At 37.9% G+C, this 121,896-nt stretch overlaps 1 protein-coding gene across 2 annotated transcripts; it reads right to left on the bottom strand.

Moving 5' to 3' along the window:
- Nucleotides 1-1,470: 1,470 nt before the first annotated feature.
- MET (MET proto-oncogene, receptor tyrosine kinase) lies at nt 1,471-114,132 on the bottom strand. Of its 2 annotated transcripts, none has more exons than XM_047850094.1 (21): nt 113,940-114,132; nt 86,720-87,936; nt 60,450-60,641; nt 49,066-49,200; nt 47,867-48,040; nt 42,560-42,720; nt 40,675-40,777; nt 40,428-40,564; nt 39,574-39,735; nt 38,432-38,531; nt 34,649-34,867; nt 28,821-28,994; nt 26,878-27,034; nt 26,535-26,675; nt 23,120-23,350; nt 21,113-21,193; nt 19,335-19,516; nt 14,300-14,409; nt 12,961-13,126; nt 3,776-3,912; nt 1,471-3,667 (listed from the first exon to the last, which is right to left on the bottom strand). In XM_047850094.1, the coding sequence occupies exons 2-21, from the start codon at nt 87,920-87,922 to the stop codon at nt 3,457-3,459; spliced, it is 4,176 nt and encodes a 1,391-aa protein (XP_047706050.1). In that variant the 5' UTR covers nt 87,923-87,936; nt 113,940-114,132; the 3' UTR covers nt 1,471-3,456. The 2 variants fall into 2 exon arrangements, with proteins under 2 accessions (XP_047706050.1, XP_047706051.1); XM_047850095.1 differs by having other exon boundaries at nt 28,848-28,994; nt 113,940-114,130.
- Nucleotides 114,133-121,896: the final 7,764 nt, after the last annotated feature.

Genomic DNA, 121,896 nt, shown 5'->3' with positions numbered 1-121,896 from the left:
TATAATGCTAACTTGTTTCCTCAACCCAATTGGGTAGATTAATAATGTGAGATGTCTGCAAACATTGGATGTGCTTTTTACAGGTTGTATATTCCTGTACAATGCAGGAATCTGCAATCTGCTATGCAGGTCAGAAAGAACAAAAATACAATTGATGCTTACATTGTGAAGTGAAAAATCCTGTAATTAAAAATTCAGAGCACCAAGCAAAAGTTTGTAAAAGAAGATCCTTTTATCTTCTCTCCCCAGAAAGGTCCTCCCCTCCCCATGCCATTGCTCACCAAATACCATGGAAGCTACATAGGTAATAACTTTGTCTGTGGTACTTTAAAGTGATTAAGGATAAGAAAATTTGGTTTCAGATCAGCAATTATTTTAGAATCTCCTAAGTACCAGACACTAGGGCTATAAAGAGGACAGGTTCTTGTCCTTCAGGGGCATGGAATCTGATTGAACTTTTCTTTCTTTTCTTTCTTTCTTTTTCTTTCTTTCTTTCTTTTTCTTTCTTTCTTTCTTTCTTTCTTTCTTTCTTTCTTTCTTTCTTTGATTGAATTTCTTATAGAAAAGCATTTCTTGGCTGGGAGGGAGTTTATGTACAAGGAATGAATTCTCTCTCATAAAGAATCAGCCCCCACTGTATTTTATAGGTACCAGTTTGATTTTGGGTCTTCTTAAAAATCATATTGCTCCAAAGTGCCACATGATTTTTTTTTAGATGATGGAAACATCACCATTGAATCCCCTTGCATTACAGAGGCACCTGGGTGGCTCAGTCAGTTAAATGTCCAACTGGCTCAGGTCATGACCTTGTGGTTTGTGGCTTTGAGCCCTACATCAGGCTCTGTGCTAACAGCTCAGAGCCTGGAGTCTGCTTCAGATTCTTTGTCTCCCTCTCTCTGTCTGCCCCTCCCCCACTCATGCGCGCGCGCTCTCTCTCTCTCAAAAATAAATAAACATTAAAAAATTTTTTTTCAATTACTTGCATTACAAGAATATTCATGGAGATAACATGAAGGTTATGTTCTCTAGTAACTGGGGGCTCCTGAATGGTGGGAACAAGCGTAGATGGAAAGGGTACTTTGAAGGGGATAAAAAGGCCTCTCTCCTCCAACACTCAAATAGGTATCTATCTCTCTGCCAACTGTGGGTTTTCAGCTTTATTGTCATAGCTTCTGGTCCAAGGATGCACCTTGCTAGGGAAGAACATCATGCTAAAAGGAGGAGACAGGTGCTCTGAGCAATTGAAAGACAGAGAAATGCAGGTAATTTGGCAACTGAGGGCAAACTACTCTCAGAAAGACAGAGACTTCCTGAGATTCAAGGATGCAAATTCTTCTAGCTGCCCAGGAATTAACTAAGGTTCTCATATATGGATGATCTTGATGCAGCCAGGTGAAATCAATCTTAGGCTTCCTCTCATTATGTAAGTGGATAGGTGATCAAGTATGGCTAGCAATAACCAACTCTCAATAACAAGATGATACATTATTTTAATTGCATGATTTATCAAAACAACAGCTATTAACATACAAAGTACCATTCAGTTCAACTGCAGGTATAGGCAGTGACAGTATCTAATTCTTAGAAGAATCACTTACTCTCACAGTCTGTCCAGACACATTAATCTAAGGACATTTTTATAAATAGCAAACATGATTTTCACATTGCAGCTTTCTCAAGCATATATACAGGTGTGTGGTCTTGTTGATGGGTTGCTTCCACAAGCTCTTTCCGTTCTGATGCATTCATCCTCTTGATATTAGTAGAGATATTTATTTCTGCAGAGTTTTTCTTTTGTTACCCACCATTCGCAGTATTTGTGCATTGGTATCACTCTTTTACACTTCTGAAACAAAGTTTAAATTGGAGTATATCTCTACAGTACAATTCCTTGTGTCTTCTGGTAAATTCCACCATGGTCAGAGAGTTTAAGTTGTAATCGTCAGCCCAGCTCTACTATTGGGCTTCGGTGTAACACACCCTCTTTACAGCTTTCTGTGTTAACCCTTGGCTTCAAGACCTGGTGATGTAATGAGGGTGGGGTGTACTGGCAATCAGCACATTTCCTTATCATTATTTACAGCCATTGAGAACTATGCTGTTACTAATCCAAGTCTGACATACCTTTTCTGAAATGTTCACAGTGCAGTATTTTTGTGGGCTGACAAAAGTTTTCTCATATCATTAAAAATAAACATTTTTATAAAAATATAATACTTTAAATGTTTACATTGACAAAAACAGAGTATCCTGTGCCACATGCACTATACAGTAGTAAGCACAAAATCCCACAGAACAAGACATTACAAACGTCCTGCCCAGAATAACTATTCATCCAGGTGAAATGGCCAGAACTTTCAATTGCTTTTTTTTCTCCTGTAAAATACGTTTTGCTTTACACAAAGCATGTGCTAATGAAAAACTGGACTCCCAGAAAGTTTTATTGCCTCCGATTGTGGGGTGGGAAGCTGCCACCTAAGAAAGAGGCTAATATTTCTAGTCCATCGATCCTTTCTTTGCCCTACATGAGCCATGATTGGAACTGATGAACCTTTTAGTCAGATGCATTCTGCTTTAAAAACATGCTGAGTTACACCTTTAAAAACACCACAAATCACTTGTTTTATTTTCAGAGTCGTTGTAAAAAAAATACAGACAAACCATCTATATGTCTACAATCATAAGAACAGTATCATTCTCAGTTGATTTTTAAATGACAACTAAATATTTCATTATGACTAAGCTATTTTATGAGGACCTTCTTAATGTCATCTATGTACAATATGTAAATATCCCTATTAATTTATAAACACATTTGTGTCCTGCCATTTTGAAATGCTGACTGTGTTGCCTATGGATATTTCCCCATTAAAAGGAATGTATACAAAAATTTAAAAGGGAATGTTTGCCGAATGGGCAAAAGGCAACATCAGTAATAAAACATGTTAGTGACCATCCAACACATGAAAGTTCTTTGAAACACTTTAATTCTAAATGAGTGTCTTGGTACTGGGGCCATGTCTGTCCTGAACTTTATCACTTCTTCTGAATTTTATGTGATCAAGAAGCCCTCAAAATTCATTGCTGCCATTCCTCATATGAAATCATGTAGGATCCTGATTTTTAAAAACTTCAACCTAGAATTAGGCTTTGGCCTCCATGCACAGGAGCATCATCACAGCTGTAGGGTTGCTGTTGGTCACTGGCCTGCGGGACAGAGCTTCTGGCTCTGGTGCTCTGTCAGCTAAGAAATTCCTTAGAATCCATTCATTTTAAATAGCAATATAAGGTCCTATAATAGTGCAATCTTGGCAAAAGCAAAAAATATCTGGTGGCCTTTCAATGGCCAGGCAGTGAAAAAAAAAAACCAAAACAACAACATTGAACAAAATGTAGACTGCTGTTTGGAAAGTTCTATGATGTTTCTCAGAAGGGGGCTGGTGAGGTATCCATCCATCATGTGTCCCCCTCGCCATCAATGTTATCTTGTGATGACAACAGAGAAGGGTATGGAGCAACACATTTGACATTCACATAAGTAGCGTTCACATGGACATAGTGCTCCCCAATGAAAGTAGAGAATATCGCTGATATCCTGGAGACCAGTTCAGAAAAAGATGGGCGCAGTTCAGCTTTAGGGTGCCAGCATTTTAGCATCACTTCATATCTGTTTCAAATAGGAAGAAATGCTATGAGAGACATCATGAAGGCATGCATTTCTGTAAAAGTAAAGAATACAGGAATGACAGAAGATTCTGTTGAAAGTCCTACTTACAAGGGATCTGGGCAGTATTCGGGCTGTAAGAGTCTTCTGCCTTGCAATAAGTAAACTGTTATATCAAAGGTGTTGACATCAGGATAAGGTGGAGCCCCTCTTGTCATCAGTTCCCAGAGGAGCACACCAAAGGACCACTAGTCAAACAATGGAAGGGATAATCCAGGTGAGAACTGTGACCGCACGAACATGAAAGGTGACCAGAAGGTCTTGATAACTAAATTTGGCTTAGTATATTCAAGACTATTGCTCTTTGGGGCAAAATCTTCCTTAAAGGTAATACACATTTTATGATTTCTTTATACCAGAATTGGATAAGGTTTAGATTACAAATAAGTATAAAGTTTTTAAAAAGAATATCTGAAGTCCACATGAGGATTAAGATTTCATCTATAGTTAGTATAGTATGATTTTCAGGTTTTCTCTTACAGGGTCAAAGCACTGGTCAAAGCATTCACATGTTTCATCCTCTTTTCCAATAGTTTCACTATAATTTTATATTATTCATAAAAGAAGAAGATAGAGGAAACTTTCCAAAGTTTAAATTTTTTTGACTTCTGAATGAATATAAATACTTTTTAAGAAACGTAACTATTAACAAACAAAAAATACCCCAAAGAAACAAGAAAGAAATGTAACCACATCTAAACATTAATGTTAAAAGGCAAAATCTAAGGCAGTGTAAGTACAAGTCCATATTAAAAATCAGAAGTGATAAAACTGCTAGGCAAGAAGGTTCTCTGTTGAAAACTAATTTCAATAAAATAAATGTAATTTAAAAACGTTAAAGTACAAGACTGATATAAAACAGCTGTATCAGTACTTTGCAGGAATATTGTAGGGACACAGAGAGGTTAAGTGACTTGCTAGAAATCCCCCCAATAAATGTGAATTCACACTGGGATAAACATTTAAGAGTTCTTGACTCTTGGTCCGATATGTCATTTGCAAATATCTTTTCCCATTCCATTGGTTGCCTTTTAGTTTTGTTGGTTGTTTCCTTTGCTGTGCAGAAGCTTTTTATCTTCATAGACTCTTGGGTCTTGGTTGGTCTACTAAACTGCACTAAATATGCAATTTCTTGATTTAAAGCACTCTACTCAGAATATACTAGGTCATACATATTATCTCTCCCTGGATGTGTGCCAAGGTGAGAATGACACAAAGAGAGTAATTGGGCATGTGCGGTTCACCCCTGGCCAAGGACCCAAGAAATCAGTGCTTCCTTAGAAACACATCTAGGTCACTGACAGACTAAAAAGTATGGGGGGGGGGGCGGAGAGAAACGAGGCTCTGGGAACAAGGAGGCTCTGGGAACAAGGAGGCTTGGAGGGAAAGGGGAATCCAGACCTGATAGGTAGAGTGGGAAAACTTAACACTGAGAAGCAGCGTAGCTTGTAACATTCAGTGAGGAGAGTAAAGCAGAGTGTGTAAAGTAAAGTAAAGTAAAGTAAAGTGAAGCATGTGTCCAAGTGCAGGAGCCCTTTAAGGACATTGACTGCCTCGATCCAAAGAGAGAACACAGTCTTTCCCAGGTGGGAACTAGAAAACTTTGCTGTCCTGTGCAGCCTTTCAAAATCGAAGTATCCAAAGCCTGAGTCACTTATGAGTCACTTCTGACAACTTCACTGTGTTAACCTTTAAGTCCCAAAATATGCATTAAAGTTTAAATCAATTTAACAAGTATCTACTGACCCTTGGTGTACAAGTAGGTTACTTTCCAAGTTAGTGGATGGGCCTACGGCTGATTTAACGGGGTTAAGAGTTACGACACAACTGACTATCACACAGGACAGTAAGGCAGAATAACTAATACAGAACAAAAATAGAAAAGATGTACAAATGCTGTGAAAAGTCAATAAGATAACAGTAGGGTACTGAGAAAGGCTTCAGGGAGAAAGCGACAGTAAAGCAGGTCTTGAAGAACGGGAGCATTTGTGTTCCAGGTGCACAGAAGGTGAGGGCGGAGGAGTGTTCTGGATGGAGGCAATGGGCCCAGAGGTGACAGTACTTGTGTGTTTTTCTGAACTACATAAGGACAATAGTTCACTCTGCTTGATGTATGGAGTAGATGAGGGAGACAAGGGATAGATAGGGTAAAAATGAGACCATGTTGTGGGGGTTTTTGAGTGCTGAAAGTGGGTTACGCTGAAAGGGACAGGACATGCAGCTGAGCTCCAGCATGCTGCATCTGTAAACACTATGCTTTAGACAAATAGGAGATGCTGGTTCACATAAGGAGACCAGATAGGGGGGTTTCTGAACAGAATGTCTGGTGGGGGTGCTGCTACATCTTGGCAACCCAGAACCCGATGAGACTGAACTCCCAAATTAAGGTGGTGGGAAAGATTAGATGCCATATAGTAAGCCCGGAACAGATTTCAGGCCCTTTTTAAAAAAGATTATTTTATTTAATCCTTTAAACAACCCTGTAATGTAACTGGCTTTGTAGATACTAAAGTATCTACAAAAGGTGAGGAAGCCAAAGTTTTGAGAGGCTGATTACTTGTCTGTAATCAAGTCTCCTAACCCATAGCCTAGGCTATAGGTTTGTCTGAAGGCAAATTCACAAAAAAAGGGGGCACAGTTGGGTACATTTCTGAGGAATTATAGGACTTGGGCAACGACTGGGTATCAGAGGAGGGTTGGAAGACTCACTGGACAGGAGAGGTCAGGGGGAGGCAGCTTCTGGGAAAACCATAGTACCACCTGCATTTCAAACCCCCAGGAACAGTTTGGAACTGACAGGATGGTGGGGAAAGGGGTCTTGAAGGAGAATGAGGCAGAACTAGAAGAGGGAGGCTGGGGGAGATGGTAGGAGTGGGAGGAAGAGAGAGAAAGAAAGAGAAAGCGAGAAGAGGAGGGAGAGAAAGAGAAGGAGAGATAGGTGCATGATGCCCGTGCATTAGGAATGATGGAAAGAAGTTAGTTTTAGTTTCAAGACAGGAGAGCTCTGCTATTCTTTCAGTTACTGTGTGCACGTAGCCTGATTATCTGAGCACCAGCAGGGAGGTCCTCTGAAGAATCTCTGCCACACTTTTCAAAGGTGAAGATCAAAGCAATTAGTAGACATGAAAGACTATTAGAGCCATAAAAAGTGATAGAAAGTGACACTAAGGCAAGCAAGGAATGGAGACAGCCTGGGCATTCAGGAGTGGGTAAATAGAGATACACCACAATTTGCAAAAAAACCACAACTGATTAAAAAGTGGATATATTCATAAAATTTTATAGACTGGTAAATGGGTAAAATTTTCAATAAAATGTAAAACTTCTGCTCTTTGAAAGATACCAGTAAGCAAATGAAAAGGCAAGCCACAGACTAGAAAAATATATTCACAAAAACTTGTGTCTGATAACATGTACCTGTAATCCAGAATATATAAAGAACTCTTACCAACTCAATAATAAATAAACTAACCAATTAAAAAACCCAAAACTCTAAAACTTAAAAGAAAATGGGCAAAGGATTTGAGCACATACTTCACAAAGGAGATAGAAGGATGGCAAATAAGCACATGAAAAGATGCTTATCATCATTAGTCATCTGGGAAATACAAATGGAAAAGGAAATGACACACCACTACAGACTATGAGAATGGCTAAAAATCCCAAACTGACAATGCCAAGTGCAGGTGAGGATGCTGAACAATCAGAACTCTTACATATTACTGCTAGGAACATGAAATGATACATGAACTGTGGAAAACAGTTGGTAGTTTCTCATAAAGTCAAATATATACTTGTTTTACAACCCAGTAATCCTACTTCTAGATATTAATTCAAAATAAATATAAACCTTTATACACAAAACAATTAAACAAATGTTTAGCAGTTGCAGCTATGTGTAATCAATTGCCTAAAACTGGAAAGAATCTGAATGTCCTCCAAACTGGTGAATGGATAAACAAAATGTGGAACATCCGTACAATGGAATTCCACTCAGAAATAGAAAGGAATGAATTACTCTGCTATAAAAAAAAGTATGGTTTCCTAAAAAAATTAAACATAGAACTACCATAAGATCCAGCAATCCCACTTCTGGGTATATATTCAAAGGAAATGAAATCAGTATCTGGAGATACTTCCATACCCATGTTCATAGCAACATTATTCACAATAGTCAAGAGATGGAAGCAACCTAAGAATGCCCATCAACAGATGAATAAAGAAAATGTGGTATATATATATAATGGAATATTATTTAGCCTTAAAAAAATCCTATTGTATGCTACAATATCAATGGATCTTGAGGACATTATGCTAAGTGAAATAAGTTAGTCATAAAAGACAAATACTACATGACTCCACTTATATGAGGTAGCTAAAGTAGTCAGGTAGTTCAGTTCTTAGAAACAGATAGTAAAATGGTGGTTTCCAGAAAGGCTGTGGGAGGGGGAAATGGGGAGTTATTCAATGGATATAGAGTTTCAGTTTTGCAAGAAGAAGAAGTTCTACAGATTGATTGCACAACAATGTGTATGTAGTTAGTTAACCACTACTGTACCATACACTTAAAATAGTTGAGATGGTCATTTTTCTCTTATGGTTTTTTTTTTTTAACCACAATTAAAAAAAAGGGAGACCATCTAGATACATTGCTACATACTACATGGGTAACTCTCAAATGTGTTACGCTAAGTGAAACAAGACAGGCTCAAAGGCTATTTACTGTATGATTTACTGTATATGACATTCTAGAAAAGGTAAAACTGTAGAGACAGAAAACAGACCAGTGCTTTCCAGGTCCTTGGGATAGGGTAGGGTTTGACTACAAAGAGGCACAAGGACATTTTCCTGGATGATGGAACTGCTCTATATCCTAGTTGCAATAGTGATGGTCATACAACTGTATGCATCCTTCAAAACTTGAAGAACTGTACATTAAAAAGGGTAAAGAGTTGATATATTGCATAATGGTGATACCATTAACAGAAATAAAGAGGAGAGGAATTGACAGTTGGCAGGAAAGAACTGGACTTTGAACATGGTGACTTTGTGATGCTGATGAAAACATCCAGGAAGAGAGGTTCAAAGGTAGTTGTTGATGGGAATGGTTGAAATTATTGAGGGAGGCTGGCACCTAAAGACCCCTCCTCCCCCAAAATCCTGAGTGACAGTTGCATGTGGGATGTGAGAGAAGGAAGAGAGCTGTTAAGGCTAAAGCAAACATAACAAAGAAGCAAGAGGAACCAGATGATGCAGTGTCCCAAAAACCAAAGGAGGAGGAAATTTTGAGAAGAAAGGAGTGGTGGACAATGTTAAGTTCTGAAGTAGGGTGAAAAAGTTAACTGGTTGAACAACTGAGAAGTCAATACTGACTTTAATGGAAGCACCTGTACTAAGTGTGGCACACTGTACAACACTGGATATGAGAAGTTACAAATATAGTGACACTTCTAGTTTGTTTGAATGGTCAAGAGAATTCAGATTTTAGCTGAACTCCATCTGGTCATTTGTGACAAAGTGGACATTTCTACTAGCACGCAAGGTTTTGCTTGTAGGTCTCTACATAAAAGCTTATCACATACTTTTGGAAATGTTCCATGTCAACATTCAAAAGATTGTCCTGTCTTGCAAATTAAAGTTAATGCAAATTTATCCAGGTAATCAATAACCATTTGTCAAAGCAGCACTGCATTTGGATTACTCAGGCTCACCCTTATGTAGTACAATACAGTATCTTCCAATGAGAAGGAGAGAGATAGCACTTCATATACAGAAGCCTATATAAATCTACAGTCAAGAATCTGAGTGACAGTTGCTATGTGATAAATGGTGGCCTCTGTGCTGTGTGTGTGCGTGCGTGTAGGTTAGTAATGTGTGTGTGGTTGTCTAAAAGCTCAGAGTCACAGTTCTTGCCTTGAACATTCAAAATTTCATCAGGTTCTTTTTGTTTTGTTTTAAAAACTTCACTAGGTATAATATATATCATAAACTTTGCCAGTTTTAAGTGGACAGCCCATGATGTTTAGTAAATATTTTGATAGTGTACTTATCTCCACAATTCAGTTTTTAGATCAATTCCAACACCCTAGAAAGTTGCCCATGCCTGTTTGTAGTTAATCTTTGCTCCCACCCTCAGTCCCAGGCAACCACTGATCTGTTTTTTTTTTTCTCTTTAGTTTTGCCTCTTTCTAAAAATTTCATATAAATTGAATTGTTCAACATATCACCTTTGGAGTCTGCCTTCTTTCACTGGACATAGTATTTTTGAGGTTTATCCACGTTGTAGCATGGATTAGCATAGTGCTGAATGGTATTATTCCATTGTATAGAAATACCATGTTTTGCTTACCCTTTACCAGTTGATGGACATTAGGATTGCTCCTGGTTTTTTCCTATTGTGAATAAATACTATTGTGAACATTCATGTACAAGTATTTGTGTAGGCATATGTTTCCATGTGCTTATGAACTAGCTATTCATATATCTCTTTGGTAGATGGTCTATTCAAATCTTTTGCCTATTTTAAAAACTGAGTTGTCTTATTGAGCTATATGAGTTGGTCTGGTTCTTAATGGCAGACTAACAGTTAAGTCTGGATGAAATGTATACTCTTTGAGGACAGGTTAATTCTTCCTACCTTATGCCTTCACCTGCTACCATCACTAACATGTTTCCAGCCTACCTCTTTAGCACTCACTTCTTTCATCTTTTTCAGAATCTTTCAGCATCATAATCTCAGGCATTACACTTCAGCATATACCATCACGTCCTCTTATTAATCTTATCCACCCCAAAGTCCCATCCCTCCACCATGCCCTGTAACACATTTACTGAAAACAAACTCCCAGTCACTCTCAACTTAGTCTTTAATGTCTCCCCCACTTCCTCAGGAACTGAAACTGCTTTCACTTGAAGACCACAATGTCTTTGAAATCTGTTGACTCACAGGAGGGAGGGTAGATGACTTGTTGCTTCCCAATGCCACACTCAGATCCCTGTCCCCTGTCATCTTTCAATAGCTGCCAACCCTTTTTCTTTTGAAGTCTATGCCCTCCATTAATTTTATTTTTTTGCCTACCTCATTTACTGATATCACCAGTTTACATTTTTTCGCTTTTCAGTTTTATCTCCAAGGACTGAAAATTAATCTTTCTCTACCTCTATGCATCACAGTCCTCCTGACTTACTACGTGCAGATAGAGTAAGTATACTCTATTCCATTCAACAGCCACTTGAGACCTCCAAATCATTCAAGTTACTCGGTTTTCAAGACCATTTTTGTGCACTGAGTAGCAGTGGACCCTGCTGACCGTATCCTATTTCTTTTTGAAACTTTCTCTTCCTCTGGCCTCTTCTCTCTTGGGTCTCCTACCTCTCTGCTTTTCCCCCTCATTTCCTATGTGTAGTTTCTCCGGAGTAATTGTTTTTGGACTCTAAAAGGCTTATTTCCAGCCTTGACTTCTGCTATGGACTGAACTGTGGACCCCCTACCCCCACTCAAATGTTGAAACTCTAACTCCCAGTGTGATGGTATTAGGAGGTGGGGCCCTCATGATGGGATTAGTGCCCTTATGGGAGGAGACACCAGGGAGCTTATTCTGGCTCTGTCTCCCACACAAGGACACAGTGAGAAGGTAGCTATGTGCAAGTCAGGAACCTGACCACACTGGCACCCTGATCTCACACTTCCAGCCTCTAGAACTGGGAGAAATAAATGCCTATTGTTTATGCCAGCCAGTCTATGGTATTTTGCTATGGTGGCCCAAGTTGAATAAGATAACTAATGAGGTTGTACAAGCTGTAGATCCACATTTCCAATTGCCTGATGGACGTTTCTGCCTGGATGTCTTTTTTTTTTTTTTTTTATGAAATTTACTGTCAAATTAGTTTCCATACAACACCCAGTGCTCATCCCAAAAGATGCCCTCTTCAATGCCCAGCACCTACCCTCCCCTTCTGCCTGGATGTCTTACTCCCACATCAAACTCAGTATGTTTAAGCCTTAACTGGTATTTTTCCTCTCCAACAAGTTTTTACTCTGTTCCTTCACATATGTTACTGTACTAGCATATAACTTCATTCATCTTTGACTTTTATCAATTTCTTGCTTAATATTGTTATTACCTCTCAGATGCCTTTTCTACTCTCGCTTTTCTGTTCCACAATTTCTGTATTATTTCAAGTTATACCTCTCACCTCATCTTCCTGCATCTACTCCTCTCAGAACATCTTACAGAATAAAGAAAGGCTGTAGTGTTTCTGATTACACTTTAAGGTTCCACATGGCCAGAGAATAAATTCCAGACTCCCTAGTTTGCTTTCCAAGAACCTCTATGATCTAGTATGAATATATTTTTCGCAATCTATCCTCAGAACTTCCCTCTGTGCCTTCCATTTTGGCCAAATCACCCACTCCTTACTGTTTCCTTAGAACTTTAAAGATGTATATACTTTCCTGCCCCTTTGCTTACCTGGATTGGTATTTATTTCATGGCCCATTCTATCTTCCTTTAAGGCCTGTACAAAAGCACCACCTCCTCCACCAGGTGGTAGGTAAGTGAGGAAAATGTGGCTGCCCAGGTGTCTCTCCCACCCTCAGCACTCAGGTGTATGCTTTTTGAAGCTTGTTCTATGAGAGGATGACCATAGTAGATACAAAAAGGCATGTTTCTAGACTTTTTTTTTTTTTAAAGTAGGTTCCCCGCCCAATGTGGGGTTTGAACTCAAGACCCGACACTGAGATTAAGTCTCATGTTCTACCAACTGAGCCAGCCAGGTGGCCAAGAAGGGCACATTTCTAGCTGGGTGCAGGAATAATGCCCTCACTGCCAGTTCTGCCTCAGTGATAGCTTTCAGATTTCTCCAGGTGGAATGCAGCTGTCCCGGAGCTATGAGTGGCCAGACTAATCCCAGTCTACTTTGTGTAACAGCTAGTGACAGTTATGCCTTCTCTGTTCTGTGGAGCCAAAGCTCCTGGAGGACAGGGTTTAGTTCTGATTCAGCTCTGGGCTCCCTAAGGACCTAGCGTTGTACTGTACTAGGCAAATGTTTTTGATAAATGAATGAATTTGTGAGAACATATGATGGCTATCTGGTTTAACAATCAAGCTCTGAAGAAACTGAAATTAGGGTGTTGACGGTGTCCTTTTTTGAAAAAATGAAATAGCCATAAAACTATTAAAAATGTTGGATATGAAAGGAAAAGAGGAGACGGTCAGGGATGATGAGTACATTACCACATCTGACTTGGTGGTAAACTTCTGAGTTTGTAGACTTTCTAGAGCCATCCACTTCACTGGCAGCTTGGCGCCCGTTTTGTTGTGTACACTGTAGTATTCTTTATCATACATGTCTCTGGCCAGACCAAAATCAGCAACCTTGACAGTGAATTTTTCATCCAACCTATAGAAAGGACAAAAATCATTACTGGTGGCTGAAATACAATAATTTACAGTGATGCTGAATATCTATAGGTCAAAACAAGGACTTCATATTTGAAATCCATAACTTCTGCAGGGTGGGCTTCATCTGGTCTCTACTAACGCTAAATTACAATGGAATTCTTGAATAAAAATGCTTGACATTTACATTACAAATTCAACAGGCCAAGGAAAGAGATCTACGAATGATGTGGCATAAGAAAATCCCTTTTGCCTTAACAGTAAAGTTGGACCCCCCTCCTAGGTTTCCTTTGTTACTAAATCAAATATGCCAACTGACTATCCCAAGCAATTGTGTATCTTCACTTGTCAATTTATTAGTAATACTCAGTTTTATGAGGGATTATGATAGAGGACTATTATTTTACCTTTTCTTTCTCAAATGGGCTAGGTTATTACATAAAATTCATGTATCTCACCACTGAGGTAATAGAGAAGTAGGACACAGTAAAGCATCTAACAAAAACAGCAAGGCTCAACAAAAATCAATTTCCGCTATCTGAGGCTATGTATCCTTTGTTTAAGCTGGCTTTTATGTTGTTACATTGACCAAAACCAAGGTAGGAAATTAATAGCACAGCTCTCTCATTCACACATACCATAAGTCATGAATCAGTGTTATGTGAGGGAAGAACTGAATCCATTACAAACTGTTGACTGTTGAATTATACAGCCCAGGCACCCAGACACAAATAAAGCTCTTTGTATATTCATTCCCCAATACCATTTTTGGTAGGGCTTCTGCAGACTGACTTCAAATCCAGTCTTGGGAAATTGCAATATGTTGGTATTTGTGTTACCAGCCCTCTCCTTTTCACTGTAAAATGCTGAAGATCAAATTCTCCCTTCCAAACACTAATGCAGTGTGAAACCACAACATTGGGGGCTACTGGTGGGAAGGGAAAAGAAAAGCAAAAGCACACAACAGCTGTTTAAGACCCCCTCTGGAGAATTCCTTTTAAATTCTCCATTAGATAAAGCCTGAAAGCCCCGCCTACATCCCAGTGCTTACATATCGGAAATAAAGGACTTTTGCATAAGAAGAGAAAACATCCTCACTAGCCTTCAACAGTGGGAAACAGATTCCTCCTTGTCACTTAATTTGGACTGTGGGCACAGAGATTCTTATACTTACATACAGTTTCTAGCAGCCAAGTCTCTGTGTACAAACTTTTTGCTTGCAAGATATTTCATGCCTTTGGCTACTTGAAGACCAAAGCCAATAAGATCTTTTACAGTTGGGTTCTGCAATCAAAGAGAATTAAAAATGCGTAAGCTAAGCATCTACTGATCTGTGAATTCTGAAATGTTTGTAAGAATTATCTTGTTTCAAGCAATAACTCGTGCCTTGTTAATAACAGCAATCATGTATTAGATATCTATTATTTGAAAAGCACCAGGCTAGATGCTTATGTGAGTTTTGGCTAATCCTTATACACTTCTATAAGGCAGGTTCCGTTTTCCAGATGAGAAAATGGAAGTGTTTTAAAATTATTCTGGTATGGTGGGGCTAACAGAAGGAAGACCACTGCCACCGAAAAGATAGCTTGTTACTCACAATTCCCAGGAGGAGGGGGCACACCATGCCAAGTGAGGCCACAAAGGGAAGCAATGGGGTTGGTCTAGGAGGCAGAGGGAGCAACGGGAAAACATGGGCAAGAGCTTGTTTTGTGGTTCCCATGGGAAAGAAAGGGTGACGCAGGGTAAGCGGATTTAGGATTGGGCTAGTTTGAATAAGTTCAGCAGGTTCTGAAGTGTAGGGGCTGTCTTCAGTTGCCCGGTACCTGGCCTTGAAGTGATTACAGCAGGTGGATAGTGTCCCAGAGTGTGAGAATTCTTTAAAGGAGGTGATTGGGGTATGGGCTTTGGATTGGTTGGTTTGCTTATAAAAGGCCTGCTCTTTGAAGATGAGCCATTTACTATCTTGGGGCTAGTTCTGGAAAGGGCCATCACTCCAAGGTCAGCAAGGCACTAGAAGTCAGAGCATCATAAATACACAGTTAATCTAACATTTGTATTGAACCCCAGAGGACTCCAAATAGCCAAAGCAATCTTGAAAAAGAAAAGAAATTCTGGACTTTAGGGTATATTATAAAGCTATCATCATCAAGATATTACGGTATTGGCACAAAACCAGACACATATATCAATACAGAATAGAAAACTCAGAAATGGACCCACAAATAGTCAACTAATATTCCACAAAGTAGGAAAGAATATCCAATGGAAAAAAGACAATCTCTTTAACAAATGGTGTTGGGAAAACTGGACAGCAACATGCAAAAGAAAGAAAATGGACCACTTTCTCACACCATACATAAAAATAAACTCAAAATGGATGAAAGATCTAAATGTGAGGCAGGAAACCATCAAAATCATAGAAGAGAACATAGGCAGCAACCTCTTTGACATCAGCCATAGTAACTTCTTACTAGATACATCTCTGAAGGCAAGGGAAACAAATGCAAAAATGAACAATTCGGACTTCATCAAGATAAAAACCTTCTGCACAGTGAAGGGAACCAACAAAATTAAAAGGCAACCAATGGAATGGGAAAAGATACTTGCAAATGACATATCAGATAAAGAGTTAGTATCCAAAATCTATTAAGAACTTAATCAAATTCGGGGCGCCTGGGTGGCGCAGTCGGTTAAGCGTCCGACTTCAGCCAGGTCACGATCTCGCGGTCCGTGAGTTCGAGCCCCGCGTCGGGCTCTGGGCTGATGGCTCAGAGCCTGGAGCCTGTTTCCGATTCTGTGTCTCCCTCTCTCTCTGCCCCTCCTCCGTTCATGCTCTGTCTCTCTCTGTCCCAAAAATAAATAAACGTTGAAGAAAAGAAAATGATACATCTTTAAGGTCTCTTTAAAAAAAAAAAAAAAGAACTTAATCAAATTCAACACCCAAAAAACAAATAATCCAGTGAAGAAATGGGCAAAAGACATGAATAGACACTTCTCCAAAGAAGACATCCAGATGGCCAACCAACAAGTGAAGAAATGCTCAACATCACTCATCATCAGGGAAATACAAATCAAAACTACAATGAAATACCTCCTTACACCTGTCAAAATGGCTAAAATTAATAACACAGGAAACAACAGATTTGGTGAGGATGCACAGAAAGGGGAACCCTCTTACATTTGGCAGGAATGCAAAACAGTGCAGCCACTCTGGCAAATGGTATGGAGGTTCCTCAAAGAGCTAAAAATAGAACTATTTTACTACCCAGCAATTATACTACTAGGTTATTTACCCAAAGGATACAAAAATACTGATTTGAAGGGGCAAATGCATCCTGATGTTTATAGCATCATTATCAAAAATAACCGAATTATGGAAAGAGCCCAAGTGTCCAATACTGATGAATGAACAAAGAAGACGTGGTATATATGTACAATAAAATATAACTCAGCTATTAAAGAGAATGAAATCTTGCCATTTGCAACAACGTAGGTGGAGCTAGAGTATGTTAAGTTAAACAAGTCAGTTAGAAAAAGACAAATGCCATCTGATTTCAATCATGAGTGGAATTTAAGAAACAAAACAGATGAACATGGAGAGAAAAAAACGGGAGGCAAACTGAAGAGACTCAACTAGAGAACAAACTGAGAGTTGCTGGAGGGGAAGTGGGAGGGAGGATGGGTTCAACGGGTGATGGGCATTAAGGAGGGTACTTGTTGCAATGAGCATTGGGTGTTGTATGTAACTGAAGAATCACTAAATCCTACACCTGAAACGAATATTATACTATATGTTAACTAGAATTTGAGTAAAAGGTTGAAACATAAAAAAATAAAGCAATACATGGTTAATATCAGCAGTTCAGAGAGAAATAAATCACCCTAAGCCACTCAGATGGTAAGTGGTACAGTTAGGATTTTAACCTAATCTGTTAGGCTCCAAAGCCCACACTGTAGTGATATCAATCACATTAGAAGCCCTCCTACTGGTATGAAAGTAACAACCTGCAACTATAATGGCTTGGATCCACACAGAAAACAGGAAATCTCATTCTCCAGAAATTTCATCCACAAAATTGGGTGGACAGAGGAATTCCTTTAGTAACTAACTATAAAAACTATATCTGAGGGGCGCCTGGGTGGCTCAGTCAGTTAAGTGTCCAGATCTTGGTTTTGGCTTAGGTCATGATCTCACAGTTTGTGAGTGTGAGCCCCGCATCAGGCTCTGCGCTGACAATCCCTTCTTGGGATTCTCCTTCTCTCTGCCTCCTGCCCTCAAAATAAATAAACTTAAAAAAGCCACAAAAAACATATCTGAAATCGCACAGATAACATTGTGGCTGGTAGCCCTGCTGGTACTTGGCCTTCAGGAACAGGGTATCTCTTCTTCAGCAGCCACTGTGGGGGTTGTGGGCTCAAGAGGCAGCTACTAGGGGCCCTGCAAGGAGGGCTGCAGCCCCCTTAATGCACACAACATGTGGAGAGGCCAGTTTCTTGTGTTTTAGGCTTCTTTTTAGAATGTATCTGTTAGTGGTTGTAATATAGTATCCCGGGACCATAAAAACAGGCCCTGGTACTGGATAATAGGAAATCTCTACCATGCTTGAATGCTGGGGGAATACTATTCTAGAGAAGACAGCATGTCCAGTCAGATGAACTCACCAGGACAATGACAAGTTAAATTAGAAAAGTGGGATCTGTCGGGGCAGCTTTCACTTTGTAAGGTAAATTCACCTTATCTGCAAAAATTCACAGCTAGGGAGTATTTCATTCTTTTGGTTGAACACAAAATATTTCTTTCCTATCCTAGAGCTTATTTCTTTTGAGAACCTGACCCCATGTGTCTTGTTTTTGATCAAGAGTAAAGTTACTCCATTTACTCCCAGAGGCCTGGATGCGGGAGACAAGAAGAAGCCTGAGATCACCTGTGCCTTCAGTTCCGAGGACTCCTTCCACTTCCCTCCTGCCTGACCACTTACTTGCTCACCCTTTAGGCATAAATGTCACTAAGAAAACTCTCACTTGCAAGAACCTAAGAACCTCTTTTGTAATCCTGAGCTCATTCATCCAGCAAATATGACTGAAGGCCTATGTGCTGAACACACTTTAGGAGCTAAGTCTAAAGCAATAAACAAAATACACAGAAATCCCTACTGTCATAAGCTTGCATTCTAATGGTGTGTGTGTGTGTGCACATCCATATATACATGTATTATATAGCTATTATGTATTTGCTTATTGTTCAGTATAGCACTGTTCAATAGAAATACAATGCAAACCATACATACAATCATGTTCTAATAGTCACATTAAAAAAGTAGAAAGAAACAGGTAAAATTGGTTTTCATAATATATTTCTCAACTCAAGAAATATCATTTCAACGTGTAATCGATATAAACAATTATGAGATATTTTACCTTTCTGTTTTTATACTAAATATTCAAAACCTGGGATTTACAGCACACTTACACTAACAGTACATCTCAATTCAGACTAGCCACATTTTACATATGGCTCATGGCCACAGTAGCACACTGCTTAGGCCTACTGTATCAGGTGATGGTAAGTATGATGGAGAAAAATAAAGCAGCGGATAGGAGACAACAGACAGGAGGCATGGGGGTGAGGTGGGTCAATTACTTAGGCCAGGAAAGCCTCATTTTGAAGATGACATTAGGGCAAAAAGCTGAAGCTGATGAGAAGTGACATATGTGGCTATCTTGGGGAAAGTGTTCCAGGCAGATGGAACAGCAAATACAAAGGTCCTGAATTAGGACAGTGGGTGAAGGTTGAAGAATACTAAGGGATTCATTTGTAATTAGTTCTTCTGTGTTTTTCCTTCTAGAGTTAAAATCCCATGTGGGCTGAGGCTCATTCTGCCTCTATGTCTCTTGTGCTTTCTGTTTTTGGCAATTAGTAGGCACTCAAAAATGATTAATTGTGCCTATCAGAGGGATGGTAGATCAAGGCAGCTTGCAGGACAGGTAAGAATCATTGCCCCTGGGAAATCCTTCTAGGTACCATTATCTTCCCACCAGGATAGGGGATTTTGAGGTACAAGTGAATTAGCCTCTATATAGCTGAATGGCGTAAACATTTTACATGTGCTTCTTTGAAAGCTTTTAAAAATTTTCAAAACAGCAACATTTTGAAAACCTCGTTGGCTTATAGCTAGTTTACCAGTTAATAACCTTGGTAATATACTTACATGAGTCTCATTTCTGATGAAATTTCGAAGATCTCCATGTTTCATATATGGTAGGACCACCAGTGGAGACCCCTCACTTCGAAGGCAGATTCCCAAGAGTGAGAGAACATTTGGATGACTAAAATCTTTCATGATGATTCCCTCAGTCAGAAACTGGGAAACTTCACCTATGTCAGTGATTCCTGAGAAATCCAGCAGTGGAGACATTAACTTCATTATGGACCAATAAATACTCGGTTGAATTCAGATAGGGAGAGTTATGGAATGCAAAACCACAGGGCTGAATCCTGTCCTGACACCTCATCCTCAGACTGTTTTTTAATAATACGTTTGAATAAATGATGTCACCCTGCAGTGGGCCTTCAAGTCACCCCCAAACTCTAGCAATCAGTTTGTCTCATACAGAAAAAGGAAAGGGAAGCAGACCAATCTATTTCTGTAGTGACTGTCTAGGGCTGAGGTTGGCAAACTACTCGAAAGGGCCAGATAGTAAATATTTTTTTGCTTTGTGGGCCATATGGTCTCTGCTACAAATACTCAACTCTGCCATTATAGTGCAAAAACGGCCGCAGACAATTATATATAAAAACAGTCACGGGGCCAGAGTTTTCTGATCCCTGGACTAGGAGGGTTTGAAGACCAATCGTTGTCATATGGTTTCTAAGTAGACTTTTTCTGGTGTAACAGTTTCTATTCATTTCCAGAGAGAGATCCTGAGGGTCCAACACTACTTGGCACTGATGAAAGGTTAATGACCTTTGATTTATTAATCTGACTAGTATCTGTGTCAGTGATGATATTCTTTTACAATGTAATGCATTCTGAGATGAGTCCATGTGGATAGAATAGAGATTAATGAACACCAGAGACAGAGAAGGATTTCTTGCTGTTAGGAATGTTCTGAGTACAATGAGCAGTGTGCTGTCTTGTGAGGCAGATATTATTGACAATCATACTTAATCCATTACAGTTTGTAGTTAGGTTTCATATAAACTGTCCCTTTAATTTAGAAATTTAGAAATATAGGTCAAAAAGGCAAGCACACTGACTTGACATGTGAAACCTCTCGGCAAAGGTGAAGCCAGGAAAACTCTTAGTATGAGGGGTACATTGGGTTGTACAAGAGAGTAATTTATGCCTTCCTTGCGTCTCCAGGTCATCAATAATCTTAATGTCTAGAAGCTTCTTTGTCTCTTGAACAGAGTATACATTCCACTTAAAAACATTTTCTCAATAACATCTAAATTTTTTTTTAAATTCTAGCATTTAAAAGGGGGTAAGTATCACTTGTTTAGGAAGTTCATTTTTGTAGAATACCTCATGCAGATAAATGAGATATTGCCACACTTACAATTTTCTGCCAGCATATTTTTCTACTGTTGGTCTTATTTCATTTTTAAATCTTTTTAATGAAAGTTGTGGTTAAAAAATAATTATAATAATTCCTCTGGGTAAAATGAGTCATTATTACCGTATGTGCCAACATGCTTCCAATAGTTTCCATAAAACAAATATTATAAGGCAAACATAGCTACATGACACTCAGTTAATCCAAGAACCTCACTGCTCCTATACTCTTATGTATGAGGGCTCTGAGAAATAATTTCTGAGGAAATATTTCAAAAAGAATTTAGACCAAACAAATTTTCAGGATTAGATCCCTAATTCCAGCAGGGGCTGATTTTTCCACAAGAGAAGGTCAAAATCAACATTTTATTATGAACTATTTAATAGTTAGCAAACCATGGAGGTGACTCCGCTGTTCAAGTATCACTTACTATTCAAGGATTTCACAGCACAGTGAATCTTCTTGTCATCGCTGTCCAATAAAGTCCCATGGTACACACATCCAAAATGTCCTACATGAAAGAGGGAATTTGGTTAGTGTTGTATTACTTGTAACTATGCATCATCACTTGTGAAGCCCTTTGTGATCTTCATTTCCTTCTTTTTTCCACATGGCAAAAAAGTGCATTGTTTCTTACACTTTTAATTAATAGTACCACTACATGTGTCTGTTAAAACATGTAAATATAATGTACTTCACTCTAAGATACAAGCTATATGATTATTTAATACATGGTAAAAAAAAAAGCTAGGTTCTATAACTCTTATTAAAAGCTAATAAAGCAAAATATTCAACTACAGTGGAACCACTGAACAGAGGAGTAACATCTACCTCGTAAAAGAAATTTATTGTTTTTAAGGATCAAATACTATCTTTTAAATATGAGAAGAAAGTTTTATCACATGAAGAAATGCAACAAAATCAGTTCCCTGTATTCCAGTAAGCTAAACTGAAATAAAAATGTTACCATTAGGAATAAGATGAGCATTATAGAATAAAGATTTCCCCCATTAGTCACTGGTTAATACGTAATCCAGGTTGGCAGAAACTGAAAGGCAACTGCCCAAATGAAGCAAATTCACTCTGAGTCATTTCATCTAGTTCTCTCTGGGTTTAGCCACATCACTTTCCAATGGTAGCCTTTCATCCAGTGGCAGTAATTTTCCCCAGAGGTGCCAAACGTCTGATAGCTGTGGAAGGCCCTAATTAATTAATTCATCCACCCAGCCAAGATTCCCTGAGTTCCTAGTGTGTGAGTGTCAGGCATTAGCTTACCGTCTCGTAAAGTGAAGATGAATAAAATAAAACCTATGCTCTTGAGGGCTCAAATTCTACTGGGAAAATGTATAAATAAATAATAGTTAATATTTATAGAATCATTAATGGTTACTACTTCCTAAGAGAAATAATTGCTAGTTTAGCACCTTTACTAATAAAAATTAAAAATTCTAATTTTATAATGAATAGAAATAGAACGTAATTGGTGAGACCGCATATTCTAAAACTGGTGCAACTTCTGGAATTTATAGGCCAGTAATAGAACTAAATATTACCCTGATGTAAAACAGGGTTGCTGATAGTGAAGCTACTGTTAGGAAGAGGGAGCACTATAAGGACTAAAACCTGGAATGTGTGACAGAGGAAGGTATGGATGAGGTCACAGGAAAATGGGAAAGTCTTGTGTTCATGTAAGGCAAACTGTCCCATCAGCTTCCTCTGCATCATGCTGACAGATGCCTGCTACCTCTTGTCGCACGTATAGAATAAAAGGCCATTTAGTATCAACGGCATAGGTTTTTTAGGAAAAAAGAGAAAAGCGCAGTTCATTTCCTGGCTTCTGGTTGGTTTCTTTTCCTGCTAAATAATTCCTCAAACACTATGTATGCAAACTGTTATTGCTGCTTTGGCTGGCTTATTACAAATATTCATCATCTTTGTATAAAAAAATTGGAGTGCACTGTAGAGATGATATATGCTGCTTCAGATCAGGGTAATGCTATAAATTCAATCTTTTGATTCTGTCCAGCAGTGTACAAACTGCTATAAGCCAAGACTTCATAGAGCTAGTCACTGTTGTCTGGGCAAAGAAAGACTGGAGGAAGATATGAGTAAAAATATTGAAACTTAATGATTTTTATAAAGAAGTAAACAACACCTTCCAAGAAACTATACTGGCCATCATGATAATGGCAAGGAAAGGGTGTGATTTATTTTTCATATGTTTACAAGATTATCAAATTGCCTCCCTGCACGGGGGCAAATCCCCTTGGATATGATTTGTAGGGCTGTATTTCTGCAGAACAGAAATCAAGTGTACTTGTTATCACTGCTCTTTCAGTTGCTTTCACCATTGTCTAAGCTTCTAATCTGCAAAGGGAGAAGATAAAATGCTTACTGGAAAACTGTATTTAACAAAAAGCTGAGTGGAAATACTTACCTCTTCCTATGACCTCATTGAAATGCACAATCAGGCTACTTGGCCCAATCACTACATGCTGGACTGCCTGGACCAGCTCTGGATTTAGAGCACTGAGGTCAATGTGGACAGTATTTTGCAGTAATGGACTGGATATATCAGAGTCCCCACTATTAAGCATGGGGGACAGGTCCGTCAGAGGATACTGTACTTGTCTGCATGATCCATTCTGAGATGAGTTAGGAAACTGGTCTGCAAGACAAAGCAAAATTACTAGAAAACAATAGCAAAACCTCACTTAGTGGAGACTACAACAAGGGCAGCAAATTCAATCAATAATGAATTCTGAATTTTATAATTTAAGGAATGGTAGTTTAGTTGTTGAATGAGGCTAGAAAGAGCCTTGACAAAGGAACTGATTTAATAAAAATGATAAGGTGGGAAAAGATACTGGCTTATATATACAAGAGTTATAAAACAATGTTTATAAATTTTCGTTTAAATAAACTAGACATTAACTTTGAAACCTTGTTTACCCTCTTCATTTCCTCTTTTTATATATAGCAAAAAGCCATGCTTGAGGTTAATTTTTTTATTTGCTATATATATATATATATATATATATATATATATATATATTTTTTTTTTTTTTTAATGTTTATTCTTGACAGAGAGGTAGAGCATGAGCGGGTAAGGGGCAGAGAGAGAGAGGGAGACACAGAATCTGAAGCAGGCTCCAGGCTCTGAGTTGTCAGCACAGAGCCTGAAGCGGGGCTCGAACTCAAGAACCGCGAGATCATGACCTGAACCAAAGTTGGACACTTAACCAACACAACTATCCAGGTGCCCCATAATATGGTATATTCTTAAGACTGGGAAGCAGCAAAAGTAGTTTGCCTTTGACAGACTAGTGTTTATTAATGGGATTAATTAGTATTGCTAAACCTATATGGATTCCTGGCCAAGGGAAAATATAGTATGGTGACATTTTATATATATATATACGTATGATTAGAAATATATAATACTCAAATTTTTGGAATTGAAGTCTTTTCACATTAGTGGCAAATTCTCTCCTATGTGGTGATGGCAGCAGATTTAATGTGATTGCTGTTCACAGAAGGCTAGAAACGGGTTAGTATGCCATCCCCACTGCTTAGTTGAAGGCACTTGGAAAGGAATCAGCATTCCTTCTTTGTTGATCTTTACAACCAAAGCTCTGTAAGAGTCTCAGTCAAGGTCTCCCACTGTAAGGTGAAGCTTTTTTTAAATAAGAGCTGTGTACTAACAGCTCACTGAGAATCTTGTAGGGCTGAGAATATAATTTCTTAATGAGAAACAGGGCAGAGAAGCCACCAGTTAGTTACTTTGCCCTTTCCACTGGGAATTCAAACCTGTCAAGGAGAGGGCATCATATCTACAACTGATGTGAAGATAAACTAGGTAGGGCGCTGAAATATATTAGCATATAACATGGGGAGATGGGGGACGGCTTGGGAGGGTCCCTGTTGGCACTAAAATATAATATAGCTTGTCTGCAAATGACCAGGAAAATTAGAACTTGAGAGAGGGGCATAAAAAGAAAGTTGATGGTACTCTGACTATTCCTAACCCTGTTTAAGCATTTGTAGTATTTTCCATAATGCAGTTAGGTTAATTATCAATTTGGCTAAAACAGTAAATCTCCATAGTGGTTCTACAAAAGCTTTGGGGGCCACCTATAGCTATAGTGACTGGCTGGAAATAAGACAGATGCAGCCTTAAAGAAAGGATGCAGAACATCAGGTGAGTACCTGGAATGTTGGATGGGTGAGGGAAGAAGGGAGCCTACTTGGGTGCCTGGTTTCTTTAATCCTAGAGTCGGCTTCTCCAAAACTTCCCCAAGGGGTAATGCAAACAAGCCTCTCTGAGCTCAGTTCCTTCACCTTCACTTCTCAAACCTTTGCATCTGGAGATCAGAGTTCTAAATTCTCAAGGGTGCAAAGACTGAGGGAAATCCTTGGTAAGATACAGGAAAAAAGTCCTCTGGTATAGAAAACCTCTGGTTTTTGAGCAATAGAAATTGTTCAAAAACCAATTTAAACCATCAATGTGTGATTCTGCTGTAATGCCACCGAGAATTCTAGGTCTGCATGAAAAGACTGATGAGGAGGCTGTCTCCACTAGATATATATAGAAAAGCTGTGTAGCTGCCTATTCATTAGGTGCTGGCTGTGCATTTCCTCATTCTTCTTTCTGGATGAACTTCTTTTGTCTATTTTACTTTTTCACATCTTGAAGGTTCAGGTTCAATTTTAGAAAGAGGATGAAAGACAAGCCTTTTGGTAATGATGAAAGAGGTTGAAGGAAGATTAAACACTTTTTTTTTAATTACTTGTGAATTTTAATGATCTCAGATTAGAGCTATTAAGTATGAATATAAAATACTAATAGATATAAATTTCAAAGATATAAACTGGGTTTTATTTGTTCATGTTGTTAAGGGCATGGATTTTCAAAGGCAAATGGAGTCATGTAGGCAAAGAATATTTGTATGTATCTCTACAGAATTAATATAAGCTTCAAAAAATAAGAGGCAATGAGTGTTAAAAAAGTTAAAATGTTAAGTGTCTCAGTGCTCTTGTACTTGTTTTGATGAGCAATTTCTAGTTTTCCAGTATCCTCAATCATCTGTGACTCATTTTATTTGTCCAATGGTAAATATTCAACCAGGGAAGTGCTGTACTTGACTCACGTCCTGTAACTTCTAAAGATAATGAGGCAGATACAATACAGACATTTTGCTTTTACCAGGAGATTTTAAATAAGACAATGTGAAATTCTCCGGTTAACCTTACCATTATTAGGTCTAGTGTTTTGCAAAGCAGATGGTGCTAACCACTCCTTTTTAAATAGCATAATTGCAGGTTTTTATTGGATAGGACTCAGAATATACCCAAGTCCTGGAATGCTGGTGGGTAAAAGGCTGTGTACTAATAGCTCACTGAGAATCCTTTAAAGGAATCTTTAAAGGAATATGAGAGGTATAATTTAAATGTTTGAGGATTAAGAGGTAAAAAAAATGCATCGGTGCCCACTTACATAAACAAAAGTTTGTATCTTAACTCTTCCTGGGTTGTTAAAGAAAGCTTCACAATTTCTTCTCATTGAACTCTGATAAAGAACTTACCTTTGCTCAAATGATTTTAAAATTAACCTTTTTGTGAGAAGAAAGTTTAAAGACTCAAACTCTAATGTAATATATAAGTGAGTCCATTTAAAAATAAGAGTCATATAATTCTATGTCAAATTAAACTTAATTCTCTGGCCAAAGAAGGTGTAAATGCTTCTTTTTTTTTAATAAAAATATAAAGGGAAAAGCAAAAATAAACAACAATGCCACAACCCACTGAGGTATATGTATAGGTATTTCTTAGAATGATAAACTGAAATATACCTTCTGGAAAAGTAGCTCGGTAGTCTACAGATTCATTTGAAACCATTTCTGTAGTTGGGCTTACACTTCGGGCACTTACAAGCCTATCCAAATGAGGAGTGTGTACTCTTGCATCATAGCGAACTAATTCACTGCCCAGATCTTAAAACAGAGAGAGAGAAAGAGCTTGTTAAAGATTTGGCTATCATGGGTCCCAGTAGACCTTGACCCAGTGACCAGAACTCATGGGTTTTGTGGATTGGACATAAGACAACACACATGAATCTATGGCAATTTTAAACTGTAATGACTGTATACTTCAGGTAACCTCTTAAAGAAAATAGGAATAACAACAAAAATGCACCTTTAATTTGCTTTCTCTTTTTCAGCCACAGGAAAACCCCAAGTAATAGTAAGAGTATTATTGATATTGAGATAACACCAACAATCAATCCTGTGAAATTCTGATCTGGTTGAACTATTACTTTTCCAAGGATGGTTGAAGAAACTGCTTGCTTCCACTAAAAATGACAAATACAGAAAAGTCAGAATTTAGTAACGATAAATACAAAATATACTACACAGGTTGACTCACAGTCTCCTTGGACCCAAAGCACCACCTGGTTATTAGTGTTCTACAAGTGGCATAATTACCTTCAGAGCAATAAGATATTCCTCAATTCTGTTTTAGATAATAATTCTGTTCAAATAATTAGGGGCTACTGATTCCTAAAGTACTTATATGATGCTTAGCTGTTTACACTTATAACTAGATATTGGGATAAAAAAATAAATAAAAAAAGAGTTTGATCTTGAGGAACTGAATTCCAGAAAGGGAAACAAATACATAGGTAAGTGATAATATAATGTGAAATATACCCTGGAAATATGAATAAACAGTAAGAAACAGAGACAACAGGACACTGATTCTATCCTGATGGGTTGGGTAGAGGGCAGAGAAGACTCTCCTTAAGACATAAATAATCATATGGAATAATAAAGTTGTATAAATTTTTATTTCAGTTTTGATACCCTGAGGAAACCTTTGAGGATCCTTCTGGCTCTAACATGGTATGATTTTTAGGATTTATGGTCCTTTTTAATTTCAAACTCCGATATCATGATTTAGCTTTAAATTTTCTAATTTTTTGGTACTTTCCCATTTTATAACTTTCTGACCATTTCATAACTTTTTAGAAGACTTCAGGAATGCTTTAAAAATCATTCATTCTTGGATAAACAAAATGTGATATATTTATACAATGGAATATTCAGCCTTAAAGAGTAATGACGTTCTGACACATACTACAACATGGATGAATTGTGAAAACATGCTAAATAAAATAAACCAGCCACAAAAGACCAAATACTGTATGATTCCACTTATAAGTAAAATATCTAGAATAGACAAATTCATAAAGACAGAAAATAGATTAGAGGTTACCAGGGGCTGGGGAAGAGGAGGGAGTGTGATGGTACTGTTTAATGGTTCTAGGGTTTCTGTTTGGGGTGACGGAAAAGTTTTGGAATTAGACAGTGGTGATGGTTGCACAATGTTGTGAATGTAATTAATGCCACTGAGTTGTACACTAAACAATAGTTAAAATGATACATGCATGTGGCCACAATTTTAAAAATTAATGTAATACACCCCAAACCACTGAACTGTACACTTTAAATGTGTGAGCTGCATGGTGCAACATGAAAGAAGTTAGTTTATTTCCTATTTTACTTTGTCCATGCATTTGAGATCACTGTGGAGAACAGCTAGATGTTGGCTCTTGCTTCCTGGTGCTAAGAAGTGGGGGTAGAGCACTCTTGGATGTGCTCTTATTCTTCCTGAGAGTTACAATAAATTTTGGCAAAAGTGGGGCATGATGGAGAGGGACTACGGCTAGGCAGGACTTTTATTTTTTTTTAAATAAAGTTTATTTATTTTTGAGACAGAGACAGAACATGAACGGGGGAGGGTCAGAGAGAGGGAGACACAGAATCTGAAGTAGGCTCCAGGCTCTGAGCTGTCAGCACAGAGCCCGATGTGGGGCTCGAACTCACAGATCATGAGATTATGATCTGAGCCAAAGTTAGATGCTTAACTGACTGGGCCACCCAGGCACCCCTAGACAGGACTTTTGAGATCCACCCACTGAAGGCTTGGAAGGAAACAGTGCAACAAAAACTCACTAATTCTAAAATAACAACTAAGAATCAAGGCTGAGCTGATGAGCTAAAGCCAACACACAAATGAGCTTTAATGATTTCTTTTAAGCATGCAAGTGACATAATTATACTGGCATTTTTATTTACATCATGAGAGGAATGCAGGAATCCCACCTCTATATTTAGCTCGTTGTTCAATTTCAGCAGGTCATTGGGGACCTTGCATAAAACAGCTTCAGAATCTGAGTATATAGTCTCACAGCTCTTATTTCCAACTTTTAACACTTCACCTTTAACTGCTTCAGGGTCAATATCATTTCCCTGAAAGAGAAAAAAGGAGGTGGTTAACACTTCACAGTTTGGTAGGAATGCTAACAATTGTGCAAGAGCATAAATATACTGCAAACACAGGCCATGTTGTTTGCCAAGGCACATAATTTTGTGATATTCCTTTTCATGGGAATTGGATAGTTGCAAGAAAGCATGACCATTTTGGGGCACTAATTAGGATTCTTTTTGTTTTGTTTTGTTTTTTAAGATTTTATTTTTAAGTAATTTCTACACCCAATGTGGGCCTCAAACTTACAACCCCGAGATCAAGAGTCACATGCCCTAGGAACTGAGCCCCTACAGCTTTCCCATCAAATTGGATTTTAGAGCAAAGGAGAGATTCTTATTTCACACCTTTCCAACCAAATTTACCTTATTAAAGTCTAGTGGGTATCAATGGTTGGCATAAAGGAGGTAATTTAGAGATTCAGTTGTGCTAACACTGCCTCATGGAGTGACACTGAACCTTGGCTTCACTTTTAGAATCACATTGAGAGCTTTACAAAATAACTGATGCCTGGGTCCCATCTACAGAGATTCTGATTTAATTGATCTATGTTAATATATTCCTTTTGTGTTTGAGTTGGGTGGTTTCTTTTCATCCTTTCTTCACAGCTGAATCTTATACATAAATAAATTCGTTTTTACAGAATGTCCCGTGAGATGCTGTATGACCCTCATTATGATTTGAGAGCATGATTACATTATTCTGACCAATTATAGTTACATGGGGATTTAAAAAAAATATGAAACTTGACATATTTAGTTAACTGAAAGCATTTAAAAAATACCAACATTTTGTTGAAGAAACCAATTGTTAGCCTTGGAAAAGAAGTGAAAACATAGGTACAACTTCTCATATCAAGACTTAATAAGTGCAGTTATTTATTAAAAAGTGAAAAAGGAGATATATCAAAACATGGACAAACAGCAGCCAGTAATAACTACAGTGCTGCTACTTTGTTTTATGTGATCTTTAATACTTGGCAAACTGCTTTTATGTACATTGTCTTACATGGATCTCAATAGATTGGTAGGTCAGAAATCATTCTGGGAAAAGAAGATGGAAGGAAATACTTTTTTCTAACATAAATCTGGATTCTAAGATAAAATGGGATAGAGACAAACTGTATGCTTCTATTTTCTAGATATTTCTAGAGGCAGTGTGTGTATGCCATTGAACCAGGTCAGCCACACAGGGCAATTCAACATAAAAGCACATAAATCTAACAGGTCACTTTGGGGCTTCAAATGACAACTTGTTGGTTAGGTCTGAGGAGGGGTAAGGCACTCACTCACATATTGGAGGGAATTCAGGGAATGACAAAGAAAAGAGATTAAAGAGCTGAAGGGCTTGATTTATGAGGGAATGACTAAAATGTGTCTTGCTTGCTTAGATAATAATGAAGGCTGGGGGAAGGGATGAACACACTACATTTGAACTCCAAATGCTCCTTTTAGGCACAGGCTCTCCTTGGATGTTGCATAAAGGTTTCTCTAAAACAAAAACAGACCATTCAGCTAAACACTGAACCCCTTTCCATTTGTGCCTAGTAAGGAACATACAATAAATAGTGACATACAAGTAATTATTATCAGCTTTGTATGTGCAATTGTTTTAAAAGTCTATAATCCAAGAAAAGTGATACTGGCAGTCCACTACTATATGCAGATGGGCCCAAGTCAGAAAAAAAAAAGGTATAGGGTACTTTTTGTCATTTAAAATAAACATAGCTTTATGGAGTTATGGGAAAAATGCATATGTTTAGAACTTTTATTATTTGCTTTTTATTATTTAATATTAACTATTATGAAATAGAAGAACATATTTATAAATTTGGCCCAGGTCTTCAGTCATTAAAATGGTAATATATTCTTTTAAATAAAGCAGCACAGGAAAAAACTTTCTGGTTTTTAATTCCCTATACACATAGAACAATTTAGAATTATAATTATCTCATTTTATCTTGTAAAGACAGCCCCACTGAGGTAGGTGTTATTGTCATTCTAGCTTTACATATTGAGATCTAAGGTTCAAGAAGGGACTAGGTTATGAAGCAAATCAATTCCATTTGATACAAATTCTACCTATCATCTGCTGTGTGTTAGACACATGTCCAGTTACTGAGAATATAAAGATAAACAAGAAGTTTTTCTTTTCACTGTAATGTTAAAATAAATACATTTCTAAAGTGAAAAGTAATTACTCCTAATGTGTTATATTAGGATGTTCCTTATTCCTTTCCTCTTCAACTCTGGCCAGGTGTGACAGTGTTTCCATCTAGGATTCAGGCCTCAGGATCCATGTCTGAGCTGGTTACAGAACACAACAGATGGGAGCAGCAGTATGTAAAATTTGAAAAATAGCATTGTAGCAGGAGGGATCTTACAAGATTTCACACATCCAGGTGGCCACAAGATTGAGTCTGGGAAAGACAGCTAAAGCAGTGAGGTGCAGGCTGGGCCCCGAGAGGCAATGGTCCAGGAAGCTTGGCAAGAGAAAATCAGTGAACTGGGGGAGATAGGAGTAGGAAGGGAGAGATTTCATCCCTCCTTCATCCAGAGGATAGGAGTCCCTCAGCTTAGGGACGAGGCCAAAGAACCTTGATAGAGGCTTAAAAACTGAGTTCCAGAGGATGTTAACAGACATTTGCAGAAGAAGGTTCCTGGTCATTTGGGGAAAGCTGCACGAACCAAAATTAAAATGGTTTCTTCATTAGCTAGTTGGGGCACTGTAAAACCTCTGATCTTCCTGTCCTCCTTTTCCTGTTTTAGCTGGCTTCTCCAGACTGGACTTCTGAAGCATCCCTATGGCCATATATATCAATATGCTCCAAAATAACATAAATCCTCAGGTCAGTGTCAGACAGACTTTGTTCCAGCATTACATACTGCGCTTCTCGACTTTCCATAAAATATACTTTTGCACAAAAAGTCGTATAATAAGATAATTAGGGAAAATATAGAATTTCTTCACAAATATGTAAAAAATCAATTCTGTTTGAAGAGTCTAGGGTTATTTCATCTTAGGAACTGTATAGATATCTACAAACCATATAATAGAAAAGTTTCTCTATTATGAAAGGTATGTTGGTATACATTAAATGAAAGTTGATGTGAAAAGCATTGAAATCTAGTGGAAAGACGAAATTTGAAATCAAGAGACTTGAGTGTGAATCCTAGTTCTGCTATTTGCTCCTTAGGTGGCCCACAACAAATCACCTAATCTTCTAAACCTATGTTTACTTATCTATAAATGGGGATAATCGTCACTGGACCTCTAAACCTCACAGGTCTATGTGACTCTGAAATGAAATAATATATGTCAAAGTAATGTATTAATTAATCTTTCACTAAGTTTGTGAGTTACTGTTGACATAAATGTTGTGCCCTGGTATGTATTCCAAAGGAGACAGGTCTACTTTTGATGACCACTGTCCACAACTGGTCCTGGCTAACTTGAAACCTTGGCCCTAAACTACTTCCCACGTCGATGGGATTTCTGGTTCATTCTTAGGAGTGATTGATCCTTGGTCTCTCTTACATTCTATTGATCCACACTTGGCTGACCCTCTTGGTCATGGTGTACTCATTTGGCCAGTTGCTGACTGAGGCAGTTCCCACAAGTAGGGCTGGAGACTATCACAATCTCTTTTTAGCAAGGAATTCTTGTATGTATGGCTGCTTGAGGAGCATGAACTCTCCCTGGCAATAAGGAGCAAATCTCTCTCTAAACACATAATTCTCTCCATAGCTTTCACTGATGGAATATGAATCTACTTTACACTTACGTTTTGAATGGTAATTGGACAAACACAACATGAAATAAAATGCCATCCTTTCTTTTGATAAAAACAGTCTACTGCATGTCCAGAAGGGCCTTTTCTTTCTTTTCTCATGCTTTGCTTTCCTTTGTTTCTGTCCCAAGAGAGACAGAGGTATAATGTGATTAACTTGAGAAACTGATAAAGGGTTAAACAGCTGTCACACAAATCTTCCATCTTAGATTTCCTCTTATATATAAGGAAAATGGAGTATGGAAGAAGACTGAATGATGATACCTAAATAATCCCTTCTAACCACCCCTTCTCTCCCCAGACTACCATTCTGTGACATGACAGATGTTATACACTTGTTAGAGAAAAGAATCATTCTGTATGTAAGCAAAAAAAGAAAGTGTTTTGCGTCTATTTGCAGAGATCCCTTGGGCCATGTTGGGAATAGCACTGAAAGGCTGAGGATGATGTCAAATCATGTTTTTCTAGGTCCAACAATTTTGTAGGACATTGAATAATGGGTATTTAATTTACAGAAAAATAAGTTTTCTCTTCCATATAGGACCATGCTTGGAAGGGCAGATAAAGAACCATTTATCTCTAATCCTTCCATCAGAGATACAGGAACAGAAAAATAGTCTTTATCTGGGTGTAAAAACATTTGCAAATAAACCTTTGTTTTCATCAAGAAAAACCAAATGGAATCTTTCAAATGGCAAACACAGTAATTGTTGAAAGCAAAAGGTCACACTAGATTAGTTTTATTGAAAAAAAAAAGAAGTGATAAAAGCTCTTTCTCCTTCTCTAAAACTAATTAAAGAAGCAGATGAAAGAACTTTGCTGTGGTAAACATGCTGTTCACTGAAGCAGGCTTCCATTTAATTTCATGCTGGGCTTGCTTAATTATTGTATAAAACACAATTCAAGGTTAGTAAACTTACATGACTATGAACGTGTGCATGAATTTGGCTGTGGATAAAATCTTTTTGAAAAAGCAGAAAAATTTTGGTAGAAATACATTATTACTTGGGTGAGATGATCTATAGTAACTTACATTACATGTAAACAAGAACTATCCTATTACTTTGTGTTTGTTCATATTTGCATTCAGGCTATCTTTCAGGGAAAAAAAGTCTGAATGTCTAAAACAATATGTTGAAGGATAAATGTGACTGGGGCTATTGATAAAGTCTTGATCATTTTGCCCATTTTATTACTTACTACTTGAAGTAAAAATGATTGAAGTGATGTAAGAGGGCTGTACTCTAGTCTTTGTTTTGCTACTGTTCCATCACCTGTCAAACCACTTAAACTCTCTGGGCTTTAGTGTTCTTTGTTGCAACAGGCTGGGTTAGAAACAACGATCTGTTATTCTCCAATTAAATTACATTTGGAGGCTAATATATTCCTAAAGTAGAGGAAATCCAGCTCATTTAGAAATCAGTTTAGAGAGGACCATACCCAGATACAAAATTCCCAGTATTCTAAGGAACTACAGAACTACAATTGATGCATTTACTTTCATAGCTCTTACCTATTATATTATAATGAGCACATTTAGGTGTCCAGGGAAATGTATAACATCAGCAAGATAATGCATTACAGGCAGCCTATTTAACAGATCGTGTCCCACATTTGCTACTTTTTAATACACACACAAGAAACAATTTTTAAATGCTTCATTAAAAAGCAGCCCACGATTACACTTACCTTTTAGTCTTAATGCCAAAAAAATTTGTTTTTCAGAGTTTAGATATTTGCTGATGTAGTATAAGATAATGACCTAGTACAAAAATTCTATTCATATAGCTATGAAGTCAATTAAGTTCAAGCTGATGATTTAAGAGAATATCTTTAAGCATTTCTTACCTTAATTTCCAGTACATTTTCATTGCCTATTGAGATCATCACTGGCTTTTCAAAAGGCTTAAACACAGGATTATGTACATAAATGAGATCAAAGTATTTGGAATGGATCCCATCTAACATGAAAAAGGCTTTGGTTTTCAGAGGGAGTTGCAGATTCAGCTGTTGCAGTGAAGGAGTTGTACAGCAGATTATCTCTGAATTAGAGCGATGGTGACATGCCTATAGTAAGACACAATTATCCACTGTAGACAGAATACAGCCAAACAACATCAATAGCAACTTCCACATTTCATTGTTTTAGACAATCAATTGAAAATATGTAATTTTTGAAAAAAAAATCCGCATTTAACTTCCTAATGTTAAAGAACACATTTCGGAAAGTATGACAGATGCAATATTATCCAAATAACACCGTCTTTAAAGGAATGCAGAACTTCATTTGCCTTGAATAAGCTATATGGATCTGAAGCTGGCTCTCCCTCTGTCACTTTTATTTTCCTTAAGATGACAAGACAGTCATCTGAAGGGACTGCCTCTTCATTTATGAAACAGCTATGGGACAGTGAGAGCTGGACTTTGTGTGGTGAGAAGTCCTTGATTCACATCAGACCTTTAAAATAAGCCATGAGAATCAGGGCAAAGCCCTTGCTAGGAGACTCAGTTTTCTGAAGTAAGAATTAAAATTAAAGTGTGTGATACTACATGGTACAAAGTATGTTGTCGTCAACTACCAAGCACCATACTGCTGACATTATAATTAGCTATGTAGTCGGGTCATCTGTTTGATGTGTTTTAAGCCTCAATTTCTGAGTGTCAGGTTCTATGCAAAATACTTTACAGGCAGGTCTCATTTAATTCTCACGGTTCTGAGAGGTGCTATGATTACCCACAGTTTACAAGATGAAGAAACTAAGCTTTTGGGCTAGTGTCATTAGACGAGGTCACACAACTGTGAGGGGCAAAGTGGGAACATAAGTCCTAGGACACTGGCTCAACTTCACTGACTTAATTCCCATGCGATATGGCTTCTTGCTCTCTCTCTCTATGTATTCTATATTGGTAGATTTTTTCCTACACTATTTTACAAAGTCTCTGCTATTATTATTTCATGTGCTTTCATCTCTCATTTCAAATCTTCCCCTTTGGAATTCTGATTTATGGAAGTTTGGAAAATGTGGTTTCCTCTTGATTGTGCTTAGACTAAACCAGCAACACAAAGTGGCACATATGAGGTTAAATGGTTGTATTTTTTCCCCAAGGAAAAGACAAACAAGCAACAACATCCTTAGATTTCCTTTTCTTTGACAAGTAGAGTTGGAGATAAAACAATTACTTATGCCCACAATAGAAAAAGGACTCAGGATATACATAAAAAGCACAAGCAAAATTTAGTATTTGATATTTTCTTTTAAAAATAATGAAAAAAAATTATCCTATATTTAAAAATGTATGCTGTAAGCAGATAAAGAAAACAGATACATAGATATAATAGAAATAAAATGTTAGTTTTATATCAAATTCATATTATAATGCCAAAAGCTATTTATTCCTATCGTCTTGAAAAATGGAAATGAACAGTGTTACTGCCAGTACAATAATTCTCTATTAACAACAAGAAATTTGAAAACTATATAATAAACTGCTGGCTTCTGGGATATAATGTGTATTAATATTAATTTTGTTAAGGAGGTGGTTAGTATTTTTATTTTAAAAGATTAGAGTGTGTTGAACTTAAAAATTATCATGGCTAGATCAGTATACTGAAATCAGACCTGGCCAAGAGTTTTTATTTGTTAAATAATAAATGGGTTCAATTCATCATGCTCAGCTTCAAATTCTATAAGCACCAAGGAACACAGAAGAACACACATTTCTTTATGAAGTAGTTCTCAATAAACAACAGTCAAGTAGAATTCTTCATTCTTGTCCAATTCTAATGCAGAGTTCTATTGTGCTAATATGTTTGTGGCTAAAACAATAGAAGTTTATATTTTCAGATATGTAGAGATAAGATTTTTATCTTCTACCATTATTTGAATCTTCCTTGGGTTATGGAACTCTTATGTCTCATGCCTAGGAGATTTTTAAATAAATTAAAAAGTTGATTACAAATGAATGAATAAAGCCAAAAGGTTTTCTACATGTCATCATAATGCTGGTGAGGGAGGAGGAAATTTAGCCGTTATTTTAATAACCTAGGCTCACCATAAATTAGATATTGCTAATCATTTCTCAGATTTCTAAAGAGTCCCATGCCAACACCAAAAAAGGGTATTCTTATTTGGTTAATGAAAAATTGTTCTGTTTGGCTGTGAAGAAGTGATGTTCCTTAAATTAATAGCAGTGGTATTCTAACTTTGTTTGTGGCCATGTGTGGGGATTGGTTTTAAAGCTCTCTACTTCATACGGTGACTCCCTGGAGTACAATCTCTCAGGAATATGATAAAAATCTAATAATACTGTTTAGAGGTGATGCAATGTGGCTGATTGAGAAGGTCAAGAAAAATCTCATTGGAGGTGACCCTATTGTTTGGTGATTTGGCTTGACATTTTTAGCCCCAAATTGGTTTTTGTAATTAAAGAACACTGTGGCCTTAGTCTTCAAGAAATATTGGATGGTGAATAGAAAAGAAAGTGCTATAATTCAATCTATCACCTGCCCAATCAAGACCCTGCTTGAGAGAGGGCACTTAGAACTTTCATTTTTAGTTGAGTGCACAAGTCCAACTAGATTATGGTATCTGACATTAGAGAAAAATGTCAACAAAAAAATGAAATCTTTGTAAATAACTCCAACCTTCCTAAAGTCTAAATGAAAACTGCCACTTTAATATGATCTATATAAATTGTTAGACCACAAAATAGGTCACTTTGAAGGAGGCATTCAGTTAAATTTTGACTGACCTTGCAAATAAAAGGAGGGAAGGTGGAGAAATACCAAGCAACAAATGGTCTAGGACCTCAGTCTAATGGTCCTTCTCATTACTTGATAACATGCTATCAAAGGGACAAGAAGAACAGTAAGAACACCGTTCTTACACTGGGATGTAAGAACATACATACGTGTGCCTGCCACTTAGACAAGGATGCTGCTGCAAGATTACAGCAAAAGGGATAATAGGGGTAATGTCCTCTGCTGCATTAAAAAAAGGGGGAGATAGAGGAATTCTATGGACTGTTTATGCCCCTCCCAAATTCACATGTTGTAATCCTAATCCTCAGCATGATGGTAGTTGGAGATGGGGCCTCAGGAAGGTAATTAGTGGAGTTCTTATGAAGGAGTTAGCGCCCTTATAAGAAGAGACACAGAGAGCTTGCTTCCTCTTTCACTCTCTGCCATGTGAGGATACAATGAGAAGATGGTCTTCTGCAAATCAGAAACAGTGCCCTTACCAGACACCTTGATCTTGGATTTTCTAGCCTTTGGAACTGCGAGAAATTAATGTTTGTTGTTTAAGCCACCCAGTCTATGGGGTTTTTATTGTAGCACCTGAACTAAGACAGGGAATGACGTAGTTTCCATCTGTACTATCTTTAAAAACACTGCCTCAAGTTGGTTCTCATCATTTGTGTCTAAGCATTTTGTATGTATATGTGCATTTTACAATGTTAGGCTGAGACAAGATAATTTTAGTTGTTGAATAAAATATACTATTTGACCTGTGCTGCAAGGAAGGGAACTAGCAATCAGAAGCAAAACCCAAATGTCCTCTGCACACTGAAAACCAGTGGTAAAGGAAGAGATGCACAGCTTTAAGCACAACCATCACTCAAAGGACTTACCACTGTAAAGTTCCTTCTTGTTTCATGTACACTTATTACCATCCTTAGGACACTAACTGAATTCAGGTTTTTCCCAACAGCTGTTATGGTGCTCCCACCACTGAAAAATAAAGTAGAAAAACAGCAATATTGAGGGGTACCTGGGTAGCTCAGTCAGTTAAGCATTCCAACTCTTGGTTTCAGCTCAGGTTGTAATATCATGGTTCGTGAGATCAAGCCCCGTGTTGGGATCCACACTTGAGAGTGTGGAACCTCTCAAGATTCTCTTTTTTTCTCTCTGCCCTTCCTCTGCTTACATGTAAGCACTCACACTCTTTCTCAAAATAAATAAATAAATAAATAAATAAATAAATAAATAAATAAATAAATAAATAAATAAATAAAATAAACACAGCAATAAGGAGAGGTTCTTTCTCTACCAAATATTTTAAGAAATAAGTTAAATTAAATCACATGTAGTGATTGCAAGATATAGTCAGAACCAAAGTCAAATAGAGGTTCAGTGGTAACTCTTCTTTGGAAACAACTTATTTAACTTGAAAATATTTTTAAAAATTCCTATTTCATCAGTTGAAGAAATGCATTTTTCTTTTTAGCCACAAAGTATGCAAAAGAAATATTTTTTCTCTCTCTTAAAAATAAATCAAAGAGAAACGAACTTTATTGTGTTAGACTGGCAGAATTAATGGAAACAAGGCAGACTGAACTGGATCCAATGAGATACTGATTCAAAGGTAATCTAGTGTAGGGAAAAGCTATATCTAAAGTAGGCAGAGCAAAAAACACTGAAGAATGGAAGGAAAAATAGGTAATTCTACTTTTGGGCACTGAAGTTAGTACAGAATTGACATGTATATAAGTGCATAAATACTATGGTGCCACATTGAACTATTTCACTGAAATCCATTTAAAACGTAATAGAGTAGGATAAAATGTTTCTTGGCATGAACCTAGCAATGATAAAATTAAATTGTACTCAGAACCTGAATGTAGTTTTCACTCCTGAATTGGAAAGGCAGCCTTTAAAAGAAATGCAACCGCATCAAAGCCAGAGATAGAACTGCAGTTCCTCTTGACTATTTGACAGACAAATCATCCATATGTTCATTATTTTCTTACACCCATCAGAAGCTTTTACTTACCTAATAAAAGATTTGGTTGGATGAATTGCATAGACAATGGGGTCTTCCTGGTAACTGAAACTGTTCATCTCTCGGTTGGCTAAGTCAATTTTCAATTTAATAGGAAACTCAGTTGGAATGGTTTGAGCTGGGGTATAACATTCGAGAATACTATCTGACACACTGAACAAAAAAAATTAAGAAAATTGACCTTAGCTATTAGATATACATATTTTAGAATTATATGCACAAAAGTATATCACTCACTGGCTCCTAAATGAGAATTTCCAGATGTGTCTAGAAAAAAGTTCTTTCTAATGCAGCCTATTTACATTTGACTGGATCCCAAACTCAGCCTTGTTATAGACAAGCCATCTTTGACTTCAGAACATTTGGGATTTTAAGCAATTTTTAAAGTATCTTTTTGGTACTTGATTAAACTGAGCTCTTTCACCTCTAAGAATCAGAAACATAACTTCTTTCTAAACCCAATCTCCCCCATGTTTCTCACCTCTCCAAAGTGATTTAATCTAATTGTAAATATTGATGGAAATGTTTATTTTAATTTACTGTCAATTACCAGAATCTCACAGCTCACAGCATAGCTAGGATACTAAGATGTAATGTAACAGTAGAGAAGGTAGATGGGAAGATGAAACTTAAAAGTGGAATTAATAAACATAATGGAAGGGTAAAAAAGTCAGCAAAAAGGTAGATGGATATGGGAAAAGAAATTTTGTCAGTATGGGAGTAAATAATGTGCATCTTGATTTTCCTCCACAAAAAAAAACAAAACAAAACAATCTCTTCTTGATTTGTTAGGTACAGATACTAATCCTACTTAACTGATACAACAAAAAGTAAATTCACAACACCTTTTTAAAGTACACGTTTTTCCACCAATTGAAATGTGTCTAGAATTCCCACTGTTAAGGTACTTTCCAGTTAAAGTAAGCAAGGTGCCACCGGTCTTAGGACCATAACTTGGAAAAATACTTGTTATTACAGGATCCTGGATGGGAAATAAAAACAAAACAAAACAAAGTAACTTGTTGACTTTATAACTAAACAAATTTGGTACCAAATATCCTAGTTCATGAGAACTGTAGTGCTTAGACTTACCACATAGGAAAATGTACTGTATTGTGCTGTCCCTCGCCCATTTGAAATAATTATGGATATATTGAAATGCTCATTCACTGCAGGACCAACTGTGCATTTCAACCTGAAAAAAACCCAAAGTTTAATATGTTGCAAATCCAAAGGCTTTTTCTGGTTTGGCTGTTTTATATGAAGGAACATTAGCTCTAAATTATGATGAGCTGGATACTCTGAATAGCAAGTAGAGTTTTGTGGTAAGCATTAGGGCTAAAAATTGTATATTTCTAGTTCTGTACTATTACACTTCACACAGACAAAACAGCAACAGTTAAATCTCACCTGTGCAGACCTCACCAACTGAAAAATTCATAATAATCTAAGTGTAATCCTCTAAAATTGTAGGCATAATGTTTGGTATTCTTAAGATAAATATTTCAACAGCATATGAAACAATGGGATAATAATAAATAAACCAAATCTCTTCATTAAAGAATGTCAACAGGCACATTTCTGTAATTACATGTATCATGTGTGTATTTAAATTATTTAAAAAATAATGAAATTGTGACAGACTTTCCATAGAATTATTTTTTTAAGTATTAAAAAAATAAAATAAAATAAAACATTTATTTATTTTGAGAGAGAGAGAGAAAGAGTGCACAAGCAGGGGAGAGGCAGAGAGAGAATCCCAAGCAGTCTCTGTGCTGGCGTGATCTCACAAACCATGATCTCATGACCTGAGCCAAAATCAAGAGTTGGATACTTAACTGACTGAGCCACCTAGGTGCCTCTCCATATAATTCTTTTTGAATTAATAATGTTATAGTCTTGAAAAAGTATAAATATGATTTTTTTTTGTTAAACAACTATTCAAAGAAGAAAAATGAGTTATGTTTCACTTTTACAGGTTATAATATATAATGCAAGGAGTAAGAACTTACAAGGAAGATTTCTAGAATGGATTTGTTTTTCCATTAACAAGTATGACATTACTTGACGTTTTGGTTTCAGTAAATGAGTAGACTTAGACCTCTGTGCCCTGGAAGAAATTCTACAAGGTATAAAATAATCACTTGATAGGATAGTTTCAACCATAAAACTTGAAATGTTTGATTGTTATTACTAAATGATAACTAAAAACTTCTGGATTCTCTGTTCATTATGGGATTTACATTTGATAGAAGGTACATGTAGAAAATGGCAGAAGAAGGATGTATCTTGGATCAGGAGAGTTGAGTTAGAAGGCCTATTAAGCTCTTACTCTCTGGATTGCCTCTGCTAAACTACACTCCACCTTTCTGAACTTCAGGTCCCACCTTTGTAAAACAGGTCTGGTATTGCTATCTCCTGGGATTTGGGAATAGCTAAATGAGATACCTTTCCATTACAGTACCAATAAATATCAACTGAAGATAAATTTAAATGCATCAAGAAAAGAAAGAAAGAAAGAAAGAATTCTCAAAAATATGACTGAGCTGCTTCACTACATTTCTGGGGTTTAGAAAGTGAATTTAGAAGAGAGGGTCTATATTGAGCTGTTTACTGATTTTTATAGAAAAAGCCATCAGAGACTCTATATTTGAAGACTTTAAAGATGGAGCAACACTAGCCAGTGCTGTTCTTTCAAATCTACCCAAACAATTTCTGAAGAAATGTAACAAAAATGGTTTCAAAACTCCCAGATGCTGGATTCTTCTTTTCTTTACTAGGTAATGTCACCTTTCTTCTTTATTAATCCTGGTAAGTAAATAGGATTAAAAACAAAACAGTTCCACTAGGGATGTTACAAGGCCAAGACCCTTTTTTAACTCAAGACATGGATTTTTGGGATAATTTTACAAGCATTCATCCTGAAACACAACCTGTTTTCCAACCACACCCCAGCAAAACATTTTAAGATCCTTACATATTTGTTGTGCTCTCACTTAAGGTCAAAGTGCAGCTCTCATTTCCAAGGAAAACTCTAGTTTTCTTTAAATCAAATTTATTATTCCTCCTGAATCCAAAGTCCCAGCCACACACAGTGAGCATCGTTCCTCCTTCCAGGGGTGCACTGGTTGGGAAAACCTAAAAGGACAACCGAAAACTTAAAAAAAATTCAAGACATTATCCTTCATTTGTGTGCAAAACAAACAAAATATATATCCTCAGTCTAAAATTCTTCTATCCTGCCACTATCTAAAAAAACAAAACAAAAAAACAAAACTGAAAAAGTGTCAAAAGTTTCACGGAATCTGGAACAAATATGAAAATTACCTAACATGCTGATGAATAAAAGCTGTTTTCAGGAGATCCAGAGATGGGACAGAAAGCAGATTCAGCCTGGGTGGAAATGAAGGGTCTTTGTGGGTCACTCTGAAGTGAATTTATCTAGTAATCTTCCAGGTTGGAATAGACACAGTTTGGGCCCAGACTTTTACATGTTTGTAACTCTCATTATAACTCCTTCATGGGCCTCCAGATCAAACTCTGATCAAAAATCCTTCATGTGCCCTAGAAGCCAAGCACCAATAAGTGCCTTGCTCCATGCACCAGCTGGGTGTTTGCTATAGTCTTGTGCTATGGTACTCCCCACCCAGAGAAGAAATTCACACAGTAAAAACACCTCTTGGTGTCCAGTGTTTTCATAATTGCATCCAGCAGCTATCATAAGACCAAACACAAAGATGGTATTCAATATATATCTGGCATTCACTCATTCATTATTCATTATAAATTATTTGCTATGTGCCAAGCACTAACAAATGAATAGGTGAATCTATTTCTTTATACTTGTTAACTCACATTTATTACTGATTTGGAATTTTTCTTTTCTCCTTTAAATATGGTCACTATTTTCTATAGACAAGCTGGTTAGTTGACACACCCAGCTTTTAAAAAATGATATAATTTTGGGGTGCCTGGGTGGCGCAGTCGGTTGGGCGTCCGACTTCAGCCAGGTCACGATCTCGCGGTCCATGAGTTCGAGCCCCGCGTCGGGCTCTGGGCTGATGGCTCAGGGCCTGGAGCCTGTTTCGGATTCTGTGTCTCCCTCTCTCTCTGCCCCTCCCCCGTTCATGCTCTGTCTCTCTCTGTCCCAAAAATAAATAAACGTTGAAAAAAAAAATTAAAAAAAAAGATATAATTTTAAATAAATATATTATTTCTATTAGAAACAGATAAAAAAAAAAAACTAGAGAGAGCCCCAAATGTAATCTGTATTGTAGCAATGTTTCTAATTATCTCTCTTGGCATTATTTTACATCTCATTTCTAGAGCTGACTTTTTTTCTCTCCCATGTTCTATGTTAAATACATACATCATTTTATTATTGCAGGCTCACTTTTGGTGTGTTGAAAGTAAAACATGAGTTCATTACCGAAACTTTGGCAACTGCGATATAAGATAGCAGTAGGTGCTTATGAAGTCTACAAGACAACTGTTCTTAGGCTAAAACTATTAAAACAAAACAAATTTCTAAGTTAAAAATAAGCTTCTCCTCAGCAGCTTTGTTACAATTGAGAAAGGAAATGCTCTTTTGGGGAGGACATATTGTAAATTGTGCTGGAAAAGTACAATGGTGGGAAAACATAGCACAACCATAGAGACAACTCAAAAACCAGTAAAAGTGTTTGCTAAAGACCAGTTAGTAAAAGTCTAAAAGTGATTCTTTCACAATTTAGAAGGGCTTTTAGCAAAATTCAAATTTGCAAACATTCCCATTCATCCCAAGTAAATAATCGCAAACCAAAGTCTTAACTTACCCTTGTTACCAAACCTCTTTAAAGTCTTAGCTTAATGCTTTTATGATAGCTATTTTACCCATAAAATCCATTACACAGTTGTGCCTTTCATGAAAACTTACCTCGTCCATGTCTAGTCAAATAAGAACTGCTAGAAAAAAATTTATTATTATGTTAGAAATCCAGTAGGAGAGAACAAGACACCTAACCCTTCCGGACTCTCTTCAGCCTGAAGCAGCCACACAGCTGCCTTTCCCTTGTTTAAGGAGGAGGCTTCCCCATAGAAAACAGCTGTCTAAGGCTGATGTTGGCCTGATCCTGCTGCCCAGATCCCCCCTTTCTATGTAAAAACTGAACTCTGTCATCTACATACATCATCACTTGGAATGGAATGGGTGATGATTTGAGAAAACACAATGAGAGTTGTTCAGCTGGTGTACTGGCAAACAGAAATGAATATTATAAAAATGTCTGCTAGATGGTAGATCAGGATTTGAAAGGCCAGCTGAACTTAGCTTTCTTCCCTGGGCTGAGATGCTAGAGTGGAGTATGCGAGCATTTCCCCCTTAGTTTATGGGGTAATGTTCAATCTTCCAGGGGGAAAGGAAGGAAGTGGTTTTGGACAACACACCCTTGGACAGAACCAACAATGAGCTGGCAAACTCTGAGTTATCCTAAAGGGCAGGGAAACTCTGTGGGAAGGAAAGGAGTGTCCAGCATAAAGCCACAGATGCAGATCTCCCACCTGTCTGGACAGGGGAGAAAGAGCCACAAAAGCAGCTGGTGCCCTTTCAACAGGTGGAAATGATTTAAATGATCACATTTTCAAAACCTATCAAGATAATACAAGAGAACACTAAAACAACAACAAACCCTTCCTGGAAAATTAGAATTTGCCTCTTTAGTACTTAAAAAGTCACAAATACAGTGGTGGTAGTGTTTTGCCTGAATGACCCCCCTGCCCCATAAGATATTGCTGTTGCTTCTTATCTGAATCTTCTGATCAATTAATAAATAGTTTTATTGTCTCACTGGGATTGAATTCAATCCTATAAGATATGACAATTTTATCTTAATAAATTCAGAATACATTGGAAAGTGCTTTTCCTTTTCTGAAACATTTCTCTTTGCTCTTTAAGTATGAGATCAGATAACATGTGTGAAACAAAATAATGGGTTTGCAATCCTGAAATCTCTCATATGTGGCAGTGCAAAGAATTTCAGCCACTGAACATCACGTACCTTGAAAAGCAGGTTAACTTACATTTATTGGAAAGTAAAACAATACACTAGTTGGGTTTTGTGTCCATAGTATTTAAGACAGATAAGAAATAGATGAATAATCTGTCTTATTTTTTGCAGTAAGAATGCTAACTGTCACGGTCTAGTGCAGCATGAAATCTTCCTAACAACTATGAACTGAAAAGGATTTATGGACTCAGCTGCACTACTTTCCTCCTAACCATACAGCCCAAGCCTCACTGACTTGTGCATGATGCAATGCAACCTTTTAAAAATCACCAACTACAGAAAGGTGGAGTTAGGAAAGGAGAGAGAGGAGGGAGATTTAAACACTGTCAGAGATTCTCTGGTTCCAGAAAATTCTAAGATATTTAGTCATTTTAAAACACCATTTTAATATGGCTTTCATGAGTCATAAAAGGAAGAACATTGGTCAAAATTAAATGTTCTACTTATACAGGTTCTCCATGTTCTGTATTTAAAACACCAGTTTGGCTACTTTTGAAGAAATGAAATTGGTGTAATTCAGTTGCATGTACACACGTGCAAACACACACACACACACACACACACACACACACACACATCACATATACTCTTCCCATATCTCTTTCATGGAGTTGCTGAGTTCAGATTTCTAGTGTCTCAAATTGCCAAGGCTGTGTGTTTAAAAAAGTATAACATTGCATGTGGTTTTACAAATATACTAAACAATGACAACAGAAAGAGTGCATGTAGATTTAAGTTTGTTTTCTTACTATCTTCTAGTTTATTCCTGACTGATCAAACTAAATCTTAATAACTGTGTCTCACCTAACAGAAAATAATTTGGTTTAAAACCCAGTCACCCTGCACAAATCTTGCCCCAAACCGTAACTAAATGAAAACAGCCATGCACTTCGGCGGGGGGGGGGGGGTTCTCGTTCTGACTTGCACACTTTGTTTACTTGGGCTTAGCACCAGGAGACCGAGACCTTTAACTTGAATCTTTCACAAGAATCATTTACTAAAGTTCAACTGTTCTATATGTGGACAGGGAAAATACATATCGGGTCCTCACCAGAAAATTATTTTCAAGCAAAATATATTTGGACCAAGACATTTAAAAAAATGCCATGATGATTTTCATAGTGCCAAACATATGCTTAAACAAGGCAGCAAAGAGCTAGAGAGCATGGCTACAATGTCAATTGAGTTCATCAGTAGAAGCTAAGTTTTCTAGGAGGCACTTTTGTTCAACTACATTTCCTTAATGTCTAGAAGAGTGCCTCCTTAATGTCTAGAAGAATGGTTTGTATTCAATAAATATTTTTGGAATGAATTAACGAATGAAATGGCTCACAGAGTATAGATGTTAGTATAGTCATCAGCTGTACCTATACTGTTCTTCTAGGAACTTTGAGAGAGTTAGCTACCCATGAGTGTTCAATGACTACTTGCCTCCCATATTGTCCTGGGGGTAACCTCTAGTCTTTTTTTTTTTAAGTTTATTTACTTTGAGAGAAAGAGAGAGAGAGACAGAGACAGAGAGAGAGAAAGAGAGCGAGCATGAGCGGGGGAGGGGAAGAGACAGAGGGAGAGAGAATCTGAAGCAGGCTCCGTGCTGTCAGCACAGACCCCCATGCAGGGCTCAATCCCCCAAACTGTGAGATCATGACCTGAGTGGAAATCAAGAGTTATGGTTACTTAACTGACTGAGCCACCAGGCACCCCGGTAACCTTCAGTCTTATGTGTGGTGAGACAAGGCCACCATCTATGCATCAGACAGGAAGAAACTTTCTGTCCTATCTGCTCCTGCATGGCTGGCATCCCTAGCTTGCATGGTTCAGCTTAAGGTTCTGGGTTATTCTATGAGCAGATCTCTGTGTGTGATGGAGGCTCATTTCTGGACACCTGGTAGATTAAGTAGGTGGTGAGGAAACCACTGAGTCAAATGAGTCAGGAGGGAAAAGTCCCAGGGTAAGGAAATGGGGAGCCATGCTGCTCACTAGCCACCATTCTTTTATTCACAAAGCACTAAAGGACAGCAACTGCTCAAGGAGAGAACTACTTAGGGAGTGTGAAGCAAGCACTTCAGGTACAGGTCTCATGGTGATGTGCCCAAATGCCACCTTGAAGGAAAACCTTGGAGGGAGATGGTGTTTTCACTGGTGTCTCACAGCCAAATGAATAAACTGAGTTCGAAATTTTTTCATCAATGGGATTTATGTTTACCAAAAAACATACATGAGAGCTGACAGATTCCTACCTCATAGATTGTAGGCAGACAGATCTCTTGAGTCCATGTTCCACTGGGGCATTCCTCCAGTTGCACACATTTATCGTGGCACCAGCCACACTGCACAAAGGGAGGGGCAGAAAGACACTGACTGCAGGACTGGAAATGTTCACAGCCTAAGCCATTCAGTGGGATCTTTGTGATCTGTGAAGAAAAGTGTTGGAAAGAGCTTCCAGAGAGGTTTTTTATCGGTTTGTTAAATGAAAAGTAAATACCCCAAAGATATATGTAACTATAATCGTATAGAGTCTATTAGAGATAGCACCAATGTGTAAAAAACATGTAATATAATAATGGTTAAGTGATTTAAATCAAAAAACCAAATTCCTTCCTTTCTTCTATTGTTGGCACATATGTGATAAACATTACCATTACTGTCCAGGGAACATAAGTACTGTCATGCAATGTTAGAAGTTTTATTTAGTAGGGACATTCTGCTCTATCTGAAGTGTGATTTTAAAACATAAGAGAGTTTATTTATTTATTTAATTTTTTTTCAATGTTTATTTATTTTTGAGACAGAGAGAGACAGAGCATGAACAGGGGAGGGGCAGAGACAGAGGGAGACACAGAATCTGAAACAGGCTGCAGGCTCTGAGCAGTCAGCACAGAGCCCGACGCGGGGCTCGAACTCATGGGCCGTGAGATCATGACCTGAGCCGAAGTTGGACGCTTAACCGACCAAGCCACCCAGGCGCCCCTTAAAACATAAGAGAGTTTAATATAAGCTGCTGGAAAACACACTTGACCCCTGGGAAATTCTAAGTAAGTTTACACATCATTCAGCATCAAGATGCATCTCCTCTCAGGGAAGAGGGATTGCTGGCTGGTGTCAGATTCCAATGTACATTTCAGGACTTACCAGCCTGCACTAGAGTCTGCCCTTAGGACTGTAATTCTCATTCTGCATGTTTGTTTTTCTCATTGAGAAATACAGGACAAAAGGAGTAGTACACATTACAAGGAGGACCTCCCTTTGGTCCAGACTTCCTAAATAAAAATTTAACTTGGCTTCAGAAGATCTCTGGAATACTCAAGAAATAACCTGAGAAAGGAGAGGTGAATCCAAGACCAAAACAAAACTTAAAAAGGGTCATATGATACATGCTTTAAATATCCACTCAGGAAAAACTACAGCCCTGGAACCTCCCTGTGGGAACAGGGCTTACCTTCTTTCCAGTAACAACCAGTGTGTAGCCATTTTGGTTTAATGGGTGCTCCACAATTGCTTCTGAAGACACAGGGTGGGAATCCAGGCGAAAATTCACATGAGGTGTTGATGATCCTGATCGAGAAACCACAACCTGAGAAACAAAACACAAACACCCTTAGTCCAATGAGTTCAGTTTAAATATAAGTGGAAAATGTGGATGATAATGTTAATAACAGATTAGGAGAGCTTGTGGGTATCTAAAGTGAAGGCCCAACAGTTTATCTCATTGTAAATCAATACAACATCTCCTAATCTCCTGCTGTGAAGACAGTTCATCTGAACCCCCAAGACAGACTTTTGCATATGATCTTTTAACGGTTTATTGAGAAGGAGATCTTTCAGTCAATCAGCCAGCACATGCAGACAAATCCTCACAATTGTATGGGGAACTGGAAGAGCCAAAACTCTCTCCAAAACAGAAGATCTCACTTATGCTACAAGGATTTCAGATTATTTTTTAAATCTATCTTCCTTCCCCTCCTCACTGGGCAGCTTCCCTTGATGTAATGGAAAGGTTAGCAGACAGGGAGTCTGGAGACCCGAATCTAGTTCCAGCTTTGCTAACTCTTAAGCCATATTTATAGATCTTCTGAGATCAAAATAGGCCTTCAGGTACTTTAATGTCATTTTTATAAACCATCGTCCTATCAGATGTTATTTCTTGGATTATAAAGTTCTTCTTGGCCTGGTTTTACAATAAGGCCTGATGGTTTTAACAATGCCTTGGAAATGGAGTTTGAGGACTTGTGTCATTCTTGCTTTCAGGTATTTCTAATTTGGGATGTTTCTCAGGCTATATAATTACCATCTTCTCTACTGCAAGAACCCAGTAATAATGAAGTCCAGGGATAAAATCCAAATGACAATCTGAGATGAACACTCAGACTTCAGGAGTATTTAAGAGTGCTCAGAAGGGCACCTGGGTGGCTCAGTCGGTTAAGTGGCAGACTTCAGCTCAGGTCATGATCTCGCAGTTTGTGAGTTCAAGCCCCACTCCGGGGTCTGTGCTGACAGCTCAAAGCCTGGAGCCTGCTTTGGATTCTGTGTCTCCCTCTCTCTCTGACCCTCCCCCATTCACACTCTGTCTCTCTCTCAAAAAGAAATAAACATTAGAAAATAAAAAGAGTGGTCAGAAAGATTTTCATTCTTAATAGGCCGTGGATTTGCATCTACATGAGGTGCAGGAGGCTTATTGCATGCAGCTCTGGGCTTGAAACTGACTTTGTGAAATTGCCTGACATCCCAAATATCCTTTTTTGTTTCATTGAAAGTGTATTTATTTGTTGTGGGTATGAAATCACAGGACAAACATGGGCATCTGTGAGGTTATGATTAAATAACCATTCCCTCTACCTCACCTTTCTTATCTGTAAAATGGGAATGAAAATTAACTGCTTAGTACTCTAACAAACTCACATACAACATATAAATGTCCTAGAGAGCTAGCAGTAAATTTTTTCCTCAGCACAGGGAGTCAAGTAGCTTGAAACAATTTGGGAAGATTTCCAAAGTACCTAATTTGCTTCCAGAGAGTGGGTTGTTGATAGAGAAACTAACCAAATTCACATACAGTCATAAAAGTTAAACATCATGACATTTTTTTTCTAACACATGTTCTATTCCAAACATGCAATACTTTCAAAACATCTCCATTAAGCAGGGTGGCTATTTTTGCACAGAAGTAAATGATGGATCACAGGTCATTTGATCAGGATGGGAAAGGATGGGAACCGTTATTCCTAAATGTAGGCCAAATAGTTATTTGTGACTTTTGTAGCCAAAGTAAAAAGAAGTTTGATTACCAGTCTTACCTCCTGCTGGGTGCAGGTTACAAGCAGAATTATCAGGACATTAGACTTCTAGAGCCTCTATCCCAAATTATCCATATTTCAGTTATATAATTTTTCAATTTTGACTCACTTCTGGTGCTCACCACTTGTTTTTCCTATCTGTCAACCCTCATTTTTTTTTCCATATATCCCTGATTGTTGCCAATCACTTTCAACTACAAAGGTGAAAAAAAAATCTTTCACACATGTCAAAAACAAAACAAAACCCCAGCCTCTCTTAATAACCAGACTCTGTTCTCTGCCTCATTCTGTGCTTTCCACTTCACTGAAGATTATTCATCCCCCTGAACTTCCTACGAATATTTCCATTTTGCCTCTCTTTGTCTTGTGCTTCCATTCTATTCAGACCTGCTATATAACAATCAACTCTTAGTACCCTTTTTTTCTCCTATGTTTTTTGCTCTCTTTAATATCATTTCCCACATCTATAATAAGCAATTCCTTCCTAATTACGAGGTCATCATCTTTGACTTTATCAAATATCTGAAGTCCATCCAAATGTTCATTTCCCAGAAAGGATTAACCTTTATCTCTCTTTTCATAAAGAAGCTCTTTGCACCTCTGGAACTGGAATTGATTTAGTGTATTCCCTAAGACTTCTTGTCTGGAGAGCACCATATATATGGTAACTGAGCCAGTCATTTTGCTAAGAGCTTTAAATGGACATTTTGTTTACTTCTCACAATAATCGTACAAGGTAGGTACTAATATTTTCCATAAAGAAAATAAGACAGAATTTTAGCTAGGAAGTACAAGAGTCAGGTTTCCAAGGAGCTTTATCTAATGCTAGAATCTGACTGCTTGACCTCTTCTTAAACTAACTCAACTGCTACACTCTTGGAGCACCAGAATAAATACCAATAAAAAGCTTCAACTCTGAGCTCTCAAGAGCCACTTGTGAGTCAAAGCATTAAAACAAATTTCCCAATATATTTGCCTTGCCAATCCTCCTTGTTTCAGCAATCTTGGCTGCACAAGTTAAGTGTGCCTAAGGAGAAAGACTCTACGTCTGAATAGTTTTTGATGGTACAGAGGAAATGTTATTTAGTAGAGCCAGTGAGCTCTACTTTTGAGCATGAGCTAGGATGAGTGGGGCTTCATACAGAAAATGAGATGAACCAGAGAAGATGGGAAGGCTGTGTGGAAAAGTGAGATACCTGGAATTTTAAGCAGAGGTCATATCACAGATGTAAATACCTTTTTGTTGATCATTAGCCCTTTCTCTACAGGTACACCTACTGCTGTAACATGCCAAGAACGCTTTTCTATCATTAATTTCTCACTTTATCTTATTGCTAGAATTCCAAATAATGGAATAACCACTTTAACTTCAAAATACCCCTGAAGCAATGCTTTTAAGAAATGAGAAGTTCCTTTTGGTCATCATGGAGATAGTTTTAAGGACAGAACTAAATCTGGCATTTAAATTTAATTCTTAGGACAAATCGCTTGGCAATCTTAGGGTAAGTATAAAATAGAAGAATGGCAATTATCTTTGAGTTTCTACTACGTTGACAACTAATTTTTAATGTTTATCTCAAAAAATACCCGCCTTTTTCTTTAATGCTCCTGAAAATATAAGACTAATATGTTTGGGTGTGAGGGACTAGGGAGGAATCTAAATGTACTTGATTGTTGTGGTTGTGATCTCAAATGATATGGGAGAAGACATGGGGAAGAAACATATGTACAAATAAAATAAAACCTTTGTGGTTAGGCTCCAAAATCCATAAACCTCAGTAAAATAATTCTGCATGATGTATCTTCAAATACGTAAGGGCCAGATTCCCTTACCCATGCACAGAGTTCTATTTATTTATTTATTTTAAAATCTTTATTTATTTATTTATTTTAAATCTTTACTGTTTATTTATTTTTCAGAAAAAGAGACAGAGTGTGAGCAGGGGACGGGTACAGAGAGAGAGGGAGACACAGAATCTGAAGCAGACTCCAGGCTCTGAGCTGTCAGTACACAGCCTGATGTGGGGCTTGAACTTGTGAATGGCCAGATCATGACCTGAGCCGAAACTGGACACTTAACCAACTGAGCCACGCAGGTGCTAATAGAGCTTTATTTTTGATTAAACTGTTTCAAAATTTAATTTTCCTTAAGAATGATGAATACAATTCAACATGGGATATTTGTATGTCGCTTTCTCTTCATTTTTTTAAAGTGGACAGTTCAATGGTTTTTGGTATAGTCACAGGTTTGTGCAACCATCACCACAACCAATTTTGGAACATTGTCATTATCTCAAACAGAAACCCAACACCTCTTAGCTATCATCTTCTTTATCACACCCTCCAGTTTCTTGCAACCATGAATCTACCTTCTATCTCTATAGATTTCCCTATTCGGGACATTTAAATGAACTGAATCCTACAATATGTGATTTTTTTGTGACTGGTTTCTTTAACTTAGCATAATATTTTCAAGGTTCATTATGTTAGAACACGTATCAGTACTTCATTCCTTTTTATTGCTGAATAATATTCCATTATATGGATATTCCCTAAGGAATGTTTTATTTATTCATTTGCAGCTGATGGGACATTTGGGCTGTTTCCATTTTCGGCTATTGTGAATAATGCTACTATCAACATTCATATACAACTTCTTGTGAGAACATATATTTTCATTTCTCAGGTATATACTTAGGAGCAGAAATGTCAGATTTACAATAACTCTATATTTAACTTTTTGAAGAACTGCCATACCATTTTCCATAGGTGTGCACAATTCTACATTCCCACCAACAATGTATGAGGGTTTTAATTTTTCCACAACTTCACTGACATTTGTTATTTTCCATTTTCTTGATTATTTATAGCCAACCCATAGTTGTGTGAAGTCATCCTTCATTGTGATTTTGGTTTGCATTTCTCTGCCAAATGTGTGCTTAAATTAAGTAAAAGGCAAGCTTACTTCTCGAGATGTACAGTCTCCCATCCATTCCTCCTACCCAACACTGAGAACCTGGGTATCACTTGCTTAGCCTCCCAACCTGTGTCCTAAATATCCCCTCAGGATAAGACTGGACTTCTGTACAACAAGGTCCTAGAGAGGCTGGAGATGGGAAAGGGGTAAAAAATGGAATAACAGTGGATTTTCACTAGAAGAACAGAGTGGGAGATGCAGCACACTCCCTGGACCCTATTGCCTTTTTTTTAAAGTTTATTTTATTTTGAGAGAGAGAGAGCATGCACACAAGCAGGAGATGGGCAGAGAGAGAGAGAGAGAGAGAGAGAGAGAGAGAGAGAGAAAGAGAAAGAGAGAGAATCCCAAGCAGGTTCCACACTATCAGTGCAGAGCCTGATACAGGGCTTGAACTCACGAACAGTGAGATCATGACCTGAGCTGAAATCAAGAGTTGGACACTTAACCAACTGAGACATCCAGGCACCCTGGGCCCCACTGCTTTTTGAAGATCAAAGTAGAGCTCGCTTTGGCAGCACATATACTAATTGAGGATCAAAGTAAATTTTCCTTTTGTAAGAACAGAATATATACAGTTCAATTTCTAGGCAAATAGAACTGAATGGAACCTGTGATAGCATCTAGACTGATTTCTAATTTAAAAACAAAGAAAAATAGAGGACTTTTGTTAGGGAATGAGGAAAACTTCATTTGTCATGAAAGATGATGCAAATTGCTGGAGTTTGAAACTCAATGAGAAAAAAATGTGAATTGAAAGAAAAAAAATGTGAGAGGAGATGACACCATTAATAAACAGCCTGGGTTGTAACTGGGTGTGACCTTATGGATCTAGAGTGGGTCTGCTTTAACTGTAGTTCCCAACACAGGATTGGGCACATAGTAGGTCCTAAAGGTATATCTATTGCCTAAATATATGAATGGCCTGAAATAAGAAACTCACTTAAGTCTTGATGAAGGGGTAAGGTTTTTAGACGTTTCAGATATTTACATAACCTCCAACAGTTCAATTTGCATTTTCAACGTATGGCTTCTAATGCCTCTTGCGTCTTGCTTACTGCAACAGACTGAATGTTTGTGCCCACCTAAAATTCAGATGTTGAAATCTTAACCTCCAATGTGATGGTGTAAGTAGGTGGGGCCTTTGGGAGGCAATTAGGTCATTAGGACAGAGTCCTCACAAACCAGATTAGTGTCCTTATAAAAGGGACCTCAGAGAGCTCTCTTTCCCTCTTTCCACCATGTGAAGATACAGCAAGAACAGCCATTTATGAACCAGGAATCAGATTCTCACCAGAAACCAGATCTGCTGTATCTTGACCTTGAACTTCCTAGCCTCCTGAACTGTAAGAGATAAATATTTGCTGTTTAAGCCACCAGGTCTATGGGAAATTAGTTAAAGTAGCCTGAACTGGTTCAGACACCTGCTTTAGGTTTACTATCTTCTTCAGTATGTGAGAAGAATTGGTGTTTCTATAGCAAGAAATCAGATATGAAGAGTGGAACCATTTATTTCAATCAAGGTAAACATCTAGTTTTCTGGAATGGAAAAAAAAAAAAACCCAACAAACAACAACAACACGAGAAACAGAAATTGCTGATTGGTGCTGACAGCTCAAGAAATAAAAGTCGTAAGACAAAGTACCAGGTGGTAAGAGACGAATTAAATGAAACTTTACTGTGTTCTTTCTTTCCTTTATTCTTTTTGGTAAATGGGCATGAGTGCTTCTACACCAACTTGATACTACAAAAGCCAGGTATACATAAACAGCACAATAATTTTCCTTATTGCTGCACTACTGATGTGGGTGTGTGTTTAAATTTTTTAAAATGAATCATTATGAGTTGAAATGAGTCAAAACCAGATTGAGACTTCTGCAAAAAAATATCAAGCAACTAAAAACCAAAAAGACTAGAAAATATAAAAAAAAATTAATTAGTACTTTCAAATCAATACTCCAAATACAGTAATTGTAGGATCTGTCAATCTATACACAGAGTATATCTGTTTTTGAATTTTAGAAGTGATAAAAGTTAAAAAAAAAAACTACTGATTCGTATACTTCATGTTTTAAAATGTGTTTCTACTCTGTCAATAAAGCACCCAAACAAGAAATCCTAGTTATTTCTTACTACCAAAAAACAAAACAAACAAAAGCTTACCATTTTCTCAGGGTTTCAAATATTTATGTTTTAATTTTCTATGCATATAATAGTGTATAAGATATATGTATTTCAAGAGCATGCATGAATTCATTTTAGGAGATATACATGCCCTAGGTTTAAATTTTAGTTATAGATAGAAGTCTGAAATTATTATTTATAATGGGTTCTTTTTCAAACAAAAGGAGTCTCACAATTCATGAATATATTTTCTCCTAAAGAAATATACCAAATCAGGGGCGCCTGGGTGGCTCAGTCAGTTAAGCACCTGATTCTTGATTTCATTTCAGGTAATGATCTCATGGTTTGTGGGATTAAGCCCTGCATTGGGCTCTGTACTGACAGCATGGAGCCTGCTTGGGATTCTTTATCTCCCTCTCTCTCTCCCCCTCCCCAGCTCGTGCTCTCTCTCAAAATAAATGAATAAACATTTAATAAAAAGAAATATACCAAATCTACCATTCTTTAGGGATATAATTAAATCAATGATGTACACATTAAAAACAAGGACAGATGATATTTTATCTGAGCATTTTATAAAGGAGACCAGTAAATCAACAATCCCTAAAGAGAAATGTTGTTTATTTGCCTGGGTCTCTGCTGGATGCTCATATCATTCATTTGTTACTCTAAAATAGCAGTAATCCCAAAGATAATGTATGCTACAGGCTTCCAACAAAAAGCATTGACACACCATGATGGTGGTACAGGAACTGAAAGAATTTGAAGACAGGATGTCAATAGATGAATTGATTCTTCTTACTGGAAGTGTGTAATTATTTTTAAGTTTACTGATTACTAACATAATCCTTTAAGTAATGATCATAAGTAATGATCACAAGCAAAGGATGTCTTTTTAGGTGATCCCTCTGTCTTTTTAACTTTCTTGCTTATGATCCAACTAGTCCAGTTAAGAGGCACAAGAGAATAGGGGTGATGAGTGGGAACAGCCTCATAGAATCAGGGAGAGGGGAAAAGGGGATGGGAGAAGAGCAAGGATGATGCCAAAGAACCCAGGGACAGCTGTGACAGTGCCCAGGCAGTGGCCACGGTATACAGACAAGGTAGCTGCCCAGTGAATGTTTGTGGAACTGAACTTATAAAGTATTGAAAGTGCCTTCCTCCCCCCAACCCACCCGATATACTCACTCTCTCTGGCCTGACAGTCAGGCACAAATATTTTAATAGCAATGCCTTGCATCTAGAGATTAAAGGCCTTATATGAGAGCTTTAAAAAAATTATATATATATATCAAGCAAGCATTATTTTTGCAAGCTGATTAGATGAGGAGCTCAGAAGGGGAGACGTGGGCAATCCCTGTGAATAGTCCTGTGATCTTCGTGAGTAACGGTCCTCCCTCTCCCACGTAGCCCTGCACATTGTGCTAATGTTCTCAAGCCTTGTTCTTTTCAACATCCCTTCCCCATCTAAAATTTGTAAGAAGCCCCATTCTCCCTGTTCACTTATACTATCTTGAATAATACTTATCATACTATTTTACTTCTAAGTATCCCAAGAGGGTGATCACACAAATAAAAACTGTTTTAGAAATTTGTATCTATGTTGAATTGGTGCTACAGAAAGACTCTAATACATGTGCACATCAGTATATTTAGATATATCTGCACCTGTATGAGATAAGTTACACATGTTTAAATGTTAGAAACATGTCAAACATGTCCTCTCTTCCATACATATAATATTGTTAGCTAAACAATATAATTCTTTCTAACCAAATAACCACTGTGAAATACCTGATTCACTTTGCACCCAACAGCTGGGGCTGAAGCTTGTATTCCCAGCCAGAGCTGAACATAAGCACAATAGGAAAGGCAGAAACAGCTGCAAATTCATGAGAGAAAACATTTGCAAAGCAACTCTGCCTTTAGGCTTCAGGGTAGGAAGGAAGTAAAAGTCATTTTTCTGTTCCTTTTCATATATGGCACTTGCCTTTGGAAAAAAAATTATGTCCATTCTATTTTATAACAGAAACTCCACAGTATTACTAAAACACAAGTTGTAGGAAAATTAGGCCTGGCCAGAGATTTAGCACTTTAACGCAGTCAAAACATTTACATAACTTGGTCCGCAGTTACTCCTTGGCTAGCTTAAGCTAGAAGTTCCCTAGGTCTTTGCTGCCACTGGACTCCTCCCCCAACATTATTTGCTGTAAACAAACTGGATTTCAGTGATGTTGACTGTTTGATCCTTCAAATGCTTTAGGTTTATTTACATAAAATTTAAGGGACTGGAATTCTCTTGGACAAGTGTCAGAGAAATGAATCCTATATGTGGGTCTCAATAGCCCTTTGTCTGTATGTCTTTGTCTTGCTGTCTTGATATCAGGTACGTGTTCTTATCTCCCATGCTAAAATTTTAGTTCCTTAAAGGCAGGTTCTGTGTCACTGCTTCCTTTGCTTCACTTATTTGCCTAGTAGAGCAAAGTTAGTAAGTTCTCAGTGGATATCTGATGAATTAAGAACCACACGGTTTAAAAAAAATCAGTGATATCAGCACTTTCCATAAAATAAGTATCTACTTACTTATTTTCCTCTTTAATGTTTTGGATGCACAGATAATGGGGATAATATTGCTTCTTTTATGAAAATGCTGGGAGATAAGAATAAAACACGTGTCACAGCATTTCTGTCACAATGAGACTGATGTATGACATATCACTTAGGTGGTAAAATCTGTCACACAGCAGAATTTACTCAGTTATTAAAGTGATCTATCTAAAAATGGGATTTTATTAGAACTTTAGAATCTGGAAATAGGCCAGGAACCTTTTGATGTAAAAAAGTATCAGACCTAAAGTGACTATAGAAAGCTTATTAATATGAAACTGGATGAATGAGGTAATAAACAATTCAGAACAAAAAGAAAGAAAAAAATAAAGATAACAAATCAACATAGTGAACACCTTAGGAATTCAACAGATGCAAGATTCTTTCATCCTCCTTCAATTTTTTTTTGGAATTCTGCACAATAATATCAGTGTCAATTAAAAACACATTTAAACACAGAATTACATATTTTACAAGGATAATAGATATGACCATAACTCAAATACTTCAGAGTGCATGCAGAAGGGGACTGAGATTACACTCTTCAGATTTTGAGGAGTTAAGACAGAACTAACTGATCTGAGGTGGGTAAATAAGAACACTGGGCTGAGAGAAAGGGGAGGGGAGAAAAAGTATAGTAATTAGAAGCAGTGGGAGGAGGGGAGACCAAGTGTGGAAACATTTAGATAAGGGGATCTATATGATTAGTTTTGAGCTAGGAAGGTTTTATTTACATTTTATGACTTTGAAAAAATTCCAATATATCCAACTAGTGTAAGAAAAACATGATTTAAAATATGGCAATGACCGATATCCATACCACTATAAACACAATGGTAATTTTAAAAGATATATTTTGTAAAAGAATACAGATAGAAGATGTACAGATGGGCAAGTCATAGGAAAACATCATTGTCCTCAATTGGCTTACCAGAAGTCACTGTCTGATTAGGATGTTAATTACATCAGATTATTATGAAATAAGAATCTCTCTTTAGAAGAAATTTCTACTCTTTGTAAAAAGTCAACATTTCCATAGATACCCTGGTCATTCTGCATTAATCAAGATCCTACTAAGAACTCATGTTGAAAGCACTACTCAATTACTATTAAAGAAAACAGATTCAACACAAGAGCATTTTAATTTCTGCAAAGTGCTATGATTCTTGCATTCTGGAAACACAATAATTGCAAGTCTGAAATGTGAATTTTCACTTATAGAAATACTGTTGCTATCCATTAAAATCATTTATTAATAAAGTCCAGATTTTTCTCCCCCCAGTATATGAACTTCTTTGTGTTTGACCCCATCCTTTTGCAGAATCAGGAGAGCTGGAGTTACAATGGGATCCTGATGATAACGTCCCTTCCTAACTCCTGCCAATATTTCTCAATGATGTGAATGTTTCTTCTCATGGAGACACACGGTTCACACAATAGCTCTCCTTTGATCCGTAGCTTCCCTTGAAATAGGAAAACATCGCCTGGAAGTGCTTTAATTGTTTCATTTTATTTTCCAATCATGTGACAGAAATCATGAATGGAAAAAAAAAAACAACAGCAAACAAAATTCTAAACCATTCTGGGCAAGAAAATTAAAGCAACCACATTTAAACTGAAAGCTTCAAGAACTTAACAAAAAAACAGGCTATACACTTCATAAAGAGTGGACCAGGCTTCATTGTCTGGCTTTCAGTCTGTGTCTCTAGCTTTTACTGTGATTTTCACTTTACAATATCTGTAAATAGCTTCTGTAAAAACAAAACCAAACTAATTGAACAATACCAAGTAAAACAGCCACAGCCACTCTCAGAAAACATTTACCTGCATAAAGCGACCCTCTGACGTCCCAAGATTAGCAATGGTGAGGTCTCCTTTAATGAAGGTGGATATAGATGTTAAGAGGACTTGGTTGAATTGGCCCATGAATAAGTCAACTCGCTGCAAAGCTGTGGTAAACTCCGTTCGATATTCATCACTGCGCACTTCACAGCCTGATGAATTTCTCAAAAGTGTCTGGAATAAAATATGGTCATAGAATTAATGTGAGTCAGATGCGAACAAGCTGGTAAGAAACTTTTCAGTGTGTCTTTTCAGAGCTCAGAGTAGAATAGCAAGGATAACCATGCAAATAAACAAAGAGCCCCAGACAGGCAGAAATTATTCTAGTGACCTACATGGCTCCAGTACTGGTAGGTGCTGCTATGTGTATCTAGACTTTAACTGGGGTAAACCTTACTATCACAGTTTGCACCATGGTTGAATATGTACATACATAAAAATGGAACTTAGTGGTGCTAATAAAAGAAAAACAAAACTATAGATGTCCCAGTCCTGGGCATAAAGGTATTGCTTCTAGCCTGGGTGGCTCAGTTGGTTAAGTGTCCGACTTCAGCTCAGATCATGTTCTCACGGTTTGTGGGTTCAAGCCCCGCGTCAGGCTCTGTGCTGAACGCTCAGAGTCTGGAGCCTACTTTGGATCCTCTGTCTCCATCTCTCTCTGTCCTTCCCCAGCTCAGACTCTGTCTCTCTCAAAAATAAATAAATATTAAAAAAATAAAAAGGCAGTGCTTCTAGCAGGCAAGTCCAATGAGATGGATTTCAACTGGAATAATAATAAATGTTAGAGTCATACATAATACATTATATATTTTAAAATACAATTTTAAAATAAAATTTAAAATGTGTACCTTTGTGTGCAGTGAGGTGGTCGGGGGGTGGTGGCTGATAGATAATTCACCAGGAGGCAGCGGAACACAGACCCCGGACTCAAGTTCTGCATCAAATCCTAGTCTGTCATGCTTATTTACCTTACACAGACCCTATAGCCTCTATGTGTTTGTGAAATTCAGGTTATTCATTTCAGTCTCCCAGGAAAATCAAAAGACTTATAGAAATGTACCTACCTTGCATAGCTGTTATAAAAGTTAAATGAGCTAATTTACAGACAACTTTTACCATAGAACCCAGCACCCAGAAAATCCCACTGAAGTATTTGTCATTATTATGGTGAAAGGCTCAAAAAAATGTAGAAACCATACATCAAATGCTGCAATAGTTAACTTACTAAAAGGCAATTACCACTCAATCAGGTATTTATCTTTTAGGCTCAAGTGCAAAATTTTAAAAATATTGTTCAATTATATATGTCAGTTAAGCACTGTGGATCCCTTCCTTCACCTTGACACTTCAGTGTCCTGATTTTCCTTCTACTTCTTACACTGCAACATTTGGTCTCTGGTGTAGGGCCATCTACGTCAGGGTTTCTCAAAGATCCATCCTAAGGCTGCTCCTCTCCTCACTCTTCACACTCTCTGTAGGCAACCTCTGTCTCTCCCATGATGTCTATTGCCATTTAGCTGACACACATTTGTACCTCCACCCTATCCTCTCCTCTGAGCTGACCATGCATATATCAAATTGCCTATGAAATACACACTCAGATGTCTCCAAGACCTCAGGTTCAACACAATCAAAGTAGAAACCATCATTTTCCCTCATGCCTGATCTGATGATACCACACACCCTAGTGGATGGTTCTATCATTCCTCCAGATGCACAAGTCATAAATCTAGGTGTCATCTCTGATTCCTCCCCATGTACAGTCGATCACTTATTTTCATCAGTTGCAGTTTCTAAATATCTCCTGGATCCATCCAGTTTTCTCTGCCTCCATACTTCAACCCTTATTCAAGCTATGCCCTCCCTTTCCTGAACTACTACAATGGCTTCCAAATTGGACCTGCCACATCTGATCTCACCCAATCTCTTTCCAGGTCCATTCTCTACACTGCAGCCAGATTTTTTCCCCCCATAAAACACAAATCTCATCATATCACTCTGTTTAAAACACTGAATGTCCCCCTACTGTTCTTAGGATAAAAGACAAAAATTTTAACATGGTCTGATGAGCCCTTCATCATCTGGATCCTACTGAACTTTCCAGAATTATTCTCATTGTGTTCTCCTTTGCACTCTGTACTCCAGGGAGCTGGCCTTTGGTCAGTTCTCCAAATATGCCATATGTCCTCTCATTACAGGGCCTTTGCACATATTGTTCCCTCTTCCTGGAGTGATCCTTCCACCTTCATTCATTTTATTAACTGCTATGCCTCCTTCAGATCTTAGTGCGTCATCATTTCCTCAGGAGGCCTATCCTGACCTTAATATCTAGGTCAAATGCTTCTATTACAGACTGTCATAATACATTTTACCTATTTGTCATAGCACTCACAGCTGTAACTATTTGCTTGTGGATTATGACTGAAGTCCCTGCCATCAGAGACTCTGCTTGTTCACCAAGGTATTGCTAGTAGTAGATGAAATATCACACAGAGATCTTTAATAAATATTAAGTGAATGAATGAGTAAATGAATCAATTATAAGTAGAGAGGGAATGAGTGTGGAGACGTAAACTAATATTACTAAAGCTTTTTTTTTTCTTTCAGTAATAGGTACAGGAAAGAGTTTATAAGAAATGAATAGAGATAAACATTAGAAAAAAAAAAGCTAAAAAAAAACAAGGCTGGGTGCCTGGGTGGCTTAGTCGGTTAAGTATCCGACTTCGGCTCAGGTCATGATCTCATGGTCTGTGAGTTCGAGCCCTGCAACCGGCTCTGTGCTAGCAGCTCAGGCCCTGGAGCCTGCTTCAGATTCTGTCTCCCTCCCTCTCTCTCTCTCTACCCCTCCCCCACTCATGCTCTGTCTCTGTCTCTCAAAAATGAATAAACGTTAAAAAAAATTAAAAAACGTTAAAAAAATTAAAAAAGTTAAAAAAATTAAAAAAAAGAAAGAGAAATGAATAGAGTGTCTGGCTCCTGACTGTACTGATAAGACATCTGGGAATTAGTAAATGGAGGGCAGATAACAGGAAGCAGGAGGATAAACAAGGAAAATGAAGTCTAACTTGTTAGAAAAAGAGAAAAAGTTCATTTTTACAGATTTTTGTATGTAGTTTCAAGTTAAGGAAAATTATTTGAAGATCAGGAATTCTCTATTATTGTCCTATTATATTTATAATAATTAGAAAGCTGTCAGAGTAGATTTCAGACCAACTTAGTGTTTAAGAACAAAGTGAAATAAAAAATTCAGTTATCCTTATGCAAAATAGCCTTACTCCTCAATGTCAAATTTATGTCAGTCATACGGAATACTGAGTTCTTACATCTATTAACTTTTATGGTTAAAAATAATCTACAATGCTGTTTTATATAGCAACAAATATTTCTTCATTTTAAGTGGCAATAAATTAGCAAACAAAGAGTCTCAGAGATGCAAAACCTGCTGACTCTTATAATTAATGAAATGTACTGGTTCTAGACATTTATTTTGATATATTAATGAGTACTATTTCACTATTTAATTAGAAGCTTTTCTTCACTAAAGTACTATAGATTGCTCTGAGGAATAGCAGATAACTGAGACATACCAGCAATTCAATAGTAACCGATTAATTGGTAATTAAGTTTCCATTGGTGATCAATCATCCATTTTGCAGATATAGTCAGAACCAAGGGACACTGCTTAAAGAAGCAAAGACTAGTTTTAAATCAAAGAGCATTTCAAGTATTCCATTTCAGAAGTGACTGCTCTTCAGGGTCAGTATCTGTGGTTGTTTTGTTCCTTTTCTTGCTTGTTCTTACTTTTTTTCTATGTCTAGACGGCATCCTGGGAACGTAAAGCCTCGAATTTGACCTAGTGGAGATATGATGGATTCATTGGAATATGAAAACAATTTGCTGCATGTGGAGTAGAGTCTTAGATTGTAAACTAGTAGCAGGCTTCTACCAACAAGAGGCCCTAAATGGTCTCATTCATCTTTTATCATCCCGCCCTTTATTGTGCCCAGCACACAGTAGGCATTTAATAATAGCTTCCTTAAAAATTAATGCATCTGCAAGGTACCCAGAGATAAGTCCATCTGCCTACCCAGCTTGCTTTGTTGTCTGCTTGCTGAACTGGGCCAGTGGGAGAACGGAAGTGAGATGGGCCTCGGAGTGTCTGCAAACCTGCAAGAAGTCCTCAATCTTTTTTAAATGGAGGGAAAGTAACACAACCAGAACTCTGAATTGTATGTCTGTTTCCTCACATGTAAGGCATAAATGTAGAACTCTGCACCTGACTCAATTCACATTTATGTATATTCACGTATATTTACACTTTTAGATTTCTCCTTTAGGAAATAGTAAGGTCTCTAAATGGTACCTCCTCAAGGACTGACTGTATTATGTCTCTACCCCCTCCCCCAAATAAATTCCTAAGTATAAAAACATTGCACAATGCTGGAATAGGATCTACAGAACTCCTTGATCTTGAAAAATTATGTAATTTGGAGCTAAAAAGCAAATATCATGTCAGATCCAAATGACATTCAGATTTTATAAATCACAGATTCCTAACCTTTTTCTTTTTCATTTTTCTCCATAGCAGAGATCTGCAGGAAAGGACTGGGGCCACAAGCTTCTAGGAGAAAGTAACATTCCAGCATTCACTGCAGGAGAGGGGACTACTCCTTGTCTCTTCCTTCTGAGAAACTTGACAAACTCAATGATTGGGGTCAGGGTGGCAGGAACTAGCTTACAGAGCCCCATGTTGTCTTTGAGTTTGAACAGAATTTTAACTCTCAGGGAACCCTGGTTTAAGCTCTCAGCATTGCAAATGTAGGAAAATGCTCTCTACTGATAAATCTCAGTCTGAGTCACTATGTGCCTTAAAGGAAATGTATTTGCTGCTCATTTGTGCAGGGAAGATGGGGAGGCTTCTTCTCACAACTTTACATACAGTTCCTGGGTACAGCATTTGGAGTGATTGGGTGGAGATTGGGAGACCTACAGATCTACTTCCAGGGGTCTCCTTGCCACTCGTGTTTCCCTCAAAGCCAAGAGGCCCTGTGCTTTGGGGTAAAACTGAGCATAGCTTGTGGAAGGCAGTTCTCTAGTAAAAGCTGCTTTGGGGCACCAAGGAAGAGTCTACAAAGGTTTCAGCCCAGCACTAGTTGGGGAGTCAGACTAACTCTCTTTTTGGTAACAAAGGAAGGAAGGAGGAAGAAAGGAAGGGACGGGGGATATCTGTCTTTACCCTGCACCTACCTACACTGTGCCAGGCACTGAGTTGGGCATTTTTACGTGCAAGCAGATGCACAGCCCTGTAAGGTTTTCAGTTTTCAGGAGCAGGAGACTCAGAGCAGCCAAGGGTGCGGCCACAGTGGCCGATTCATGCTGGAACTGGCATCAGAACTGAAACAGTCATTAGAATTCAGTTCTCTGTGATTCTCAACCTCATGAATTTCTTCTGCTACTGTTTACTATTCTGGGCAAAGTTCCAAGAATTGCACAATTACAAAAATGGAAAGGGCCTTAGAGACCATCTTACCCCAGCTCCTCATTTTAAATACGAGAAACTCAAAGTCAGGGAAATTGTACCTCTCAAAAAGTTGGAATCATTCAACAAAAGTTATCAATCAGCATGTAAAAAACCTACAACCCTTCAAAGTAGGAAATGTGGATTCACTCACCCCTGATTGCTTTTCTGAGAGAAAGGCTGGAATTAATTATTTTTTTTCTGGATAGTGGCATAAAGATGACCACTAGCATTTTGGGCTGTTCTAATCAGCTTGGCTCTCAAATCTTCCTCTCTATTGCCTATTTTGGTTTATGAACATTAACATGTTTCCACCCAGGTAATTCTAAAATTTCAGTCATCACCAACGCCTCTCTCTTGAGCATTTCTTACATCCAACTAGTTGCTCAATTCCTCTGACCTCTGGCTACAGCCCTCCAGCCACTCCTGCACCCCTGCCCTAGGCTAGTGTTTCCTCATTGGCCTTCCTGTCCTCCATCTCATCTGCCTTGAAGCAGTTATGAGCTGTCACTCTCTTCTTCAAAACCTTAGTTGCTTCCCAAAGGATTGCAGGAAAAGCCTGCACTCCCTACTATGGTATCCACACCTGCCTTAGTTTGTTCTTAAGTCTTTTTTCCATTAAAGTGAAACGTCAAGTGACATCTAGGACACCAAATGAATCTAAGAGTGGCTATCCTGACACAAGACCCTTCCCATTCTTGGATTCTTGCATTTGCTTTAGCAGCTGATGTCTCAGCTTCTGCTAGTCAGTGATACCTACTCCTTGGCCATGTGAACCTAAAGCCTGGCTCTTTTCTAAAGTCTCTCCTTGCGAAGTCTGTTGAAGGACAGAAGTTATGTTTTAGTGGACTGGGAGGGAGATAGTGACAAAGAATAAGATGGACAGTATATGGGTATAAGTAGATACCATAAAGCTTGAGATATCTGAGTCAAGAGGGAAAAAGAAACAGGAAAAAAAAATTCACTTAATACATTGTTTAGGCATATACACACATGTAGTGCAACTAATGACAAGGAAAAGACAATTCGCAATCATTGTTTACCTACTTTTCTGGGAAGGAGAGGGATATGACTGGGGTGGGACATACAGGGGACTTAGAGGCTTTGGTGATATTCTCTTTTTTAAGCCTGGTGGTAGAGAACTCAGTATTTGTTTTACTGCACACATGCACACGCGCGCGCGCGCACACACACACACACACAACACACACACATAAAGAGAACATGAGTCTTTTGCATATATGAATATAACAAAAATAAATTTTAAATGAATTACCAATGAATTCATTTAATTGGTAATTTAATTCATTGGAATTACCAATGAATAAATGCGAAGTGAAAAAGTGGAGACAGCCTACTACAAACTCTCCCCACCCCAATTTTCTGACATCCTAAGCAGATTTGAAACATTCCCATGGCTTTGTCATCTCACAGGAGCTCACAGTAATGTTAAATATCATCTGCATAGTAGGTTATGGTTTTCCAAGTACATTATCTCATCTGATCCTCTTAGTAGGTCTGTAAATTGGATTTGTTATGATCATTACATTTCTACAGATGAAGAAACTAAAGTTTACAGAGTTGTCAGTAAATATCAGAGCTTGAACCCTAGCTGTTGATTTCAAATCCAAATCCAACTGCGTCATACTCCTTACTTATAGGCTCCTACAGTATTTCTGAGACAAACTCACATTCTAGGGATGGTCTAAGGACACTGAAAAAGAATGTGCATGCCTACAGCACAGGACTGGTTCTACCCAGCTGGATTTGATGAGTTGCATGACCTTAGGCAAATAGCTTGATCTCTCTGAGTCTGAGCTTTACTTTACTGATATAAAAAACATTTGTCCAGAGTGTTTATAATGCCTCAGGCACTGTTCTAAGCACTTTCCAAATATTAATTCATAACAATCCTAGGAGGAAACTGAGGCACTGCATGGTCAAAAGACCAGCAGCTGCAGGGCAAGGATTAAACTTAGGTCACACAGCAGCAGTGTCTTCACCCCCTACCTAGGTTTGTCTGTAAAGGAAGGGGTTGAGGGAATTAATCCAAAGTTCTCTTCTGGCTCTACCATGCTGTGGGTCTGTGGATGGCTTTCCAAAGCTTCCTCTAGGCTTGGAATTACCAAGCTGCCATTGGCCTGCTGCTGGAACAAAGGACTGCTCAGGATATTTAGGATGTCATGAGTAAACAGTCACCCAATCATCTTAGGCTACTCCAACACATGAAAAGATTCTGGATACATATGCCCATTTTTTAAGAAGTTTGAAAAGCATTTACTTGCTCAAGGTTCATCCTTTTCTAAAATAATAATATGAAATCCACTCTGAGAACCAATGGTAAACATCCTGTTCTGCTTAAAAAAAAAGAAAACTTATTACAAACCTGCTTCCTTAACTCAAGGGCTTATATACTGTCATAGGGTTAAATATTAGGAACCACTCTACAATTTGTAAGTCTTGAAACAATAATTTATTCTTTCTTTACCTTTTCATGAATACTTGGCCAAATTTTTTTTTACCTGACTCAGACGTATACTATTTTTTTTATAAAATGAACACTGAAGTGCTATATACCTCAGTGTATTTGATTCAAACTGTTTTCCCTAACTAACATTATGATGCATGCAGTGAATATGCAATTACATTTAATTCTGTATAATTAAGGATGTGATATACTTAAAATAGAGATTCCTTTAATTCATCTATAGGACAGATTTAGCTCATCTATAGATAATTTAAATCAGTCTTGTGGCTAGATTTAAAAAAACGTACTATTTTATAAAATCTTTGCCAGTTCACTCATACCAGCCCTCTCTCCTTCTTGTACATGATGAAACTAACAGAAGCATTTTAATATAAATTTTATTCATAATCATCTTTTAAAAAAAATTTTTTTTAAGGTTTATTCATTTTTGAGAGACAGAGAGAGACAGAGCATGAGTGGAGAAGGGGCAGAGAGAGGGAGACACAGAATCTGAAACAGGCTCCAGGCTCTGAGCTGTCAGCACAGAGCCCAATGCAGGGCTTGAACTCAAACTGCGAGATCCTGACCTGAGGCGAAGTCGGATGCTCAACCAACTGAGCCACCCAGGCGCCCTAATAATCACCTTTTCTACAAATTCTATTGACATATAATAGTGGTTTTCTGGGGGATATGTATTTCAGAATAGATAGTCCCTCTTTGCGTAGAACTTTTCATATAGCTGGTTAAATACTCAACTGCTTTAATTTCAGGAATTCCACATAACTTATTTCTCTAAATTTCATTCATGTTCTCTCTTCTGTTTATTCATCTTCTCTCCTTCTGTTCTCTCTTCTGTGGGACTGGGAAGGAGGTGCTGTGGACTGCAGGCAGAGGCACAGAGCTTTGAACTTCAGTGTCTGCTTATGTTGCTTTCAGACATATTTAAATTCTATGAGTCTGTACTCAAATATCTAAGATGTCAACATGAAGCCTGATTGTCTGTAAAATGCAGAAAAGTCAGTTCTCTGCCAGAGCAGGACCTTTTCTTTGGGGTCCTTAATGCAAGGCCAGACTGTTAGGGTGGTGTGGTTGAACGTTAAGAATGTGACCGTTTTGTGCTACAAAGACAACTCAACTTCATGTTGTGCTCAGCCACAGTTTTAAAAGAAAGATGCTTCCTTAATACTTGTGCTGCCACAAACTCCCCTTGATGAAGTAATCCTACTGCACTGCTTCAACAGCCACGGAGTTCATTACAACCAGAGACCTCAAGCAGGGGAGCAAAGCTGGGGGGGGGGCAGTTAAAGAAGAGCTGATTTGTCTCCAGGAAGGGAGAAAGGGCATCATCTCTGGCCCTGTGTGTTCAGATGGCCCTGAATGCAATACAACCATGCATCTGGCCAACAGGCTGCTGGCTCGACAGTAGTGATTCACGAGGTGATGGAGGCTGCCTCGTGGATGATCTAACTTCACACACCCAGCGGCATTCTCTCTTCTGAGGACTAGCCCTGTCTCTGCAACTGCCTTTAGGCCAAGTTTGAATGTGCCATTAATGACATTTGAACTCACTGCTTTTCTTTCCAAACTAATTCCCTCTTCTGGCTTCCTATTTCTATATGGCATCAATAGCCACCCTCTCCCTTCAGGACGTCTCAGTCATCTTTGACTTTTCCTTTTATTTTATTGTTTACACCCATCTATCAATTCTTAAAAATGTTTCTATAGAGTTAAAGGAAATCTCTCACTTGGTGTCCCACAATCTAATTTCCTTGATTCCAGAATGTCTTTGTTCAATTCCACTTTCATAACTTTTTAGAGTAAGGTTCCCCAAACACCTTCTTAGTCATATCCAGTGGTAACCACCCTAGCCTAGTGGAGAAGAGCATGGGCTCAGGAGTGGCCTTGCCCTTACCCACTGTGCAAACTTAGAGAGAATACTTAGATCACCAAGCCTCACTTCTTCACTGGTAAAATGGAAAAATGCACATCTATCTAACAGAATTGCTTTGAGGTTTAAGTGAAATGAGTCGTGCCAGAGGCAGACACACAAAATAACTAATAATGCAAAGCACAAAGAACATCACTGATAGATACATTCTGAAAACACTGGTACAGGTGGTAATGCTAGAAGATTAGGAAAAAGATAAGATCAAGTATGGGCTTAAACAGCTTTGCTCATGGCAGAGGCCAAAGCTGACACAGGTCTTGACAGAAGGTGGATTAGTGAAGAGGGAAGAAATATTTGGAGCAGAATGTATTTTATGTACATGTGTATACACATGTATAAAAATGCATTTACATATAAATGAAATAAAAACATATCCACCTTCCTCTCGAGGTATCCCCAGGATTCAAAAGACTCTGAATTCTAATATGATAGGGGTTCTGGAATTCTACGTGTTAAAATGTTTCCTTCTTTATCATCATTTCCCAAGGTGAATCAGATCTAAAACAGACCAAGTCCATGTGGTTTGGCTTAGCAGCCTTCATACCTCACTTCAGTCACAGCCAGGAGTGACAGAATGATTCATAAAGAAAGCTGTTCCAAGTGAAGCAAATTTTAATGCTTAGTGTATAGAATTTTTCTCCTTTTCTCTATTTAGTTAATAGAAAACAAATTTTAATGTGCTTACTCATTGAATTGTAAGAGATACTCAAAACACAGAACACTAGTTACCCTGCACTAAGTAATAAGACAGAAGCAGTTCTTTCTGTAGAGTATAAGAGCTGTAGTCTGTTGATGTGCCTAACAGTGTCACGCTCAATAGAAAACAGGCTGATGAATGTCTTAGAGGATGGCCAGTTGAGGTGAAAGATGGATGAAACCACAGTTCCTCAATTGTGCCCCAGTATTTTGTTTAAACCCATGTCTATATCCTAACCTGCCATGACTGTCATCACCTCTTATCCTTCTTTCCATGTTACCATTGTGCAGTGGGCCTCTTTATTCATCTTCTTCCCTTGTTCCCAACCAGAACTGTGTATCAGAAACCTCAATCTGTGGGTAACCCTTCTCACTGACCAAAGTCTACAAGCCCCTACCAAACTCTCTTCTAATCTTTCTGCATCTACATCAAGGCCAAGCTCATGCTATGCACCAAGCATCTATTTGGTACATATGCAGTGACGCCATTATGGCCACAGTAAAGGTGGTATTGAAAAAGACCTTCACTCTTAACTTCTTTTTCTTAACCCACAAATTATTTTCAACTTGCAATCATAGACTGGTGGTTAGTGAAAAATCTATGAATTCAAAAAGCAAACTTCATGGGAAGTCACCTCTACTAGTACCACTGCTCAAGCAATGTCTACTAGAAGATTTTGCCTAAAGTCTCTCATTCAGACAACATCACCCACTTAAAAGGGACACTGTTGAAAGGCTCAAAAAAGCATTATGGAGCAGAGAAGTTAATCTACCTTTCTCCTTTTAATTGCTCTAATTATGTTTTCCCAATTTTGATTAAGTACAAAGCTCTGGAATTTCTATTTACTCTCCCTATCATCTTTTCTTCTCCTTTCATTGTTCTCCTTGTTTTTTGATCCATCTTCATTCCACACTGGTGTATGAAGGAAGGTGTGTGTGTGTGTGTGTGTGTGTGTGTGTGTGTGTGTGTAAGGAAGGGACCAACACTTCCCAGAATTTCTTTCATGCTATTTTAACTTTTGGAAACTCCTCAATTCTATAAATTAGTTTTTAGAGATTTGGGGGAGGAAATGAAAAACTGTTTTATCTAAAAATAATTTTTACTAATCAGCATTTCATTACATTACTTGAAATATGAGGCTGTGCCATAACTATTTGCTCATTTGATAAACAGATATTTTGTTCAAGCAATTTTGTTAGGTACTGAGGATGTGGAGATAAAAGCCACAGTTCATATCTTCAGGGGCTAATGAGGAAACCAGTGAACATATTACCACAGAGTGTGGTAAGAGATATGGTAGAAATAAGCAAAGGGTGCTACTGGAGTACTCAGGAAAGGGAGCTTATCCAGAATGGAGGGTTAGGGGAAAGCTAGAGAAGATTTCCTGGGGAAGGAAATGCCTGAGTAGAATTGTAAAGAACTGGGAGAAAATGTGAACCTGACAAAATCAATGTTAAAGGGAATTTGAGGCAGATGAAATAATATGTGTTAAGGCAAGGTTGTGAGAGACACTAATGGATTCTGGGAACTACAAGAATGATAGGCTGACACACATCTGATAAACGCACAGGTTGACTCACATTGCACTTACTATCCAAAATATGCAAGGAACTCAAACAACTCAGTAGTAGCAAAAAAAGAAAAAAAATGGGCAAAGAAACTAAATAGACATTTTTCTAAAGAAAAGATACAAATGGCCAAGAGGAACATGAAAAGGTGCTTAACATCACTAATCAGGGAAATGCAAATCAAAACTACTATGAGGTATCACCTCACACCCTGTTAGAATGGCTATTACCCAAAAGACAAGAGATAACAAATGTTGGTAAGGACATTAAGGGAACCCTTGTACAGTGTTGGTGGGAATGTAAACTAGTACAGCCAGTAAACAGTATGGATATTCTCAAGAAATTAAAAATAGAACTACCATATGATCCAGCAATCCCACTTCTGGGTATTTATCCAAAGGGGGGAAAAAAGGAGCACTAGGAGATATCTGTACTTCCACATTAATGGCAGCACTATACACAACAGCCAACACATGGAAACAACCTAAGTATCTACCAATGGATGAATGGATCAGGAAGATGTGGTATATGTCTATTCAGACTTAAAAAAAAAAAAAAAAAAGGAAATCATGTCATTTGCCACAATATGGATGAACCTGGAGGGCATTATGCTAACTGAAATAAGCCAGACAGAGAAAGACAAATACTGCATCAGTTTTATGTGAAATCTAAGGGGAAAAAAGGTTGTGTTTCTAGAAATAAGTAGAAAACTGGCTGCCAGGGGCTGGGGCAGCAGTTGGGGGTGATGGGGGTGACGGGTGGAGAGGGCAGCAGAAATAGGGAGACATTGGTAAAATGGTACAAACTTTCAGTTAAAAAATAAAAAAAAGTCTTAATATCTAATGTATAACATGGTGACCATAGTTGACAATACTGAATTATATAGCTGAAATTTGCAAAGACAGTTTTTTGTTTTTGTTTTTGTTATTTGTAAAAAGGATGATAGGCTGAAGGTAGGGTAGGGTGGCAGTGCTGTGCTTGAGCCATCTTGTACCAGCTTACAGACCCAACTGTGAACATTTCTTCCTAATTTCATCCTGTTCAGTGACTTACCTTGGCAGCTTGAAATTGACTTGGTGGGAGTGTTTACACCACACAAATTGGCAAGCACTACAGATCGGGGCTTCTACTCCCCTCTTCCCTGAGAATTAGACATCCAGCACACTAGTGAGTTTGAGGACCAGGAAATAGTCAAGGCCAAGGTAGGACACTTCTTGAATACATACTAAAGAGTATGGATTTACTCTAAAACCATTGGGGAGTCCTCAAATTATTTTAAGGGACACAGTAAGACAAATGGGTTTGCTTTCAAGAAAGATTAGTTACTCCAGCAGCAGTCTGGAGACAACTAGATTGGTTGGAGATGAGAATGGAGCCAGGGAGATCTAGTTTTATCTTACTGGCACCGTTTCAGCATACTAAAGAACAAAATCTATCTGGAATGATAACATACAATTTTGTTTCTCCTTTGTGTATCTGCAGAAAGAAAGAAAGAATAAGTAAAGATTTTGAAACTTCACATTTACTATAAATGAGACCAAATTTTATTCGGAAGAAGGAATAGAAGAAGCAGGCTGAATTAGATCATGCTGATGGAGAAGGCTGAGATAGGCTGAAAGATTCTATGGAAATATTAAGTTCCTTGATTAAATAGGTGTTGTTAGTTGCACCCAAAACCAGGATAAGGTGCTTAGAAAGTCTTAAATAAGGCTGGTACACAGAATAAGAATGTCAACTTGGGTTAATGAATGAGAGAGGTTGTGTAAACTATTACTTAATCCTAGTTGAGGGTTTCCTGAGCCACTGGGGATCTGGGCTGAGGTTGAGAGACAAAAATAAGGTTAGAAGGAAATAGAGCATTAAACAAACAATAGTTCAGTTTAACTTGTGATTTAGCCAGAGTTCAGAGTATAAAATAAAAGCTATCTTTCTTGCTAGTAGCAAGAAAGATAAAATGAAGTGATGTCAATATCATTATTAAAATAATTATCCAGCTATTCACTGGAACAGAGATTTTATTATATTTCTGCAGTGGAAATAAAAAATTTGACTATTTCTTAGCCAGTTTGTGAATATTCGGCATATAGAGTATTTAAAAAAGCACTGGGAGTTGTAACAGCTGGTTCTAAAGGCCCAGAAAATGAAGGAAAAGCTTTAAAATCTACAGTTCACACAAATACTAAATTAATATTTACTTATGAAAATTTAGATGTTTACTTTTCAAATATTTAATAATCTCTCCTTTTCTAGGAGTTCATCTGCATTCACTTGGATTGTTATCTTATCATTAGGGTCATAAGATACTCAATATCACATAGTTTACACCATGACTAGTCTAGATCCTGAAGATTTTTTTTTTAAAAAGAGCTTTCTTGTTAGGCGTGGTAAAGTCCTGGTGTTTATTTTTCTGTGATCTATAACTGTGCCACAAATGGTGAACTTCAAATTTTCAACGGTGCCACCATACCACATACCCAGGATCACAAAAAACACTGTTTGCCTAAAAATCTGAAATTAATGCTTTTGTTTTCTTAAAAAAGTATCTACATAGAAAATACCATAGGGGCGCCTGGGGGGCTCAGTTAAGCGTCCAACATTGGCTCAAGTCATGATCTCACAGTTTGAGAGTTCGAGCCCTGTGTTGTGCTCTGTGCTGACAGCTCAGAGCTTGGAGCCTGCTTCGGATTCTGTCTCCTTCTCTCTCTGTCCCACTCTTCGCACTCTGTCTCTCTCTCTCTCTCTCTCTCAAAAATAAATAAAAAACATTAAAAAATTAAAAAAAAATAAAATACCATAATCATCGCCACAATTCATCATAATACGTATTTTTTAAATCAGGCACATATTTTAGTCTTCTTTGTGCATGTCAAAAACCTGACCTTTAAGTGTTAATTACAGGTTATATGTACTATTGTTAAACTACCATTTATATATTACTCATTATTTTGCAAACACTGACTAATATTCTTAATATTGGGCCAATAACAGAATTGATCTTGTGTTTTGGCTGCCCAGTTGTACTTGGAATCAATACATTTGTTATGACTCCTCAGAAACCAGAGTGAGTTTAGTTGAGAGTAAGAAACACTGCCCATTTTTTTTCCCTATCAGCTCTAGATAGACACAATGTAACTGGTATTTTCAAATTAGAAATATTTCTCAATTACTCTTACTAATACATTTACTGATTCTTGTTCACCATGATGTTGGAGCCACAAATAAGTTTACATTAATGAATCCTCAGATACATTATAATGAATCATCAGATATATTCTATTGTAAATTCCTCTTCTTTATTCATTTAATTCAGTTCCTTAAGTACCAGGATCACCTAATTTGACCTCATATTCACCTCTATTACTGCACTTCAGAACATTTCCAGAGTCTTGGACCTTCTCATATTAATGAATATATGAAGAAAAATAATCTCACCCATTATCTTTCCTAAGGTTTTGTATATCCACCCTCCCACCCCACCCCCCCACCCCCCAACGGTACTCCTATAAACTATCTCTTACATTCAAGATTCTGGTTACTTTACTGGAAAGTAAATATAGCCCTTTGCCATAATTATAGTCTTCAGGAAGGGGCAAGCCAATGACCTCTCTGACTTGCAGGCACAGGAACGAGCCCTGAGGATTAAATGCCTCCTGTTCCCTCATCTTTTCCAATGGGAGACTCCACTTCTTTCTTAGCAAAACAAAAGTGAACAAAGTGAGCAAGAAAAAGGTGAGTATGCCTTTGGATTCCTCACATGTATTTTTTGTACTTGGATTTCAAATCTTCATGGCTTGTGGGGAAGGCAAAAACAGTGCCTTTTACGACCCTCATAAAAATATGTGTATTTCTATCAAGGGCTTTTATCCAAACACTGCAGCAATTTAGATGGTCTCTATTTACTGTATAAGTTTACAGATTTCTTTTGGAAGACAAATTATTTTGTCAAATAAAATCAACACTATTGTCTGTTGTCTGCAAGGCATATATACCTAGGTACAAAGAACCATGACAAACTGCCTGCCCTCTAAGACCTTAAACTTATTTAGATATTTGCACGATAATGTATATATAAATCAATATGATTAAAATGAAAGAGAAAGGCAAAATGTCTGCAGTTAGGGAATGCATTAGAACAACATAAAGGCAGCACTAACTAGAGGACATGCCCCCGTACATTCAGTAGGTGCTCATGACATCCTTGTGAGTCCCAGGAGCACTTGTTCCTCAGCCCTGTAGGGCACATGATTCACATGAGAAGGAAATGGTCTAAAATAAGACAGTTGTGCAGAGAACGGTATATGATTGTAGAAAGACAATATGATTGGGGCCCATCTCAGCACCACATTCCCTTAAATTCCATCAATTTTTATGATTTTGATAGTTTCAAAAGAGCTTACTTTGTGTGTTTTTGGAATTATGATTCACTTTGTCATAGGATTTACTGGTGACAGGACAATCCCTTCCATCCCCAGGAAATGCAAATTCTTCTGTTGCATAGGATCCCAAGTGCTGGCCACAGAAGAAAGGTGAGAGGGACAAGAAAGAAACAACGTGGAGAGATACAAGAAACCTCTATTTTTCAAAGCTGATTAAGGTGACAGGCTAGGAGAGGAGGTAAGTGTTACCTACATTATGTCATTAGCTTCTAGAAATCTACATATTATCTTCCTCATACTAAGAATTACTTAATGAAAAGTAACTTAATTCCCTTAGAAATCAAAGAAAAGACAAACTTTATATACAGTAACAACTTTTTAAAAAACAAACTGTTAAAGAAGTTAAAATCTCTGGCACAGTTCTACCTCTTGCGATATGTTTTTCTAAGTGTAAAACAATATGTACTCATATCCAGAACTCACTTTAAAAAGCTGGTTAAAAGCAGCACCATGTAGTTAAGACCTCAAGTTTATGAAATAGGTAATAATTATAAGTTAATTAAATAAGTAGTTGGCCTTGTACTAAGGACATATGGCTTCTTCTAAAATTTTGGGCTTTATGTAAAAGTTAACTTTCACCTCCTCAGGGTGGTCTTTTGTGACTACGCTATTACGTTTACATATTCCTCCTAGCTTACATTCACAGATTTTTATGTCCCTCACACTATATTTCATAAAATATCATGATATGTTTATTGGTGTGACTGGCTTCTTATTGACATCCCTCCCCTAGTGTGTTCACTTCAAAAAGACAAGAACCATGGCTATCTCATTCATCACTATAAGATCTGAAAGGTCAGGCACTCCATATCTACTGAATTTCTTGTTGAATCTTGGTTGCATGAATAAAACCTTTTTTCTGTCTTTTGCTGAAAACAATGATCACAAGTTTTTGGTCATTTTATGCACTAAATAAAATGATTAGGTTTCTAGAATTGGCTTAAACAAGTAAGATGAAAGAACAAGCATGTAATGTAAGCAGCTTTCAAAAATGGAAAAATTTGCACATTTTACTGTCAAGATAATTTTTAGAGATATTTGCTTTTGCTATTGACTGCCACTGCATTAGTGCTTGTATCTGCTTAATGCATTAGCACTAAATACTATTGATTCGCTAAGCTAACAGACCAATTTAATCTTTGCATTTTTCCCACTTGCTGAGCACCACCTCACCTATAGTTAAGTTAGTAGAGCAGTTGCTACATGCAAGTGTTAATCAGATTTTAAATTAAAAATGTCACTGGAAAATTTAATATTATACAAATTTACACTTTTCTGGTACATGGACACAAATTAAAGCAAATCATGAATAATCCATATATTTTGACATGGCAATTTAGCAAACTTAATTTTCATAAAATCAGCTCTAGAAAAGAGTGCTTAACAAATCAAAACTGACCTAAATTCACCCTTTTTACCTAGAGCATGATTTGAAATGTCACCTACCATTTTAATGTCCTCTGATTGATGAACATTTTGCTGATTTGCCCAAATAAGACAACTGAGGTCAGACTTTAGTCTGAACTCACAATTTTAATTTTTGTTTTCCAGCTACACTATTCATAAGGCATTTCCCCTTACTTGCGAGCACAGAGTGGTGAAAATAGCCTTTATTCTATATCAGCATGAATTTGTAAGACGTTTTTCTGTCCTCTTGTTGAAAAACTAGAGAATATTTTTGAAATATAGAAGGTAGACACACTTCATCTGTTCTAAATTAGCCTAGGTTTAGGGTGATGTGCAGTAAACTTCTTCCCCAAGGCTTTTAAGAAAGGAAGTCAACACTGCTCAGCAAGCAATTCATATGCAAATGAACCAGCTTGGAACATTTTAGTTAGAAAAAATATATAATTAGCAAATTGGACTGTATCCAGGATCCCAGAATCACTTACCACATTCACTATTATTAAACACACACACACACCAACAAAAACAAACAAAACACCCCAAAACACACTGAGGGAATCTTAAAGATTTCAAGAGTAGCTGAGCCCTTGGTTTTATTCCCTTGATATAGGAGCCCTTTACAGCCCTCCCTGGCTGCTGGAGATGTGACTTACAGCACTTATCTGGGCACTGAGTCATTCTGGACTCTGTGTGCCCACTGACTCGGTATCTGTGCCAATCCATGAATAAGCAACGGGAGAAATTCCTCATGGGTATTCCATCCAAATTCTAACAGATCCTCTTTTTTCTTATTAGAGGAGATAACAGGGCAGGGTGGGATGACGACTGATAAGACAGAAGTATGAAGTAAAGGTGTAACACACAAAATTCGATATATTATTCTGAGTAAAAAAAATCCATTATTACTCAAGGAGGTTAATATTTTTATCAAAATGCAGGATTCCACATGTTTTCATTTGCCTCTAATCAGTAGTAGTATAACAGTATGTAGCAGTATGACAACGAAAATATTGTGTATTAGAACTGTCTTGTTAACACTTCAGCTTTTCAAAAACCAACTTTAAGACTTATTTTTTGCATGAATGCCTTATTGTTTGCTACATTATTAGTTTTACCAAGTGAATCTCCATGTAGAACTCAACTACTTAAATAAAATACAGATCATACCACCTGCTTCAAAAGGCACTGAGAATAAAGAATTAATTTAAAATGCATTCATCACATCATGGATCAATATAATCCACAGGTAAAGCCTACCTACGTTTTTGATAATGGTTTCAGCATTAACTGTATTTCTTTGCTGTTATCTTATAAAAATGTCATGCCCTTGCTTTTTCATTCTTTCCTGGGATGGACCTATGAATAAGCTACCAAATGGTTTAAAGAAAGGTTAGCAGGAGGAAGAGAGAGAGTAGAAGATATTAATGGCTCACTGTAACACATTTTCAATACCCTCTGGGTGTGCCCTGTGATCTCACAGAGTATCACAAAATTCTGGAAAGAAAATTATTTTAAATTATTTTTAATAAAATAATGCAATATGTTACTTTTCATGGGACGTTAGCATATAGAATTCAAATAAGTAAGTTAGGGAGCAGCAACTCCCTGAGCCTGGGTGAGAATAAACGAGTTAATGGGAGGAGAGGAATCAAGTGTAAAATTAACAAATTTCTACTCAGATTTTTAAAACAGTATACTGAATCATTATACCTCAAGGATTTTCTTTTTTGCAAGATTTTGCTTTGGTAGCTATTACGTTTGGCTTAAGGCCAAGGTATCTAGTGTTTAGAATGAAGAATCCTCAAAAACATTTTTCATATAGGATAACATTCTCTCATTTCGTAGCATAGAAAGTAAGAAAACCCTGAAATCCGACTTCACATTTTTCATCCTTAATACAAAAATACTCTCTTGAGAGTGCTAGATTGTTTAAATAAGACATGCCAAACCAGTATAATTACATGGATGTTATTTGTAACACTGACTCCACATTCCCAGTTCAAATGGTGCGGTGTGTGGGAGATTACAGATACATGGCCTATAAAGAGTTATAAATCTTTGTTTATTTTATTAAATATTTCGAGACATGCCCTGAGGATGACAGATCAATAATGGTCCTTGTGGTTTCCTGATGGAAAGCTGCAATTATTTTCTTCCATTACAACTTAAATGTAACCCAATTTTACTCATCTATCATTTTTATAATAGTAATAAAGAAACATCACTGTATGTTTATTTTTCTGCCTATTCCTATTATTCCTTGTTTGCATCTTGTTTCGATTTTGTTTTCATTCAAAATTGTTCTAATCATTTTGCTTTCTTCCTCAGATGGCTCTGAGTGGTGACCCTTTAACTTTGGCACTCCTTGAAACGGAGATGGAAAATTACTACTTTAAGTTTCCTTTATTTTGGGAAGTGGTTGGCTACTCTTTGAATTTGAGTATAAATGATATTTAAAAAACAAGGAAGCCTGACACAAACAACCTGTGAAGTTGACTTTTTCTAAAACAGCATTATCTGAAAATTCTTGAATGCAGAGTATAATTTAAATTACATAAGCTTAGTATCTTATAGTGCCATGGACAGTCAGAATTGAAAGTGGGAACACGGGCACACCTTATAACTTCTAGCCTGGCTCTCCTCTCCAAACTACCACCACTCCCCACCTCTCTCCCTCTCTCTTTCTCCCTTTCTCTTTTTTGAACAATCAAGTTTTAAGAAGGACTTACACGAATTAAGTATTATGGAGGTAGGTCTCTCATAACAGGTAGGAAGGTAAGTGAAAGACTTTCATGAGCAGTAGAACCAGAGTTTACCCCTTCCAGAAAATCCAATAATCTATATTTGCCTTTCTTTACATAAAGAATTCCTTACAATATTCCTTACAATAATAATTGCTATTTGTTAGGTGCCAAGGACTAAGTTCGGGTCTTTTGCAAACATTTTTGCACTTGTCTTCCCAATGGTATTGCATGGAAGAAAGTGAGTTCAGAGAATTTAAATAATGCTCTTGTGACCAGACAGGTATAAAATGATCAGGTACAGACCAGATCTCTTTGACTTCAGTCTTGTTCCTTTAGACCATGCTGTTGTCTCCCAAAGAGCTACATTTATGGTTCCTTTTTTTAAAAAAAATATTTTAGAGACAGAGAGAGAGAGTGAGGGAGTAAAAGCAGGGCAGAGGGAGGGACACAGAGAGAGAGAGAGACAGAGAGAGAGAGACACACACACACACACACACAGAGAGAGAGAGAGAGAGAGAGAGAGAGAGAGAGAGAGAGAATCTTAATCAGGCTCCACGCTCAGCACAGAGCCCAACATGGGGCTTGATCCTGAGACCCTGGGATGATGACCTGAGCTGAAATCAAGAGTGGGACACTCAACCGACTGAGCCACCCAGGTGCCCTGAATTTATGGTCATCTTAACTGTGCCAGGTACTCTCTATGTATTATTCCCAATTTTTACAAAACCGTGTGAAGTAGGTTTTGTTCTCTGCATGTTACAAACAAGGAGACTGAGGCTCTGAGGAGTTAAGTCATGCAGCAAAAGTCACACAGTTGATATGCAATAAGCTGGGACTTCTATCCAGGGGTGTCTGGCACCAAACTGCATGCTTTTCCCCCTCAACTGATCAATCACTGGTCATTAAGATGTTGGTGAAAATATTTTTTACTACAAGCCTACTCTTACTCTTCCAAATGCTTATATATGGAGCAAAACTTTGAAATGGGATTGCAAGAAAAAGTATAATGTGGTAATTGTTATTTTCTGGTTAGGTAAGAGATATTACAAGAACTCTTTTTCTAATTTCAACTCTGATTAAAAATCTTTCCAAAATGTATTAATCCAATTCTCTTAGTAAGTATAATTTAGGGAATAGGATCTTTAGAGAATTGGGGATTAAGAAAATTCTTTTATTCAATATTGATCCCATTTTTAAGGAACTGGGTCAATGTGTATTGATTCTAGTTTTCTACCAGAGTAAATGTCATGCTAGTAAATCCCTTATATAATACTGTTGAAGAGTCCCATCAATGTGCTTAAAATGAACTGAATTTTTAAAAATTTTTATTTTATTTTATTATTGTTTTTCAGGAATAGAATTTAGTGATTCACCACTTACATATAACACCCAGTCCAGTACTCATCCCAACCAGTGTCCTCCTTAATGCCCATCACCCATTTAGCCCATCCCCCCCACTCAACACCCTGCCAGCAACCCTCCATTTGTTTTCAGTATTTAACAATCTCTTATGGGTTGTCTCCCTCTCTGTTTTTATCTTATTTTTGCGTCCCTTCCTCTATGTTCATCTGTTTTGTTTCTTAAATTATACATGAGTGAAATCATAATATTTGCCTTTCTCTGACTGACTTATTTCGCTTAGCATAATACACTCAGGTTCCATTCATGCTGTTGCAAATGGCAAGATTTCACTCTTTTTGATTCCTGAGTAATATTCCACTGTGTATACATCCCATCTAAAATGAACTGAATTTTTAATACTGTTTATACCCAAATTTGATTTATAAACTCTCCATATTATGGGACATTTTCTCAATTATTTTATTTTGAATAATAATGTGCTGTCTAGGAAATATGCATTAGACTAAAACAACTTTAATCAAATACCAGTTTAAGATGTTTACAGAGGTCAAATGATGAATGAGTAAAAAGGTGGTAACATATTTAAGACTAAAGATTTAGTAATTATTTGTGGGTATTTAAAATTTTTTTTTTCAACGTTTATTTATTTTTGGGACAGAGAGAGACAGAGCATGAACGGGGGAGGAGCAGAGAGAGAGGGAGGCACAGAATCGGAAACAGGCTCCAGGCTCTGAGCCATCAGCCCAGAGCCCGATGCGGGGCTCGAACTCATGGACCGCGAGATCGTGACCTGGCTGAAGTCGGACGCTTAACCGACTGCGCCACCCAGGCGCCCCTATTTGTGGGTATTTAATCTCATAATTCTAAGTGCTAGAAATCACTGTAAACGTATCTATCCTTTAAGAATCATTCTCAAAAGCAACATAGAAAATGGTTACATTGTGAAGATCAAGAATTTATTTTTATAGAACTGATACAATCAATTCTAATATTACATGAATGGGTACATATATGACTTAGGATAAGTTTCCAGAAACAACATCATATGCAGAATCAAAGAGTTCTGAAGCACAGACAACTTAGATGTGAAGATGATGTGTTCTGGAAACTATCAAATGACTCAAAAGAGGGCTTTAGAGATGTCACCAATATGAGAAGTATAGACCTGTTTCATAAAATGCGAGTGGGAAAAGCAACCTAATATGTGATCTGAAATAAGCCAAGTCAGGCTTATATACTGGCTGGACACCTACAACTTAAAAGACCCTTTCTTGGCACTCTCTCTGTCTGATCCTGTGATAGAAACTCTTTTTGTACATGGCGGAAGCTCAAAGAGGGCCAGAAAACCCCTGCCATGGCTTTGTTCATACACTGAGGACTGGGCAGAAGCCTTAGCACAAGGTTACCACTGCAGTTTTCCTCGTCTACAGAGCACACAATAGTCCCTCCATAAAGATCTGATGGATTAGAGATGTTAATAACAAAACTATAATATATGTGTTTATTCACCAACCTTTATGCCAAAACCAAAGCTCAGTTCCAAGAAATTGTTAGAAGGGTCACCTGATATCTTGCCAAGAAAAGTTGCCAAGACAAAATGGAGTCATCTTATTGCTTGGTCTTTCCAAACAGGTTTGATTTTGTAAATCATTTTGTTTTGTGTGAGTAAAGGCTCTCTAGGTGACCTTATTTTAAGATGAAGCTAGGAAATGACTGTATGCTGATTATTGGGGGAATCTGAGTTCTTTCTGTGGATTGGTGTATGAAAACTGACAATGTAGGTAGTTTCATTCTCAGAAGAATTTTGATATTTAGTAACCAGAGAAGATAAACAGGCAAATAAGTAGAAGAAGTTGGAAGGTATTTGTCTTTATGGAATTTGGCCAGTGCAAAACTTGGCTTCCCTGGTAGGAAGACTATGTTGGCAAGCCCCATTTGTTTTCCATAAGAATTTTGCAATGGGAATGATAATGATTTCAGGTGCAAATGGTGCATTTGGGGCATTTTTTTCCTGCATGCTAAAACTGACCTGAATTTCATTGGATAATCCTGACTTTTTGTTTTCCTTGGAAAATACTAAAGGAGTGAAAGGGATAAAAAAAAAAGTTCAAATTTATTTTGAGAATTTCTAGAATTGATAAGTATTTTACACAGCGGGGGGGCTAAAATGTACAAAATAAGAAAATGAGATATCAATATTCCCTCATAAGGTAAAGTCTCTTTTTAATTTTTAACAGAACAAGATTTAAATAGCAAAGTCATGTGCTTTAGAGGCCCTGGAGGAACTTCTAATAGAATCTTTTAAAACTCGTGTTTCTGATGTAATTTATTGGATACAAAAAAGTATTTTCTCTGGAATGCTATTAATATTACATTTCCCCCCCCTAATTTCAGGTTTATGAAAGTCCTTTTGTTTCCTTCATTCTTCTGTATTTTCTAGTGAAGAAAAGGGGCAGCCTCATGAGGAATCTTTATTGCTTCTTACAGAGTTTCTGACATATATGATATGGATGCAGGGAGAAATAAGTCCTACTAGGGATTTATGCATGCATATTATTTTTTATTCCTAGACTTTGGAGGGGGAAGGAGGGAAGGTATGTCTTTAGTTCACTGAAACATGAATTCATTTTCTCAGCATTTTCTACCTTTATAAGAAGTTGTTTGTAGTTTCCATTTGGGGAAGTATCTCAGACATTTCAGCAAAAGTGAACCAAATGTTTCTGAATTCCTATGTCCTTGGTACCCTTCAGCAAATTATATACTCTGTTTCATCAAGGAGATGCTTAATGTCCTTCCTGCTTACAATTTCAACCTTCTTTCTGAGGCTAAAAACTTTTAGAGTAGAGAGATTTGGATTTCCAAAGTCAAACCATCTATAGAAAAGCTACACTATTTGTTCATCCAATTATGATCACCATGGGTCATTATGTTAGGAGTAGCCAGGTTCATATGTTCAAATCTGGGCCCAAACCAAAAAGCCCAAGGACATAATGAACTCCTGTTTTGGCGCTCTACTTCTAGTACCGAGTGATCTGATGGCTACTAGGATAAACCCTCTAGTATAGCTGGTAGTTTTTACTACATCTAAATCAAAGCAACAGAGACTGTCCCCAACACCTCCTGTGAAAGTATCATTTCATGTAGGCTTAAACAAGCGTTGATTAAAACATTTATATTTATAAATATCAAACACCATCCAGGTAAAAGTACCTAACTAGAAGGTGGTAGACACATGTCTATTCAAGTAGAAAGTCCATACATGTTCCAAAGGAAGGATGTGAGAGCAAAACTTTTGTCTAGTTTTCTAAGTTATTCAGAGAAGTATATTCACACATTTAAAAATATTTTATTTATCAACATTTTAGAAGAGATTTATTTTGTTTGTTTTTGGTTAATTTTCATGTAATGCCTAGAATATAAAGCATTTATTTGTATATCAGTGAGTGAATGGGGCCTTATAAGGAAAATGCCTTCAAAAATCCACAAATTAACTTGAGCTTCTTATTCTAAATGTTGTAAAGACTGCATTGGGATCTCAGCAATTGTGTTTAACTGTTATTGTGTTACAGTTTATGTAAATTTGATTAGAACTATTAAAACTTCTATGAGAAATAAGTTTAATAATCTGAAGTGTTGGAGCACCTGAGTGCCTCAGTTGGTTAAGCATCTGACTTTGGCTCAGGTCATGATCTCGCAGTTTGTGAGTTCAAGCCCCATATGGGGCTCTGCGCTGACAGCTCAGAGCCTGGACCCTGCTTTGGATTCTCTGTCTGTCTGTCTGTCTGTCTCTCTCTCTCTGCCCCTCCCCCTTGTGTTCTCTCTCTCATAAATAAATAAACATTAAAAAAAAAACAATATGAAGTGTTGACAAACATGTAAACCCAAACTGTAAAATATATTTTCTTTTAGAACATTAACTTTTTCTCAAGCTATGATTTTACAATTAAATGAATATTCAATATTTAAATTTTCTTGGAAAGAATGTACAAATATTTTGGAAAAAGATCATTTACCAAGCACCAAAAAGCCCTTGATATTCTTTTCAGACTGCTACTTACTCTACTTATACCTTATAATTTATAAGTGGAAAATTAACGTGACTTACCCTATTAAAGCAGTGTTCGTGGTTGGGTCCATAAAAATGTTGAAGACATCTCACGTTGTTTTTGTTTACAATCTTGTTGAAGAATTCATTGACATATTTGATAGGGAATGCACAGACGGCAGAGCGATTCATTGGTTCAGAAGAATCCGGCTTGCTTTGTGCGAATACTCCATAGAGAATGTCATCATTCAGGTTGGCACCTATTTGCTTAGCAAGGTGGGCCCCAGGCTTACTGACATATGCAGCTTGGAGAATATTAAACACTTCCTCCCTTGTGGATCTCTTTCTTCTCTTTTCTGTGAGGATACATTCCAGAGGCATTTCCATGTAGGAATGCAATCCAGAGTCTACAGAACAGAACCTGATTATTCTTGTGTGAAAAGTCTGAGCATCTAGAGTTTCTCGCTGGACTGTCAAAAAGTAAATAAAACGGTTGCTTTCAAAGGCATGGATGTATTTAATAGGGTAGGAATCTCTGAATTCAGGGAGAACATCAATATAAGACTGGTCTGTTAAAAACTTAAAGCCATCTTGAGTTTCCTTTAGCCTTCTCACTGATATTGAATGCAATGAATGATCTGTTAGGTAAGAGGAATTTATGGTATTGCCCACGAAGAAGTTGATGAACCGGCCCTTTTCAGATATTAGGACTTTGGTTCCCAGGGCACTCACCACACAGTCAGGACAGTGGCTGGACTCTTCATCTGCCTGTGGGGAGTACATGCAATGAACTTTTGACAGTATGTCAGCAGTATTGCTGGGTGGAAGGACATGTCGCTGGCAGGTCCCTCTGTGGACACTGCCACAGCTAATGAGTTGGTCGTCATAGTACGTGTCAATAAGTAGAGCCATGTTGATGTTATCTTTCCAAACACCACCTGATAAATTGGCTTTGTGGCTGCAGTCCTGACATGGGAAACAATCTGGGTGTTCCAGCACGGGCCCAGTCTTGTACTCAGCAACCTTCTGAAGGTCTTTGTCATTTAAAACGTAAATATAGTTAACTGCACCAAGGTAAATATGATGCTTGTGTAAAACAACATTCTGGATGGGTGTTTCTGCAGTGAAGTTGGGAAGCTGATACTTCATGTTCACATTCATCTCAGACTTTACTAGTGCCTCTCTGCACTCCCCATAGCTCTTCTGCACCAAGGTAAACAGAAGCACAAGGATGCCAGGTGCAAGCACAGCAGGAGCCTTCATGGTGAGAAGCTTATCTGCCAAAACATGTTCAAGGCGAGAGCAGTTTAGTTGTCATTAGAAACAAAGAAACTGAAAGAACTATACCAGTTAAACTATTAGAAACAAAGCTTCCTAACTGGAATTTTTACATCAAGTGAAAACAAAAAACTCTAGCTGGTTTCACATAAAGATGCATTGTACAGATGGACATGACTCCACATAGTTTAATTTTAGAACTCAAGCCAGAACGAGTAATTTTAGAGAACCATTATGAGATGCAAACAATGTTCTGTATTAAGACAATACAGCAACTAAGTTAGACTCATTTAGCAATAAAGTCAGAAACAGCAAGTTTCTTTCTTAACCGCTTGCTGGTTGTTTAATGTGGTTTAATATCTGTGGTTAATGACTAGGTTGATATTTAAGCCTTCTCAGTTAGTCAAGTAAAGGAACTGTGGTTCAGATTCATTTATTCTAGAAATCACAGCAGGCATTGTTTTCTTGGGAGCATGTAGAATTACTAGTCTAAATTTAGCTTCCTTTTGGAAGAAAACAATCATAAATTCTAGAAGCAATATGATCACATGCTGTTTATAGGATTTTGTGTGCAGAGGAAAGGTATGGTTATAATTTGGCTATAGCAGACCTATTGTTTTGGATAGACAAATGCTTAACTTAATGTGAGATCACTAGAAACATAAAAACAGCAAACTGAAAATGTATAAAATAAAATGTTCAGGGCTAAAGTCCTAGAATTATTTCGCAGAGAAAAACAACATATTGTTTATTACCAAGTCAAAAGCTATTTAGTAAAAAAAAAAAAACAAAAAAAAAAAACAAAAAAAAACCCACATTATCTTAACATTCCATTGTATGCACATGGAAAGTATTTCTAGTTTTCAACGAGTGTATTTTTTTTTTCAGTTTTGAAAAACTTAAGGTACACGTTACAAACCTTGTTAGTTCTAACTATAAAAGTTGAAGGCAAGGCGGTAGGTTAGAAAGGAGAGGACTTAGAAGGAATAGAAACCAAATAGCTATTACTCTTTCCCCTCATTTTTTGGTGCATAATTCTGACAGGACAAAAGGAACCTTTAAAAACTTACTAGGCATTATAACTATGCTAAAGACTAACCCTAGGTCTACAAAATCTAACAACTAGTATGTGCATGGCTCTGTGCTTGTACTATGGAAATGGGATGTGGTACTTACTCTTCAGTAAACCTACAGTGTGGTTGAGAGACAGCACACATACAAAAATAACAAGAATGCACAGCATTATAATACCCTGCATAGCACTAACCAAAGCTAAAAGCATTAAGAGAGGGGGGAATAATTCGTACTAAGAATTATTATGGTTATGAGCAGTGTGTGCAAAGATACAGAGGCAGGAAAGAGAATATGGCATGGCCAGAAGAACTGCCCAGAGGGCCCAGAGAACTGCATGTAGTAAGCCCAGAGAAGCCCAAGGAAAGCAAATGGGGGAGATAAAAATTGTTGGAGCAATATTCCAAAAAGAGTAAAAAGAGGCACTTTCAAGAGCCTAGAACATAAGAGAGATCACTCTTTCTGAGACAGCAGGTGAGGATAAGTCAGATGAAGATAAGTATAGACACTGAGGGAGTTCAGGGAATATGACCTCAACATTCTAAAAATAAATTAGGGTATATGACCATCACTGAAAGTAATGGTTACAGAAGAGGGACTAGGTTCTTCAGATTGGAGAAAGAGGTTTAGAATAGCTACAATAAGGCATGCAAAAAGAGGTCAGCAGGAAATGAAAGTAAGGATTGCTTAATAGCTCCTAAGACAAAACACAATGTGTTGTGGCTTTCTCTTCAAGTAGAAAGAGTTCTAGTTGGACCAGAGGGCAAAGCAAAGTGTCATTAAGGTGAAGAAGTGAAAGAGGTATAAGCCATATAATAATAACAATAACATGTACTGAATGCTTACCATGTGCCAGGCATTCTGCTAAACCCTCTGATTTACTCTTTATAAACACCCTTTTCTTTTTAGGTTTATTTATTTGAGAGACAGAGAGAGAGAGAGAGAGAGAGAGAGAGAGGAAGAGGAAGAGAGAGAGAAAGGGGGGGAGAGAGAGAATGGAGAGCACAAGCAGGGAAGGGTCAGAGAGAGAGAGACGGAGAGAGAGAGAGAATCCCAAGCTGGCTCCATACTGTCAGCTCCGAGCCCGAAGCAGGGCTCTTACCCATGACCCATGAAATCATGACCTGAATTGAAACTGAGTCAGAGGCTTAACTGACTGAGCCACCCAGGCGCCCCTATAAACACCCTTTGAAGTAGAAAGTATTATTATTCTCCTCTTCCAGATGAGTAAACTAGCCAAAAGTCACACAGAACCAAATTCAGTCCCATGTCTGCCTGACAGGAATCTGTCCAGGCTCTTAAATGCTTCACTAGTACTGAAGCAGCTTCCTGAGCTAAGAAGAGGGTGCACTGGAGCAGAAGTTAGACAATCAGAGCCCTGGGTCTTGCCCTTCCCTCCCTAGCTGTAGTACTCTGGATAGTTCATCCACCTCTCGATCCTGGAGTGCAGTATCTTCACACAATTGTTTTAAGTATGAAAAAGAGATCTCATCTTTGAAAGCTTTGGCCGTTATACAGTGTATATATAAATGCAGGGTGTTGTATTTGGTATTTACATATGTAATTCTCATTGTTTTGAAACGTACTAGAAAATTTTTGGCAAGTGGGGGGAATGACAAGAAGTAGAGGAAAAGAAGGGTTTAAAACAATTTTTCCTCTGAGAAGACAAAATTAAATTCCAAACAAACTATAAATATGTGTCTAAAACTTCTAGAATATATTATGGGGGAAAATTAAATGAACTTCTTGATATGGTATTAGTCTATCTTCTAAAATTGGGAACATTAGCCTACTACATAATTTATCACTGTATTTTCTTTAGGAAATATAGTAAAGAAAGAAAATAAATGAACCATTACTAACAAAAGAAAAAAAAAAGCATTACAACCAATTTGTACCTTAGTTGATATCCATTAATGCAATGTGGAGGGTGAATGACTTTTTCCTTTAGGCTTTCTGAAGGAGCCTTCAAAACGAACTTTTTTTGTTTTTAATCTGAGGTATTAAATTATGTTTTAAAAATAAGGTCCATATCTTAAAGTTGGTATAGAAGTCACTCACAGTAAGTACTAAACCTCAATTAACTAGAATCCAAGAAAATGTACAAATATACTAATGGGCTTTGTTGTTATCTCACTTGATGAGAAGGCAAATCATAAGAAAACCAGTAGGGAAGGAGGATATTTTTTCTGTTTAAGGGGGGAAAAAAACATTGCAGAATATCCCTGGAGTTAGCTAACCCAGTCTTCTTCATCTTCTTTACATTCTTTTGATAGCAAGCAGTGAAGCCATATTTCAGACTGAGAAATCAAAGAAAGGTTATTTTTTTTTTAAATTAAAGCAAATAACCAGGGCTAGAGCCCATTGTCAACAATAGGACTTTTAATTAAAATACAGGTTTCTGTTTAACCCTCAGATAATGAGAACACTTAAACATCCCATTTCCTTGATCATTTCAATTAATTAAGTCTCCTCCCCATTAACAAAGGTGTATGTTGGTTAGACTAGATCTTCTCCAGGAAATGTCTGTCTTTCATAAGGAATGCAGGAGGGACACCTTCTTCTGGAACTATTTCTTGCTGAGCTATGTAGCCTGATGACACTGCTGGTTAAATAAGTGGCAGTTGAATAGTCAAGTGCACAGGCTCTGGAGACAGACTGCGAAGTTTAAAACCATTTGCTGTCTGTGTGGCCCTTGGGCAAATAACTTCTCTGAGCCTCTGTTTACTCATCTGAGATATGGGAGTGATTGTAATTATCAGTGAATCTCAGACTAGTAGGGGAGACAGACAAATAGACTGCAGTTTAAACTCAATGTGGAACGGTCTATGAGGGTCCCTGAAGGGGAGCTTAACCAGGCTTGGGGAGTCAGGCAGGCATCAATCAATCATGGTCTTTTCCTCATAACGCATCCAGAATCCTGAGGTGTAGCCTGGGGGAGAAACTAAGTTTTGCTTGTCACAGTGCAGCCAAATAGTTGTATGACCCAAAGCCAGTCACCCAACTTCTTTGGCCTCAGCTGCTTTCTTATTTGCAAAATGATAGTGTTGAACTCCTCATGTGCTGGAGCCCTCTGTCTCATGACAGCCTATTGCGTGCATCTCTTCCCAACTCTGAGTTCAGTGACCTATCTTGAAATCCACCTTGGGTGGAGTATTTACACCACAGAAATTGGCAAACATTACAAATCAGGGCTTTTTTCCTTCCCTGAAGATTATGAAATATTTATAAGCACACTCCTGGGCTGAACTAATGACCTCCAAAAGTTATTTTCTAACTGTAATAATTTTCAACTCTGAGATTGTTTTTTTACAATTACATTCTACTTCAATGCTATTGCATTGGCATATATTGCTTTTTCTTTTCTATCTATATAATCTGCCAGATCGGGATGTGTGAGCAATTTTAATATTTATATTGGTAGTGATTCCAGAAATACTTTCATTTTTCATACATTTTTGTCTTGATACATTTATTCCTGTGATGTGCCTGGATCAGGCTTTCAATATAGAATGACTTTTTTACTGTTTCTGTTTATTCTTTCTTTCTGAAATAGTGCTAGCCATCTAACCAACTCTGAGCTCCTTACTAAAAGGAACATGTAAAGATGATTCAAACAGATTGACTAATTCATTCTGTTACCATATTGTACACATAGCAGGTGAAAATGAATCATCCAAAAAACATTTCTTTATTTCTTTTCAGTTGATAGTTAAGATAATCTCACTGGCAAAACATTTCCTGGGAGTAATTATCTGAATGGCACCTTGGCTATTAAACTCTTGGTATTTAGGAGTATTTCCTCTAAAGAGATTACTCTGTTAGCTAGGAATATCAGCTCAGCCTAAACTTAAGACAAACTACTCCACTATGTCTGCCATCTATCTGCCTCTAGTTTTCTCATTAAACTAACTTACATTGGTTTTTCATTCCCCAGAAATATATTTAATTCTCGAAGAATTTATTGAGTTGCCACCTGTGCCTATCACTATTACTGCTGTTGTCATTACTGTCCTCCTCATCAACAAAAACCGATCACAAAGCACATGTGTGTTGTATTCAAGCACTGATATCTCGGGAAAAAATACCACAGGTGTAATGGAATACATTTGTAAGAGAAATTTTCTAGACTTTGACAGAGATAACTTTGCTTTCTTTAGGAACTGATTTTCTTAAAATCATAATAATTTACAATTACATAAATAGCACTATATAGTTTACAAGGTACAGTCAGTTACATCCCACCTCGAGTCTGCATAATTATAAGGTAAGCATTATTCCTGTGTTTTCAGATAATGAAACTGAGATTCATAGAAGATAAAATATTATGTAAAATGTACTAAACATGCAACATAGTTCTTGTTTCTAATTTTTTAAAACATGTATCGTGCTTATTTGAGCTGTTTTAAATTATTTGCATTTCCTAGAAAATATTTTTATTCAAAAGCACAATATTTTGGTAAACATTTGTTTTTACCTACCCAGTTCTCAATGTCTCTACTACTGGCAACTCATTTGAAAACCCTCCCCCTTCTATCTAATGGGGCTGTCATCATATGGCTTACCTCCTTACCACAAGGTGAGCTTGCAGACCAAGCTGGCCTTTCAATGAACTTTTCCTTTGATGCAGAGCTTGGTCAGGATAAGCACATGACCAAAGCAAGACCAATCAGAGTCTTTTTAAGATTTAATACAGATACTGGGAGAGGACCTCTCTCTTTCAAAGATCACAAGCACTAAAAATGATGTTAACTTAGAGCATCTAATGCCCAACTTTGGCATCCATTATGTGGAGAAAGCCTGACTGAACATGAAACTGACCCATGTGACAGGAGAACCCAGACACAGAGAAAGGGAAGTTCTCGATGTTATTGTTCAAGCCTCTGTGCCCACCATGTGTAAAACTAATGGAAACCAGTGAAATCTTTCTTCCTTCCTTTCTCTCTCTCTTTTTTTCCATCAGCAGTTTCATTGCGATTCTTTTATTCCTTGCTCCTAAATAAGTCCTCACCAAACAATGTCCAGTTGAAAATACTACAAACCTCTGAATTCAAACACAAAGTCAAGTGCATAAAAGCAATTTTAAGTAAAATATTACAGTAATTAGAACAAAGAACAAAGATGGTTTCCTTATTTACTTGAATAATTAAATATTTCACTCTGATGGGGCATCTGGGTGGCTCAGTTGGTTAAGTGTCCGACTTCAGTTCAGGTCATGATCTCATGGTCTGTGGGTTCCAGCCCTGCATCAGGCTCAGTGCTGACAGATTAGAGCCTGCAGCCTGCTTCAGATTCTGTGTCTCCCTCTCTCTGCCCCTCCCCCACTGGTGCACTGGCTCTCTCTCAAAAGTAAATAAACGTTTAAAAAATTTAAATATTTCACTTTGGATTTAGAAACACATTTATTAGTTAAAATTTCTGAGGTGGTATACTAGTTTTTTCCTGCCATATAACTCCAAATTTTTTTCTATATTTACATAATATAACCTCAAGACAGAAATAATGTATCTAAGTGAAGAGGCAAGATATAAAAAGCAGAAAACATTTCAATCCTGCTTTTAAGTATATAAAAGGGATTTACAATGATGGAAAATGGCCGAGGCCCCATATTAAGGAAATTGCAGCCATAAAAAACAGTCATAGCTAAATCTCCAGGAGGACTTGCCAGAGTGAAATCCTAAGAAAAATTCTTAGCCTTCTCCACACTTATATTATTTCTATTAACTTTAAAAGTAGGCCCATAAAAGCAAAGTTAAGAGATTCTAATAGGAGATTCCTGATGTCATTTAAAATATTGTATTTATAAACATTCACTGTATATGAATCATATTATATCACACAATATTAGTCAAATGTTTGTCAACATCCATTGGACACCATGCACTTATCTAGATACTGAGAGTTCCCACTCTCAAAAAAGTATACAGTCTGTGGACTTGAAGACAGAAAGATAAATGCTAAAAATCTAAGTGTATAACCTAAATTGAAAAGAAATTGAAAAGAATGGATCTACCAGGCTGTTGAGCAAGCAAATTTTAAAACATTCTTTGTTGAATATTGGATTCTTATACCTAAAAATTTACTAGTGTTATGAGCATCAAAAAAGCCTAAATTGACTTTAGAAAGATAAAACAATATGCCATGTCAAAAATCCCATCTAATGTAGTCAGGTACTACTTTGACAATGATTTTTAACAGTAAGTTGAGGACAGAAGAAATCTTGAGGATTTTTCAGCCTATCCAATTTCTCTATAATATGACCACATTTAAATGATCTGAATACTCAGGGGTCAATCCTATGTCTGATATTTACAAACTCTTTTGTTTGACAACAGTCTTCCCAACAGTTCATAAAACCTACTAGAAAAGAGGTGAAGTGTAGTGGAGAGAGTATGGGCTTTGGTGTCAGAATTTGATGTGATGTGAATCTGGGCTTTACCACTTACATACCTTACGACTGTAAGTGTCAGTTTCTATCTAAAGCATCGGGATAATGATACACATCTTGTGGGTTGGCCATGAAGGTTAAAGATAAATCATGAGACACTGGCATTCACTCATGCAGCATACATTGGCATTCAATAAATGTGGCTATCATGCTTATCCTAAGTTGTGTTTTAGCCAGTTTTTGCCTGCCTTCATCAAAAATGAGGAACTTGGCACAGTCTAGTGGGTGAGCCCACTCCAAATGCTTGGTGACTATTTCATCACCTTAATCCTCTCAGTTTAAATACTGTTATTTCTTATTTTCCCACACTTTGGCCATTTGTGGTTTTTCTCTAAACCTGTCAAGTTCCTGAAGTCGCTCTTAAGTTGCCCTCCAAGACAAAGACCATGGTAAAGTCTTCCACTCTAAGGAAGAACAACAAAAAAGGAAAAATTACTTTACCACTTTAAAGAAGAGTAAACCCACACCATCACTGAAGTTTTAGCAAATAAAGATACAGGATTCCCAGTTAAATTTGAATTTCAGATAATAATGAATACTTTTTAGTATAAATAAGTCCCATGAATATATTAAAAAAAATTTTTTAATGTTTATTTTTGAGAGAGAGAGAGAGAGACAGAATCTGAAGCAGGCTCCAGGCTCTGTCTGAGCTGTCAGCACAGACCCCAATGCAGGGCTTGAACCCAAGAACCATGAGATCATGACCTGAGCCAAAGTCGGACACTCAACTGACTGAGCCACCCAGGCACCCCTCCATGAATATATTTTATGTGACAATCCTAGTTGTAAGCAAATGGAGAAAAATCAGGGAACAACTACCCTTTTTACTAGCAGAATTCAGATTGAAAAGATTTTGGCCAAACATATTTATCTATTGGAGTAGAACAGTATTTTTAAGGTTTTTATAGCACATATATGTTGCATAACTGCATATGATTATTTTGTTTCTGTTGTTTTGTTGCTATGTGTCTAAAACATGCTATTTTCAAAGTGATTATCTGTACACAATAAACTTTATTTGTACAGTAAACTTTACACAGTAAACTGCTCCTAACGGGTGATTTTAAATATCATGTGAAGATATAATTATGTGAAAGGGAGTAAAAATTCTTTTTTTTTTTAATTAAAATCAAGGAAAAGATTTGTGTGCTTGTGGAGAAAAGTTATACTATATAAGGCAATCTGTCATTGACACAAAATTTCTAGAACAAAGAAAGTATCTTTAGATTGATTTGTATACTTAATTTATAACAAAAAAGCTTACTAAAAATCACATATAGGTGGCTATAGGAGAAAACAAGTTAGACTAAACTTGGTGCAATAATAATTTTCACACGTTATAATTAATTAATGTTTTAGGGGCTCCTCTAAACATTGAGGCTTGATTACTACACAAATGTTATTTCTTTGAAAAAGACCTAAATAGTGCTTTTATTCAGATCCTTATCCAATACTGCATCCTTTCTTCTTCCAAAAAACATTTTTAAAGTTGAAAATCATAGAATTATAGCGTTAGAAAAAGCCAACTGTGCATTTTCTAGTTGTAACATATGACTGAGACCATTGTCCAAATCTGATCTGGTAAGAATACAGATAAAAGAATAGAATTTCATTATATTCTCAAGATTATCCTTCATACATTCATAATCTGTTAGTAAACATCTTTGTCCTTTTAAGAATTGCTGAAAGTATTCAAGTTCTGGGAAAGAAGAATAAATGGACATTTGTTTTAACATTGTACATACTATAAAAAGTCCTATTGAGAAAATACATTGAATTGTCAGAGTTCTGAATGATTGGAAAGGCTTTTGTCTCATTAATAAGTTGTAGGTCAGACAAGAATGTTTCATTACCCTTGAAAATGTGAACACTGAACTTTCACTGTTAAGAAAGTGCTAAGAAGCTTGAAATCCTATAAAAGTACTTAAAAATAATTTTTGGCCTAATGGATAGGTGTAATTTTATAGTTTAGATTGTGCAGAAGTGCTACCAGGTTTTCTTCAATTAATCCGGGGACAGTGAATAATGAGAAAGTACAAATCTCACTTGAGAAACATCTTCCTAAGCATGTAAGTTAAAATAAAGTAAGCTTAGCAACTTTTTCCAGTTGTATTCAAGCACAGGGTTGGAATACGATAAACCTGACTGAATAGTCAGAATGTGAAGCACTAAAGGGAGACCAGTTAGAAAGGAAGCTGGTACATTACTCATTAATGAATCAGACATATTTCCCTTCCTCAGTGTTTGAAAATGTCCCCAGCATAAGGCATGGTGAATTCCAAGTGTGGGGAGTTGTGCTCAGAATTGGGTCTATATAACTGATGAAACCTCCTGTGGTGTTACCTAAAGCAGAAATCAAATGGTTGTGAGAAATGGTGGTGGTGAGTAGATCCCATTTGTGTCCTGGTGGCTGTCAGGTAAAGAGGAACCAGCACCTAGGGAAAGAGAGACAATGGGAGAGGCATGGGGGTGCCTAAACTGGAAATATACAGTCAAATCCACGTGATGTGGGCATTACTCTGTAACACTAATTTCACTAAGTTCTTCGGGTAGGTCTGAATTTTATTTTGCTCATACCTGAGTACTTTCTTGGAAATCAAAGTTAGCAAGTAGATTCTCTCCCAGGGGAATGAACTAGGGACCTTTTTCAAGATAAATTTTGTCAGTATATAACATAGTCTTTTTCAGGAAAAGCAGAAAAAACTTTTAGAAATCATAAAAATACTATGAATGGAAGGAATAGCCAAACCTATCACATTTTATATAGATGTGGATTCCTTGGCTGAACATAATGCAATTAACAATGTTGGGAGAAAAATTAAAAGCATATAAATATCACTACATTGAGTTCAATATATAATCAGAGAATAAAAGAGCTAAATAAACTTTCTATAAAAATCTTAAAATACTTTTAAAGGTATAGAGAATGTCAAGCAAAAGCTATCCTTGTAAAAAACAGAACAGTACAGAAAATAAGTACGTAGGTACAAAACTCAATTTCTAAAACTCAGTAAATACTTTGGATCCTTGAAAAATCAATAAACCAAAAGGTGAGGACATTAGGACAACTTAAAAACAACTGTGCTCAGGATTGTGTTTATATAACTAATCAATTCAAGGAAAAATAATCCAGGGCATTTGTGTTTGTGTGTAAGGGGGAGTTGTGTGTGTGTGTTTGAGGGAGAAAGAAACAGAAAGAGAAAGGAGAGGACAAGACAAAACAAAAACAAAAACAAAAACATTTCAACCATATCAGTGTTGCTCACTGACTGGCAGTCCCAGCCTCCCACCCCACTGTGCTATAAAGTGCTATGAAGACAGGTGCACATTGCTAAAGGAACACAGAGGGATAAACAGCTAATTGTAGCCGAGAGGCTGAGCCAAGGAGTATGTTAGCATGGAGATAATACTTGAGCTGGGTCTTGCAAGTTAGGAGTTGCTTAGGCACAGTGGAGGCAGGGGACAGGCAGGACACACACACACAGGCACCTAGAGGAGAATGTGCAGGGCTGTTCAGGAAGTTGGCACAGAGACTATGTGGGCTGGGCTGGGTATGGACGAAACTGAAAGATTAGTCCAGGGCCACATCATAGAAAGCCTTATACATCCTGTTGAGGGATCTGTAGTTTATCTGTTGTAGAGAGTCACTGGAAGGTTTTAAGCAGGAGATGGAAATGAGCACAGTACTTGTAATTACACATATTAGACAATTTTGGTAACAATGTGGTGAGTGGATTGGAGTGGAAAAAAGCTAGATGCCAGAAGACACAACAGAAGGTCACTGCATCTGTCCAGGCAATTGAAGATAAAGACTGACAACAGTGAAGATTCCCTGATCTGTATCTTCATCTCTTTATCTCCAGAGTCCATAAATCCATCTCTCAAGCATGAGTTTTGTTATGTCCAACAGCTATTTAAGACAGATTTAAGCTATTTAAATCTGACAAATATTAATTAAGGCCTTAATATGTGTGAGGTACTTAGGGTGGGGTGGGGGTACATCAGTAAACAAAATAAACAATCCTGCTTTTATGAAACTTACTTTCTAGCAGTTAGATACAGAAAACAAATTATACATGTAGTGTGTTACAATGTGAGGAGTGTTGAGCACTACTGGAAAGACAGAGAGAGAGAGAGAGAGAGAGAGAGAGAAGGAAGGTGGTGGGAAAGGTCTGTGGCTTTGAAAAATTGAGGAGGTAGCTTTTTTTTTTTTTTAAACGTTTATTTATTTTTGAGACAGAGAGAGACAGAGCATGAACGGGGGAGGGGCAGAGAGAGAGGGAGACACAGAATCGGAAGCAAGCTCCAGGCTCTGAGCCATCAGCCCAGAGCCCGACGCGGGGCTCGAACTCACGGACCGCGAGATCGTGACCTGAGCTGAAGTCGGACGCTTAACCGACTGAGCCACCCAGGCGCCCCAGTGAGGAGGTAGCTTTTAAGGAAAGAGTTGAAGGACAGGAATTAGCCATCTGAGATGTGAAGAGATTTCTTTTTTTCTTGCAGAGGCAAGAGGGACCAAACTGAAAGCATGCCTGATGTGTCTTATTTGTTAATAACACTGGACTCTGGTGATGGGGAGATGAGATCAGAGTGGACAAAGAATCAGACCATACAGGGCCTTGTAGGCCACTGTGAGACTGGGTCTTTTACTGGAGTGAATGTGGGTGTTGAGCAAGGCAGTAAATATATTTGAATGGAATCACCTTGACTGTGTGTGTGTGTAAGAAGACTGGTGGTGGCAGGGGGATGGGATAGGGCAAAAATGGAGAAATGAAATCAGTTGGGAGACTGTTGTAGTAGTCCGGGTGAGTGATGGCGGTAGCTTGGGCTAGAGAGGAAGGAGTGAGTGATGAGAGGTAGCTGAATTCTGGTTATATTTTGAAGACAGAGCTATGAAGATTTGGTAAAGGAGTTGGAGATAAAGTGTGCAAGAAAAAAGGAATCATGAATACTCCAAATATTTTGGTTTTTGTAACAGGGACAATGATTTTGCCACTTACTGCCATGGAGTAAGAAGCTGGTGGGTGGACCAAGCCTGGCAGAAATGTATGACAATCAGGCAGTTTAGTTCTGTTCATGTTTGAGATACTTTTTAGGGAAGAAAGGTCTGTACTAGAGATTTAAATTGGGAAATTGTCTGTGTAACGATGGTGGTATGAAAAGCCATGAGATTGAATGAGACCACCAAGGAAAGGAGTGTAGAGAATGCAGAGGAAGCCTGTCTGCTGAGGCACACCAAACCAGGAGGCTGAGGAGAAGAAGGTGAATGAGAAAAGTAGACTAAGAAGAAACAGTCAGATGTTCTTCCCATGAAAACTTATTTTACCACTTCAAATCCTATCTCAATGCCTAACATTCCCACTTTTCCAGGACATCACCCTTGACTCCATAGGTGTTTTAAACATGTTCATCTGCTTCCACTCACAGTTTAAGGTGGTATCACTTCTTGCCTGGATTACAACAGCTTCCTACCTGGTATTCCTGTTCTATTCTTGCCCCTGATCATCCATTACCCAATGTACCAGAGATATCTTTCTAAAATGACAATCTGGGGGCGCCTGGGTGGCGCAGTCGGTTAAGCGTCCGACTTCAGCCAGGTCACGATCTCGCGGTCTGTGAGTTCGAGCCCCGTGTCAGGCTCTGGGCTGATGGCTCAGAGCCTGGAGCCTGTTTCCGATTCTGTGTCTCCCTCTCTCTCTGCCCCTCCCCCGTTCATGCTCTGTCTCTCTCTGTCCCAAAAATAAATGAACGTTGAAAAAAAAATTAAAAAAATAAATAAATAAAAATAAAATGACAATCTGATTATGTCACTTTGCTGTTTAAAAACAGTTCAACTTGTGGCGGCTGGGTGGCTCAGCTGGTTTAGCATCCGACTTTGGCTCAGGTCATGATCTCACAGTCTGTGGGTTCGAGCCCTATGTCGAGCTCTGTGCTGACAGCTCAGAGCCTGAAGCCCTCTTTGGATTCTGTGTCTCCCTCTTTCTCTATGCTCCTCCCCCACCCCTCTGAAAAATAAACATTAAGAAAAATAAACAATTAAAAAAAACAGTTCGACTCCTGGGGCTCTGGGTGGCTCAGTTGGTTAAGCGTCAAACTCTTGCTCTCGGCTTAGATCATGATCTTACAGTTTGTGAGTTTGAGCCCCATGTAGGGCTCTGTGCTGACAGTGTGGAGCCTGCTTGGGATTCTCTCTCTCCCTCTCCCTCTCCCTCTGTCCCTCTTACCCGTGTGTGTGTGTGTGTGTGTGTGTGTGTGTGTGTGTGTGTGTGTACTCTCTCTCAAAATAAATAACTTAAAAAAAAAAGCAGTTCAACTCCTTAGCACATGTTAAAAACCATTCATGATTTGGCTTCTGCTTAACTCTCCAGCCTTGTCTTTTGCCATTGTCCCCCTAGAAATCTAGGCTCTAGCTATTTTCCCCTTCTGCAAGTTGCTGAAGTAGGCCATGAGCTCTCCCACTCTGGGTCTCAGCACATATGGATCCCTCTCTATGGAACACTTTTGTCCTCACCTTCACCTGATTAACTAACTCTCTCTTCAAGTCTCATTGTAGGTGACACTTCTTTCAGGAAGCCTTCTCTGTTGCCTCTCTCACCCTCTAGAAAGAGTAGAAACTGTTCCATGTGCTCACATATCAAACCTGCTTTATCCTTAGTTACACTTTATTATGTTGAGTTGTAATTTACTTGTTTGTAACTCCCACTAGACTAAAAGCTCCATTTTATCCCCTAGCAGTACACAGCACTTGGCAAGGATTTGTTGAAGAATGGATAATGAAATGAATTAGTAAAGAATGACCCTGTACAAAGACTCTGGCAGTATGGATATAACAGAAAAAAAGAAGACTAGATTAGAAAGATATTAAAGAGATAAAATTTATGTGACAATGATCTAACATGGATTTTGATCATAGGGGAAGAATCAGAAGTCAGGGATGACTAAAAAATATCTATCTTGGTGTCAAAAACAAAGGTAAGATAAATAGGCAGAGAAAAGTTATGGGGCAAAAAAACAGTTCAGTTAATAACTCTGAGGTATCTGTTGGTCATTCAAGTGCAAGTGTCTATAAGATAGCTAATAAATGGGCATGGTGGTCTAGGGCAGAGAGAGTCAGACATGACAATTGTGAATCATTGGTCCATCAGTGTATTTGAAGTAATGGAGGTAAGTAAGATCACATATGGGCATGTTCAGTATGCAGAAAGAAGGAATTCAAGCTTTAGATATAAAGTTGAAATCTAAACTCTAAAAAGAAAACTTTGAGTGGTATTTCAGAAGCTAGAAATTTCAAAAAGGAGGAGCAGTATGTATGGTGTCAAATCTCACAGGGGGGTCAACTGGGATAAAAACAAGTGTCCATCATATTTCACTATGAGGAAGTTGCTGGTTATTAGAGTGAAGACATCTTCTTGGTGGATGGGAACAGACTGTTTGAGTGGAATGAATTAATGAATGAGAATAGAGACAATGAGTTAGAAATTATTTTCAAGAATTTTTTATTTAAAGGATAAGGCAGAAATAGAAGTGAATACTTAAGATAAATATTTAAGGTAAATGTATAGTAAAAACCCTATCAGAATGTCTGGATTTTTTTTTTTTTTTTCTAGAAGCAGCAGCAAGTTGAGTAAGGGCTGAATGAAAACAGTGAGGGAGATTTTAAAAGATGGTAGGGGTGGGCAGGGAGGGTGGGACAGATGAAGCAAGGTGCTCCAAGATGTGGGAGAATAGAATCAAGACCACAGGGTGAAAAGACCATTTTATCATTTGAGACAGAAACAGGGAGGTAATAACGGGTATATGGAAACCATCTGGGCTTCTGTTTACTCTCCAAACCATAAAGGGAGATATTACACTGAGAGTAAAGGAAGCAAAAGAAAGTTTGGAATCATTGTGGGAATGGGGGAAAATGGGCAATGACCAAAACAAAAGTTCTCTTGAGGTGATACTAATCCTAATGCACAATGCTGATTTCAGTTGAGTGTCCAAGCAGTCAGCAAGATAGATTTGGGAATTAAATGGTTCCATAATCATGACGTTGGTAGTGAATTCTTATAATGTTTATATAACTCATCAGATATATGGGCCTTTATTAAAGGGCAATGCTAGCATTTGATTATTTTTATTTCAAAACCAGTTTTATTAAAATCTACAAGGAATAATTTCAGAGAAAAGAAAACACACTGAAACAGATACTCTGCTCTCTTTTCAATAAAACCAACAATCTGAAGATGTTAAAGAAATGAATCAGATATAATGATCATCTAACTGTGAAAATTAAAACCCATTTAGGAATTGTGAGGGAGGCTTGATCTTAAATACCACTCTAGTTACTCATTCAGAATCTTTAATAACATTTGGAAAGTAATTAATCAACTTATGACATAGACTCAAGGGCTGTCACATTTCATTGTCGTTAGTGAAACTGGGGTTTTATCTGCACTCTTCTGGTGATTTAAAGAACAATCTTTTTTGTAAGCTTTTTGAAGAGCAGAAGAGTGTTTAAAACAATTGAATTCTGACATAGATTTCAATGAATAATCCAAGTATGTGTTAGTAAAACTGAAGTACAGTTTAGAAGTATCTTAATTTTGACATGACAGAAAGTGAATTTCTGAAAAGTCCAAAATGTGTATTTATTTCTTTTAGGAAGACGCTTTTTCTGTCAACAAGCTTTACTTTGGGTGCTTCTTTATATAATTCAATAGCACTTAAAAAAAAAAACAGCTAGGGTAATAATATTTTAAGCCCAAAGGTTCATGTAGGCCCTAAACGATTCTATTTGTCTGGTGTCTCTATCTTAACTAGACAATGGTCAGTCCATGAACTCACCTTGGACAGTGTAGCAGCAGCTGAAGGGGTTCTGTCTGAATATGAGACCAGAGTAAGGTGACATCTACTCACTTCAGTCTCTCAGAGGAGGAAAAAGACAAAAAGTGAAGGCAGACCTTGATAGGAGCTTTCCTCAAATCTTTAGACCACTGTCTGAGTTCGTGTTTAGAACATAACAAATGTAATTATTACATACACTCCAGCATGAACTCTGTGTAATCAAAGCCCAAAGAAATGGCCTCAAGATAATATCTGAAAGTAAAGCTAATATATATCCACAGCAGATGGTATTCCAAGGGAGAATAGTTATGGATATAATTTCGAAGGCCATAAGCTTTGATCCCAAGAGTAACTGATGCATTATAATGAGCTGATATGCTAGAAAATTCTGGTCATGAACATCATGTAAAATACTTGTAAATTTGGTTTTAAAACTATGAATTCTTCTGAGAATACAGAATTTCATTTGTAGTGTCTGCAAGTAGCTAATAGAATGCTTAGAGCATGTCTCCAACACTCAGAATAAAAGTTCCTTCTACTTCCTGCTACGTATCCTTGCTATTCTTATTGGTATCTGAGGGTAGAACTGAATAAGAGTTCTGATCTAGGACTGGCAAATGATAGCCTCACTTCTCCTAGAATCAAACCAGATTCTAGGTTTGTGACAGAGGAAGTTCAGACTTTGCTTACCTATCACATGTCCTACCATTTTACTGTGAGTATTCCTGGATTCCCCACTCAGTTGTGCCCAGCCTTTTTCCTATTCAGAAGGCAGCAGCCTGATTCCTAATGTGACACTCTCCTCACAACCAGCATTGCACCCAAGCCCGTGACCCAGCAGTGTATCCACCCATCTCTCCCCTCTTGTAACCTCACTGATTCAACACCCATTAAAACTTCCAGGTTTGGGGGCACCTGGGTGGCTCAGTGGGTTAAACATCTGACTCTTGGTTTCAGCTCAGGTCATGATCTCATGGGTTCATGAGTTGGAGCCCTGCATTGGACTCCATGCTGACAGTGCTGAGCCTGCTTGGGATTCTTTCCCTCTCTCTCTGCTCTTCCCCCACTGGTGCTGTCTCTCTCTCTCTCAAAACAAAACAAAACAAAACAAAACAAAACAAAACAAAACAAAAATAATAAACTTCCAGCTCTTCTCCTTCATTATTTCTTTTCTCTATCTGTTGCATGAGAGTTATCACAAAAACCTTCTTAACTTGAACTACAGTTTCCCAAGTATACAAATATAAAGGCTTATCAAATTATGAGAACTTGTAGAGTTTTAAAGAGCATCTAAAAATGAACGTGCACATATTGATATACGATTATTACTAATGGTTTGATCAACCATTGAAATAGAAATTAAGCATGTCTCTTTCTATATATATGACCATATAAGCCATATAAATAAATTACTCCTTATATAGTACTATCCATAATTAAGTTTCAAAACAAGTTTAATGATGGAATGAATATGCATTCAGTAAACCTTCAGGTTCACCTAAAAGAACCTCTATGTAAAGACCATAATAGCACAATTTTCCTTTTTCTCTCCACCAAGATACAAGAAATCACCAAATGCTGTCACCCCAATGTTTTCTGAGGACAAAATGTGAGGAGTAGTTAGAAATTCACAACATGGTATCAAGAAAGATCTCAGTGCCCATGTTTCAGTACTCTGCCTTCTTCTAAATACTACTTTCTTTCTTTTAGAGAGAAGGACTTGCTGTCTCCACAGCCATCAGTACTCTAATCATGTGCATTTCAACTTCACGTAAAGCTACATATTTGTGCTGAGTCCATATGGGAAGTCTAGTTACTAGAAAATATACACTCAAAAACAGGAAGTCTAAGTACAGTAAGAGGTGTTTTTCTCCACACAATAGAGTTTAAATATGTGTCATCTATATAATCTGGAGCAAAACCTAACACCCTCATTATTGTTGAAAAACTCTTCCCTTCTACGTTACGGCAACTTAGGATTATAGCATTACATTTTCTAAACCTGTTTGAACTTGCTTATAGATACAAATGACCTGCCCTTTTCTATGCATAGTTTTCAGTCAGTAAGCATGTCAAGGTGGGAGGAAGAATGGCAGGAACAGTAAAAGGGGGAAAAAAAATCAATCTTCAGAAAGCATATGGTAACAACTGAATATTTAATCTAATTAGCCTAGAAATGCCTTCCTATTTTCAGCACTCTTTGCAAGGCAGTTGCTTCATGGTACAGAATGAATTTCAATAAATGTCATATATTTAGTTTGATGGCTTATTTTAAAAATTTGTCGAACCAGGTCACTGACTCAGAATAGATTTATTCTGAGACATGACAGATGGATACTGATACTGAATAGAAAGATTGACATTAGCTGGAAGGTTCTACGCAGAAGAAAACGTCATTCAGTTAACATTCAACAAAAGTGTTACTGAGTACCTACTGTGTGTTAGGATAAAATAATAAATATTTGGACCTTACTTTTTTTTTTTTACAATAGAAAGAGGAGTGCTGGCAAAATATTTTCCTTGGGGTTAGTAAGGATTACAACTGAATACTACTGGGTCTTTAAAAGTACTTACATTTTTCACATTGCATCAGAAAACTGTATTAGCACTCGTTCAAATATTCATTCTGTTACGGTTATGAGATTTTAGACCTAATTCAGATATTTGAAGATGCTGTTTACTGACCCTTAGCAAAAACCAACTTCCTATTCTTCTGGAACAAAAAAGGCCTTACATGGCTTCAAAGATTTCTTAGACATCAAAGAGCTTAGAGAGACATACAGTTTATGGGTAATGATTTAGGATTTAGTGAATCAAAAACACATGGATTAAATTTCCTTTAAAAGACTCCTAGGTTTAAATTTTAAGAGCTAAAATATTGGTCTAAACACATAGTGGTCTCAAGAAAAGGCAAAACTTATTTTTGAAGATAGTTTGAATTGTCTTGTGGACCCCAAACTTGGCTGGATTTTCCTTTCTCACATGATTAGACTTCAAAGGAGACAACCTGCCTTCTGTTAAACAAATTTACTCTACCTCTCTCTCTGCCTTGTGAAAACTACATTACAGTTGACCCTCCAATAACATGAGTTGGGAATGCACAGGTCCACTTATACAACACAGTACTGTAAATGTATTTCCTCTTCCTTACCATTTTCTTAATAACATTTTCTTAATAACATTTCTTCACTTTAAGAATACAGTATATAGTAAATGTAACATAATGTGTTAACCAACTGTTATTGGTAAGGCTTCCAGTCAACAGTAGGCTATTAGTAGTTAAGTTCTGGGGGAGTCAAAAGATACACAGATTTTTGACTGTGCAGGGGGTCAGTGCCCCTAACCCCTGTGTTGTTCAAGGGTCAACTATATTTCAAAGGTCTCCAGCTCTGAATGCTTTTTGGTATTTTCAATAAAATGTTAAAAAATCACAAACAACCCATGGTCTTATGAAACAATTGCAGTACTTTCCAGTTCCTCCAAGTCAATTCTGTTTTCTTATGTGCAACTTCAAAATTGGACTGGGATTTTAGATCCAACTATCAGGGAATATAGGATCACTTCAAAACAGGAAAAAGCCACTGATATTAATATGTGCACTGTTTCACGATATATTATATTTGCATTTAAAATAGTAGGAAGAAATACAGTACATAATCTTCCGTTCTAACACAATGGCCTTCCTGAAGGCCACTAGCCTGGGCATTTCACTGAGATTTTAGGATTAAAGGAAACAAGTTAGTGGACAACCTGTGAGCTTTCATTCCTTTGGAAAAATAGATTGCAATAGTGATCTGATGGCTTTTAAAGGGCACTCGAAACTAATGCAGTGCAAATTTTGAATTTCAATGGTAGAGAAATAACAACTAGTGAAGTTCAGGCAGATATAAAAAAACAAAACAAAGCAAAAGCACCAGTATTCCAAAGAGGGAGTTTATCCTGAATGAGAACTTGGAAATGAAATCTATACATACAGTTACGATGAACTGAGGTTTCAGAAAAAGATTGTTTCACTTTAAGAATGAAAAAAGTAGAGTGCCCTTTAGTTTACAAATATACATAGCTTGATAGAAAGCATACTGGTTAATGAGTTTACAAAATTAAGTATGTGTCAATAGGTGATAAATTATATCTTTTTTTATTTAAAAAATTTTTAATGTTTATTTTTGAAAGAGAGAGAGACAGAGTGTGAGCAGGGGAATGTCAGAGAGACAGAGAGACACAGATTCCGAAACAGGCTCCAGGCTCTGAGCTGTCAGCACAGAGCCTGACGCAGGGCCTGAACTCACAAATTGCAAGATCATGACCTGAGCCGAAGTCGGATGCTCAACTGACTGAGCCACCCAGGTGCCCTTATCCTTTTTTTTTTTTTTTTAATTGCTAAACTAATTTTCCAGAGGGAGGACAAATCTGAGAACTCTAGAAGATAAAATACTTGGCACAAGTGGCTCTGGGACTCTTCGGCCATGCATGCTGCTGAATATAACACCTGAAGGTGATACAGTGGACCACTTGGCGGGTATAGTCATGGCTAAGGATTGTAAACAGAACCACCAGAGGCCAAATCTGGCACACAGACTTTTTGTCTCTGTATCCTGCACAGTGTTTTAAAGATGCTGAGTCAACACTTTAAAGTTGCAAGGTTTCTAGTTTCTCTTGAAAATTTGAAAGACACCACCACATGGGTCCATGACACATATTGGGATCCACAGCAACTCTGATGATGCCAAATGCTGGCTGCCTCCTTTCAGGTGCAGCTTTTTCTAAGCATGTTGTCATCCCTAGTGAAATGGTTAGTTTCATTCATTTAGGTTACCTGTTTGCAAATCTTTTTTTAATTTTTAATTTTTTTTATTTTAATAATCTCTACGTCCCACATGGGGATTAAACTCACAACCCCGAGATTGAGTTGCATGCTCCACTGACTAAGCCAGACAGGTCCCCTCCCTTTTTTTTTTTTTTTTTCCTGTTTGCAAATCTTGATACAGGATATAGACAGGGCTTAAAGGGGCAGGAAGAAAAGAAGAAGAAAATCCAACACAGTGGTTTAACATTGGAAAGGGAAAAGAAAGGAGAGAGACAAGAAAAAAGTGTTCAGCAAACAGAGGCTGCATACCATGAGCAACTGTCTCCTTTGCTGTCTCCAAATATTTACTATGGAAGGGATCTGAGACAAAGGCTGTGGGTATTACTCTCAACAAATCCTTTTGGGCCAGGCTTACAGTGTAGAAAATAAGAAGGAAAATTGTCTGAATGGAGCAAGAACCTTGATCAAGGATGGCACATGGACATGGGACCAACTGAATGCAGGAAAATACCATGGGTTTGCTTCTTCCATACACCATAAACCAAGGGATGTGGGCCACTCCTTCACCGTCCCCTTTGAGACTGCAATGAACTATGGCAGGCACTGTCCAAGTACTTCCCATAAAAAATGAGGGACTCCAAGTATAGCTGTGCGGGCTATGCACTGCACAATTCCAGAGACAACAAAATGAAAATAGCGTTCCCAAGAAGTGCAAAGCAGAAGCCATGCTCCAGATTTTCACATGGCTCATTCTCTTATCTCCTTCAGGTTCTAGTTCAAAGGTCATCTTCAAAGTGAAGCCTTCTCTAACTCTACTACTGAATTTTTCAATTACCACTCCATCCCCTTATGCTTGACAGTCCCCACTCCGCTTCCTTGCAGCTCTTATCACCACATCACAAACACCACATTTTTATTTATGTATTTTATTTATTGTTTGCCTTCCTCAATATAGAACAGAGTATTATACTGTTAGAGATCTTAGTCTGTTTTATTCTCTACTGCTATGCCAGAGTCTTGAATTATGGCTGGTAGGCGCTCAGTAAATTATCCTGAATGTCTAAGTCCTCAATCACATTCTTAGAGTGTAGGAACCTGACTTTCTATACCCAACATGGGGTATGAACTCACAACCCTCAAATCAAGAGTTACATGCTCTATCGACTAAGCCAGTGAGGTGCCCCTACAGGCCCTTAATATGAATTCTATGGTTCCCTATAGCTACATAATTTATTACAGAAATTAAAAACTACATAAGTAACCTGCATAAATATACTTGTGCAAATTTACACAATCATAGAAGAAATATGTATACCTGGATATGCAATTAGTCAGTTAGCTGGGGTTTTTTTCCCCACTGTTCTCACACCTCCTGCTACAAATGCCACACGTGTGATTTTTCTCTCAATTACATTTTACAGCTTATAAAAACACTTTCTTCATTTTGTTCTCCGAAAAGCAAAGGATCTGTAGTAAGATTTTACTGGATGTTTTTATTGAAACAAATCCCAAGGGGAATATACTAAACTGTTAAACACAGCTGAAGAGATATCTGAGAATGGGCTTTCTGATAGTAGGACAGATTACAAAATTACTCACAGCTCTTTATCTGATAACAGGAGCAGAATGCCCCACACATATGAATGAAGGCTTTTTCTGGTATCTTTACTACAAAAAGAGAAAGAGCAAAAAAGAGCATTTGAGAAATAGAAGGTGAGAAAAACTCCAGAAATTAGAAATGTTACATTCATCACTTATCACTAACCTAAGAATCCTAAACTATGCTTCAGTGGAAAATGCTTCAAATAGTTAACCTTAATGATGGCTGGGCAGAAGCTATATGGTGCAGTCAGGATAGCATGGAGGCTAGGCTCAAACACAGTGTCCTTGCCTATAGCAAGGAGAGGTTAGTATGTTGATATCAGCCTCGTCTATTTTGTAAGGTTGTTGTAGTCTCAAAAAGAGAACATGCTCAGAAATAGGTTGAAAATTCTAAGAAGTCTTTAAATTCCAATCTTTTGTTTTTTTTTAAAGAAGTCTATTATTTAGTAGTAAATGGGATGATTTCTAATGTCATTTTCATGTTATGTCCCCTTAATAATTATGGATCTTGGTTCCATTTTATATGTTATTTATCTGAATATCTAGATTATAAACTCTTCAAGGGCAGAGATTTCATTTCTCCCTTTGAAAAAATGTTTCTTTAGTATCAAACACATACGACGCTCAACATATAGTTCTTAGCTATTTTTGGTGAGGCAAATGTAAGCCTGGCAGCAATTCAGTGCCTGTTAAGAAAAGAGAATCAAAGTGATCCTAAATTGACATTAGTCAGTATATTTATCATCCATTACTAAGAGGTTACTATTTATTTTGCATAGAGCAAAGCCCTTGAGGAAACTGCCCTGAGGGCTCTATGTCAAAGATACCAGTTTCAACATACACCAGGGAGGTAAAAGGAGGTTAATTTCCTGGTACGTGAGATTCTTCAAATTTTCTTCCCTTAAGGCAGCACAATTAGGAAATTTGGTATCCCATTAACAAGCACAGCAGCCTGAGGAAGTATTAGGGATGATGGGGAAAAGACAGCATTGCTGGCTCTGGTGCGCCTAATGACAGCAAAGAAGAAACCATGAAATCAGAGTGGAAAAATGGGGGTACAGAGGGTTTGGAAGCAACTCTGACCAAACCCAGGAGAAGGGGTGAGGAGAAAGGGACAGAAAGATGGGAGGTGCTCTCAGAGTGTACAGAGCTGTGTATTCCTCATGGGTGTGTGGCCATAGGCACTGGTGCAACCACCTAGAGAAAGGTGTTGTGTCCGAAAGGAATAATTCTTTTGAGTTATTCACTTTCTTTTGAGATGATTACATTTGAGAACAAGTTTATTTGAGGCTACTATATAGATTTGTAAAAGGAAAATTAGACCAATGCTATTTTGAATTATTATTTTTTTAACCAACGGCTAAGAAAATTGACTTTTCAAATGTATTTCTTAGTCTAACCCACATTAAAACAAATTTTAAAAATTTCAAGATTATAGTGGGACATATACTTAAATGGGAATTTATAAAATAAGTATATGTCTCCTGCTTAGAAAAGGGTCAATTTCCTTTTATTGTAATTTTAAAAGTCATGAAAATATTACCAGCTTTCATACTGACTGGCTACGGTTAATCTTGTATATCTTTAGCATTCAAATAAACCTCACCCATTAATTCTGAAGGCATGGAGTGTATATATAATGTAAACCCCTCCTGTGATGTATTAAGAACAAAGCAATCTTTGAAAAAGTAATACTCAGCAGATCATCTTTTATATGCCATACAGTCCATCATGTTAAAATCAAAACATATTTAGGTTAATAATTATAGACTTATGCACCATTAAGTTTGAGACTTGAACAGATTTTCCAAAACACCAGTGTATTTTATAGGCACTCAAGACACATTTTTGTGTCTACACTACAAAAATGTCTTAGGAGTAATATAAATGTTACTGGTATTATTCAGCAGTTTAAAAAGAATGAACTTCGAATACGCCACAGTCTTGCAGTGTATGAGTGGAGCCACAGCACCTTACTTCTGTTCTATTACAGAAGTTTACATGTGAAAACAAATCCCAATATGCTTAGAACTTGAAAGGAAAGCTACGTACATGTAAGTAATCCAAGCACCACTTAACAGTTTACATAAAAACACAATTTATGTCCCAGTAGCACAGAGAAACATGATGTACAGCATTTTCAGACCATCTTCATGCAGAAAAAATGCATTAGTCAGCTATAATAGTTCAGCTATAAAGGAAAATAATGTTTTTCTGGATCCATTTGCATGGCAATGTCCATGTGTCTGGCTGATGAAAACGGCAGAATAAACCACCCAACTCTACAAAATGTGAACATTCTTCTTAAAATTCAGTAGAGGGTCCATATAGTCTATATTCTCTGCAATGTGAGTTTTTACAATCCTCTCACGTTCATCGCCCATCTTAACCCGACAATTATAGTATCCTGATTATGTTGCTTAAGAGGGCTGACAATATTTCATTCAGCCCTAGAGCTCCTTTGAACATAAAACTGTGATAAGGTAAAATACACTGGGCAACTATTCATGCGTGAGCCACTGGAACTCTCTCCAACTGCCAAATTAGTAAATGGCCCTTTTAAAACATAGAAGGTATGAAATGGGAAACCAATCCATAGTCGGTGAAAATACTTTCACTGGAACTTAAATTATTGGATCAGTACCAGTACTAGCTAGACTCCCCGACCTCCGGTTATAATCTATTTCCCCGAATAAGATAGATGCCCTCCATATAGCCCCGGCAAAGAGATAAGTAAGGTACGATTGAAAATGATGGATCACAAGCCCTATGTGTTTGCCAGAAATGAAGAATTCAGATTTTCACAAACACACCTGCCCCTTGAAAGGATCCTCAAGCGTTATAGATAAAGCAGGGCTGGGAACAAGAAAAGCACTTGGCTCGAATCTCGCCTGCCGCATCACTCTGGGACATGGTGACCAAATCTCTTTTCTAAGGGCTGAGTCAGGTCACCGCCTTGAAACTTGCCCGGCCATAACAGTCATACATCACCCCTTACTCCAGCGCCCCTCTCTCCCCTGAGTCATACAGGTGGCCGTCAGAAACAACCCCTTAAAACGAAAAGCTCCACTCTACTTTACACCTCTACCCCGCCACGTCCCTTCAGTTTCTGAAACCCCTAAACTCTTGCTCACCTCCCTGGTCTTGCCCCGTGGAACAGCACTCAGGTCTCTTAAGGGGAACAAAGAGCAGAACGCTGAGGCCGAGGGGTGGGGTGCGGGGTCTGGAGTGGGCTGTAGCTTTACCTCGAGGCGTCCAAGAACCGAGGAGAAGTCAGTCGCACAGAGACCACCCGCGTGCTCCGCGCCTCCCGGCTGCAGGTCAGCTGTCGCCCCGCATCTGGCTGGCGCCCTCCGCTGGGTTCCGCATCTGGTCACAAAGCGCTCGGGGCGCTGCAGGCAGCGAGAGCGTCCGGGTCACCTGCGGCGCGGCCGAGCCGAACGCCCGGTCTGCCAGCCAGCCGAGCTCCCTCCGCCCCTTCTCACCCGCGCGCAACCGAGCCGGTGACTCAGCCGGGCAGTGGCGCGCGCGGCCCGCGGCTGCCCCGGGCGCGTCCCGGCGGGAAGCACGGGCAGGCGACCCGACCCAAGCGCTCGCCTGCCTGCCCGCCCCAGCACGTGTCCGTCTACCTCGAGCGGGGTCGTCCGCCCGGTCCGCCGGTCCTAGGACCGCTGAGGTGGGGACTGGCACCACCCAGAGGGGGAAATCGGCCCCCGCCCTTCCTGCCGCCCGCGCGCCGCGCCTGGCCCCGCGGGGGTCGCGTTTCCTCCCACTCCTCCCCCGCCCCCGCCAAGGTGAAACTTTCTAGGTGGAGGAGAAGTTTTCTCGCCCTGGCCGCGAGATCTCAACTCCGCCAGCTCGGGCAGTTTGAAGTTAGCACAGCGGGAGATAAGCGAGTCCGAGTCTCCCCCTCCTGGTGCTCGCGCGGCGAGCGTCAGCCGACGCGCGGAACGCCCGGCGCGCCCACTCCGCGCACACTCCACGCACCCCACCCCGCGCGCTGCCGGCGGGAGAAGCGCGACGCTCTGTTGCCAGACTCTCCCACGGCTCCGTCAGCCGCTGGGCGCTGAGCGGGGTAGAGAAAGAGTTGGACACCACAGAGACAAGGAATTCATTGTTAGCGACGGAGGTAGGAGTGGATGGAGAATTGTCCCAATGATTTCGTTATGCAACGTTTATCCCCTACTATATAATAACTTGGGTCTCTGGGAGGAAGAACAACACAGGAGTTTAGCCCTGAGGAAACTTCAACTTCTTTCACTTTTTTTTTTTTTCATAGCAGGAAACAGGCTGATTAAATAACTAGGCAAACAGCAATGAACAAGCAAAACGGAACAAAAGTTTAATTCTTGAACGTTGAAATCTTATGATTTAAAAAAAAAAAAAGGTTTGTGAGGCCTGGTGAATTGTATTAGGAATGTGTTAGGGCAAGTTTTTATACTTCATATGCCTGACTACCAAAATTGACATTAACCTTCAAGAGAATAAACACGCAAAGGTAACAGAATCTAAGGAACAGCATTGCCTCTTAGGTCTTAGTAGGTCTCCTTTCTGACTGGCCTAAGGGCTTGTCATATAATGGCATCTGTTAATTACTGAGTCACGGCACTAAACAACATTCACTGTGCAGGCTCAGGAATCATTTACTACAGAATGAAAAACAGAAAAGTAAAATAAGAATAGTTGTCATTTTCCTGAGAGCTTACTATGTGCCAGGCACTTTATCAGGGACTGCAGAAGCAGTTTCAATCCCCAAAAGTAATTACCTCACGATTCCCCAATTTTATGGAAAAAGGACTTTCCTATTACGTCATACTAGAGCTCTGCATTGAACCATTTGCAGATGAGGAACCTGAATACCTAAGTTCCTGAGGGTCACATATCTGGTTAGTAAAAGAGGTGAGGTTAGAACCCAGCCCTCAAATCCCAGTCAGGTGTTCTTCACAGCATGCCAAAAGGCCGAAGCCTGGCAAGCTTACTGAAGATTTCCTGATATCACAAGGCGCAATTTAAGTATGACTATGGTTATTGGTTATATAACCATATTGGTTATATGGTTATTAAAGGCTAACCTATAGGTCACAGGGCACTGGTCCCATTTATGGACAGTTCAGTTATAGATTTGGGGTTCAGTACCGACTTTCAATAAAAGAGGAATAAACTAATGGATACACACACACACACACACACACACACACACACACACAATTAGCCATAGTTGTCCAAAGAAATGACTAGAGTGTCGTTTCTGTTTCCTGGTTTCCATAGCAATATGTTAACTGGATATTTAGATTGCATTATATAGTTGCCTGAACAGGTTTTCTGAGTTTGTGTACCATGATAAAAACACAAGAGAAAAAAATTACAATTAAACTAGTAGAAAAAATAGAAAATAGATTATAAACCTATGTAATGTATTATGTATCTTCAGCACCAAAGTTTCCTAGTTCCTAGTTACTGACAAATTTCAATCCACTTTTGAAACTGTATTGAAAATTGTCATTTTGATTTATTAATCATGAGTAAGGAGATAACATTTTATAAAAATAACATTTACTAGGAATAGCATCATAAAAGTATCTGAGTGTGTGAAAATAAAATTAGTTTTTACATACTACCCAGAGAGTTTCGATCAGGGGAAGGGTTAGAAGTCATTTCACACATTTGGAAATGGACAGAAGCAGATACTTTTAAAAGGCAATAAGAGTTCTAAAGTTCAATTTTCGTTTTGTGGCTAACTTCACTTGTTGCTGTTTAACTTTCCTTGGGTCCATGGCATGGGTGACACACTGTATGATGGAGTTCTTTTGGTATTTTCCTAATCAAACCAAACTCCTGTGGCCAATACTGTTGGCTGGCTAAGCCAGCACCTGTTCCCAACCAGATATTCCTTTGCCTGCCTCCACTCCTGGGGTTAGAAAGGAGAAATACTTGCTTTCCCAGACTCCTTTGCAGCCAGACATGGCCATATGATATCATTCTGGTAATGAAATTACGCTAAAGTCTGTTGGGGACTTCTGGGAAAGAGTTTAATTTCCCGATTAAAGAGATCTGATAAGCTTGCCACCCCTTCCCACTTCTTGCTTTCTTGATTTCATATATAATGCCCAGCCGAGAAGTAGTCATCTTGTGACCATGAGAAGTTGGCTCTGGCATTGCTGAGCTATAGCACTAATACCAGTAGACCCCTGCTTCCAGATTTGTTATTTTTTTGGGAAAATGCTTGTTCCAGACACTGTTAGCCAGGATTTCCAACACCTGGAGTCCAAAGCATTCAAAACTGATATATTCTCAAATGGGGAACAAGACATCTCCAAGACTGAGTTTGGAATAGTAGTTAAGAGTGTGGGTTTTAGGGGGTGCCTGGTTGGCTTAGTTAGTTGAGCATGTGACTCTTGATCTCAGGGTGGTGAGTTTGAGTGGAGCCTACTTAAAAAAAAAAAAAAAGAGTGTGGATTCTAGAGTCAGAAAGCCTTGGATTTCAGTCTCAGTTCTGCTGCTTGATACCTGTCTAACTATAGGCTGGTGGCTTAAACTGTGCCTTATCTGTAAAATGAGGATAGTAATAGGGTTTGTGAGGATGAAATGAAGAGCTATTAAGTAAAGCACATGGAATAGTGTCTGATGAAATATAAATTCTTGAAAGGCCTGAGCCATCCCTACCCACATATTCGTGGATAACACACAGTGCTAAACTATAAACAGGACCCCATCTCTTAACTCCGAGATGGGCCTAATGGTAGCCATGGACAAGACTGAGAGGAACAGTGATGTCCTGCTCTAAACATGCCACATCCTTTCTGCTCTCCCTTCAAAACATTAAAATGTGGATCTTCAAAGGTTCTCTTTAAGTTCATTCACATGATACTGTATTTGAAATAAAAATGAAAGCAGTCTTCTTAGAGCAAGGCTTCACACTGGCAACCTGTGGAGGGTAGGAACCACAGACATGCACAGGCCCACAGAATATTTTTTAGCTGTTTGAATTGTGGTAGACAGAACATATGTTTTGCAGTTTGCCATCATCTCACCATCTTGTCTTGTAATGCATCCAGCCTACCTCTGATCTTGAGGTCACTTTCTCCTATAGGCATTAGGATTTGTGACTTCTGTTTTAGAGTATTTATTCTTGGATTCACTCACTCTGCTCTCCCTCCTTCCCCAGCCCCGTTGCCCCTGTTATTGTGCCTATGGAAAATGTCCCCACAAAAGGACAAGAAGAATTCAGGTGACAGTTCCTCAACTCATTTTTGTAGGCAAATACAATTTGGGGATGTAGGACTCCTCTTACTTTTTAGAGATACCTCATGTACAATAGAATATCGAAGATTCTGAGGACTCATGTGGAAAACCACAACAGAAGAAAACAAAAACAAAGACATGCTTTCTTCCTCTTAACATCTTTAGTAACAGTTTTCTGTAAAATTGATAATAGGGAACACACTGTTGGAAACCTTGCCTTAAAGAAAGGAAATGCCAGGAGTGCTTGGGTGGCTCAGCTGGTTAAGCATAAGACTCTTGATTTCAGCTCAGGTCATGATCTCACAGTTGTGAGATCCATCCTGCGTAGGCTTGTGTGGGGACCCAGCTCAGGCTCCTTGCTAGGGGTGTTTAAGATTCTCTCTCTCCCTCTCCCCCCTCCCTTGCTTGCATGCACATGTACCCACCTCTCTCTCTTAAAAAAAAAAAAAAAAAAAAGGAAATGCCAGATACGAAGGGTTAGAACAGGGCACTTTCAATATGAACTGCTTTTATGTCAATTTGTATTGGTCATTTGTTTGTGGCTGGGCTCTCTAAAAATAAAACAGGCAATGTTAAGTTATCTAAAAATACGACTAAGCGTATTCAATATTGAGGACAAGTACACAACTGCTAGGCTCTTGAAGCTACAAGTATGGTTTTACTCAGAAGCTTAGGAAATTGGACACAGAAAAAATGAAAAAAATCTGCCATCTCCAACAGGATGCTGCAGTTTTGTTACAGATTTGGCTCATTTTCACATCCAGCCTATTGCCTCTCTCCTAAAATCAAGTAAAGGCATAATGTATTTATCTCTCATATTAAATGTCTACCATGTATCAATCATGTGTTTGAGTTCTGCTTATGTCCTCCTAACAAAACTCCAGGAGAGGTATCATCCTTCTCAGTTTACATCCAGGGAAATGAGGCTCAGAGAGATCAGGTAACTTATCCAGGGTCATACCACTGACCTAAGTAAGGCTGTCTCTTTGCAGAGCTCTTGCACTTCCCATTGCAACTATTATAAATTGTCTCAGGGCCTCTGGTGAATGATGTGGTCATTTAACATGGAACAGCCGAACTTAAAGCTTCCTCCTATTTTCCTTTCTTCTCTGTACACAAAGTCAGCTGCAACTTAAGACATAGGTACCCCTCTGTTTGCTTCACTTTGAGGACTGGATATTGCCATGAGAAGAAAGGTTATGGTGTTCCATCTGTAAAGCACTGCACAGGCTGGGTGGAGCAAGCGTCCCCAGCAGTCAAGGTGGCCCAGGTGGTCGGCTGTAGGTACAGGACTGAAACCTCCCAAGTGTGAAAAGGAATTGTAATGCTCTTTCCCCAATGTTTCTGTTTTTACAACCCTTGAGCCCTCCTTTGGGGACCTACGGAATGTGAGAGAGAAAGCAAAGCATCAAATGATAGAGTCAGGAGTCTTAAAAGAAGGTGTTTTAGAGAGTCACTGTCTTCTCAAGAGATGAAAAATAAAGGCAAAGGCTTTTAGAAGAAAGTCCCAGAAGGCTCTTACAATTCTTTCTGCTATCAATACTTCCCTCCCAGAAGTTGTATTAATTTTTTTTTCTTTTGTCTTTTACCTTGTGGCAAATTGGTTAAAAAAAAGCATTTTGGTAAAGAAAATGGGGAAAATCTTTCATTTTTATATAGCATTGTATAGCATTATTTCTCAATGAGCCTATCCATTTCCTCTCAATTTAAACTGTTTGGCACTAATAGAAATGGATTAGCTCTTCTTAGGAAATAGTGCACTAAAAAAATAAACATGTTTGCTTCATTGATCAGCATTAATTTATGGATAGCCTTTTAAAAATGCATATGTGAGTATGTGTGTGTAATTACTACAATGCCAGGTTTTACCACTAGATTATTGCTTTGGCACTTAACCCCAATGCATCAGTTTCTTCACCTATAAAAACAGTTTCAAACTCTAATGAAACTATTTTTAAAAATTAAGTATCAAAGGGGTGCCTGGGTGGCTCAGTCGGTTAAGCGTCCGACTTCAGCTCAGGTCATGATCTCACAGTCTGTGAGTTTGAGCCCCGCGTCGGGCTCTGTGCTGAGAGCTCAGAGCCTGGAGCCTGCGTCGGATTCTGTGTGTATCTCTCTCTCTCTCTCTCTCTGCCCCTCTCCTGCTCATGCTCTGTCTTTCTCTGTCTCAATAAATAATTAAAAAAAAATTTAAAAAAATTAAAAAAAATTAAGTATCAAACAAAATTTTTCTGAAACCAGTCCACTTGGAGCAAATACACCAGACAATTTACTAATTGTATTTTACAGAAAGGGACATTAACTTAGAAAGAAAGTATCCAGTATGCGGTTCTGATTAACTATTGCCTTATTGTATTGTATCCAAATATAAAATTCTTTTTTCTATTTCAGTAATTGATTGATTTAATAATCAACATAAGGATAGTATATTTACTATACTAGTAAATTAGGCACTTTAGAAGTGGCTACAAAATTCAACAGTTTAAGAGGGAATATATACATCTTAGCAGCATTTGAAAAATGATAGAATGAAAGGTTTGATTAGAATCACTGTAACTATTACAGGTAACTATGTATTCTAAGGTATAACAAAAATGGTACCAACACCTTTGTATTGGCCAGATTTCAACCATTTAGCAACCTCAGTGTTTAAACATAATTACTATTGATATATGTACACAGAAGAAATGGCAGTAACTCTGGATTAACCTTGGTTTGTCAGCAAACAATTTAAAAAACTAAGATGGCAGACAAATTATGACCAGTCAAGGTTCATGTTCAGAAAGTCAGTGGTGATGCAAACTGCTTTGGACTTCCAGTTTGTTGGTCTACTATAAACATTCCTGCCTTTACTTACTTAAAAAAATCCGACCAAACTGTGCCCAAGAAGCAATTGCAAACTAACCTCTGACAGGACTGTCAGAGCCAATAAAATCATCCTCAAACTTTATGCTTATGTTGAAGGAACTTTCAAGGAGTGTGTAACCTGAATTAGAAAAGACATCTTTTTAGAGCTTTCCCTGAAGTGTCTGGGCCATCTGTTTTAGCACAGGCTCCCCATGTTAGAACTGTTATCAGGTACTTCTGGCTCTCCCATTGCTACTGTTAACAAATGGATTTGTCACCCCAAAGTTAAGAAAAACCAGATGTTTCCTTTGTTGTTCTATGTTCTGATGGCAGGTCAAGACCATGTTTAAACAGCACCAGTGAAATTGAGATTTAGAAATTTAGATCTTGTTCCTCTGGTCAATGAGGTCATATGATTTAGGGCCGTTTCAAGATTTAGACTGAATTTCAATATTTGGCCATCTACATTTATTGGATTACCTCCAAATTAATCAGTTCTCTATAAATATAAACCTATATTTTATGGGAATCATAATTTGTATGGAAGCAGTTATAAATATGGAATAAAATATTTAAACATGTCAGGTCTTGTAATCCATCAATTAATTTCTTAACCAAATGTTTATTGAGCCCCTAGCATGTGCCAGGGAAGTGTTAGTGTCTGAAGCTACAAAGATGAATGAGATGTAGTCTTTACTGTTGAGGAATTTATAGTCCAGCATGAAAACCAGCTTGTAAATCAGCATACCCAGTACAATGAGACAAGTGCTAAACACTGTTAGGAGAGTATCACAGAGTAACTTTGGGAATCAGGGGGAGGTGAGGAAACATGGAAGACATTGCAAGGGAGGCCACATTTGAAACATATCTGAAAGGATGAGCAGGAATTTGCTAGGTGACTATATTTGCAAGGAGATTGAGGTGAGGAAATTAATTCTTAGCAGAGACTAACAAAGTAGGTGAGGATCAGAATATGATGGATCTTGTATACTGCACCGAGAAAAAACTGTATGATAGGTGATAAGGAGTCACTAAAGCATTTTAAGTAAAATAATTAGAATTTTACATTTTAGAAAGATCACTCTGGTTTAATGGAACATTTGGAGCAGCAAT

The sequence above is a fragment of the Prionailurus viverrinus genome, chromosome A2 (assembly GCF_022837055.1).
Source record: "Prionailurus viverrinus isolate Anna chromosome A2, UM_Priviv_1.0, whole genome shotgun sequence".
Lineage (NCBI taxonomy): Eukaryota > Metazoa > Chordata > Mammalia > Carnivora > Felidae > Prionailurus > Prionailurus viverrinus.
This window is presented reverse-complemented; position numbering and strand designations above follow the sequence as displayed.

What these genes read in the sequence shown, in the direction of transcription:
- MET (XM_047850094.1), bottom strand. Translation starts at nt 87,922, where the DNA reads ATGAAGGCTCCTGCTGTGCTTGCACCTGGCATCCTTGTGCTTCTGTTT. An exon ending in CAGAGGGTCGCTTTATGCAG is followed by an intron (nt 49,201 to 60,449) that starts GTAAATGTTTTC and finishes TTTGTTTCTCAG; the next exon opens with GTTGTGGTTTCTCGATCAGG. An exon ending in TGGTTGTTACTGGAAAGAAG is followed by an intron (nt 48,041 to 49,065) that starts GTAAGCCCTGTT and finishes TTTTCTTCACAG; the next exon opens with ATCACAAAGATCCCACTGAA.